Here is a 121,896-nt window from a genome sequence, read left to right as displayed (position 1 = left end):
ATTCTATCAAATATATTCCCTGCACCTTTCCTCCATCTCTGTAACTTAAAATTTGCATTTCCAGATCTGAAGTCATGGACCTGAGATATTAACTCTGTATCCCCTTCCACAGATACTGCCTGATCATATCATCCCCAACATTTGCTGTTTTTACTGTTTTTATCCTCTTGAAGTTTACTTCTGGCAGATAACCAATATACATAATGATGAAAAACATTTATACACTCTACATCATTTGGTGACAAACTGTGAAAATGTGTTATATGCTGTGTCTTTGTTTTCCATGTCCTGTTTGTTGTTTATTTCCATATTAAGTTTTATTGCTCTATATACTATACATTTAATTTGCCATGATGTATAAAAATTCCACAATATGTCAGCCGCATCACACCGAGATTTATCATTCTTTTATTCCTCCATTTCACATGGGACAACTGTTGGGCAGTCTTGCACCTGTGGAAGGGGTTATAGAAATGCATATTTTTTTCTATTTTTCAATTGTTATCATCTTTTGTGATTCTAGATACATATCTGAGTCATTGGAATAACTACGCAGTACTGTTTGTAACCATGAAGGCCATAGGGGATCAGGTGGTGGACGAGGAAGTCAGCATCCAGGATGACGAGGTACAGTAACTTTAGAAATAGAATCTGAAGTGTCCCAGAGTGAGAGGTCTATTCTTATATTAAATGAAATTATCAAGTGATGCTGCATCTGGGAAGTGAAGTTGTCAGAATTGTCATAAAATCAAATTCTCATAGGCATTAAGTGTGTATGGACAATCCCATTTACAGAGTTGGTGTCCATAACCTTCCATTTCTCAATCTTTCAAACGCTTATCTATGTGCACCGTAACTATTTCTAATGATCTGGTCTCCGCTACCCTCCAGATTGGAGAATTGCAGAGATTCACAACCATGAATGACATGATGGGCCAAAGGTCTTGTTTCTGTACTGCATGACTACCTGTTGACTCCACTTTATCTACCATGATCATTACAATAACAGTTCATGAATCCAGCTCCTGTGCCACCTTCCTGCGCCATTCCAAAGACAAACAACCATCGCATGATCATTACTTGTGGGTCCATGATCAGGGGCTCCACCAGATCACCATACCCACGTGTCCATGGATGCAGGGTGGATAATTCGATTTGTAGTTGATGGATATGGAGAAAGATTTTCTGGGTTTTTATGTGCTTTGTGTACTGTGGGGAGGTTATTGCATCTGAGGAACGATATTGATTGGGACAGGGGAAATACCAAAAGTGGCAAGGTAGACCAAATGAACTGTTGCATTCAGCATCAGCTTTTGTTCTCGTTGTCTTCCTCATTTAGTTGTGCTACCATTGAGGTCTCTTTTTGTATTAAATTGCTCTTCGTCTGGTACCTCATGCTTGATCATGCCTCCGTGGGTGATCCCAGTAAGAATGTATGATTCCTAATGGTCAAGAGTACACAAGGTATCCTACAATATCAAGGTGGTGAAGATGGGATCAGCAGGGAAGCCTTGAAATTCTTGACTGGGATTGACAGGGATGGAGATCTTTAATCTGATACATTTGTTTGGGAATTGCTTGGTTCTATTTAGTGCATGATTCTTTACTTTAGAAAATTACACAAGATTAACATTTTAAACAATTCCCACCACATCTTATGGCTCTTTAACCTGTGCCAATAATTTGTGCTAAACTTTCATTATATCTGGGCAACTGTTTCAATGCAATGAATCAATATTTTGTTAATTGTATATTGTGATCAACACAGGAAAGGGACATATGAAAACAAGAAAGTTTCATGGACACAGAAATTATTTATTAAATGGTATTCCTCGTGAGTCTCTGTCGAGCAAACCTTGTTTATGATGTACATTTAGACTGGGGCTTTGGGACTGAAGAAGCAAATGAAATAATCTGGTGATGAAATTGAGCAAAATTTGTGGAGAAACTATTGGAGGACTTGAATATGTCACTATAGTGTCACTTTACTGCAATGTATAGAAATACAAATACATTCCTGAACATGAGAAAAAAAATGCATTGGAAGAGCAGAGAATGCCAAAATAAACACAGTTACATGCTATATTTTGGGAATGAAAATCTGCGTTGGAAAATTAAATGAAATAGTGCTGTATTTCTGTGCACTGGGTGAACTGTGAAAGTTTAAATGTTAATTAAATTTTGGAAATCATGCAAATACAGGTGGTTCTGCTATAATGTGTATTTCTATACCACAAACTGGTTATAATGGAAGGATGAACTATTTGCATTACACAAGCCATGGGTTCTCACATGATTTTGATAAGGAACTAGAGAACCACTTTTTTTTTAAATTGAGAAAGTAAAATGCTGTCTTGGATTTAAACCATATAGGGGAGAAAGCCGGTTCCATGTAACCATCCCACAATAATAAGATACCAATGTCTTTTAAGAGCACATCTGCTACTTCGACCACGATGATCTTTGAAATTGAGAAGCAACTGCTTATTTTGACACTTGTGCAACGATGTTCCATAAAACAATGTAACACACATCCTTTTGTATACAGGATACAGACCTAATGCAGCCAAATGTAATTAGCATGGATAGACTTCATAGTCAGCATGGATGAGGTGTGCTGATTGGACCTGTTTTTCCAATTCAATGATCCCTGCCCTCAAGTCTTGACTGCTGCTCAGATCCCCAGACCAGTCAACCTAAACCACTGCTGATGATTGCACTTCTGCGATTTGCTAATTTATTCTCCAAACATCCTCATCCATTGATTTTCTTGATGTCCTATCCCACTTTATTTTCCTGTATTTCCCTCAGTTTTCAATGGCTACAGCTGCACAATATGGCATCTCCCAACCAACTCCGTAGGCCACTGACTTGTTTATCTTCTCCCTGATTGGTAGAGTCCTGGTCATATAGCACATAAACTGCCCTGTGGTCCAGTGTGTTTGACAAGCCATCAAAGATTCCTTTATAACTGCTACTGTTTGGTAAAAAGTATGAACTTTTTTGTGATTTACCTTTTGTCCCTTTAGGAGTCATTCTTCCAGGACATTGATCTCTTACAAAAGCATGGCATTGTGAGTATAGTAAATGGTGACCATCTGAGCTTTAATCACAGTTCGTTATTTTTGGTTGTGTAAATTCTATTGTTAGTGACTTTAGCCGTACATTGAGCTATAACCTATGATTTTTTTTTTTTAAACTACAGAAGATGGAAATCTCAAAAACACAGGGCAGGCAATATCAGTGAAAAAAATAGATAAGTTTCTGGTTAAAAATATCACCATGACTTGCAAACTTGTCCTTAGTTTAGTTTAGAGATACAGCGCGGAAACAGGCCCTTCAGCCCACCGAATCCGCACCGACCAGCAATCCCCACGCACTAACACTATCCTACACACACGAGGGACAATTTTACATTTATACCAAGCCAATTAACCTACAAACCTGTACATCTTTGGAGTGTGGGAGGAAACCGAAGATCTCGGAGAAAACCCACGCAGGGCACGGGGAGATCATACAAACTCCGTACAGACAGCACCGGTCGTCAGGATCGAACCGGGGTCTCTTGCTCTATCTCTACCGTTACGCCACCGTGCCGCCCTATGTTCTAGAGAGAGTTTGGATAGGCTGGGACTTTTTCTTTGGAACATAGAATGTAAAAAATACTCCGCAAGTCAGGCAGCTTCTGTGGAAGGAGAAAGTTAATGCTTTGAGTACAGAACTCTTCATCAGAACTGGGAAAGAAAGAAAAATAAGTTAGTTGGAGCTAAGTTAGGGACAGATGGGTAAAACAAAGAGAAGAGTCTAAATGAGTTAATGTGAGTAGTTAGAGCTGCAGTTAGAAATACATTATGCTTCTTTGTCTCTGTAATGTGTTGCTAAGAGCAAGGATGTGGTCCGTTCTCACAGGCTGGATTATACGAATAGAACCAGATAAAAGTCAAAATGATGACAGATAGATTCAGACCGAAAGAATTGATGATGAGTCCTGTTCAGCTGTTTTGATGAAAGCTCATCAAACTGGACTCCATCCTATGGCTTCAGTTTGTGTCCGTGTTCTGAACAAAATGATTCCTTGTTTTTTTAGATAATGAATTGGGTCCCTTTTGGTGTTTTTCTCACAGAATGTGGCTGACATTAAGAAAATGAAAACTGCTGGGATCTGTACAGTGAAAGGGATTCAGATGACAACGCGAAAGGCACTGTGCAACATTAAGGGTCTTTCTGAGGCTAAGGTTGATAAAATCAAGGAAGCAGCCAACAAACTCATTGTAAGAATCCATTTAACCGGTATAAATAAATCCAAATATATTGTCCCTGCTACTCTCCCAAAATCAAATGCCTTCAGATCAACAATGAGCCTAACTGAACTACATTATATCAATTTCTATGCCCCATCTGAACTTCTATTCTTCATCTAATTCTATTGGCATGTCTTCATCTATTTCTATTGGCATTCTATTTCTTCCTCATGTACACCTTCTTAAGTGTTTCTGAATGTTTCACCTCGATATACTAACTTATTAGTTGGACTTGTTAGTGGTATGTTCTGTGTTTTCTCTCTAAGAACCACTCCAGGCCACTTTTTTTTAGAAGAATTATCACTGTCTTTATCAATGATTTATTTTTATAACATCGAGACCAGAACAGTTCAAGGCACATCACAGATTCACAACTCCTCATCTCAGTCCTAAATGGCTTACCCCTTATTCTTAAACTGATCCCTGGTTCTGGACTTCCCCAACATCGGGAAAGAATTTCCTGCATCTACCCTGTCCAATCCTCTAAGAATTTTATATGTTTCTATAAGATCCCCTCTCATCCTTCTAAACTCCAGCGAATACAAGCCCAGTCGACCCATTTTTTCATCATATGTCAGTCCTGCCATCCCGGGAATTAACCTACGCTGCACTCCCTTTACATTCCCTCAATAGCAATAATGTCCTTCTTCAAATTAGGAGACCAAAATTGCGCACAATACTCCAGGTATGGTCTCACCAGGGCCCTGTACAACTGCAGTAGGACCTCCTTTCTCCTAAACTCAAAGCCAACATGCCATTAACTTTCTTCACTGCCTGCTGTACCTGCATGCTTACTTTCAGTAACTGATGTACAAGGACACCCAGGTCTCATTCCACCTCCCCTTTTCCTAATCTGACACCATTCAGATAATAATCTGCCTTCCTGTTTTTGCCACCAAAGTGGATAACCTCACATTTATTCACATGCTGCATCTGCCATGCATCTGCTCACTCACCCAACCTATCCGAGTCACCCTGCAGCCTCATAGCATCCTCCTCGCAGCTCACACTGCCACCCAGCTTTGTGTCATCCGCAAACTTAGAGATGTTACATTTAATTTCCTCGTCTAAATCGTTAATATATATTGTAAACAACTGGGGTCCCAACACCGAGCCTTGCGGCACCCCCACTAGTCACTGCCTGCCATTCTGAAAAGGACCCATTAATTCCTACTCTTTGCTATTCATATTGAATATCAGAGCAATTTTGAGGAACCTGGTGGCTTATTCCTGCCCCCATTTTCTTGGATTCTCTGCACATATACTGCCCACCTTGCTCATTCTAGTTAGAATCAATGAACATATATGATAGAATAGGAGGCATTTGTCTGAAAATGCATGTTTTTCATGCATGTTCGATAAAGAACTATCCAGCCTAATCCCATCTACCAAAACTAGATTGTAGTTCTGTAGTTTATGGCTCTTCATGTGTACATCAAGTACTTATTAAACGTAACTTATTAAATGTAATGTACTCCATTTCAGGCAGTGATTTTAATATTTCCACCATCTTCTGGGTGGTAAAAAACTCATCAAAAAGTAATGATAGAATACGGATAATTTTTAGTAAGTCCTGACGGTTTCATTTAGAATTCCCATCATGTTAAAATTCCTCTGGCATTGTCCGCATATCTGTAACCTCGTATGGTTCTTAGATTTGCGTATCTATCTCGTTGATGACTAAGAGGCCCATTATCAAATAACATGATTGCAATCACACCAAAGCACACTTATTAAAGGCAATTTCCACGGATGAAAGAATGGTTTGGTGTTTGTTCGAGATTTGACTCATCGCTCTTCACTTTTTTTAGTTGCTGGTGATGTGATGGTTAGATTCAGGCAGAGATTTAGACCCAGAGTGAAAGCAGTTTCTGCCAATCTTGATTCAAGTGTTTTTGTACTAAACTTGATGCTGCCAATAGCTGAGACACTGTGACTCAAACTGAGCCTATCATCAGACAAAGGAGCCGAGAAACGGTATCTGACCCACTCTCTGGTGCATGGTCAGGCCTTAAATTTATCTCTCCATATTTCTGTAGTTCTCTCACATTCTCACCCTTTTTCCTCCTCCCTTGTTCTATCCCCTCTTCTTTTTGTTATATTCCCTTCTCTCCCCCACATTATTCTGCCTCATTATTCCACTTCCCATTTTTTCTTCGTGCAACCTCTGGAACGCCTTTTTTTACTCTTCATCTCTCCTCTCTTTTCTCTGCATTACTCACCTCTTTTTTCCTCTCCTCTCCCGACATTTCTTCCTCCTTTCATTCCACCTCTCATCCCTCTTTATCTTTTTCTCGCTCTCCTCTGTATCTCTGTTCCCATTCTCCTTTCTAATTGTCTCACTCTCATTGCCCCCTCCCCATCTCTTTCTCTCTCCCATTCTCACCCTCTTGGAATTTTTTTAGTTGTTGATCTCTCTTCTCTGTCTCCTCAATCCTCTTTCCTTTTACCCTCTCTCCCGATTATGCTCCGCCCCTCTTCCTCACCCTCTCTTTTGCTGTCCCGCATTTCCATTAACGCCTCCTTCTCTTTCCTGCTTATTATACTTTTTACCCCTGTCATCTCCTCTATTCTCTCTCTTTCTCTCTCGTCCCCTCCCCAATCCTCTCTTTTCCACTGCACTTTCTCCCCTCTCTTTTATAATTCAGGAACTCCTGCACACTGGCAACAAAGGTCAAAACAAAAGGCCCATTACCTTCAACTTTGCAAGGGTGAGTGGGAAGAGTGTTGATTGCAAATAGACTCAAAAAGCAGGAGTAACTCAGTGGGTCAGACAGCATCTCTGGAGAAAAGGAATGGGTGATGTTTCAGATCGAAACTTCGTCAGACTGAGAGTCAGCGGAAAGGGAAACAAAAGATATAGACTGTGATGTAGAGAGATATAGAACAAATAAATGAAAGATATGCAAAAAAGTAACGATGATACAGGAAACAGGTTATGGTTAGTTGTTTGTTAGGTGAGAACTAACACAGATAATGAGACTCAGTAAGATGAATTTTAAGCTGGTATGAGTTAGGTGGGGGGGGGGAGGACGGAGGACAGAGAGAGAGGGGTTACTTGAAGTTAGAGAAATTAATAAAATTAATATTCATACCACTGGGTTGTAAGATGTCCAAGTGAAATATGAGTTGCTGTTCCTCCAATTTGCATTTGGTCTCGATATGACAATGGAGGAGGCCTAGCAAAGAAATGTCAGTGTGGGAATGGGAAGGAGAATTAAAGTGTTTGGCAACCGGGAGATTAAATAGGTCCATCATAAGATCAAGTGAATCATGGCTGATCTGTCCCTCCCTCCTAACCCCATCCTCCTGCCTTCTCCCCATAACCTCTGACACGCGTACTAATCAAGAATCTATCTGTCTCTGCCTTAAATATATCCACTGACTTGGCCTCCACAGCCTGTGGCAAAGAATTCCACAGATTCACCACCCTCTCACTAAAGAAATTCCTCCTGATCTCCTTCCTAAAAGAATGTCCTTTAATTCTGAGGCTATGACCACTAGTCCTGGACTCCTACTAGTGGAAACAGCTTCTATACATCCACTCTATTCAAGCCTTTCACTATTCTGAACTCCAGCGAGTACAGGCCCAGTGCCGTCCAGGCAGACTGAGAGAAGGTGTTCAGCAAAATGATCACTGATCCTGCACTTGGTGCACCCATTCCTTTTCTCCAGAGATGCTGTCTGCCCCAGTGAGATCCTCCAGCTTTTCGTGTCTTATCTTTGGTTTAAACCAGTATCTGCAGTTCCTTCCTACACAGTGTTGATTGCACATTGATACATTAATTCCCATTAATATATCCTATGAAAAGAAACAAAAAAAAACAGATTGAAATGTTCAGCAGCATCAGTTGAGAGACGAAATAAGATTAGTTACCTGAATTTGTCGAATTTATTAGTAAATTCTCTTCCTAGAGCTTATAGGCATTATTGGAGCAATATCAGAGGCTCATCTCAGAGCGGTCAGAATGTGACTGAGATGGACAATTTCAGTGACAGTGACTAGAAGCTTAGGGTCACCCTTGTGGATAGCCTTAAGTCCAACTTGCTTAACTGAACTCCTGCCTGTGCCCAGCCCATATCTCTTTAATCCTTTCCTATCCATATATCTGTCTACCTGTCTTTTTAATGGCGTATTTGTACCAGCATTTGCCACATCCTCTGGCAGCTCATTCATATAGGCACCACCCTCCGTGTGAAAAAATTACCCCTTTAAACCTTTTCCCACTCACCTTAAATCTCTGCCCTCTTCTTAGACTCCCCTGCTCTGGGGAAATGACTGGCTATTTATCTTAACAATGTACCTGATGATTTTATAACCCTCTGTCTCCTACAATGCGCTTGGCACATAGCCTTCTATTTCTAGTCAATAAGTGTTCGTTGAGACACTTAAATGTTGTTCCATCTCTCTCTCCAGCAGTGCATTCCAGGTACTCATTGCTGCCTTGGTGAAAAAGGTCTCCCTCAGATCCTGTCTTATATCTTAGCACTTACCCTAAATCTATGTTCCTGATGGCATACATTGGAATTAGTTCAATATTAGTTTAAACTAGACCAAGTGGACCCGTTGGGCCCAAACCTCTCCTGCATTGGTGCAGCACCCTCTCCTCCCCCCTCTCCTCTCCCACTCCCCCCTCCCTCTCCTCTCCCACTCCCCCCTCCCTCCACCCCCTCCCCTCTTCCCCTCCCCCCACTCCATCCCCCTCAACGCCCCTTATTCCCTCCCCCTCCCTACCCCCTCCCTCAACCCCCCCTCCACTCCTCCTCTCTTCCCCCTCCCCCCATTTCCACTCCACTCCATCCCCCTCAACCCCCCTTATCCCCCGCTCCCTCCCTTCCCCCTCCCTCCACCACCCCCTCCTTCCCTCCCTAGGAGATAGATTTAAACCTTAAAATGTGGATAACTTAAAAAATATAACACCAATTTCAATGAAACTTCTTCCATTAGCACCAAAGGGACAACGGTGAGTAAGGTGGGCCTAAAATTGTCGCGCTATCGTGTATCGTTTTGGCTGTAGTTCAGGAACAAACAAATAAACAAGAGTTGTAGTATATAGATGGTGGCTTGATGGTCATGCACAGAGTTGGTGGTCTGAAGGTACTGTTTCTGTGCTATGTAACTCTATGACAATGACAAAACCGAATCTATGAAGTCCTGTTGAAGCCACAGCACTTACAAGGCAGCAGGGGAGAATTTGATGATTGTGCAGGTTCACCATCGATTTTCCAGCATCCTTGGATCCTGAGTCTTTCTGGATTGCCGGTCCAACAGTGGTCATGGATTTGGGGGGCTGAGATACCGGCCCGCAAAGTCAGCCACAGAAGGCGATTATAGGAACGAATCTGATGTTTCTGGCTAGGCCGCAGTTCCAGAGCCCTGGCCGCAGGGGGCAAATTTGACCCGTTGGAAGGTCATGTTGCAGTTGTGTAAGACATTGGTGAGACCGCATTTAGAATATTGTGGTCTGAATATTCTGGGCACCATGTTATGAGAAAGATATTGTCAAGCTCGAAAGGGTTCAGAAAAGATTTACAAGGATGTTGCCAGGACTAGAGGGTGTGAGCTATAGGGAGAGGTTGAGTTGGCTGGGTTTCTATTCCATGGAGTGCAGGAGGATGAGGGGTGATCTTATAGAGGTGTACAAAATCATGAGAGGAATAGATCGGGTAGATGCAAAGAGTCTCTTGCCCAGAATAGGGGAATCGAGGACCAGAGGACATAGGTTCAAGGTGAAGGGGAAAAGATTTAATAGGACTCTGAGGGGTAACTTTTTCACACAAAGGGTGGTGGGCGTATGGAAGGTAGTTGCCAGAGGAGGTAGTTGAGGCTGGGACTATCCCATCGTTTAAGAAACAGTTAGATAGGTGCATGAATAGGACAGGTTTGGAGGGATATGGACCAAGCACAGGCTAGTGGGACTAGTGTAGCTGGGACATTGTCTGCCGGTGTGGGCAAGTTGGGCCGAAGGGCCTGTTTCCACACTGTATGACTATGATTGGCACAGATGAGGTTGAGATCAGCTGCCTCACCCGCTTCGGCACCACATTTTCGGTGGGACTTCTGGGGGAGGGAATTTTGTCCGGATTAAAGGAGGGGCTGGACCACCAGTTGCCGGAATATCGGTGGTGGACCTGTAACACCCTCAAGGGGAAGTGGTTAGACTGTCCATGCTTGAGTGTGTAGCTCATAGTTCACATGCTACTTTGCAGCTCACGCCCTAATTAATTAATTGACTGAATTGCTATCTATAGATTTATAGTTGGAAATGAATACTGCACAGTTATCAGTGGACATCTGACAAAATGGAGGGAAGGTCATTGAGGAAGGAACTTCTGATTCAGTGTCCTGAAGATGAGATTGTTGCACTCAGAGGACCAATTAATAATATGCTCCAATCGTCTACAGTGTAACTACAACCTGTAGACTGTTTTACAGTTCTGTTTCTGCTCTTGACATGATCTTCTTATTTTATTTGTGCAGACTGATATTTTCAAGCGATTTACTTGAAAAAAATCTTGATGTTTATGTTGCAGGAGCCAGGATTTCTTACTGCATTCGAGTATAGCGAGAAAAGAAAGATAGTGTTTCACATCACCACTGGCAGCCAAGAATTTGAGTGAGTATAATGTTTATTTATGGAACCAGTGTATATATAGTTAAAGGAGAATTGTAGTATACATAGGAGGGGAAAGGAGCAGCGTGACCAGGATGGTGGGAGAAATGTGTGTATTGGGGTCAGGTTGAAGAAAGTAGGGGCTTATTATTTGAAATGGAAAATCCAGTGTTCATATTGTTGGATTGGATTTACTTTAGAGACACAGCATGGAAACAGGCCCTTCGGCCCACCATGCCCACACCAACCATTGTTCAGCCGTTCACACTAGTTCTGTTATCCCACTTTCACATCCACTCTCTGCACTAGGGGCAATTTACAGAGGCCAATTAACCTACAAACCTGCACATCTTTGGGATGTGGGAGGAAATTAATACTTTATACTGGAGCACCTGGTGAAAACAAACGCGGTCACAAGAAGAAAGTGTAAATTCTACACAGATAGCACCTGATGTCAGGATCAAACCTGGTCTCTGGTGCTGTGAATCAGCAGCTGTGCCACTGTGCCATCCGAAAGTTGTAGGCTATATGGAATATTTTCTCTTCTTCCCCCACCCTCCCCACTCCATGAGTCTGAAGAAGGGTCCTGATATAAAATGTATGTCCATTCCCTCCACATATGCTGCCTGACCCACTGAGCTCTTTACTTTTTGCTTAATTTTGTATTCACATGCGCGAACAAGGGGAACCGCGCATGCGCGAAATGTCACAAAGGAAGTTACAGAAACTACAATCCCAGGATGCCTCTGCCTCTGCCACAGATAGTGACATCGACCAGGACCAAGAACATACAGATGATCAAGAAGATTCATCAGAAGACGAATCTTGCCTATTTGACAGACCTAAAGGTAAAATTGAAAGTAAAAAATATCGGGGAAGTATGGAAGAGATCTTACAACAAGTATGTGAACAATTAAAATCACTCGAATTGATAGTCAGTAATAATACCATTGCCATCAACAGAAGTTTAAAAAATTGGATAAAAAAGTTTAAAAATTGGAAGTTATAACTGAAGATACTACTGAAAGAGTGAATAAGATCGAAGACAACGTAACTGCTTGGATAACAGAAAGGAAACAGATATTTGAAAAACTGGACTTGTTGGAGAATACTAGTAGACGAAACAATATAAAGATTGTTGGTCTTGAAGAAAGCGCAGAGGGAGAAGATTCAATATAATTCTTTCAAAAATGGATTCCGAATATTTTGGGAATGGAAAAAAGTGAAATCGAAATTGAAAGGGCACATAGGGCATTAAGACCAAGTCCAAAACAGGGTCAGTATCCGAGATCAATTCTCATAAAATGTTTGAGATATCAAGATAAAGAAAGAATTTTGAAGGCGGCTGCACAAAGCAAAAAGAATTCTACTCCACTGAAAAGTGGAGAGAATAAACTTTTTTTCTATCCTGATATAAGTTATGAGCTTTTGAAGAGAAGGAAGGAATTCAACCCTGCGAAAAAAGCCCTGTGGGAAAAAGGCTATCGATTTTACCTGCGATACCCTGCAACACTGAAAGTTTTTTTAGAAAGAGAAGGAAACAATTTTTTTACTGATTATCAGGAAGCTGAGGAATTTGCTTTAAAACTTCCAAAGGCTCACCAGATACAAGATGAATGAGAATGAGACATGGATTGAAACGGATATGAATGGAGAGAAGATAAAAGATATGAAATGTAAAGATTTAATGAATAATGATTGGGAGAAAAAGTTACGTTAGTTCGGGGGGGCTGGAGAATCACCAATTGATGACTGCGGGATTCATAATAATAATAATAATAATAATGCATTACATTTATATAGCGCTTTTCAAACACTCAAAGACGCTTTACAGGGATTTCTAGAACATAGAGAAGTGAATAAATAGATAAATAAGTAAACGAACAGAGAAAGGAGACAGAAGATGAGGTGACCTTCAGTGGTTGAAGGCAGTGCTGAAGAGGTGAGACTTCAGTGATGTTTTGAATGTGGTGAGTGAGGAACGGTTTGGGGTAGTGAGTTCCATAGGGTGGGAGCAACGATGGAGAAAGCCCTGTCCTCCCAGGATCTGAGTTTGGTCCGGATGGGGGGGGACAGGAGATTGGCAGCAGCAGAGCGGAGGGTGCAGGTGGGAGTGTGCCTGTGGAGGAGGTCAGTCAGGTAGGATGGGGCCAGGTTATGGAGGGCTTTGTAGGTCATGAGGAGGATTTTGTATTGGATTCTCTGGGGGATGGGGAGCCAGTGGAGTTTGTAAAGGACGGGGGTGATATGGTCACGGATCGGGGAGTGGGTGAGTAGACGGGCAGCGGAATTTTTAATGTATTGAAGTTTACTGATGATTTTTGAGGGTGAGCCATAGAGGAGGCTGTTGCAGTAGTCCAGACGGGAGGTGATGAAGGCGTGGATGAGGGTTTCTGCAGCTGTGAAGGAGAGGGATGGACGGAGACGGGCAATGTTTTTGAGGTGGAAGAAGGCTGTCTTTGTGTGTATTCATGGCGTGTGCCATGACCCGTAAAATGGAGGGAGGTAATGCTGTTTTCTTTTTTACAAACAGCATTAGTAGGGGGTTATTTTGGGTTTCTTTAACTATTTCTTTTTCTTTTTCTTCTTTTAGCCTGGATGTTGGGGGGGGGGTGTACAGCAACATGGTGAATTTTAAGGAAACTCCCCAACGAACCATGAGAAACGAGGTGTTAAGTAATGTTATAGATAGGAGTAATTTTGTTAAGAATAATGGTTACATTACTGAACTTTTTGAGTTTTAATGTTAATGGGTTAAATGGGCCGGTAAAAAGAAAAATAATTTTAACATATATTAAAAAAATGAAGATAGATATAGCTTTCTTGCAGGAAACTCATTTAACAGAGATAGAACATCAGAAATTAAAAAGAGACTGGGTGGGAACGGTTACTGCAGCTTCATTTAATTCAAAAGCGAGGGGACTTGCAATATTGATCAATAAAACATTACCAATTAAAATACAAAATACAATTATTGATCCTGCGGGAAGATATGTGATTATACATTGCCAACTCTTTTCGGAATTATGGACCTTGATGAATATTTATGCACCAAATGAAAATGATATAAAATTTAAACAAGAAACTTTTTTGAATCTGGCCGATGCCCACGATAAAATACTAATAGGTGGAGACTTTAATTTTTGTTTAGACCCAGTTTTAGATAGATCAGTTAGGACAGTTACAAAAACGAAAATAGCAAAATTAACTTTGTCATTGATGAAAGATTTAAATCTAACCGATATATGGAGAAGACTTATTAACCCAAGAGAAAGAGATTATTCTTTTTACTCATATAGACATAAAACTTATTCGAGGATTGATCTTTTTATTATCAACAAACATACAGGACAGAGTGAAAAATGTTGAATATAAAGCAAGAATATTATCAGATCACTCCCCTTTAACAATGTCAATGGTAACGATGGATAAAGAGGAAATGACTTATAGATGGAGATTTAATTCAACATTATTAAATCGAGAAGATTTTTGTGAGTTTATGAGAAGACATATTCAATTTTTTTTAGATACAAATTCCAACTCAGTTGAAGATAAATTTGTTATATGGGATGCAATGAAAGCATATTTGAGAGGACAGATAATAAGTTATACTTCCAAAATTAAGAAAGAATATATGGCCGAAATAGAGCAATTGGAGAAAGAAATTACAAAATTAGAAAAAGAATCTCAAAGGTATGTAACGGAAGAGAAACGAAGACAACTTATCAATAAGAAGTTACAATATAATACAGACATACCGAACAGAAAAAGCAATTATGAGAACTAAACAGAGGTACTATGAGTTAGGAGAGAGATCACATAAGGTCCTTGCCTGGCAGTTGAAAGCCGAACAGTCTTCGAGAACGATTAACGCCATTAGAATAAATACAAATAAAATTACTTATAAACCTTTAGAAATTAATGAAACCTTTAAAAAAAATTATTCTGAACTATATCAGTCAGAATCACAAAAAGATACTAATGAGATAGATTTTTTTTAGCACAAATAAACCTTCCTAAATTAAATTTAGAAGAACAGATGGGATTAGATATACCTTTTTCATTAAAAGTGGTCAAAGAAGTTTTAATATCACTACAGAGTAATAAATCCCCAGGAGAAGATGGGTTCCTACCAGAATTTTATAAAAAAATTTAAGAATTATTAATTCCTCATTTTATGGAGGTAATACAGCAGGCGGAAAGAACACATAACCTCCCAGAGTCTTTTACGACAGCGATTTTAACAGTAATACCAAAAAAAGATAGGGACCCTTTAAAACCAACATCATATAGACCTATATCTTTGCTGAATACAGATTATAAAATAGTAGCAAAAATTTTATCTAATAGATTGTCTAAGTATTTACCAAAATTAGTACATATGGATCAAACTGGATTTATTAAAAATAGACATTCTGCAGATAACGTAACTAGGTTACTTAGTATAATGCATTTGGCACAAAAGAGGAATGAAATAAGTGTAGCAGTAACTCTGGATGCAGAAAAAGCATTTGATAGGTTAGAGTGGGATTTTTTATATAAAGTATTGGAAAAATATGGGTTAGGAACAACTTTTATAAACTGGATTAAAACTCTAAATGTGAATCCCAAAGCTAAAGTAGTGACAAATGGCCAAATTTCAACACCGTTTCAATTAAAAAGGTCAACTAGACAAGGATGCCCATTATCACCTGCTTTATTTGTCCTGGCGATAGAACCGTTAGCTGAACTAATTAGAACTGACCCAGATATTAAGGGTTTTAAAGTCAATCAGGAAGAATTTAAGATTAACTTATTTGCAGATGATGTTTTGATATACTTAACAAAACCATTAGATTCGTTACGCAAACTATCTTTTAGATTAGAAGAATATGGAAAAATATCAGGTTATAAAATAAATTGGGATAAAAGTGAAATTCTACCCCTTACTAAAGGAGATTACACTCAATGTCGATTACTAACCCAATCTAGATGGCCATTAATTGGTATAAAGTATTTAGGTATAAGAATTGATAATGATATGAAGAACTTATATAAATTAAATTATTTATTATTACTAAGAAAAATAAAAGAAGACCTTGATAAATGGATGACATTACCAATAACATTAATAGGAAGAGTTAATGCCGTTAAAATGAATATATTTCCGAAGTTACAATATTTATTCCAAACATTACCAATACAAGTACCACAGAAGTTTTTCCAAGAGTTAAATAAATATGTGCGGAAATTTCTCTGGAAAGGTAAGATGTCAAGAATATCGTTGGAAAAATTGACATGGAAGTTTGATTCAGGAGGATTACAACTTCCGAACTTTAAGAATTATTATAAAGCAAACCAACTGAGATTTATTGCATCTTTTTTTGAAGAAAAAAAACCGGCATGGACAAGAATAGAACTAGACAAAATAGGAGAAAATATACCAGAAGACTTTATATATAAATGGGAACCTAAATTGATACGGGGACTGAAAGAATCTCCATTATTAAAATACTTGATCGGATTATGGAATAAGGTAAATTTTGAGGATGAAACAAAAAAATCTTTATTAGGAAAGACAACTTTGATTCAGAATAGATTGATACCTTTTACAATGGATAACCAGCTTCTATATAGGTGGCATCAAAAAGGGATTAGATATATAGGTGATTGCTTTGAAAAAGGTATATTGATGTCATTTGAACAATTGAAAAATAAATATATATCAAATAATTCTCTTTTCTGTTACTTTCAATTAAGAGCTTATTTAAAAGATAAATTGGGTCAAACAATGTTATTGCCGAAATCTAAGGAAATTGAAAACCTAATTCAAAAAGGACAAATTAAAAAATTTACTTCTATTATATATAATCTAATTTTTAAAAAAGGCCCCTAAACAAGGAATTCATATATCAAGGCGAAAATGGGAAACGGATTTGAATATTAATATTGATGGAACAAATTGGTCAAAACTATGCCTTGACAGTATGAAAAATACAATAAATGTTCGGTTCAGATTAGTACAATATAACTTTGTGCATCAATTATATATCACACCACAAAAATTAAAGAGAATAAATTCAAGTTTATCTAACCAATGTTTTCGGTGCAATCAAGAAATTGGTACTTTTTTTCATTCTACTTGGTCCTGTTCAAAAATACAACCTTTTTGGACAAACTTAAGAAGTTTTCTAGAACAGATTATCGGAATACAACTTCCATACAACCCAAGATTTTTGTTATTGGGTGATGTTGAAGGAATAAGACCACAACTTAAAATGAATAAATATCAGAAAGAATTTATAAAAATTGCATTAGCAGTAGCCAAAAAAACTATCGCAGTTACTTGGAAATCTGATTCCTATTTAAGTATGGACCTTTGGAATAATGAAATTTCTAACTGTATCCCACTTGAAAAAATTACTTATAATTTAAGGAACAAATATGATACTTTTTAAAATATCTGGCGTCCTTATCTACAAAAGAGGGGTCTATATATATAGAAGAATTGTTCATATTCTCAATGGTTCTTTTGGGAGAGATGTACATATATATACAGTTTATTCTGTTTGGAATTCCACGGGGCGTGTGCAGGACCCCCAACACCCAGGCAGTCTTTAATCTTTTTTTCTTTTTTCTTATTTGGGGTTAGTATAAGGGGGGTGGGGGGAAGGGTGGAAGGGTTTGTTTTCTAAAAAGTTCTGTAAAATAAAATAAAAATTGTATTCACTGGGTTATCTCACCCTGGATCCCACGTGATCTAACCTTCCAGAGTAGCCTACCATTTGGAACCTTGCTGAAGTTCATGTAAACAAGGCCAACTGCCCTGCCATTCAGCCTACAGAGCCTATGCCAGCCCTTAGAGGAATCCCGTTCCCCCATTTATTTGTTCTCAACCTGTTCTTAGTTACACATCCATTAACCCAGTGCCTAGCACCAACCACCACAAAGGGCAATTTGGCAGTGACCAATTCAGATCATGAGCAGGAGCAGCATGAACGGAGGTGGTGAAAATGAAGAAGATCGTATCACCACAACACATCTCAATACTGCCGCACTGAGGGAGGAACAAATTAGAAGGTTACAAACCAAGGGAGAGCTGCAATCAAGCAGAAGACTTAGGAAGTTCATTGGAGCGTTGCATTGTCAGACCTGTTTGGCTAAATGTAAAAATTAACAAGGAACATGAGGAGGTCCATCTCATACCTTTAGTGGAGCCATGAGATTATGATGCCATTCTGGAGGTGAAGTGCACTTTTGTGCAAGGATATCATGATGATCTCCTCATGCTGCAGCTACTGATTTGGTCTTAGCTTCCGTGGATGCACAGATGGAGGCAGCAGAACACTGTTTCAAATAGAGCTCTCATCTCTTCCACTAGGGAGTAGTTGGTAGTCTTAAAGAACAATAAAGTGCCACAATCAGCAGCCTGCAGTCCTCCTTAAACAGAGAGATATCACTTGCGAGCAGTTTGCTGATCTCCAAGAACCGTTTGTTATCCTGCTGGAGCAGATATAATTCACTTATGACTTCATCCATCCTCGGTGCTTAGTTCATACAGTTTTCTGTCAGGAGCAGAGTCCGCCTTAAAATGAGCTGAAGCAGGAGAGGATTGAACAAAGCAGGGAATGGACTGATATAAGGCAGGACATGTCAGCTAACTCTGCAATTGTTTTGGAAGTTGACGTCACGGTGGTCTAGGTCACAGGAGACGGAAACACGAGGGTATAGCTGGCTGCCTTGAGAGAACTTGCATGGAGGAGGCAGACATTGCTGTCCTCAGTCACAAGGTCTGCATTGCATCCTATTGCTGCCCCTGTCCCCTCCCGCATATAATTTTCAAGCAGCATGCTTATCAATGCACCACAACCAGCCATTGCTGACGAGCTTACATGCTTATAGTTGACACAGTGGTGCAGCTTATAGAGCTCTGCCTCACAGCTCCAGCCATCTCGGTTTGATCCCACTCTGGTAGTATCTGTGTGGAGTTTGTACCTTCTCCTTGCAACTGTATGGGTTTTCACCAGTATTCCTGTTTCCTTCCATATCCCAAAGAAATGCAGATTGATAGGTTAATTAGCTGCTATAATTTGTGCCAGGCAGTGGTAGAATCTGGGGGAGTTAATATTTTTTACCTCCCCTCAAGCCATTTTCATGTTGTGGTTTTCTAAACTTAAGTAATCGTCTTTAATGCTGCAAAATTATTGTTAACTGACAAAGCCTTTCCTAACTTTGTGTTAACTCTCAATGGTACAATATTCAATTTGTCCTTAATGATGATAAAGCAATGAAAGAGATACTGTACATTCACTAGAGGCATAACTGGTTACTGTTTTAATCACTTGTAGTCCTTACGGTGGCTACTGTAACCACTGGCTATATAATTGCAGCTTTTAATATTAATTTACAGCACAAATGGCAACAAGTGCAGCGAAATAATTCAAAAATCTTATTGAACTTTCAATATATTTAAGATTAGATTTTATCATATCATATCATCATATCATATATATACAGCCGGAAACAGGCCTTTTCGGCCCTCCAAGTCCGTGCCGCCCAGTGATCCCCGTACATTAACACTATCCTACACCCACTAGGGACAATTTTTACATTTACCCAGCCAATTAACCTACATACCTGTACGTCTTTGGAGTGTGGGAGGAAACCGAAGATCTCGGAGAAAACCCACGCAGGTCACAGGGAGAACGTACAAACTCCTTACAGTGCAGCACCCGTAGTCAGGATCGAACCTGAGTCTCCGGCGCTGCATTCGCTGTAAAGCAGCAACTCTACCGCTGCGCTACCGTGCCGCTGCTCAACTAAATTCATGATTTATTTATGTATAAGTGAGTTTTAGATCTGTACATTGTGCATGACTTTTCAACTAACTATCTTTACCTGTTACACTCATGTTAACATACCAGATGAGTGTTACACGTTTTGCAAGAAAAGTAACGATATTCTGTGAACCATTAATGTTTATGTTTCTTTGCAGTAAATTGTTAGGTGGAGGAATTGAAAGCATGGCAATCACAGAAGCATTTGGTGGTGAGTGCAGTGATATGAATAAAGAACCATTAATCAATTATTCAATAATAGACACAAAGTGCTGGAATAGCTCAGTGGGTCAGGCAGCATCTCTGGAGAACATGGATAGGTGACGTTTCTGGTCGGGTCCTGAGCCACTGAGTTACTCCAGAACTTTTGGTAAACCAGTATCTGCAGTTGTAGATACAGAATCAACAAACATTTTAAGTTTAGGAAGTTTTGGTAGGGGAAGGGAGGAATGGCATGGAATGGGTAGGAGTCTAACCAAGGAGGATGTCTGATAGGAGTGAGTCCAAATGAGTTGATGGAGGAAATTGCAAGCTCATTATCCTTCCTTATCTGTGCAGTGTGTTGTTAACAGTGAGGCTGAGAGGTAAGCATATACACCGATTAGCCAAAACATTATGACCACCTGCCTAATATGCTGTTGGTCCTCCGTGTGCCGCCAAAACAGTGCCGACCCACCGAGGCATGGACTCTACAAGACCCCTGAAGGTGTCCTGTGGTATCTGGCACCAAAACATTAGCAACAGATCCTTCAAGTCCTGCAGTAAGTTGCGAGGTGGAGCCGCCATGGATCGGACTTGTCGATCCAACGCATCCCACAGATGCTCAATCGGATTGAGATCTGGAGAATTTGGGGGGCAGGGCAACACCGTGAACACTTCATCGTGTTCGTCATACCATTCCCGAACAACGTGTGGCAGGGCGCATTATCCTGCTGAAAGAGGCCACTGCCATCAGGGAATACCATTGCCATGAAGGGGTGTACCTGGTCTGCAACAATGTTTAGGTAGGTGGCACGTGTCAAATTGATGTCCACATGAATGTCCAGGGTTTCCCAGCAGAACATTGCCCAGAGCATCACACTCCCTCCATCTTGTCGTCTTCCCACAGTCGGTTCGGACCAGACGGGATAGCCTTCGTTGCCCTCGCGCATCGATGAGCCAACATCCTGTCGCCGGTTGTGGTTTGTCTCACCTCGGACCACTTTTTGTAGGTTCTCACCACTGCTGACCGGGAGCACCCACACGAACCTTGCCGTTTCAGAGATGCTCTGACCCAGTGGTCTGGACGTAACAATTTGGCCCTTGTCAAAGTCGCTCAGGTCTTTACTCCTGCTCATTTCTCCTGCATCCAACACATCAACTTCAAGAACTGACTGTTCACTTGCTGCCTAATATATCCCACCCTTTGACAGTTGCTATGGTGACAATATAACTAATGTTATTCACTTCGTCTGTCAGTGGTCATAATGTTTTGGCTGAGCGGTGTATAGTCTACCCAGCAAGCCAGACCATATATATATATATATATATATATATACAAAAAGAAAAAGAATGCTGAATGTTTCCAGCATTTTCAGTTTTTGTTAGTGATCTTTGAGGGTTTCTCAAGTCATTTAATTGTCATATGTACTGACAACAGAACAATGAAAGTTTTGCTTGCAGCAGCACAACAGGGCTGTGACACAATACAAATATGTGGTATATAATAAACAAAAAAATCAGTAAATTAATAACTCCAATACTTGTGTTTAAACAAAAAAACTGAAGTCCTGAGTGTAATGAAAGATAGTGCATAGTTCATAGGTCACGGTTTCGTTACAAATGCTTTATCTTCCAATAGAGTTTGTTCTGTCTAAAGCAATTTAATCAGTATTCAAGCATTTTTGCTTTTGGTCTTTATAAAGAACAATATCAAATTGTTTGGGGTGCTGTCATTTTGTCTGTTCTGAAGAAAGACACAAAATGTTGGAGTAACTCAGCAGGTCAGGTAGCATCTCTAGAAAACATGGAAAGGAGGATGTCTTCAGATTGATTGCGGTAGGGGGGGGGGGGGGGGGGGAGAAACCTGGGAGAGAGGAAGGGCAGGACAGAGCATGGCCAGTGGCCATTAAGCCATCTATAACATATCACTTGCCTCAACTTAAAAAAAAGAATGGTACTTCTGATGTTCTGATCAACCTTTATCTTGGATCTGTGGTGGCTCCCAAGGGTCGGGCCATTCCACTATCGAACCCCTCGGCACGGGAATGGACTAGTCCGGGGGTGGCCCCTAGCTACAGGGATAAATGGCAGGGGTTTAGGCGCGATCGCTCTCTTGCTGACCCGACTGGACAAGAGAACGACAGCAAATAAAATTCCTCCTGAAACACCTGGCTCCTCGCCTTCATTTCAGGCCTATCGCCGTGCCACAGATCCAACATTACCAAAAATATTAAAACAATTATTTAGCTTGTATCTGGTTGTGGGATATTACTGTGTTTCTTTATTTGTCTATGAAATTACACTACAAAATTATATTTTAGAATTAATTTATAATGCTTTTAGGTGTTCAGAATCTTTTTAGTTCCTGTTTTTATTTGCAGAATTTAGAACTGGAAAGACACAGATGTCGCACACTTTCTGTGGTAAGTTCCTGTATATACAAAGCTCTAATGGCATAGAGCCAGCACATTTGAACAATATCACAACAGTTGCAGGATGTGGAATTAGAGCAATTGTGTCTTTGCTGTTTTTCAGACCTAAATTATATAAGCAAACGTTTAATAAAGTAATAATTGAGGGAACAAAGATTGACAAAAATTTAACTATAGTGGACGGCAGATTCTCTAGTGGTAATTGAAGTAATTAGCAAACAAATTGTTGAGAGAATTGATCATTGTAGGCTATTTTGGGGAAAGATTGGTGTGCCTTAAAGAACCATTTATGGAGTACAGATTTACTATAGTGGTTTCCAAATATCCAAAATACATATATAATAGTTTGCCTTTGTTCAATTAGATTGGATCTTTTAACTCTGGTACATCTAGGATGAGGAGTGGTCAAATAATATAGGCAGATGAAAATACACCATTATATCAATTGATTGATCCCCAAGAAGTAATTTGAGTTTTCTTTCGGTGTAGTGACTGCTCAGCTTCCTGGACCCAGTGGATACTCTGGAGGAAAGGTGATTTTCATTGATACAGAGAATACCTTGTATCCTTTACTAGCTTTGACTATTCCATGGTTGCTTCCTTTGTTGTTCCAGATTCTGTTTACATATGATAAGAAATGTTCTATTTCTTTCTTTGAGGTCTGACTATGAAGTGTAATAAAACAGCTGCCTGATTCTGGACATTGACTTGGTGAGCTAAAGGGCCTGTATCCATGCTATGTGACTCTCTCTCTCTACTACAGTCTAATAAAGAAGAGTCCTGACCCAAAATGTCACCGATCCATGTTCTCCAGAGATGCTGCCTCAACCGCTGAATTACTTCAGCACTTTGGGTCCTCATGAAGTGCCAAGGATGTTTTCTGGGAAAACAAGGACAAATACAATGTAATGGCTGCAATTTCAGTTAGCCTCTGCAAATTGCCATCATTGCTTATTTCACTGAGAAACTCAACTAGAAATATCTCCTTCAATTTGACTTGGACTGTGTACATTCACTTAATTTTAAAGTTATACATTTTGGTCATTTGGTATGCGACAATCTTGGTCGGTTGTGTTGGGACATCTGTGTGTGTTTCAACCTTTGAAAGATTGTAAAGGATTGGATGAAAGATAAAAAATGCTGATTAGTTGTAAGATATTGATGGGTTTCACAAATCTGTTTATCCTTGGTTTTGTCACCATTACTTGTTCTTCCTTATTGATGATCTCTGCTTTAGTCCCATTGTACTTGGGAGGTCTGGAGTCCTTAACCAAAGTGATTCATTAACTACACCTTGAAATGGGTAGGCTAACCATCAAGTTGCATCCAGCTCAGTAATACGAATAAAACCGACAAGCAAACCAACCTTGATCTAGGAAAAAGCAGCCCAGCAAACTCTGCAAATTCCTCTTCACTGAGAAATTATTCCAAAATTGGAGGGCAATCGGTTAAGGAACATTCTGATAGAGCTACGGTCAGATTTACAGAATTACATTAGTTTAATTTAGAGATACAGAGTGAAAATAGGCCCTTCGCCCCACCAAGTCCACGCCGACCAGCGATCCCTGCACACTTACACGATCCTCCACATTCTAGGGACAATTTACAATTATACGTCTTTGGAGTATATCTTTGAGTCAATGTCCCAAACTCGTCGGCTTTCCACTTACAGGATTGACTTGCAGTGTTTTTCACTGTAGAGGAAACTTGGGTAAGCTCAGTAATGAATTAAAGTTTCATGATAAACAAAGGAAGGCAACCTCCTGATAGCCTTGTATCATTGCCTTATACTAACTACATTGACTACTGTGAATTGGGCAATTAGAAATACACTCTTCGTCAGAATTTTATCTGTGGAAAACCTAGGCTAATATGTGTAATATATCTGTATAATTCTACCTTAAATAATCAGTCTAAAATATCCAGCATGAAGCTGGTAAGCTGAAATCCACCCATGTACTTCGGAGATGCAGCCTGACCTGCTGGGTTACGACAGCACTTTGTGTTCTATGATTGATTCCAGCAACTGCAGTTCCTTGTCTCCAAGATGAAATGTAACATTCTTGGGGTTTTTTTTCTGCATAGTGTCAGTATTTAAGTCAATATATTACAATTATTTAAGTGAACGATGTGTAGGAAGGAATTGCAGATGCTGGTTTAAACCGAAGACAGTCACAAAATGCTGGTAGCATCTCTGGAGAGAAGGAATGAGTAACGTTTGGGTTGAGACCCTTCAGACTAGTGTCAGGGGAATGGGAAACGAGAGATATAGATGGTGATGTAGAGAGATAGAACAAATGAATGAAAGATATGCAAAAAAGTAACGATGATAAAGGAAACGGCCACTGTTAGCTGTTAGGTGAGAACGAGAAGCTGGTGTGACTTGGGTGGGGGGAGGGTTGGAAGGAGAGTGAATGCAGGGGTTACTTGAAGTTAGAGAAATCTTCAAATCTCACCACTGGGATGTAAGTTGCCCAAGCGAAATATGAGATGCTGTTCCTCCAATTTGCGTATAGCCTCACTCTGACAAAGGACAGAAAGGTCTGTATGGGAAGGGGAAATAAAGTGTTTGGCAACTCTGAGATCAGGTCAGTCCAAGGGGACTGAGGGAAAAGGATTGCCCAGTCTACGTTTGGTCATGCCGATGTATAAAAATCCACATCTTGGACAACGGATACAGTAAATCCTGATACAATCTAGATTGTATCGAGTGCTATTCTGTTAAGATCCAGTTACATAGACCCAAAATCCTTATCTTGATGTAGCCGCCCAGATAGACTACGAGGAATTGCTGAACGGTTTAACGTGGATCCAGATGCAGTGCTGGATAATGTGCTGTATGCACGTGCCTATACTAGTAAGAAAATATTTATGTTTTACTGCAGCAACGTTTGATTGATTGATTGAAAGATTTAAAGTTACAGCGTGGAAACAAGCCTTTCGGCCTACCGAATCCATATCGACTGTCAGTCATCCTTTAACACAAGTTCTATGGTATCCCATTTTCTCATCTATTCCACAAACATCAGGGGCAATTTATAGAAAGAAGTCAATTAACCTACAAACCCGCATGTCTTTGGGATGTGGGAGAAAAACGGAGCACCTGGAGGAAACCCACGCGGTCATGGGGAACATGCAAGCTCCACACAGACAACACCCGAAGTCAGGATCGAACCTGGGTCTCTGGCGCTGTGAAGTAGCAGCTCTATCAATTGTGCCATAGTGCCACTCTGTGTGGGATATCTTTGTGCTGAATGGAATTGATTGATAGTATATGACAACGCTTTTTTGTTGAAATCTTGTTTATCTCCCAAATTTATGTATACATACAATTCCATAATAAATCAACTTTTATAGAATCGTACAACTTCCCAGCTAAAGATTGGCTGTGACATTCATTGTGTCAATGCCAGTCAATAGACTAATCTCACTGCCCAACTCTTGGTCCAATGAGGCAATGTTACGCCATTCAAAATGTTCATCAAAACACTTCGAGAATATGAGGTCCTTTGCCACTACCTGGTTAGTGAGTTACAGCCCTTTAATATTCTTTGGGTGGATGAAAAATCACCATCATTTCACCTCTATTCATAATATTTCATACAGAAACAAAATTTCAGTGAGGGTGATCCATCAATGTTAAGGGTATTTTGGATTAAAAGAAACTACGTTTCCTTTTGACGAAGTGTAGGCTAGAGGATTGGGAAAGATATAGGGAGCAGTAATGACCAAACAAAAAAAGTTGTGAAGGATATAAATAGGTTAGGAGATTAAATTGGAATGAAATATTTTAAAAATGTAAGTGCTTCTACAGCTTTATAAAATGGACAGAGTAATTAAAAAAACACTCTTCCTTGGGAACAGAGGGGGATGAAATTGTTATATGAGATAAAGAAATTATAAAACATTCAATGTTATTTATTTTCACTCTTGATGATTTCATAAATAAGTAGAAATTGAGGAGTATTAGAGGTCTAAGAACAGTGAGTAAAAGTAACCAATTTTACTGCACAGAAAGTATTAGAAAAAAATAAGGAAACTAAAATCTGGCTAATTCCTTGGAATTTGGAAGAGATGGTAGCAGAGATGAATCACTCAGAATTCTTTAGATTTTGGAATAATCCCAGCAGACTAGAAGATAGCAAATGTAATTCAGAGATTGATGAAAGAAAACATATAGTTGAGAGCAATAAAACAGGTGAGTGGTAGAATCTGGGGGGAGTTGAGGGGAATGTAGGAAGACTAATGTGATGGGTGGAGGATTAGTACAAATGTCAGTGGGCCTGCCGAATGACAGCCAAAGGGCCTGTTTTCGTGCCATATGACTGTTTAACTGTCCATTATTATTCATAATTAAATCTTCTGCAGAGCTATAATTTGATCCAATGGTTGTGAAATGGCTTAAAGGGCCTGTCCCACTTAGGCGATTTTTTAGGCCACTGCCGGCGACTGTCAAAGTCGTAGCAGATCGCCAAAATTTTCTTTTACCCTACGACAATGACCATGACAATGCCGAGTCAGGTCGATACAAGTTACTTTTTTTGTGAAACTAGCAACTGGCTAAGAGATTACACCATCCGGAAACATCGCGAAATTCCCATGCTTATCAATGCTTCTCCGGCGTCCTAATGTTCGCTGAAATCACTGACAAATCTGTAATTACTTGAGAGTTTTGAAATATAACATCTTGCCAGGGTTCCTTGAAAACCAAGCTTCACGGTAACAAGGCATAAACTGGATTGACTTCCAGTTTACTAATAGCAGTATTAAGAAATTTAATTTTAAACGTGGTTAAATAGCTTTTTGTGCGGAGTGCGGGCATTCTTTGAAAATGTACGGGAGATGCATATCTGGTTTCTGGGTTGCATATTTGGGATGGGAGCCTACTTTAAAAGTAATCGCTGATGGCCATAAACATTACCTGGTCACGCTTACCTGACCGTCAAACTGTCGCCTCCAAACTACCTGTCAAATGTCCTGACGGTAAATAAATTGGTTAAACACAAGTATTTTATGGTATGTTCAAATGACTTTACTTAATTTAATATTACGTGCTTCTAAATGCATCTGCGACAACCTAGCTAACCTGGGGGCAGCATGCGACAGTGCCCCCAATAAGCAACGATACCTGGTGATAAGCCAGCTGTCGCCAAGAAATTTCAATCCTGACTATTTCTCAGCAACGCACCGAGATGCACTACGATTCTTTGAAGACTCCTCACGATCATGCCCGTGTCACCCCGGCGAACTGTCGGCGACAGCCTAGTCGCCAGCAGTCGCCTTAAAATCGCCTGAGTGGGACAGGCCCTTAAATTTAGCTGTGCATGAGCTACTCTTAGAATATGAAGAAGGGTCCAGAACTTTAATGCTGCCTGTCCATTCCCTTCGCAAATATTGCCTGATCTGTGAGTTCCTCCAGCATTTTCTGCTTTGCTGAAGATTCCAACACCTAATTTGAGGAAGGACATCCTTGTAATTAAGGCAGTGCAGCGTAGGTTCACGAGATTGATCCCTGGGATGGCGGGACTGTCATATGAGGAAAGATTGAAAAGACTAGGCTTGTATTCACTGGAGTTTAGAAGGATGAGAGGGGATCTTATAGAAACATATAAAATTATAAAAGGACTGGCTAGATGCAGGAAAAATGTTCCCAATTTATTCACAAAATGCTGGAGTAACTCAGCAGGTCAGGCAGCATCTCGGGAGAGAAGGAATGGGTGACGTTTCGGGTCGAGACCCTTCTTCAGAAGAAGGGTCTGAAGAAGGGTCTCGACCCGAAACGTCACCCATTCCTTCTCTCCCGAGATGCTGCCTGACCTGCTGAGTTACTCCAGCATTTTGTGAATAAATCGATTTGTACCAGCATCTGCAGTTATTTTCTTATAAAAATGTTCCCAATGTTGGGGGAGTCCAGAACCAGGGGCCACAGTCTTAGAATAAAGGGGAAGCCATTTAAAACTGGTGAGAAGGAACTTTTTCACCCAGAGAGTTGTGAATTTGTGGAATTCTCTGCCACAGAGGGCAGTGGAGGCCAAATCACTGGATTAATTTAAGAGAGAGTTAGATAGAGCTCTGGGGGCTAGTAGAATCAAGGGATATGGGGAGAAGTTGGGCACAGGTTACTGATTGTGGATGATCATCCATGATCACAATGAATGGCGGTGCTGGCTCGAAGGGCCGAATGGTCTCCTCCTGCACCTATTTTCTATCTGCAGTTCATTGTATCTCTATAGGCTGCTGTTTATGCTCTTTGGCATGCTAGTCCTAAGAATAAAACATATTTATTACATTTAGAATTCCTATCTCCATTCAAGAAGTCTTTCAGTGAAGTATCTAAGGACGGAAACAGCCTCAATCCTGTTGAATTCACAGGGACCCCTGCTGCAATCACATAGGCTGCATCATTGCATCTCTCTTCACACAGATCACCCAGATTAAGCAAGGCATGAACAACAGGGATCTTGAGATAGTCAAATTGTTATGGAACAGATTGATTGTCACAAAATTGCAGATGCTGGAAATCTGGAATAAAAGCAGCCTAATCAGTAGATTAGGCAGCATCTGTGCAAAAAGATACAAAATTCTGATGAAGGGTCTGTGACCAGATACAGCCTGTGGTGCTGATTGCTTCCAGCACTTGTTTTCATTCTGGAGTTCTTGGAGGGCGCATCAGTACATCCGTTGTGGTCAAAAAGGCATAAAGGAACATGATAAGAGAAAACACACAGGAGAAAGTTAATAAAGATGCATGACATTATGTTTAAATTAATTGACCAACAATTTACCATAGGTTTTGGGAACCATTCTGTTTGCATCTTGTTAATCAGAACCAAGAGAGAATAAACTCAACTGTTGAGGCACATGAAATTCCCAGCCTTTGGAGAAAAGTGATCATAATCTTTTGGAATTTTATATTGAATTTGAAAGTGCTGACTGGGAATGGGAGGGGGAGCTGAAGTGCTGAGCCACCGGGAGATCAGGTTGGTTAAGGCGGACTGAGCGAAGGTGTTGAGCGAAACGATCGCCGAGCCTGCGTTTGGTCTCGCCGAAGTAGAGAAGTTGACATCTGGAACAGCGGATACAATAGATGAGGTTGGAGGTGAACCTCTGCCTCACCTGGAAAGACTGGGACCTTGGATGGAGTCGAGGGGGGAGGTAAAGGAACGGGTGTTGCATCTCCTGCGGTTGCAGAGGAAAGTACCTGGGGAGGGAGTGGTTTGGGTGGGAAGGGACGAGTGGACCAGGGAGTTACGGAGGGAACGGTCTCTGCGGAAAGCAGAAAGGGGTGGAGATGGGAAGATGTGGGAACCCGTTGGAGGTGACGGAAATGTTGGAGGATGACTTGTTGTATACGACGGCTGATGGGGTGGAAGGTGAGGACAAGGGGGACTCTATCCTTGTTACGATTAGGAAGAGGAGGAGGAAGAGCGGAGCTGCGGGATATAGAGGAGACCCTAGTGAGAGCCTCATCTATAATGGAAGAGGGGAACCCCCGTTTCGTAAAGAATGAGGACATCTCTGATGCCCTGGTATAGAAACATTGAAACATAGATAATAGGTGCAGGAGGATGCCATTCTGCCCTTCAAGCCAGCACCGCCATTCATTGTGATCATGGCTGATCATCCACAATCAATAACCCGTGCCTGCCCCCTAATATCCCTTAATTCCACTAGTCCCTAGAGCTCTATCTAACTCTCTCTTAAATCCATCACTGCCCTCTGTGGCAGAGAATTCCACAAATTCACAACTCTGGGTGAAAAGGTTCCTTCTCACCTCAGTTTTAAATGGCCTCCCCTTTATTCTAAGACTGTGGCCCCTGGTTCTGGACTCCCCCAACATTGGAAACATTTTTCCTGCATCTAGCTTGTCCAGTCCTTTTATAATTTTATATGTTTCTATAAGATCCCCTCTCATCCTTCTAAACTCCAGTGAATACAAGCCTAGTCTTTTCAATCTTTCCTCATATGACAGTCCCGCCATCCCAGGGATCAATCTCGTGAACCTACACTGCACTGCCTCAATTACAAGGATGTCCTTCCTCAAATTAGGAGACCAAAACTGTACACAACACCTCACCTGTATGAAACACCTCATCCTGGGCGCATCCTTTCATTAGACATTATTCCTCAGGAAACGTTTTGAATGCAAAGAAGTTTGTGATTTGATTGTCTCAATAAAACTCCGATCTGCTATTTGTTCATGAAGATGAAAATTGTTCTGCATTAACATTCTGTGTCATTGACAGGTGAACACCAGATGGAATTACTGGATTATGTCGCTGCCAAATTCCATGAAGAGGGCGGAATTTTCAAACTCTTGGTATCCATTAATTGATAGTTTTCATGTTGTCCAAAACTTCATTGTATCATGACAGATGGTAGATATTTCTGATCTAGACTTAGAAAGTATAATAATAGATGGGAGAAGGCGGCAGGGGAAGAGAAAAGACATTCTGGCCTTCCTTCACAGTGAGGAGGTGACTGGAGGAGACTCACTGTGATGGATATGTCTTTTTTTCTGTTTTGTGTTGGTTGTGATTGTGTGTGAAATTGTTTATTTTTATTGCTCTATTGCTGGACCGTGGGTGATCTTTCATTTCGCAGCACATCTTGTATGTGTACGTGACAAATAAACTTGACTTGATTTACTTGTTGGCCCAATGTTTATTGAGGGTGGTTTATTTAGTTATACGTTGAAGAGTGGGCACATCATTTAGTTCTTTGGAAAAGGTGCAATATCTGAGTGTTTATTGGAGAATAAGACACATCCACTTGTACATTGGAGAGTGGACCCATTACCAAATTGTTTATCCTGGCCCATTATCTAATTTCAATATCATTAGACAGGACCTGGGATCGTGTAGACTCTGAGCAGCTACTTACAGGTAAATCTATATTCAGGAAGTGAGACTCTTTTAAAAGTGAAATGGTTAGAGTTTAGGGCCACCACGTTGGCATAAAGATGGTGGGTAAAGGCGGAAAGTCCAGGAACAGTGAATGTCCAGGGATTCAGAGGGTTTAATAAAGAAAAATGGAAAGCACATCGATCGGATGTTTGGGGGAGGAACTGAGAATGGGGGAAGGCCCTTCGACAATATAGAGAATGCAGAGTGCTTCAAAAAGACATAAGTATGGCAAAGAGGGGCCATAAAATATTACTGGCAAATAGATGGAAGGAAAAGTCCCAAAGCATTTTAGAAGTATTAAGAGCAAGTGGGTAAACAGGGAACATTCCCATGGGAAGCAAAGGAGCAGAATGTGCATAAAGCCCGAGGTTATGGACAAAGTCTAAAACTGAATGCTTAGCATCGATATTTACTAAGCAGAAAATGATTGTAGTTGCTGATTTCAGTTGAGACGAACAAATTCTAGAGAATGTTAAGATTAAAAAGAGAGGGTGTTAGGGTTGCTGTGACAGTTGAGTGAGGAAATTGGTAGAACATTGGCTGGAGATAGATATATCTTCAATGGCCGCAGATGTCAGATGACTGGAAGACAGTAAATGTTGTACCCTTATTCAAGAAGGATAGCAGGGATAAGACAATTAGTCTAAAATCAGTGATATGGAAATGATTGGAAAACAATACTGAGGAACAGGATTAATCTGAACTTGGAAGGACAGGATTTGATCACAGGTGGTCAGCATGGATTTATTGGTGGGAGATCATGTCTGACTAAATTGAGTTTTTGAAGCGGTAACTAAATATATTGACAAGGGCAATGTGATTGGTAGGACTTCAATGATGTCTTTAACAAGGTCCTATCTGGAAGGCTGGTCCAAAGGATTAAAGCCCTTGGGAACCAAGGCATGTTGGCAGATTGGATCCAACATTGGCTTGGTGATGGGAGTCAAAGGATGATAATGGAGGAATGCTGTTATGATTGCAAGCCAGTGACCAATCATGTACTGCAGGTATCAGGTGCGCAGACCCATCCTATTAGTTCTATACATTAATTACATAGATATGAATCATATGATTAGTAGGTTTATAGATTCCATAGATATTGGTGATGTTGTCGATGGTGATGAGGGTCCTAAGCTACAGAATGATACTGATTAACTTATAAGTTAGGCAGGACAGTGACAGATGGAATTTAATATTGATAGATGTGAGATAATGCATTTGGGGGTCTAGTAAGAATAGAAAATTTACCATGAATGGCAGGACCCCTGGGAATATTGAGGAACAAAAGGTTGGTGTACAAGACCAAACATCCCTGAGCACAAAGTGCTGGTGTAACTCAGTGGGTCAGTGGGAATTCCCTCCGCAGATACTGCCTGACTCGAGTTATCCAGCACTTTGTGTTGTGCTCAAGATACCAGCATCTACAATTCCTGTGTTTCCAAAGATTCCTGAAGGTGGCAGCACAGGTATATAGGGTGATAAGGAGTCATGCACGTTGCTTACCATCATTAGCTGGGGCTGAGGGGTATGACTTTGTTCTGTCTTCACTAAGGAAGACCCAAACAATCTCCCAGAAATACTAGGGGACCGAGGATCTAGTGGGAGGGAGGACCTGAAGGAAATCCACATTAGTCAGGAAATGGTGTTAGGAAAACTGTTGGGTCTGAAGGCAGGTAAATCCCCAGAGCCTGGTGGTCTGCATCCCAGAGTACTCACGGAGGTGGCCCTAGAAATCGTGGGTGCATTGGTGATCATTTTCCAATGTTCTATAGACTCTGGATGAGTTCCTGCGGACTGGAGGGTAGCTAATGTAACCCCACTTTTTAAGAAAGGCGGGAGAGAGAAAACTTATCATTGTTTCATAAAGTTGCCCGTAAGCTTCAATGCTGGGACCCCAGTTACTTACAACACATATTAACGATTTAGACGCAGGAATTAAACGTAACACCTCCAAGTTTGCAGATGACACAAAGCTGGTGGCAGTGTGAGCTGCGAGGAGGATGCTGTGAGGCTGCAGGTTGGATAGGTTGGGTAAGTGGATAGATGCATGGCAGATGAAGTATAATGTGGATAAGTGTGAGGTTATCCACTTTGGTGGAAAGAAGAAGGAGGAAGATTATTATCTGAATGGTGATAGATTAGGAAAAGGGGTGGTGCAACGAGACCTGGGTGTCCTTGTACATCAGTCACTGAAAGTAAGCATGCAGGAACAGCAAGCAGTGAAGAAAGCAAATGGCATGTTGGCCTTCATAGCACGAGGATTTGAGTATAGGAGCAAGGAGGTCCTACTGTAGTTGTACAGGGCCCTGGTGAGACCACACCTGTAGTATAGTGTGCAGTTTTGGTCTCCTAATTTGAGGAAGGGCATTCTTGCTATTGAGGAAGTGCAGCGTAGGTTCACCAGGTTAATTCCTGGGATGGCGGGACTGACATATAATGAAAGAATGGATCGACTGGCCTTATTCATTGGAATTTAGAAGGATGAGAGGGAATCTTATAGAAACATAAAATTCTTGAGGGATTGTTCAGGCTAGATGCAAGAAAAATGTTCCCCATGTTGGGGGAGTCCAGAACCAGGGATCACAGTTTAAGAATAAGGGGTAGGCCATTTAGGACTGAGACGAGGAAAAACTTTTTCACCCAGAGAGTTGAGAATCTGGAATTCTCTGCCACAGAAGGCAGTGGAGGCCAATTCACTGGATGTATTCAAGAGGGAGTTAGATATAGCTCTTAGGGCCAACGGAATCAAGGGATATGGGGAGAAAGCAAGAACGGGGTACTGATTATGGATGATCAGCCATGATCATATTGAATGGCGGTGCTGGCTCAAAGAGCTGAATGGCCTACTCCTGCACCTATTTTATATGTTTTCTAAGACCAGGGAGGTCTTGGTACAACTTTATGAAACAATGGTTAGACCACAACTGGAATAATGTGTGCAATTCTGGTCGTCCCTGTGAATGTGGTTTCCCCTGCCTGCAAAAAGCTTCTGCTACCAGATGCATTTTCTCTCCTTCCCTTTCAGCATTTTGCAAAGACCCCGCCCTTCGTGACTCGCTGGCATAGTCTACCATTCCCACTAACTGCTCCCCTTACAGCGCTTTCCATTACAGCTACAGGCAATTCAACACTTGCCCTTTCACCTCCCCTTCCATTCCAACTGCACAGGTGAAACAGTGATTTACTTGTACTTCAAGTCCGGTGCTCGCAATGACGATCTCTGTCTTGTTAGAGAGATCAAATGAAGATTGGGCTTTGTGAAGTACCTGTGGATCCAGAGCTTCCCATTACTAGCCACTTTAATTCCCCATCCACCTCTACTCTGACCTATCGATGAGAGTATTTATGCACTGTCACAATTAGACCCAATGCAAGCTTGAGCAACAGCACCTCATATTCTGTTTGGATCTTGGTAATGGCCCATCTTTGATAATGGCTCACCTTGTTTGTTTTTATTTCATCCCTTCCCTTATAGGATATTCCTACCAATCCTACCCACTAGACAATGCTGACCACCCATCCATGTACTATCCCCAAGAACGTCCAGATTCCTGCCACTGACCTTGCCAAGTCAGGCAGTGCCATTAGCTAAGTGACAGTAGGAAACAAAGCTGAAAATCCTAATTAAGCCCTGATGTTAAGTTGATTTGTATCAGTATGTTCCCAGCCTTATAAATTCTTCATCTGCACTCTTCTGTATATACTGGGGCAAATGTGTTGTTTATTAAGTTCAGTTAGCAACAGTAAAAATAACAACAAATATCCTGTGCATTCCAATCATTTTACCGACTTTAATCTACAACTAGTTCAAAGTAAGCCATAGAATTAATATTTTCCTTATTTATCTGTGGATGAGCATATTTTTGATGCAGATTTCTTTCTAAACGAAATGTAACTAATTGCACATCTGTTCTCAGATCATAGATTCAATCATGGCGCTTTTCCGAGTTGATTTCAGTGGCCGTGGTGAGCTTGCAGAACGGCAGCAGAAACTGGCTCAGATGCTTTCCCGCTTGCAGAAAATCTCTGAAGGTATGTATTAACAGGTAATGTCCACTTCAGAGTACGTTGTTTCAAAGGTGACAACTCTCTCCAGGATATTCCATTGACTCCATTTACACTTCACGCTGCCTCAGCAAGGCCACCAGTAAAATCAAGGACGAGTCTCACCCTTCTCTCAGGCAAGAAATACAGAAGTGTGAAAACGCATGCCTCCAGATTCAAGGACAGTTTCTTCCCAGCCATTATCAGGCAACAACTAGACAGTGGTCCTGAGCTATTATCTACCTAATTGGAGACCCTCAGATCTTGCATAAAAACGTTATTCTCCTTATGTATCTATACACTGTGGACGGCTTGATTGTAATCATGTATAGTCTTTCCACTGAAGATAGACGCAAAATGTTGGATTAACTCAGCGGGACAGGCAGCATCTCTGGAGAGAAGGACTGGGTAATGTTTCGGGTCGAGGCCCTTCTTTAGACTGGGAGTCAGGGGAGAGGGAAACTAGAGATATGGAAGGTTAAGGTCTAAAAACAACAGATCAAAGCAGACGTTCAGGGAAATGTGGAATGGTTCATTGTGGTCCATTGTAGTCTTTCCGCTGACTGGTTAGAACGCAACAAAAGCTTTTCACTGGACCTCGGTACACGTGACATGGAACTAAACTAAACCATCGTATTCACAGAGATAATCTTTTAAAAGGAATGCCTTGGATTTTAAGTAAAGATTTTTTCCCCCTTTTCATTTCAAAGTGTGGACCAAAGCTCCTGTATTTCATGCATATACTTTGTAGTGTGTATTGCATCAAGTGATTGACAGCAAGCACCATGTTGCGACCTTGCCCTGGATCTGAAGAAGGGTCCAGACCCTTCCGTGTTCTCCAGATATGCTACCTGACACGCTGAGTTACTCCAGCTTTTCGTGTCTTTATTTGGAATTGGAAAACCTACATTGAGGTTCAATGCTACATCGGGAAACGCTGGTAACCCCTGGGCTTAAACATACAAAATTCCTTGTGATATTGGGAAATAATCTTTCTGCCTCATTCCACTGAATGAAGTGGAAACTTATTTATCTGAAACACTCCTATATTGTCTATTGAAATAGAGATTTTTGTTGACTCTTAATGATATTTCTCACCAGTGGTTTACCTTGTGATGTAAACCATCGCCTTTAAAAAGTTAAACATTATTTCATTTATGTTTATTAACCATGTGTACCAGAACCCTTTTGTGTACAAAAAAAGCACTGCTTCTAACCCACCGGAAAGCACACTTGATTCCTATTACTTCCAGTATGTTTTGAAAACAAGTGTGACGTTAAATAAGGCTCCCTGACCTTGATGGACTTCACTAACTGCATTGCAGCAAGATTCTACCTGCAGCCAGGCTTGTTCCAATTTATAACCCCATTCCAATCAGAAAAGTTGCTCCATGGATGCAAAGACCCATTGGATGTCGGATTAATACATTTAATGCTTTGAAAATGGGTTTTGACGGAAGTTGTTTTATCCTAAATAATGTTGTGAAATTAAGTTCAGAAGATCAAGTAAAAACATTGATAATGTCTCACGTTAAAGCAGACCAGCTTTGGCACCTGTTTGACCCTGAGTTCAATCTTTATTCCATCCATCAGAAATATAGTCTCTTTCTACTGTTTCGAACCTTGACTTGGACATGGCTGCTGCAACATTTTTCCGAGCTTTTGTCACCTTCAAGCAATGCCACTCCCCTACACTCCTGACTTACCTGTCATAGATACAAAGAGTCGTACAGCGTGGAAATTTGTCCTTCAGCTCACTACACCCATACCAACTTATAACCAATCTATGTTATCCTATGTGCCCGCAGTATGTCCTTATCTTTTTGTGCTTTGCTTATTTAAGTGCCTGTCTAAATACCTTAAGCAAAGTGATTGTATCTAATTCCACCAGCTCCTTTGGCAGCGAGTTCCAAATATCAACCTTTTAAATCTGTCTTTTAAGAAAATTCCATTTAAAGTTTCTGCCTTTCATCTTCAGTCTATGGCCTCTTATTGTTTATAATCTACCATGGGGAAATGATTCTTACTATCTATCTATACATCTTCTAATTTGATGTACTTCTGTTAGATCATCGCTCAGCCTCCTTCATTCGAACGAAAGCAAGCACAGCCTATCCAGTCTCTGTATTATGGACTTGGGCTTTGTACTATTATTGGCTGGTTACTTGGTAAAAACGTATTACTAGTTTATTGTATCATTAATCATTGTATATTTATTATGTGTGTAATTACGTTAATGGGCCTGTAAAGCCGCAGCAAATATTTCATTGTTCCGTCGTTGGTACATATGGCAATTACACACACTTGATTCTTGCACTCTCACCAGCACAGCCACAGCTTTCCTATAATGTAGTGACCAGTATTGCATATAGCACTCAAATGCGGTTTAACCAGTGTTTTGTAAAGTTATGTCTTCCATTATCCAGAAATGTCACCTCATCCAAAGCTTTGTCTATATTGCTACCCATGCTAAGATCTATTCACTTATCATCCTTCTGCTTTCTAACTTGGCTTCCTATTCTGCTATGCTCATCTAAGTGTTCAGATTTCTCCATTGATTTGGGCTTCTCTGTCTCTTGATGGGCAATTCTACAACCATCTATCTTCCTAGTGCATTCTACTTCTTCACTTCACCAGTGACCATTATGCCTTAAATCACATCAACAAAAATGGCATAAAGACTCTATCTTATTCTCCTCCAATCTTTTTAGTTTGGCTGTTGGTAATCTCTCTGAATAACTCCTATTTTGGCTTAGATAACTTTAACCTATGTTCTTGTAATATGCCTGCAAAGATTCTACTATGTTAGAGATAGAATATATTAAATTATACTGAATTCCAATCTGTAATTTATTAGAATTCTTAAAATAAATTTGACATTCCCCTGAGTAAAATAATTACCTGTTTCCGTTACAATCACTGCCTATGACTAAGTATTCCATGCCACACTTGTACACTTTTCTTTTAAAAGAAGTACTTCCAATTTTTCTCCTAATTTATTTTGTAACATAGCCGTTTTGATGCTGTCTCTATTAAGAGAAAGTAGCTTATGATAGTGAACCTCTGGAAAACTGGAGGGTGGTTAGCGTTGTACCATTATTTAAGAAGAGCTTAAATCCTCTCATGTAGACCCTCTCACCCACTGCCAAGTCCCTGAAAATTCTGCAAAAATACGAGTTTGATTGAGATACAAGGACCGCAGATGCTGAAATCTTGCATAGAACAAGAGTACTAGAATAACTCAGTGGGTCAGGCAGCATCACTAGACAACGTAGATAGGCGATGTTTTGGGTCTGAAGAAGAATCCCGACCTGAAACGTCGCCTATATATGTCCTTCAGAGTTGATGCCTGATCCGCAGAGTTACTCCAGCACTTTGTGTTCTACGCAAACCTAGTTTGATGTTGCCTAGAGACATGTCATGGTCACCTGAAGCACCTGCGGATGACCCAATAGATTGCATGTTTTGCTGGTCGAGTGGGAAAGGTTTGTAGTGTGGCAATGGGATGGTGTACCTTGTCAGCCACCTTGTTGACCGTCATGAACACATAAGCCTGAGACACATCCTGCCACCTTTAAGAAGAGCACTGAACTAATATGTCAGTTAGAAAGAAAACTTGTCCGTTCAATGTGAAGACAAACTGATTAAGTTTGTCTTCACTGCAGTTTCAGGTTGTTACAAGAGAGACTGTTAAGTTCTGAGTATTTAGTTGGGACAGATTTCTCTTTCTAGAAACCGAGTTTTCCCACAATTGGCTGTATTGAACAAGGCTGCTTTATTCATCCTTTGCCTTCAGAATACAACGTGGCCATATTTGTTTCCAACCAGATGACTGCGGATCCAGGAGCAACCATGAGGTAAGCGTGTGGTTCATCTTCAATCAGATTTATATATATAAAATCATAAGTGGGATAGGTGGAATTGAAGAATATCTTTACATTCACTTAATCTTCCTAATGCAGATTCCAACAAGGGGACATAACTTCAGAATTAAGGGACAAAAGTTTAGGGGTAACATGAGGGGTAACTTCTTTACTCAGAGGGTGGTGGCTGTATGGAATGAGCTTCCGGTGGAAGTGGTGGAGGCAGGCTCGATTTTATTATTTAAGAGTAAATTGGATAGGTATATGGATGGGAGGGGATTGGAGGGTTATGGTCTGAGAGCAGGTAGATGAGACTAGGTCAGAGAAAGTGGTCGGCATGGACTGGTAGGGCCGAACGGGCCTGTTTCCGTGCTGTAATTGTTATATGGTTAATGCTGAATAAAGAAGTATGAGTTATAATTTCATTATATTAACTTTAAATGAAACTATGCTGTGTTCACAAGGACACTTTCACTTTGGACATACCCTCTCATCCTTCTAAACTCCAGTGAATACAAGCCTAGTCTTTTCAATCTTTCCTCATATGACAGTGCCGCCATCCCAGGGATCAATCTCGTGAACCTACGCTGCACTGCCTCAATTATAAGGATGCCCTTCCTCAAATTAGGAGACCAAAACTGTACACGATACTCCAGATGTGGTCTTACCAGGGCCCTATACAACTGCAGGAGGACCTCTTTACTCCTATACTGAAATCCTCTCGTTATGAAGGCTTTCTTCACTGCCTGATGTACCTGCACGCCAACTTTCAGTGACGGGTGTACAAGGACACCCAGGTCTCCTTGCACCTTCCCCTTACCTAACCAAACACCATTGAGATAATAACCTGCCTCCTTGTTTTTGCCGCCAAAGTGGATAACCTCACATTTATCTATATTATACAGCATCTGCCATGCATCTGCCCACTCACTCAACCTGTCCAGGTCACCCTGCAACCTCTTAACATCCTCTTCACAGTTCACACTGCCACCCAGCTTTGTGTCATCCGCAAACTTGCTAGTGTTGATTCTAATTCCCTCTTCCAAACTATTAATATATATGGTAAACAGTTGAGGCCCCAACACCGAGCCTTGCGGCACTCCACTCACCACTGCCTGCCATTCTGAAAAGGACCCATTTACTCCTACTCTTTGTTTCCTGTCTGCCAACCAATTTTCCATCCATGTCAACACCCTACCCCCAATACCATGTGTTCTATTTTTACTCACCAATCTCTCGTGTGGGACCTTATCAAAGGCTTTCTGAAAGTCTAGATACACTACATCCACTGGCTCCCCTTCATCCATTTTACTTGTCACATCCTCAAAAAATTCCAGAAGATTAGTCAAGCATGATTTCCCTTTCATAAATCCATGCTGACTTGGACTTATCCTTTTACTGCTATCCAAATGCTTCTTTAATAATTGACTCCAGCATCTTTCCCACCACCGAAGTCAGGCTAACTGGTCTGTAATTCCCTGTTTTCTCTCTCGCTCCTTTCTTGAAAAGTGGGATAACATTAGCTATCCTCCAATCCACAGGAACTGATCCTGAATCTATTGAACATTGGAAAATAATCACCAATGCGTCCACTATTTCTAGAGCCACCTCCCTGAGGACCCTGGGATGCAGACCATCAGCCCCAGGGGATTTATCATCCTTCAGTCCCATTAGTCTACCCAATACTATTTCTCGCCTAATGCAAATTTCTTTCAGTTCCTCTACCCCCCCTAGATCCTCTGTCCTCTAGTACATCTGGGAGATTATTTGTGTCTTCCTTTGTGAAGACAGATCCGATGTACCTGTTCAACTCTTCTGCCATTTCCTTGTTACCCATAATAATTTCACCCGTGTCTGCCTTCAAGGGACCCACATTTGACTTTGCTACTCTTTTTCTCTTAACATATCTAAAGAAGCTTTTACTGTCCTTCTTTATATTCTTGGCCACCTTCCCCTCGTACTTCATCTTTTCAGCCCGATTTGCCCGTTTTGTTACCTTCTGTTGTCCTATGAAAGTTTCCCAATCCTCTGGCTTCCCGGTACTCTTTGCTGTGTTATACATCTTTTCTTTTAGTTTTATTCCATCCCTAACTTCGCATGTCAGCCACGGGTGCCTCCTACTCCCCTTAGAATCTTTCTTCCTCTTTGGAATGAAATGATCCTGTGTCTTCCGGATTATGCCCAGAAATTCCTGCCATTGCTGTTCCACCGTCATTCCTGCTAGGATCCCTTTCCAGTCTACCTTGGCCAGCTCCTCCCTCATGCCTTCATAGTCCCCTTTGTTCAACTGCAACACTAACATTTCTGATTTAACCTTCTCCTTCTCAAATTGCAGATTAAAACTAATCATATTATGATCACTACGTCCAAGCGGTTCCTTTACCTCGAGTTCTCTTATCAAATCTGGTTTATTGGACAACACTAAATCCAGAATTGCCTTTTCTCTGGTAGGCTCCATTACAAGCTGCTCTAAGAATCCATCTCGGAGGCACTCTACAAACTCTCTTTCTTGGGGTCCAAAACCAACCTGATTTTCCCAGTCTACCTGCATATTGAAATCCCCCATCACCACAGTGGCATTACCTTTGTTACATGCCAGTTTTAACTCCTGCTGCAACTTGCACCCTACATCCGGGCTACTATTTGGGGGTCTGTAGATAACACCAATTAGTGTCTTCCTGCCTTTACAATTCCTCAACTCAATCCACAGTGACTCTACCTCGTCAGTCCCTATGTCGCCCTTCGCAAGGGACTGAATTTCATCCCTCACCAGCAGAGCTACCCCACCGCCTCTGCCCACCTGCTTGTCCTTTCTATAGGATGTATAACCCTGAATATTAAGTTCCCAGGCCCGATCCTCCTGCAGCCACGTCTCTGTAATCCCCACAATATCATATCTACCAACCTCTAACTGAGCCTCAAGCTCATCTACTTTACTTCTTATACTTCGCGCATTCATATACAATACTTTTAATTCCTTACTCATCTCACCCTTCTCATCGCGAGAAGTCCATTGCTTCTCGGACTGGAGGCCTGGGACTAGTGGTATTCCTCAGGGTTCGGTGTTGGGCCATTTACTGTTTGTCATCTATATCAATGATTTTGATGAGAACATACACGGCAAAATTAGCAAGTTTGCAGATAATACAAAAGTGGGTGGTTTTGCAGATAGTGAAGATGGTTGTGAAAAATTGCAGCAGGATCTTGATCGATTGGCCAGGTGGGCTGAGGAATGTTGATGGAATTTAATGCAGAGAAATGTGAGGTGTTGAATTTTGGGAAGTCTAACATGGGCAGGACCTACACAGTGACTGGTAGGGCTCTGGGAGTGTTGCAGAGCAGAGGGATCTGGAAGTGCAGGTGCATGGTTCCTTGAAGGTGGAGTCACAGGTAGATAGGGTGGTCAAAAAGGTGTTTGGCACATTGGCCTTCATCAGTCAGAGTATTGAGTATAGAAGTTGGGAGGTCATGTTGCAGTTATGTAAGGCATTGGTAAGGCCACATTTAGAGTATTGTGTTCGGTTCTGGGCACCATGTTATTGGAAAGATGTCAAGCTGGAAAGGGTACAGAGAAGATTTACAAGGATGTTGTCAGGACTAGAGAGTCTGAACTATAGGGAGAGGTTGAGTAGGCTGGAACTCTATTTCTTGGAGCATAGGAGGATCAGGGGTGATCTTATTGAGGTGTATAAAATCATGAGAGGAATAGATCGGGTAGATGGAAAGAGTCTCTTGCCCAGAGTATGTGAATCGAGGACAAGAGGGGATAGGTTTAAGGTGAAGGGGAAAAGATTTAATAGGAATCTGAGGGGTAACTTTTTCACACAAAGGGTAGTGGGTGTATGGAACAAGCTGTCGGACGAGGTGGTTGAGGCAGGGACTATCCCAACATTTAAGAAACAGTTAGATAGGTACATGGATAGAACAGGTTTGGAGGGATATGGACCAAATGCAGGCAGGTGGGACTAGTGCAGCTGGGACATGTTGGCTGGTGTGGGCAAGTTGGGCCGTGGGTCCTGTTTCCACACTGTAACACTTTATGACTCTATGAGAGCAAAAGGAAGATAAACAATAGCTAGACGTACACTCATTCTTTGTGATCATGGAGCAGCTTACATTAGCTTTCTGTATGTCACAATCAGCTGACATAACATTTTATACTTCACTTGCGAATCCACCCCATGACGCAACTAAAAATTATTAATAGCTACAGCAAAACTGACAAAGCCCCATAAAACTTTGTTATGATACTTTAGTTTGAATCTTCAAGTTGGACATGTGTCAATGGTATGAGGGAGGTTTATGGAACTGTTTGGAATTCTCAAGAAATATGTCTATTATTTGTTATGTACTTATATGTGGAGGGATTAAATGTGGGTATTGAATTTCCCTCCGTGAATGGCAAAGTATTCACTTGCAATCAGCTGTGTCCACTATTTTTCCCTTGACCATTATTTTAGAAAGTAAGATTTAAATTTGTTGTGACAGATACAGAATAAATACATATAGAAGTATGATATTGAGGATTATTTTCTGGCACAGGTATATCATAAGAGCGCAGAAAAACAAGCCCTTTAGCCCCCCCCCAAGTTTGTTATCAAGCATCAACTTATAGTAATCCTGCACTAATTCCTGCACATATCTATTCTTATTCTCTTCTTATTCCTATTAACATTTACCATCCCCTGGATTCTGTAACTCACCCACACAGTGGGGCAATTAAATTGCCACAGCGACCAGCTAACCTGCCAACCATTGGGAGATGAGGACATCAGCTCTCAACATTCCCATCAATCCCATTTATTTCTCTTTATTCATTAGCCTTTCACATGCCCAGTCCCACCCGCCCACTATTTATAGTCACCAATTAATTTACAGCATATCTTTGGAATATGGAGGGAAACTAGAGCACCCACATTGTCACAAAGAATGTTTAAATTTCATACAGATGTATCTGAGATCAGGATCGAACATGGGTCGCTAAAGCTGACAGGCTGCAATACTAATTGCTGTACCACAAGTAGCAGCAGAAAACATGCCAATGTTTGTTTCAATCCCCGCACATTAACACTACCCTACACTAGGGACAATTTTTTTTTACATTGATACCAACCTAATTAATCTACAAACCTGTACGTCTTTGGAGTGTGGGAGGAAACCGAAGATCTCAGAGAAAAGCCACACAGGTCACGAATAGAATGTACAACTGCGTACAGACAGCACCTTAGTCAGGATCGAACCCGGATCTCTGGTGCTATAAGGCAGTCGCGCTACTGCAATGCCACCATGGCGCCCTTATTGCCATGCCAAACATTAAATGTACATTAATGTTTTTCCAAGTTTCCAAGCAGATCCAAAGAAACCAATTGGTGGTCACATTCTGGCTCATGCATCTACAACAAGGATCAGTCTACGGAAAGGACGGGGTGAACTACGTATTGCAAAAATCTATGATAGGTAATGTGAGCAAAACACGATGCATGTACAGCACAACTGCTTTATCGGAACAATATGTGCCGGGCTTCACTAGTGGAGTGTCGTAACCTACAACAAACTTGATATCAGTAATTATGACCATGAAACTACCAGTTGCCAGAAAAAATCTGTCTGGTTCACAAATGCAAAGGGAATGTAATCTGCCATCCTTACCCTGTCTGATCCATATGACTGGACTCAACAATATAATTGACTCATAACTGATTCCCCCGTCCAAGGTCAATTAATATCCTTTCCTGTCACAGGAGGTAACAAAGGAGTTTGGAAAGCCAGGGGAGTAGATGTTGTCTATATGGATTTTCGTAAGGCATTTGACAAGGTCTCACACAGTAAGTTGGTCTAGAAGGTTAAGGCATATGGAATCCAAGACAAGTTGGTTAATTGGATGCAAAATTGTCTTGGTGACAGGAGGGACTGGTGGATGATTGTTTGTCTGATTGGAAATCTCAGAGCAGTGTGTACCACAGCAGTCGATGTTGGGACTTTTGCTATTTGTGACATAATGACCTGGATGCAAATGTAGGAGATATGATTAGTGTCTTTATCACATAAATATCTCAAAAACTGGTAATTGTCTAAAGTTATATTAGGTGCAAGATCAGATGGAAAACTGGATGGAGCATTGGCAGATGGAATATAAACCTGACAAGTGTGAGGTCATGGGTTTTGACAAGTCAAATTTGTAGAACATATATGGGAAGTCATATATCTAGAACATATTAAAAATGAGCTCATTTAATAAACATGATAGGATCTCCTCCTTTATTATTGCATTAATGAATTCCTTTTCAATATTGCAATGCTATCTCCATTTTTACATCCTCATGTTTGTCTGAAGATTCTCTCCCCCTGAAAGTTGAGTTGTTGGTGCGATCCCTCTTTCAACTATTTATTTGTGATTGCAACATATTTCTACATGCTGATAAATGCTGTAGGTTCATTTGCTGTACCAATCAGACTACTTGTCAATCCATGACTCCCATAAGCTTTATCACCTTTGTGTATGCTCTGTCCACTGGACCAAAGTCCACACTTGATAGTACCTCCCACCAACTCCAGTCAATATAACATTCCCTGTTAAATTAATTTAAATCCTTCCCAAAAGCACGAGTAAACTTTCCCTCAAGGATGTCGAAACAAAGAACTACAGATGCTCGTTTATATCAAAGATGGACACAAAGTGCCGGAGTAACTCAGGGGGCCAGACAGCATCTCTGGAGAAAAAGGAAGAGTAACGTTTCAGACAGAAGAAAACAGACTTCACCCATCCATTTTCTCCAGAGATGTTGCCTGACCTGCTGAGTTACTCGAGCACTTTGTGTCTACCTTCCCTCAAGGATGTTGAACACATTCCAGTCCAGCTTATACAGTTTCCACCTTTTCCAAAACTGTTTCAGTGATCCAGAAATCTAAAGCTGTCTCTCCTACACCATCTCACACGTTCACCTGTCCATTCCTTCAATTCCCATTATCCAGAAGTAGTTTAGAGATTACAAGCCATTTGACAGAGGCCTATTTATTCATGCGGTGTAAAATTAATTTATGAGGATTGGATTACATTAGTTTTGAGGATAGAATGGATAGGCTTGGATTGTTTTCTTTGATGTGGGAGACGTGAGATTTAATTAAGGTGTATAAAGTCATGGTGTGTTTCAAGTAAATAGGTTTTAATTCTTTTAGCTAAGGGATCAAAAACAATGGACACAACTTTAAAATTAATTGGTAGGATTAAATGATAGATGAAGGGGTGTTTTCTCATCTGGGGAGTGGCAGGTTTCTGGTGTACATTTCCTGCACCTCTCACCACTTTAAAAGGAGTGCTTTGATATTTACTGTGTCGTTACCTTTTGAACTAAGTTACCTGGAGGCTTAAATTACTTAATATAAAAATCTTTATTCATCTAGAGAAACAGACATTCTCCCTGGAGACCCACTTGATGGAATCTCCAAACTCAAAGTACAACAAGTTTATAAATGTTTTAAACCCAAAAATAAACAATTAACTACAGTTTCGATGGCAGTAATCATCTACTGAGCGTTAATATTTTTTAGTGTGGACCACTATCTTTGTAGAATTACATAGTGTATTTACAATGGGAGCACACTGTGGCTGCCAAGGAACCTCTGAATGTTCCAATGTTGTTTGTTGGTTCAACATAATTTTTTAGATGGTCTACAAGCTTCTAAGAGCAGGTGTCCAAAATTAGTGTTGTCAGGGCTAACTCTATTGAGTACACTAATATTAAAAGACAGACAAATATTCTGGCGACCATTTTGATGTGCCAAGTGATATATTAGTCTGGTCTGGAATCTTCCTTCATCTTTATCATAATGATGTGAAATAACTTACAAGATGAAGATTCCATGGTTTGATGTAAACTAATTAACATATTCTGTTCTTTCATATATCATCTGTTTAGTTTACAAAGCAGTCCTTTTGATTTCAAACAGATTACTGTTTGCAATGTGTTTCAGGTCAAATATTCTGAAGACTAGTTCTTGTTTCGGATTAATGCCTGCTGCTTCCACGCAAGTTTATAACCCTTGAATAATCCCTAACATGCTGGATCGCAACCCTGCAGAATATAGCACGTTAGGTGTAGAAAGGAACTGCAGATGCTGGTTTACACGAAGATAGACACAAAATGCTGGAGTAACTCAGCGGGACAGGCAGCAACTCTGGATAGGAATGAGTGACATTTTGGGTCGAGACCCTTCTTCAGGCTGAGAGTCAGGGGAGAGGGAGACACAGAGATAAGGAAGGGTAAGGTGTGAAAACGAGACATCAAAGAGGATGTGGTTCATGGAAAATGTAGAATAGATCATTGTTAGCTAGGGGAAGATGACACCAAAGCATACAGAGATAACATTTAATCGGGGACAGTCAGACTGCTCGGAATTCTGGGATGGGGAGGGATGGAGAGAGAAGGAAAGCAAGCGTTACTTGAAGTTAGAGAAGTCAACATTCATACCACTGGGTTGTAAGCTGCCCAATCGAAATATGAGGTGCTGTTCCTCCAATTTCCGCTGGGCCTCACTGACAGTGGAGGAGGCCCAGGATAGAAAGGTCAGTGTGGGAATGGGAGGGGGAGTTAAAGTGTTTAGCAACCGGGAAAAGAGGTAGGTTTAGGCAGACTGAGCAGAGGAATATTTTATGTACTGGAAGGTGGGATTAGGTTACGTTGCTCTTTAACAACTGGTGCAAACATAGGTAGAATGGCCACCTTCTGAATAAAACATTTTCTGTGATTCCACAATGCAAAGAAATGGTTGAAGTGACATGTATGCAATTTTTCAGAGAAACTAAAACGTGCAGGATGAGAAGAATATACTAATAGGTCGATGAGATAAAATTAGCAGGGAGGGGCTTGTATGGGGCAAACTGGCATAATAGAGTTGGATTAACTTCCCCTTTTTTGTGTTCTAAATGTTTTTTTTCCCTTTGTTCACAGCCCAGACTTACCAGAGAATGAAGCCACCTTTGCCATTACTGCTGGAGGGATTAACGATGCAAAGGAGTGAAACATCCAGAACAGAGATGAGCACGGCATTTTAAGTTTCCTGAGTACTGGTGAAGAGACAGCTATTTTGAAGTTATTGTTTAATTATTAGAATGTAGAAAATTAAAAAACAAGAAATTACTTCAAGTTTAGAAAAAGATTGCTGTGAAAGATCCAGATTTTTGTGGAACAATGTATGTTTTGATATATCAACCCTATATTTTATCTCTAAACTCAAAAAAGATTAGGTACTCTCAAAATTCTTGGGAATAAATCCCATTGGGATAGAGGCTATGACAATATTGAAAAATAGGTAGAACTAGTAAGTCTCTGTTGATATTGCATGCAGAGTGGCAAAATCTGAGTTCAATGGGATTGCAGAATGAGGTTTAATTGTACGAAACTATGGCATGAAATAAATCCACATATCTTTTGTGGTTTTAGTTTAGGCATAGGTGTACAATACAACAAAGGAAGAGATAGTTTGTAACCTGATGGGATTACAGAAGCAATTTCCATTCTCTGCACAGACAGAGGGCATATTTAATATTTATTTGTCGATATAAATATGTATAACTTAATGTTACAGAAAGCACTTAATTCAGGTATTCCCTTCATAATTTCTGATTTGCCACATTCTCAGCATGTGGCAAATGCATGCAACACAGAGGGAAAGCCTTTGTAGTTTCTGTAGTAGATATTTAAAAGCAGCCCGAACGCAATTGAATTTTGTGGAGATTTTCTTGTCAAATATCTGTTAATGCACTCTCTTAATGTAATAAATCTATTCACTATGCCAAGCTAATGATAAACATGCAGTGTGAATTCTAGAAAAATAATGCTTAGCTGAAAGAATTACATTTTAGGTTCAAATGATCATCAGGAAGTCATAGAATTGTACAGCGTGGAATGAGGTCCTTCAGCCCAATTCCTCCATGTCGACCAAAGTTCTAAGATAGTAGGTGAACATGATTTTAAAATCAGTGAGTGAAATCTTTCTGAACAAGGACTGCCAACCAGAATCACCACTCACACTTTCCCCTTGTCTTTCTTATTATTTATTTATTTATCACTTTATTTAGATGCATAGGAGGTGATCTTGCTGGTCTTCTGAATCCCGCAGGCTTCCCATGAGGCATGATGAGGCATCAGGAAATGCCTCTGACGGGTTTTAACAGAAGGCATACCTGAGGCACGGCTTCATTTCTCAAAACTGCTAAGGAACCTCACAGATTTTAAACGTTTCTGTCCATTTATCAGAGGTACATAAACTCAGTGTCAAACCATCAGTGTCAAAGACAAATGATTGTATTTTAAGCCACTTATGTTTCCCATTCCGCATTCAAATGAGTCTTGGCACTCATTCATTGAGGCAGCATCTGCCCACAGTCGGCCCCGGATTACTTCAGTGCAAATGGTTGAATGCTGGCAGTTTTCCTTCAGAATCTTTCACAATGAATTTGGCCCATTTGGACTTATAGCTTGGATTATAATGTAATTCTCTCACACTCCGTTCGTTATTCAGTAAACCAATTTGCTATCCCCTCACCTCGCTTCTACATTCTTTTTCAGTTGACACTGGTCACACTAATAATCAACAAACAGCAAAATTGGTGTACTTATATGTGACAGCTTGTCCCTGATCCTAGTTTCCTGCTGATGCTGTGATTGTTGTGTGTTTTGTTTGTGCAATTGCTTTCTCTCATCACTAAGAGCATAGCGCATGAGTAATAGCTGGAATGTTTTAGATTTTGTTTGAGTCTCTGAAGGATAATAGCAAAGCCAAACTGAGAACATTTTGTTTCCTGATAGATGATTTCAAAAGCAGAGTTAGAAATTAAATTGCTAAATTGCTATATCCAGAATGTTGAATTGATGAATTTATCGTTTTTATTGGACAGTGTTCTTCATCTGTAACTCTTTGAACAGAGGAACAGAACGATGAGTAATCTATTAATGTGTAAAGATCATTAAAATAATATATAACAGAGATATCGCATCTTTCTTCAACTCTGATGCATTTTAATTGCAACAAATTTAAGCCACTGTATCCCTTTTCTATGGATGTTGCAAACCTCTAAATTTACTCTGCCTGTGCAATCCCTAACTTAATTACTGTTGGCCTTTTTCCAAACCTTCAAGTTAATAAAAAATAAGAACAGGAAAAGACCATTTAACCAAGAAAACATTTTTTGTCTATATTATTAAAATAACTACAGTGATCTCTTTTTTTCTCTCTCTTTTATGAGAAACAATTGGAGGCTGTGTGCATCTCAAACCAGCTCAAAACCATTGCCTCATAATTAGTTTCATGTCACATGATGTTCAACTAAAACCTATTTCGGCAAAACGGTGAACCGTAGCGCCACGATTTTTGTGCCGCCTTACTCACCACGCGGTTCGCTGCTGGAAAATGATATTTTTATTTAATTCGGTCGCATATTTTTTAAGTTACAGAGGTTTTAAAGCGCTGCCCCCCCCCCCCCCCCCCTTATTGAGGTTTCTATAGAGGGCGCTGCGGTGATGCAGTGCTCAGTACGCATGCGCGGAATCTCCTCACTCTGTGCTCAGCACGCATGCGCGGCATCTCCTCACTCGCACCAAAAAAATGGACGACGTTAGCGGCGCCAGCCCGCGATCACCGGCTCACCTCTCCTCTCTCCCCTTGCTTCTCTCCTCTCTCCCACACCCGGGAGAACATCTCCCCGCTATTCCCCCCCCCCCCCCCCGGGCCTTTGAATGATGCGATCTCCCGCACCCCCTCCCTCCCCCCTCCCCTCCCCCTTCCTCCCCTCTCCCTCCCCCCTCTCCCTCCCCTACCCCTCCCTCCCCCTACCCCCGTCTCTCCCCCCCTTCCCCCTCCCCTTCCCCCCATCCCTCCCCCTCCCCTCCTCCCTCCCTCCCCCTTCCCTACCCCCCACTCCCCTCCCGGTTACAATGGAAACCCTACGAGGACGGGCCCAACGGGCACACTTGTGCTAGTTTCTTTTAAATGTTGTTATTGTACCTGCCTCAACTACTTTCTCCATCAGCTCACTTCATATATGCACTACCCTCTGTGAAAAAGTTGGCCCTCACTTTTCTCTTAAATCTTTCCCCTTAAATCTATGCCCTCAAGTCCTTGATTTTCCAACCTTAATGATTTTATAGACCTCAAAAGATCATTAGCTTGGTCTCCAACACTCCCAACGAACAAGGTCCTAGTCCATTCTCTCCCTATAATTTAGCCCTGGCAACATAAATCCTTTCTGCATTCTTTCCTGCTTAATGGTATCTTCATTATGGCAGGTTGACCAAAACTGAACACTGTATCCCAAGGTCAGTCTCCTGTGCAGCTGCAACATTACATCCCAATATTCATTGCCTTTATTAATGTAAAGCTCCAGCGTGCCAAGAGCCTTCTTCACCATCCTGTCTGCCTGTGACACCACTTTCAGGGAACTATGTACTTGTTCTCCCTCTGTTCTAGAACATTCCCAGGGCACGTTCCCTGTGAAAGTCCTACCTCTCCAAAGGCAATGTCTTGTACTTGTCTCAATTAAATTCCATTTGCCATTTATCAGCCCATTGCCCAGATGATCAGATCCTTCAGATGTCTGAAGAAGGGTCTCGATCCGAAATGTCACCTATTCCTTCTCATCAGAGATACTGCCTGTGCCGCTAAGTTACTCCAGCTTTTTGTGTCTTACTTCAGATGTTACTTTTGTTATATTATAGTTCCTTTGAAATGTGAAAAGAACATAAGATAAATGTAAAAAATAGACTAAATAATAGGAATGAGAGTAAGCCATTAAAGACTTTAGTCTGCTTCACCATTTAGAGTGGAATGGTATGCTTGCCTTCATGGGTCGGGCATTGAGTAAAAGAGCCAGGAAGTCATGATGCAGCTTTACAGGACTTTGGTTAGGCGCATTTGGAGTATTTCACACAGTTTTGGTCGCCCCATTACAGAAAGGGTGTGGAGGCTATAGAGAGGGTGCAGGTTTACTAGAATGCTGTGTGGATTTTAGAGTTTTAACTATTAGGGAAGGTGCAACCAACTTGGATTGTTTTCTCTGGAGCTTCAGAGGCTGAGGAGAGACCTGATAGAATTATATATAATTATGAGAGGCCAAGATAGGGTGGACAGTCAAACCTTTATCCCAGGTTGAAATGTAAAAGATTAGAGGGCTTGGCTTGAAGGTGAGAGGGACAAAACTTAAAGGAGATCTTCCAGGCTTTTTACACAGAGAGTGGCGGGTGCCTGGAACACACTACACGGGGTGGTGGTGGAGGCAGTTACAATAGTGGCATTTAAGAAGCTTTTAGATATTTTGGGAATGGAACAGATCATATGCAGGCAGATGTGATTAGTTTGTCTTAGTATCATGTTTAGTGCGGACAGTGTGGGCCGAAGGGCGTGTTCCTGTGCTGTACTTTACTATTATGTTCTATCTGGTTGCAACCTCAATTCCAGCTTTCACCCAATTACTTATGAAAAATCCATCACCTACATTCAAAGACTTTGCTTTGGGCCCTTTGAGGGAGAGAGTTCAAAAGACTTCCAAACCTCAGCGGAAAAAAAACCCTAATTTCTGTCTTATTTCTGAATCCTTTGTTTTTAAACAGAAACCCCCTCATTCTAGTTTCTTCCACAATGAGGAAACTGCCTCAAGACCATCAAAATCTTTTCACGTTTCCATTATGTTTTCGCGCTGTATTTCTAAACTAAACTAAAAATTAAGTCCCTATGCACTTTTCTGAACTCCAGCAGATGCAAATTAGCCTAACATTTCCTCATAAAACAAGCCGCCCAATCAATGTATTTGTTTAGTCAACCTTCCCTGAACTGCATCCAATGTTTTAATTCCCTTCATTAAATAAGACCAATAGTTTTCCAGATTTGACCTCAAAAATACCCTATAGACTGAACACATTCTCCCTGTTTTTGTATTCAAATTCCATAGCAATAAACAATAATATTAACTAATCTTTGTCATTTCCTTATTGGCGTACTTTCAATGTTTTGTATCTTTTGCCTGATGGTGGAGAGGGGCAGAGAGAATCAGCGGTCCTTGATAATATTGGTTGCTTTCCCAAGACAACATGAAGTGCAGATGGAAATAGAGGCTGGTTTGCATAATGGATTGGGCTGCATCCACGACTCACAGTTTCTTGCTATCTTGGGCAGAGCAGTTGACAAGCTAAACTGTGATGCATCCCAATAGGATGATTTTTATGGTATATCTGCAGGAATTGGGGATTTGCCAAGTTTCCTTAGCCTTCTGAGGAAGTAGAGGCATTTGTATACTTGGCCATATCGTCGATGAGTTTGGACTAATCGTTGGCCATATTTACACCAAGGAACTTGATCTTGACCATCTACATTTCAGCACCATTGACGTTGATTCTCCACCCTACTTCCTGAAGTCGATTACTGGCTCCTTTGAGTTGCTGATATCAAGGGAGATGTTATTGCCTTGTCATCATGCTACTAAGCTCTCAATCTCCTTCCTGTATTACGTCTCGGCATTGTTAAGATCCGGCCCACTATGGTGGTGTCATCTGCAAACTTGTAAATATAGTTGGAGCACCATCGTGAGTACATAGGGAGTATAGTTAAGCTGGAGATACAGATTTATGTGGCGACGGTGTTGAGAATTATCATGGAGGATGTTTTGATGCCTATCCTTGAGATGAGTAGAGCATTGGCAGATAGAATTTAATTCTGATAGATGCACTGTGATGCATTTTGGAAGGATGAATAAGGGTAAGGCATACACAATGGGATCCTTTTCTTTTTCAGAAACATAGGGACCATGGACTTCAAGTCCAAAGATCCTTGGAAATGGCAACACAGGTTGGTAAAATGGCGAAGAAACCTTACAGAATACTTGCTTTCATTAGCTGGGGCACAGAATATAAGAGCAAGGAGATTATAGTACAAAGTCAGGAGGTCACCACCTGAAACATCACCTATCCATGTCGTTTTTAGTCAGAGGGTGGTGAATCTGTGGAATTCAATGCCACAGATAGCTGTGGAGGGCAATTCATTGGGTGTTTTTAAAGTTGAAATTGATTCGCAAGGGCATCAAAGGTTACGGGGAGAAGGCAACAACATGGGGTTGAGAGGAAAAGCTGGATCAGCCATGATTGAAATGCAGAATAGACTCAACGAATGGCCTAATTCTATGACATAAACTCAGGGATGCTGCATGACCAGCTGAATTACTCCAGCACTTTGTGTCTTTTTCAGCATCTGCAGTTCCTGTTTCATTGTTCAGGCCACATCTAAAGTGTCTACCTGGCAGTTCAAGTCGCTACACTATAAGAAGGATGTGATTGCACTGCAGAGAGTGCAGAGGAGGTACACCAGGATGTGGCTTGGATGTAATGTTTCAGTTAAAATGAAGGACTGGAAAGGCTGGGATTGTTTTCCTTGAAGCGGAGAAGACTGAGGGGGTCCTGAAAACGGTATACAAAATTATGTGGGATATAGTTAGTATGAAACATATCCTCACAACAGACTTACCTTAAACAGGGTGGCACTGTGGCACAGTGGTAGATTTGTTGCCTTACAGCTCTTGCTGCGCCAGAGACCCAGGTTGGATCCCGACTACGGGTGCTGTCTACGGATTTGTAAATTCTCCCTGTGACCGCGTGAGTTTTCTCCGAGATCTTCGGTTTTGTCCCACACTCCAAAGACGTACAGGTTTGTAGGTTAATTGGCTTGGTATAAAAATGTAAATTGTCTCTAGTGTGGGTGCAGGATAGTATTAATATGCGGGAATTGCTAGTCGGCGCGGACTCAGTGGGCTGAAGGGCCTGCTTCCACGCTGTATCTCTAAACTAAAAACTGGAGGCCATGTAAGTAAGATGAGAAGTGAGGTTTAGAAGAGACTAGACAAAGTGGACCCGTTGGGCCCAAACCTCTCCTGCATTGGTGCAGCACCCTGTCCTCCCCCTTCCCCTCTCTCCTCAACCCCCCTCTCCCCTTTCCCTTCTCCCCCATTCCCCCCTCCCTCCTCCCCTCCTTTTAAACTTTAAAATGTGAATAACTTAAAAAATATAACACCGATTTCAATAAAACTACTTGCATTATCACTAAAGTGACAATGGTGAGTAAGGTGGGCCTAAAATTGTCGCGCTATCGTGTACCGTTTTGGCTGAAGTTCAGTCACAAACAAGGTAACAAACGAGAGTTTTAATATATAGATGTGGTGAGGATTTATTTTCTACCCAGAGAGTGTTTGGAATCTGGAGCACATTGTGTGGGAAGGTGGAGGGTACTCTCATAATATTTACAAAGTATCTGGACAAGCACGTGAATTGCTAAAGCATAGAAAGGTACGAACCCAGTGTTGGTGCATGTGATGAATGTAAATGAGACAAGTCAAGTCAATTTTATTTGTATAGCACATTTAAAAACAACCCACGTTGACCAAAGTGCTGTACATCTGTTCAAGTACCAAGCACGAACATACAATGCCACACAAACATAACAGCACATACATAAACAGTTCACAGCGCCCCCTCAGAGGGCCTCAAACGCTAGGGAGTAGAAATAGGTTTTGAGCCTGGACTTAAAGGAGTTGATGGAGGGGGCAGTTCTGATGGGGAGAGGGATGCTGTTCCACAGTTTAGGAGCTGCAACCGCAAAAGCGCGGCATTTGAATGAGTAGTTGATGATTGCCATGGATATAATGTCTGTTTTGGGAAACTGAGGTTGAGTTTGTAAATGACAAGGCCTGCCCACTGATGAAGTATTTTTGCACCCAATACCCAGGCTTTGGGTCTCCAGAGTCTTCCCTGCATTTTCTGTTTTAATTTAAGGCTGGAGGCCATTCCCAGCATCACTCAAGTTATTGGGCTGGCAATCATTTTATTTGCATTGACTTCCATGCAATCGGGTTTTATAACACTCTAATGAAACAAAATCTAACAAATATATAATTATTCCATGAATAATATAAAATTAGGCTGATACATTATGTATTTTAACTAAAGTTACCAATCAAACCATGCAGTAATATTAATTATGTATGAAAAAATTGCATATAATACTGTCCTCTTTCAATAATAAATATGTAGATTTATTTAATTTCAATGTTGAGGTACTTCAGAATACACTGTATTTCTTTTTTTTTTAAATGGTGTAAAAATGAGTAGATTATTATGATCAACAATTCTGGAGCAACCATCATCATCATCGGCAGTCACTCAGTGGAGTATGCTTGTCAAGTTAGGAAAAGGGGACGTACAACGAGATCTGGGTGTCCTAGTGCATCAGTCACTGAAAGGAAGCATGCAGGTACAGCAGGCAGTGAAGAAAGCCAATGGAATGTTGGCCATCATAACAAGAGGAGTTGAGTATAGGAGCAAAGAGGTCCTTCTGCAGTTGTACAGGGCCCTAGTGAGACCGCACCTGGAGTACTGTGTGCAGTTTTGGTCTCCAAATTTGAGGAAGGATAATCTTGCTATTGAGGGCGTGCAGCGTAGGTTTACTAGGTTAATTCCCGGAATGGCGGGACTGTCTTATGTTGAAAGACTGGAACGACTAGGCTTGTATCCACTGGAATTTAGAAAGATGAGAGGGGATCTTATCGAAACATATAAGATTATTAAGGGGTTGGACACGTTAGAGGCAGGAAACATGTTCCCAATGTTGGGGGAGTCCAGAACCAGGGGCCACAGTTTAAAAATAAGGGGTGGGCCATTTAGAACGGAGATGAGGAAAAACTTTCTCAGTCAGAGAGCTGTAAATCTGTGGAATTCTCTGCCTCAGAAGGCAGCGGAGGCCGATTCTCTGAGTGCTTTTAAGATAAAGCTAGATAGAGCTCTTAAGGATAGCGGAGTCAGGGGGTATGGGGAGAAGGCAGGAACGGGGTACTGTTTGAGAATGATCAGCCATGATCACATTGAATGGTGGTGCTGGCTTGAAGGGCCGGATGGCCTACTCCTGCACCTATTGTCTATTGTCCCATTGGTGGGTCCTTTCTGTGGCTGAAGAGGCCAACCCTGGAGCTACAACTTTATTGCAGGCATGTGCAGATGGTATGTCTCTCCAGGTAGATGCCTGCACGTGACCAACTTTCGACATGGGAGGATTGTACACAAACAGCCCCCACCTGGTCCTTGACAGGGACAGACCCGGCATGGGCTCCATGGAGGTTGCAAATCTCTCCCAGCTACAGCGGTCTTCCGCCTTCTCTTCTGTTATAGTGAAGATACACTCTAAATGATGGAGTAACTCAGTAGGACAGGCAACATCTCTGGAATAGGTAACGTTTCAGGTCGAGACCCTTCTTCAGACTCTTCAGTTATGGTGTTCTCCCCCAGCTGGCCAATCTGTTTCACCATTGAGGTCTTCTTTTTGGGCTGCACTTTGACAGGAACCTTCCCTTGACTTCCCGCCATGCGTAATCCTGCCAGGAGCATAGTTCCACACAATTCAGCTCTCAGGATCTTAGACACACGCAAGCTTCACCACCACGACAAGGTGGCGATCAGCAGAGAAGACTGGAGTAACCCTGCTGCGGATAGGGGACCCATCCAGAAGGCCCAACTCACCTGCCGGAGACCGGGGACTCGCCCACCATGGACTGGAAACCACCTGGAAAGCCAGGCCCGCCTGCCCTGAGTGGAAGGAGTCGGACAGAGAACCAGAAAGCAGACCGGCTACGGGAGGCAGTGCAGTGCCTCAACGGTGGTGTGGGCCGCTGGAGACCCTGCAACAGCCTGAGGCTCGGCTGGATCGGGCGCCACTCCAAGTCCGAGCACGTGGTTGGGTTGCTCTTAGGCCTGGCCATTCCCGAGTCACGGAGCCAGGCGGAAGAGGGCTCTGCCCGAGCCTGCTGCCTGCCCCTTTTCTGGGGTTACGTCCGCGCCAGGGTGGTAATAGAAAGGGACTACATGCTATCCACAGGCGCCCTGGGGGATTTCCGGGACCGCTGGGCACTGCGGGGGGTGCAATGTATCCTCAATAAGGATGGGGAAATATTTAATATTTATGAATATTTGTTTATTTTGTTTGTATTTTTGTAAATAGTTGATTTAAATTATTTTTGGTTAAAAAAAAAGACCGAGCACGTGGATCAGAAGCGGTCTACAGCGGTGGAAGGCACCACAGGTACGCTTGGCCAGGCCGACCCTGCAATGCTGCCAGGACAACGGGCCTTCATGGTCAGGTCAAGAACCCTGCACTTAAACAGTCTGGACTTGGAAATGGCCCCCGAACTGGCGACTCTGTACACTGTCTCAGTGAACTACTGCTTACACTTGTACTGTAGCTGAGATACTTATCGAATATGTATCGGAGCGCTTATGTATAGTGATACGTACTGAACTGTATACAAAAATGAATTTTACTGTACCTTGGTACATGTGACAATAACCATACCATACTATATAATTGACGAAGGGAGAATAGTATTGCGTGTCGTGATTAAGGCCAGCAACTTTTAGTAATAATCCTTGTGCCGTGTAAATACTCATAGAAAAACTAAGTTGAACAGGGAACTGGAGTGGCTTGAATTGAATAAAAGGTATAATTTGTATCCAAGGGATAAGCCTTTGTCCACAACAGCATTACCACTCATTATTGTAGACGTGTGGCTCTAAATTTTTAAACTGATAATCTTGTGCCGTTGCATAGCAATGGTGGATAAAAATATAAAGCCTCATCAATGCCTGTCAAATTAATAATAATAATACATTTAATTTATATAGCGCTTTTCAGGATACTCAAAGACGCTTTACAGAGCAAACAAGACATAAAAACAAACAAACAAAAGATTTGTCCAGACGGAGAAGCGGCGGAAATTGCCAGAAGATTTATGTTGCACATGTCATCTAAGAAGCTTTGAAAAAGTTCTTTATTTATGGCCTCCACAGCATTTTTTTGTGCTAAAATTGCTCCTTCTCATTAACATTGGTAATTAAAGTAGTTCTGAGTAACAGTTATGAGCACAGCTTGCATCAGATAATAAATAATGTCAACAATTTGCCCCTTTTTTCCCTCATCAAAATCATTCTTGATGAGTCATCGTGTGCTTGTAATTTTTGAACTGATAATCTTGCGTCGTTGCCACATTTCTTAATGTGAGCAAATTTGAAGTAAGCTCTGTGGCAGATGGATTGCCTGTCAAATGCATTTGCTTATTGATTTTTAAGTGTCATTGTTTTAAGTTTCTAAAATATATGGTGCTTTAATACAGGCATTTACAGTGCCCTCCATAATGTTTGAGACAAAGACCCATCATTTATTTATTTGCCTCTGTTGAATTTATTTTCCACAATTTGATATTTGTAATAGAAAAAAAATCACATGATGTTAAAGTGTACATTGTCAGATTTTATTAAAGGGTATTTTTTATACATTTTGGTTTCACCATGTAGAAATTACAGCTGTGTTTATACATAGTCCCCCCATTTCAGGGCACCATAATGTTTGGGACACATGGCTTCACAGGTGTTTGTAATTGCTCAGGTTAAATGCCTCCTTAATGCAGGTATAAGAGAGCTCTCAGCACCTAGTCTTTCCTCCAGTCTTTCCATCGCCATTAGAAACTTTTATTGCTGTTTATCAACATGAGGACCAAAGTTGTGCCAATGAAAGTCAAAGAAGCCATTATGAGACTGAGAAACAAGAATAAAACAGTTAGAGACATCAGCCAAACCTGAGGCTTACCATAATCAACTGTTTGGAACATCATTAAGAAGAAAGAGAGCACTGGTGAGCTTACAAATCGCAAAGGGACAGGCAGGCCAAGGAAGACCTCCACAGCTGATGTCAGAAGAATTCTCTCTATAATAAGGAAAATCCCCAAACACCTGACTGACAGATCGGAAACACTTCAAGAGTCAGGTGTGGATTTGTCAATGACCACTGTCCTCAGAAGACTTCATGAACAGAAATACAGAGGCTACACTGCAAGATGCAAACCACTGGTTAGCCACAAAAATAGGATGGCCAGGTTACAGTTTGCCTTGTACTTAAAAGAGCAACCACAGATCTGGAAAAAGGTCTTGTGGACAGATGAGACGAAGATTAACTTGTATCAGAGTGATGGCAAGAGCAAAGTATGGAGGAGAGAAGGAACTGCCCAAGATCCAAAGCATACTACATCATATGTGAAACACGGCGGTGGGGGTGTTATGGCCTGGACATGTATGGCTGCTGAAGGTACTGGCTCACTGATCTTCATTGATGATACAACTGCTGATGGTAGTAGCATGATGAATTCTGAAGTGTATAGACACATCCTATCTGCTCGTTCAAACAAATGCCTCAAAACTCATAAGCCGGTGGTTCATTCTACGGCAAGACAATGATCCCAAAGATACTGCTAAAGCAACAAAGGAGTATTCAGAGCTAAAAAATGGTAAATTCTTGAGTGGCCAAGTCAATCACCCGATTTGAACCCAATTGAGCATACCTTTTATATGCTGAAGAGAAAACGGAAGGGGACTAGCCTTCCAAACAAGCATAACACAGGCCTGGCAGAGCATCACCAGAGAAGACGCCCAGCAACTGGTGATGTCCATGAATCGCAGACTTCAAGCAGTCATTGCATGCAAAGGATATGCAACAAAATACTAAACGTGACTACTTTTATTTACATGACATTGCTGTGTCCCAAACATTATGGTGCCCTGAAATGGGGGGACTATGTATAAACACTGCTGTAATCGCTACATGGTGAAACCAAAATGTGTAAAAATGGCCTTTATTGAAATCTGACAATGTGCACTTTAACTACATGTGATTTTTTTTCTATTACAAATCTCAAATTGTGGAATATAGAGGCAAATAAATAAATGATGGGTCTTTGTCCCAAACATTAATGAGGGCACTGTATTTCATCTGCTTCAGCACCTTGTGGAATTACTGGCAGCAGTGACGAAAATCTCCAGCTAGCGCTAAAATACAAGGTGAGGCATGGTGGCGCAGTGGTAGAGTTGCTGCCTTACAGCGCCAGAGACCAGGGTTCGATCCTGACTACAGGTGCTTGTCTGTACAGAGTTTGTACGTTCTCCCCGTGACTTTCATGGGGTTTCTTCAGTTTCCTCCTGCACTCCAAAGACGTATAGGTTTATAAGTTAATTGGCTTGATATAAATGTAAATTGCCCCTAGTGTGTGTACGATAATGTTAGTGCCTGTGCTAGGGATCGCTGGCCTGTGCGGACTCAGTGGGCCGAAGGGCCTGTTTCCGCTCTGTATCTCTAAACTAAATTAAACTAAACAAATGCCCATTGTAGTCATACAACACAGAAACAGCCCCATTGGCCCAACTTGTCCAAGTCACAAAGATGCCTGAGTTACACCCACTTGACTGTGCCTGCCCCATATCCCTCCAAACCCTTCCTTTCCTATACCATGTACCGGCTAAATGTCTTTTAAATGTTGTAAATGTCTTTTAAACTGTAACCATCTCCACTACTTCCTCTAGCAGCACATTTCATATACCCACCACCATTTTCCCTTTGTGTAAAAAGGTTGCCCCTCAGGTTCCTTATAAATCTTTCCAATCCCAATTTAAAACAGTACCCTCTACTTTTAGAATCCCCTACCCTGTGGCAAAGGCTGTGGCTACTCACTTATCTAATTTATTATTGTGTCTAAGATCTTGCAAAGTTCAATGTAATGCTTAAGTGGTTGCTTTGTGAGCCATTGTACATTCATCCCAAACAAAATGATTACAGTCTTTCAGAATGTTTTCCTTTGTAATAGCCCGACCAATGTTATATGTTAGTGTCTGCATACTTGTCAACTTTAAAGGGAATGAGCAGTTTTCAGTCTGGCAAAAGTAATGATGGCATGGTGAGAGCTATCATGTTTTGCCTTTGAACTTTGAACGTGAATGTTTTTCCTGTTCCATCAGAAGTATCCAAAAATATATATGATTTCTTGTTCATTGTAAACAACCGCTGTAATAGTGCCTAAGGCATTTCTTTAGTATCTCGCAAGTCTAACTGGTCTAAACGGGCACAGCGGTAGAGTTGCTGCCTTACAGCGAATGCAGCGCCGGAGACTCGGGTTCGATCCTGACTACGGGTGCTGTCTGTACGGAGTTTGTACGTTCTCCCCGTGACCTGCGTGGGTTTTCTCCGAGATCTTCGGTTTCCTCCCACACTCCAAAGACATACAGGTTTGTAGGTTAATTGGCTGGGCAAATGTAAAAATTGTCCCTTGTGTGTGTAGGATAGTGTTAATGTGCGGGGATCGCTGGGCGGCGTGGGCCAAAGGGCCTGTTTCCGCGCTGTATCTCTAAATCTAAAAAAATTCGAAATCATGGCTGGTCTCCCACATGATATTTTAGCCTCTCTGAGTGGCAGCAGAGGCCAGCACAGTGGTGGAGCGGTCGAGTTGCTGCCTCACAACACTGGAGACCCCGGTTCGATCCTGACTACGGGTGCTACCTGTAAGGAGTTTATATGTTCTCCCTGTGACCGTGTGGATTTTCTCTGGTGCTCCAGTTTCCTCTCACAATCCTAGGATGTGCAGGTTTGTGGGTTAATTGACTTTGGTAAAATTGTAAATTGTCCCTCACTTGTAGGATAGTGCGAGTGCAAGCAGATCACTGGTTGGCCCGGACTCGGCAGGCCAAAGGCCCTGTTTTTCGTGCTGTTTCTCTAAAGTCTAAAGTGTGGTTCAGGTGGATCAGAAGTACTCTAATCAGGTCCATGCAAGTATTTAGTATCCCAAAAATAAATCTGAATAGATCTCAATCATTTTCAATGGGGACAATTAAAACTAGGTCCACATTGGGCTATGAATAGCTTCTAATTGGGGAGGGGGTTATGAAGTACACATCTTTGATCTAAACCTGTTGCATTTCAGATTTCCAGGGTTTATATTTTTCATTTTTTTAATTTTCATTTCCTTCCCTCTGTACCTGGTCCTGGTGTTCTAACTTTCCCCTTATATTTAAAGATTTTAATTTTCTCCAGGTACCATGGCTCCAGGGGGTTTGGGTTGGTTTATTATTGTCACGTGTACCAAGATGCAATAAAAAGCTTTGCATGCTATCCAATTATTTCGCAACATAATCATAAGTCCATAAGTGATAGGAGTAGAATTAGGCCATTTGCCCCATCAAGTTTACTATGCCATTCAATCATGGCTGATCTATCTCTCCCTCCTTCCTATAATGAGTACAGTCAAGCCATACATAAGTGGAAGAGGTAGTGCCAAGAGAAAAATACTAGACTACAGAATATAGATGTTACAGCATTATAGTGTTCCAGTTACAGAGATATATAAAAGAGTTCAAATATATTAAAATATCCAAGAGCTGCAATGAGGTCGTTTCGAAGATCAGGATTACACGCTAGTTTAGGGGAGAACCATTCAGAAGTCTGGTACAGAGGTAAAAAATTGTTCCTGAGTATGGTGGTACGTGCTTTCAAACTTTTGTATCATCTGCCCAACAGGAGAGGGGAGAAGAGGAAATTACTGGCTTGAAAAGGGTCCTTGATTATGCTGGCTGCTTTCCTGAGGCAGCCTGGTGTAGGTGGAGTCGATGGGGTCGACACTGGTTTATGTGATGGACTGGAATACGTCCACAGCTCTCAGGGGTTTGGCTTTTGCCCCCATCACTGGACTCTACGCAGGTTCTATGGGTGTCAGCTTTCTCCTATACTGGGCCTCTGCAGGTTTGACCTTTCTCCTATCCTGAGTTCGGTCACTCCCCCACTACCTGGGCCCTTGGGGTTCGGTCACTACTATTGTTTGTTTGTTTTTGTGTGTGTGTGTGTATATATATATATATATATATGTGTGTGTGTGACTTTGGGTCCAGGGCTCTGGCTGCAGCGCTGGTGCCACGGGGCCCAGGTCAGTGACACCCTCTCCCCATCCCTGTCCCCCCTCTACGAGGAATGGGCCCAACGGGTCCACTTGGTCTAGTGTGTATATATATATATATTTATATATAGACGAAACATGTTGGAGTAACTTAGCGGGACAGGCAGCAACTCTGGAGAGGAGGAATGGTAAGAATTTCTTTGTTCTATCTGGGACATCTGATAAACACCATTAACTCTTCCCACTGTACTCAGGGGGGGGTCGGTCACTATTATTGTTTGCTTCTTTTTATGTATGCATGTGTGTGTGTGTGTATATATATATATATATATGAAGGGCATTCAAGAGAGAGCTGGATAGAGCTCTTAAGGATAGAGGAGTCAGGGGGTATGAGGAGAAGGCAGGAACGGGGTACTGATTGAGAATGGTCAGCCATGATCACATTGAATGGTGGTGCTGGCTCGAAGGGCCGAATGGCCTACTCCTGCACCTATTGTCTATTGTTAACCATAAGCGCTAACTCACCTATTCACCTATTCCACACAAAGGGTGGTGGGTGTATGGAACAAGCTGCCAGAGGAGGTAGTTGAGGCTGGGACTATCCCAATGTTTAAGAAGCAGTTGGACAGGTACATGGATAGGACAGGTTTGGAGGGATATGGGCCAAGCGCAGGCAAGTGGGACTAAGGTAGCTGGGACATGTTGACCGGTGTGGGCAAGTTGGGCCGAAGGGCCTGTTTCCATGCTGTATGGCCCATATCCTCTAAACCTTTTCTATCTATTTACCTGTCCGAATGTTTTTAAAATACTTTTATAGTGCCCGTCTCAACTACTTTCTCTGGCAGCTCGTTCCATGTACGCACCCCCTTTGTGTGCAAAAGTCAGCCTCGGGTTTCTATTAAATTCTTCCCCTCTCACTTTAACCCTACGACCTACCCTGGAGAAAAAACTCTGCATTCACCCTATCTATTCCCTTCATGATTTGATACAACTTTATAACACCACCTCCTGTGTCTCCAAGGAATATAATCGTAGCCTGCCCAACCTCCTCCTGTAGATCAGGCTCTATGTATATATTCCCTTTATTTAGTCTGCTCACTTTCTACCTCTTTCCTGTTTTTAACTCAGGCTTTATTTCTTTTCTGCTGCCTTTCCCCCATAGTTCCTTGAAAGTGGCGTCACAGGTAAATAGGGTGGTCAAAAAGGGTTTCGGCATATTGGCCTTCATCAGTCGGAGTATTTAGTATAGAAGTTGAGAAGTCAAGTTGCAGTTTTATAAGAAGTTGGTAAGACCACATTTGGAGTATTATGTTATTATCCCTCTATCTTCCTGTCTCCACCTATATCCTTCCTTTGTCTGAAGAAGGGTCTCGACCCGAAACGTCACCCATTCCTTCTCTCCTGAGATGCTGCCTGACCTGCTGAGGTCCAGCATTTTGTGAATAAATACGTTCGATTTGTACCAGCATCTGCAGTTATTTTCTTATATATATATATAAGTTTAGTGCATGTGTATATAACATATATATATATATATATATATATATATGTTATATACACACACACACTAAACTTTTCTTTCTTGTTTATTAAATTGATTACAGAGTACCGCCTCTCCTGCTGCCTTTCTTCGGTGTAAACCAGCATCTGCAGCAGCTTCTTGCACAATGTTTACATATTCTGTTGCTGCCGCAAGTAAGAACTTCAAGAGCGTCAAGCCTGTCCCAGATAGAGCAATGAAATTCTTATTTGCAGCAGCACAACAGAATATGTAAGGTATCACAAAATGCTGGAGTAACTCAGCAGGTCAGGCAGCATCTAGGAGAGAGGGAATGGGTGACGTTTCGGGTCGAGACAATATGTAAACAAAGTACTCTGTAAATATATAATAAAGGAGAAAATGTTCAGTGTGTGTATATACATATATATATTTATATAATTGTTATATATACATCATTGTTCTGTCTGGGACATATGACAGTAAAAAAAACACTTAACTCTTCCTCCTGTATCAGGGCTCTAAGGTTCGGTCACCATTTATTATTTATTAGCAGTCTGAAGAAGGGCGTCGACCCGAAACGTCACCCATTTCTTTGCTCCAGAGATGCTGCCTGACCCGCTGAGTCACTCCAGCATTTTGACTACCTTCGATTTAAACCAGCTTCTGCAGTTCTTTTGTACATATTTATTATTGCTTGCTTGTTTTATGTGTGTGTGTGTGTGTGTGTATATATATATATACATATATATATGTGTGTATATATACATATATATACATAAATTATATATACATATATATATACACATAACATATAACATATAACATATAACTACAGCATGGAAACAGGCCTGTCCGGCCCTACCAGTCCACGCCGACCATTCTCCCTGACCTAGTCTCATCTACCTGCACTCAGACCATAACCGTCCAATCCCCTCCTATCCATATACCTATCCAATTTTCTCTTAAATAATAAAATCGAGCCTGCCTCCACCACTTCCACCGGAAGCCCATTCCATACAGCCACAACCCTCTGAGTAAAGAAGTTCCCCCTCATGTTACCCCTAAACCTTTGTCCCTCAATTCTGAAGCTATGTCCCCTTGTTGGAATCTTCCCCACTCTCAAAGGGAAAAGCCTACCCACGTCAACTCTGTCCGTCCCTCTCATAATTTTAAAAACCTCTATCAAGTCCCCCCTCAACCTTCTACGCTCCAAAGAATAAAGACCCAACCTGTTCAACCTCTCTCTGTAGCCTAAGTGCTGAAACCCAGGCAACATTCTAGTAAATCTCCTCTGTACCCTCTCCATTTTGTCGACATCCTTCCTATAATTTGGCGACCAGAACTGCACACCATACTCCAGATTCGGCCTCACCAATGCCCTGTACAATTTCAACATTACATCCCAACTTCTATACTCGATGCTCTGATTTATAAAGGCAAGCATACCAAACGCCTTCACCACCCTATCCACATGAGATTCCACCTTCAGGGAACAATGCACAGTTATTCCCAGATCCCTCTGTTCCACTGCATTCCTCAATTCCCTACCATTTACCCTGTACGTCCTATTTTGATTTGTCCTACCAAAATGCAGCACCTCACACTTATCAGCATTAAACTCCATCTGCCATCTTTCAGCCCACCCTTCCAAAAGGCCCAAGTCTCTCTGTAGACTTTGAAAATCTACCTCACTATCAACTACTCCACCTATCTTAGTATCATCTGCATATTTACTAATCCAATTTGCCACACCATCATCCAGATCATTAATGTAAATGACAAACAACAGTGGACCCAACACAGATCCTTGGGGCACTCCACTAGACACTGGCCTCCAACCTGACATACAATTGTCAACCGTTACCCTCTGGTATCTCCCATTCAGCCATTGTTGAATCCATCTTGCAACCTCACTATTAATACCCAATGATTTAACCTTCTTAATCAACCTTCCATGTGGAACCTTGTCAAATGCCTTACTGAAGTCCATATAGACAACATCCACAGCCTTGCCGTTATCAATTTCCCTGGTAACCTCTTCAAAAAATTCAAGAAGATTAGTCAAACAAGACCTTCCAGGCACAAATCCATGTTGACTGTTTCTAATCAGGCCTTGATTATCCAAATAATTATATATATTGTCCCTAAGTATCTTTTCCATTAATTTTCCCACCACAGACGTCAAACTAATAGGTCTATAATTGCTAGGTTTACTTTTAGAACCTTTTTTAAACAAAGGCACAACATGCGCAATGCGCCAATCTTCCGGCACCATCCCTGTTTCTAATGACGTTTGAAATATTTCCGTCATAGCCCCTGCTATTTCTGCACTAACTTCCCTCAATGTCCTAGGGAATATCCTATCAGGACCTGGAGACTTATCCACTTTTATATTCTTCAAAAGTGTCCGTACCTCCTCTTCTTTAATCATCCTAATTTCCATCACTACTCTACTTGTTTCGCTTACCTCACATAATTCAATATCCTTCTCCTCGGTAAATACCGAAGAAAAGAAATTGTTTAATATCTCCCCCATTTCTTCCGGCTCAGCACATAGCTGTCCACTCTGACTCTCTAATGGACCAATTTTATCCCTCACTATCCTTTTGCTATTGACATATCTGTAGAACCCCTTGGGGTTTACTTTTACATTACTTGCCAAAGCAGCCTCATATCCTTTTTTCGCTTTTCTAATTTCCTTTTTAAGATTCCTTTTACATTCTTTATATTCCTCAAGAACCTCATTTACTCCCTGCCGCTTATATTTATTGTATATCTCCCTCTTTTTCCGAACCAAGTGTCCAATTTCCCTGGAAAACCACGGCTCTTTCAAATTATTATTCTTTCCTTTCCACCGAACAGGGACATAAAGACTCTGTACTCTCAAAATTTCACCTTTAAATATCCTCCATTTCTCTATTATATCCTTTTCATAAAACAACAATTTCCATTTCACTCCTTTTAAATCCTTTCTCATCTCCTCAAAATTAGCCTTTCTCCAATCCAAAATCTCAACCCTTGGTCCAGATTTGACCTTCTCCATAATGATATTGAAACTAATGGCATTATGATCACTAGACCCAAAGTGCTCCTCAACACATACCTCCGTCACCTGACCCATCTCATTTCCTAACAGGAGGTCCAACACTGCCCCTTCTCTGGTAGGCACCTCTACGTATTGCTGCAAAAAACTATCCTGCACACATTTTACAAACTCCAAACCATCCAGCCCTTTAACAGAATGTGATTCCCAGTCTATATACGGAAAATTGAAATCACCCACAATCACCACTCTGTGCTTACTACTAATATCTGCTATCTCCTTACATATTTGCACTTCCAATTCTCGTTCCCTATTTGGCGGCCTATAATACACCCCTATAAGTGTTGCTAAACCTTTCTCATTTCTGAGTTCCACCCAAACAGCCTCCTTAATCGAGCCTTCTAGTCTGTCCTGCCAAAGCACTGCTGTGATATCCTCCCTGACAAGCAATGCAACACCCCCACCTCTTGCCCCTCCGATTCTATCACATCTAAAACAATGAAATCCTGGAATATTTAATTGCCAATCGCAACCCTCCTGCAACCATGTTTCACTGATCGCCACAACATCATACTTCCAGATGTCAATCCAGGCTCTAAGCTCATCCACCTTTCTTACAATGCTCCTAGCATTAAAATATACACATTTAAGGGACCCATCATTTCTTATTCTCAGTTTATTTCTTTTCCCTTCTTTCTCTCCTACATATTTCATATTTCATATTTCAGATACAGCGCGGAAACAGGCCTTTTCGGCCCACCAAGTCCGCGCCGCCCAGCGATCCCCGCACACTAACACTATCCTACACACACTAGGGACAATTTTTACATTTACCCAGTCAATTAACCTACATACCTGTACGTCTTTGGAGTGTGGGAGGAAACCGAAGGTCTCGGAGAAAACCCACGCAGGTCACGGGGAGAACGTACAAACTCCTTACAGTACAGCACCCGTAGTCAGGATCGAACCTGAGTCTCCGGCGCTGCATTCGCTGTAAAGCAGCAACTCTACCGCTGTGCTACCGTGCGGTAGAGTTTGAGTGTTTCCCTTTTCTGCCTCCTGCCTCACACACTGCCTATTAGCTATCTGTGTTTGAGTCCCTCCCCCCAACCGTACTAGTTTAAAGTCTCCGCAGTTATTTTAGCAAATCTCCCCGCCAGGATATTGGTTCCCCTCGGGTTCAGATGCAACCCGTCCTTTTTGTACAGGTCATACTTCCCCCAGAAGAGGTCCCAATGATCCAGAAACTTGAAACCCTGCTCCCTGCACCAGTTCCTCAGCCACGTATTTATCCTCCACCTCACTCCATTCCTATTCTCACTATCGCGTGGCACAGGCAGTAAGCCTGAGATTATTACATATAACATATAACATATAACAACTACAGCATGGAAACAGGCCTGTCCGGCCCTACCAGTCCACGCCGACCATTCTCCCTGACCTAGTCTCATCTACCTGCACTCAGACCATAACCCTCCAATCCCCTCCTATCCATATACCTATCCAATTTACTCTTAAATAATAAAATCGAGCCAGCCTCCACCACTTCCACCGGAAGCCCATTCCATACAGCCACAACCCTCTGAGTAAAGAAGTTCCCCCTCATGTTACCCCTAAACCTTTGTCCCTCAATTCTGAAGCTATGTCCCCTTGTTGGAATCTTCCCCACTCTCAAAGGGAAAAGCCTACCCACGTCAACTCTGTCCGTCCCTCTCAAAATTTTAAAAACCTCTATCAAGTCCCCCCTCAACCTTCTACGCTCCAAAGAATAAAGACCCAACCTGTTCAACCTCTCTCTGTAGCCTAAGTGCTGAAACCCAGGCAACATTCTAGTAAATCTCCTCTGTACCCTCTCCATTTTGTCGACATCCTTCCTATAATTTGGCGACCAGAACTGCACACCATACTCCAGATTTGGCCTCACCAATGCCCTGTACAATTTCAACATTACATCCCAACTTCTATACTCGATGCTCTGATTTATAAAGGCAAGCATACCAAACGCCTTCTTCACCACCCTATCCACATGAGATTCCACCTTCAGGGAACAATGCACAGTTATTACTTTGGAAGTCCTTTTTTTTAACTCTCTTCCTAGCCCCCTGAATTCTCTTTTCAGGACCTCTTCCCTTATCCTACCTATATTGTTGGTACCTATATGTACCACGACCTCTGGCTCCTCTCCCTCCCCTTTCAGGATATCCTGGACACGCTCAGACACATCCCGGACACCGGCACCAGGGAGGCAAACCACCATCCGGGTCTCCCGACTGCGTCCACAGAAACGCCTATCTGACCCCCTCACTATAGAGTCCCCTATTACTACTGCTCTCCTCTTCCTTTCCCTACCCTTCTGAGCAACAGGGCCGGACTCCTTGCCAGAGGCCCGGGCACCGTCGTTGCCCCCAGGTAGGCTGTCCCCCCCAACAGTACTTAAACAGGAGTACTTATTTCCAAGGGGTACAGCCACCGGGGTACTCCCTAGTCCCTGCCTCTGTTCCTTGCCCCCCCTAACAGTGACCCACTTGTCTACCTCCCGTGGTCTAGGAGTGACCACCTCCCTGTAACTCCTATCTATAACCTCCTCACTCTCCCTGATCAGACGGAGGTCATCAATCTGCCGCTCCAGGTTCCTAGCGCAGATGTGGATGTCTGGAAGACTATCAGACTCCCAGATTCCCCACATCTGACACCCAGAACAAAAAACTGCCCTGGCAGTCATACTCTCCAAACAAAGCCCCGCGCTCGGTTACTAAACCTACCGCCCGGCCGCTACTCCAACCGCTCCAACCGCCCACCCAAAAGAACTGAGTGATCTCCTGGGAGAGGCGAAAAACCGGATAAAAAACCCAGGCCAATTTGGGAAAAAATCCGGGAAATTCCTCTCCGACCCCAAGCTAGGCGATCGAAACTAGTCCGGGAGATCACACAGGTCTTACTCCTTACTATCCCCTTACTATCCCCACACAATCCCCACACACTACTTCCCAAGCAACACAGCTTGCTGCTGCTTGCTGCTACTGCTGCTGCTGCTTGCTGCTGCTGCTGCTTGCTACTGCTGCTTGCACTGAACCCGTTTTTCTTGCTTATTAAATGGTTTACAGAGTACTGTGTTTAAATATTGTGTTGTGTTGCTGCAAGTAGGAATTTCATTGTTCAGTCTGGGACATTTGACAATAAAACTGACTCTCCCCCCTCCCCCTCCCCCCACGTCCTGTGACCCACCCCCACGTCGTTTGCCCCTCCCCCAACCCCCCCCCCCCAGCGGCGCGCGCTGATTGGCGGGGCCGCGGCCGGCGGGCGGGCGGGCGGGGACTGACGTCACTGTTGCCGGGTGGAGCGGAGCGGAGCGAGCAGCGGCCGACAGGAGGAGACGAGACGAGCGCTGCGCCTTTATTGTCCCCCCTCAGCCCGAAAAAACCAACCAACCAAACAAACCATGAGAGGCTTCGGTGGAGACCGCGATCGTGGCCGTGACCGGGGAGGGTAAGGATCTGATCTCGACTCGGGCTGAGGGGGGGGCGGCCAGAAAAACAGGGGGGTGAAAAATAAACCGATTGACACCCCGGGGTTAGGCTCGGGCCTAGTCCGATCACCCGCCTGAAGGATATGGCGGCCGAAGCGAAGGCGCGAGTCGGGCAGCATCTGCTCCGGGCCGGGTGTGGGTGGGGGTATGGGGCCGCAGGTCGGGATGGCCGGGCGAGTGTGGCCTACGGGCTGGGCTGGGCTGGGTGTGTGAGGCCTGGTCGGGCCGCGCCGCGCCGGTTGAGTCCGGTGGCCGCGGGCCGACATTGCCGGTCCCGCCTTCCGTCCGCTCCCTCCGGGGATTGGCCGCTCGCCTCCCTGTTGGCCGGAGTGGCCCGCTTTCCGATTGGCCGAGGGTGCCGTCAATCATCGGGTGTCGACGTTCCACTCGCATCCGGGTACTCGATCCCCTCCCCCACGCCTGATGACGTAGGTGGCGGCAACACCGGAAATTGCGCGGGCGTCCCGTCCCGCCTGTCCTGCGCAGTGGGTCTCATGTTCTTGGGTCCTCCAAAATATTCCAAATGGAATTTAAACTGCAGGTGGACGGCAGGAGTATGGACTTAAGCAAGAAGGGTTTCTTGGAGAAGAAGAGCTACCTTGAATTTAGTTGCATCTGGTTGAGTAACTATCGTAGGGTGAAGACTATTCCATGCTTTAATGGTGCATAAGTCATAATAATCATTTTTTTAAATATTTTTATTTTTATTGAAGGAAAGATACAATACGAATGACGTAATGCATTACATTCCCCTCCATTTTGTTTTTTATATATAACAACAAAAATAACCTTCACCCACCCTCCCTGAACACCCCTTTGCAGCTGATGTGTTGACAATACATCATATCACAAATACAAATGCACAATTTGATAGCAAAACCTCTACATTCTTCCAAGGCGCAGGCCCATACATATCTACATGTCAGATGGTTCAGGGTACACTCATTCATTATGCATCAGCCATCCTGTGTGGTAATCGGCAATTGTGTAAACAAAAATAAGTAAATAAATAAAAGTAAAACATAATTAAAGGTAGATCCCCAGCTACAATCAAGTGCCCTCAGTCAGTGGGTAGTTCTTTTAGACTCTCAAAGTATGACAGAAAAGGTTCCCATTTTGAATAAAACTTGTTCACAGTGTAAATTTAATCTTTTCTAGTTTTAGAAAATACATTACGTCCTCTAGCCAAGTGGCAGCAGATGGAGGAGTTGTAGATTTCCAGACCAGCAAAATTCTCCAAAGGGCCAAAAGTGATGTGAATGCAATGATGTCAGATTGGTTTGCATTTAAACCCAAAGTTCCATCTGTTACGCCGAATACAGCTACAAGCGGGCAAAGCCTCACTGTCACCCCAAGGACTTCACTGATGGTTTTAAAAACCACTGTCCAGTAGTCACCAAGTTTGGGGCAGGACCAGAATGCGTGAGCTAGATTGGCTGGAGAGAAGGAGCACCTGTCACAGCCAGCATCTGTCCCCGGATATATGTCGGCAAGCCTGGCTTTGCTTAAATGAACCCTGTGTAAAACTTTGAATTGTATGAGCCCCAATCTTGCACATGATGACGACGAATTAACTCTTTTCAGTGCTTCTGTCCAGCATTCCTCAGACAGATTCATACCAAGGTCATCCTCCCACATAGTTTTAATTTTGTTCAGGTTTTGATCCCCTAAAGACATCAATTGAGAATATAATACAGAGATCAGTCCTTTATTTGCAACGGTAAGAGTGAGTTTATCCAACACTGTGACAAACGGGAGATCAGGAAAAGAAGGAATTTTTTTCATGGCAAAGTGGCGGATCTGAAGATATTTAAAGAAATGATTATGTGGGAGGCCATATTTTCTGCACAGGTTATCAAAACTATCAAATATGTTGTCAGTGTATAAATCCTTAATGCACTTAAGACCATTCAAACCCCATTGTCTAAAAGTTGAATCAAGTGTAGAGGGGGGGGGGAATAAATGGTTACTGTGAATGGGACCCAGAACTGAAGCTGATGTTAACTTATAGTGACAGCCAAATTGATTAAAAATTTTGAGGGTGGACAGTACGACAGGATTGGATGTGAATCGAGAGGATTTCAATGGTAGGGAGGAATATACTAAAGCTGGAAGAGACGAGGAGTAACAAGACTGACTCAAGCAGACACCAGTCTGTATCTGGTCGATGGAGCAAGAATAATAGCTTTTGGATATTAGATGCCCAATAATAATGAATAAAACTAGGAAGGCCCAGTCCACCTACTTCACGACCTCTTTGGAGAGTACATTTATTAACCCGTGGAACCTTATTGCCCCATACAAAGGAGGTTATAGATTGGTTAACTAAGTTAAAAAATGACTTGGATAGGAAGCACTGGATCAAATAAAGAAATCATAATAATCATAATCATACTTCATTACCCAAGTATGTTTTGCAACAGACATAGTAATTTGATTTGCCATACAGTCATCATACAAATAAAAAGCAACAAAACACACGAAATACATTTTAATATAAACATCCACCACAGTGACTCCTCCATATGAGCAGAATTAGGCCAATCGGCCCATCGAGTCTACTCCGCCAACCAATCATGCCGATCTATCTCTCCCTCTCAACCCCATTCTCCAGCCTTCTCCCCATAACCCCTGACACCCATCCTAATGAAGAATCTGTCATTCTCCGGCTTAAAAATACCCAACGAATTCCATAGACTCACACCCTCTGTCTAAAGAAATTCCTCATTTTCCTTCTTTAGGATTTCCTTCCTAAAGGGACATCCCTTTTAATCTGAGACTTATGACCTCTGGTCCTAGGCTTGCATGCCCACTAGTGGAAACATCCTGGCCTCTCTGTCTCTCTCCGTCCTCCCCCCCCCACTCTAGTTCTCCGAATAGTTTCAATGTCTTGATTAATTTTACTGATTTTCCTCTTTGTCACCTTCCCCATAGCCAACAATGAACAATTATACATTTCCTTGATCATCGTCTGCTTCGATCTGTCGTCTTCAGACCTTACCCTTCCATATCTCTAGTCTTCCTCTTCCCTGACTCAGTCTGAAGAAGGATCTCGACCCGAAATGTCTCCCATTCTTTCTTTCCAGAGATGCTGCCTGAGTTTTGTGTCTTTAGGTGGGTCCCGGGATGGACATGGGCACACATCCCTGCACGGAATCTAAACTCTCAGAATCAGATGCATTAAACTTTTATGCAGAAAACAAACCACAGATACCTGAAATCTGTAATAAAAACTGAAACCAATGGAGATGATGGGTCCTTTTTCCCAAGAGATGCTACCTGACCCACTGCGTTACTCCAGCACTTTGAGTCTATCTATGGAAATATTCAAGTCAGTCGACATCTAGAGAGAAATGTTTCGGCACGCAGATAAGCCTCTCGTTGCCTATGATGCTTTCTGGTAATGTTTAGTGACAACCGCCCAAATGCATACAGAAATCGTAGCTATGGGAGATTCCTGGCTGCAGATGCTGGAGGAACTCAGCTGGTCAGGCAGCATCTGTGGAGGGAAATTGGATGGATGTCATTTCAGGTCTAACGAATGTTTGTGTTGTTGGACTTATAATGGACTTATCTTCTGCAGCAATGGCCCACGGTTTGGTGGAAGCTCATCAATGGGAAAGAAGTTTGGTCAACCCGGAGAACGTCTTAGAAAGAAGAAGTGGGATTTGGATGAGCTGCCGAAATTTGAGAAGAATTTCTATGTGGAGCACCCTGAAGTGGTTAGATTAACCCCGGTATGTGTCAATTTTTTCACACATTCCATTGTATGATATTGCCTGACAATGTTATAAAATCTTGTATTTAACAGTGCTTATTCTTCATGCTTAGTTGAATGCTGGGGTTATGTAAGAAGCATTGATTAGGTTATGAGATTGGCATCAATCCTTAGTTTAACCACAATCTTTTATAATTTTATCTCTGTAGAAATTAACCATGGTGCTTTAATTTATGACCTAATACAGCAGCAATCAATGTTTGTCCATAATGATTCACAGTCAGTGTGGATGATTTGCCTAACATTCCCAAGTTTGTCAATGACATGAAACGAAGCCGACTAGCAGTCAAATAAAAAGGCTAATTTTATATCTGTTATTGCTGGAGAATGAAAATGCAAGATTACTTAAGTTATAAAGAATTTTGAGACCACAACTATGTCCACTTTTTGTTTGCTTGAGGTAATGTGTTAAATGAATGAATGAATACTTTATTGTCACATGTGACAAGTCACTGAGATTCTTTGCTGGCATACCCAAGGTATGCAAATAGCAAATAAGGGCGCTGACAAAGTTACAAAGTATGCACAGTATCTAGCGCCAGGTCCCCTTTGTTCTCCCCCTCCCCCAGGCCGGGTCCTACATTGTTCTTCCCCCTCCCTCATGGCGGTCCCCCCATGCCGGGTCTTACATTGTTCTTCCCCTCCCTCGGGGCAGTAACCCCATGCTGGGTCGTACATTTTTCTTCCCCCTCCCTCACGGCGGTCCCACCACGCCGAGCCCTCCTATGTTCCTTCCCTCGGCAGCGGCGTCCTCACTCCACATGGTTCATCCTCATCCGTCGGCCAGCACCCCTATCGACCGCCGCACCAACACTCCACTCCATGGCGCCGACCCAGGCCTCAGCCGCATGGCACCGGCTCTGACATTGGCCACGGGCTCTGTTGACTGCCGGCCTCGGCTACTCCGCGGCTCGCCGTGAGGCTACTAGGCGGGAATCGTGTTCTAGATCAATATTCAATATGATTGAAACATTTCTTGCAGTTCAACTAGTGGTCTTGTTTTGCTGCTTAACTTGCAGATTACATCTATATCACTTCTGGATTCTAACAAGTGGAATTAGATTTTTATAACTTAATTTTCTAAAATGTCCATGACCGTGAGCCTATAGCATTTTCTGATCATGGGAGGATACTGTGACTGTTAGCAACAAATTGAGAATCCTGGCAATTTACAATGGGCATTATTAGAAAATTGACAAAATTTGTGTTTGTGTGAATAAGATTTGAAAATTTGTGTAGTGTTAGTTGTTGTATATCATAATATTTTAAGTCAGAAGTAATAGCATTATTTTCAATCTGCAGCTGAAATATATTTTCTCACACAAATTTTCAAGACAGAGTTAGATTTAGCTCCTAGGGCTAAAGGAATCAAGGGATATGGGGAAAAAGCAGGAACGGGGTACTGATTTTAGGTGATCAGCCATGATCATATTGAAGGGCCGAATGGCCTTCTGCACCTATTTTTCTATGTTTCTAACTTTACTAGTGACATAAAGTTTGATGATTCTGTTTAGAAGCACTATGGAAAATGATTTTCTTTTTAGGATGTAGAATATTGGCGAGAACATCCCAGAGGATAAGGCAAACTTATAATATCTCAAAATGTGCGGTGGGAATATGAGATGGGTTTGGGGCCAATGATGTGAATTTATTGCTAGCAATGTAATTTGGTACAGAAAGATGGTCACAGCCCGACTCCATCAAATTGATAACAGGCAGTCTTGGAAGTCTATCCTGCCTAGTCAAACTGCATGTCAAAAACCTCGGCATGATATTTGACTCTGCATTAAAATTTGATAAGCAAGTCAACGCTGTGGTAAAAGCCAGCTTCTTCCAACTTCGAACCATAGCTAAAATCAAACCTTTCCTCCAATTCGACGACACAGAAAAAATCATTCACGCTTTCATTTCCTCCCGCCTAGACTACTGCAACTCCCTATACACTGGGATCGGCCAATCTTCCCTGTCCCGCCTGCAACTGGTCCAAAACGCCGCAGCGAGACTCCTGACGGGTACCCGTAAAAGGGACCACATCACCCCGATTCTGGCCTCTCTCCACTGGCTCCCTGTACGGTACAGAATCAACTTCAAGCTCCTCCTATTCACGTATAAAGCTCTAAATGGACACTCCCCCCCCACATCAAAAATCTTCTAACCCCCCCTCTCTAACTCCAGGTCCCTCAGGTCGGCCGACTTGGGGCTACTCACTATCCCGCGGTCTAGGCTTAAGCTCAGGGGTGACCGCGCTTTTGCGGTTGCAGCTCCTAGACTGTGGAACAGCATCCCTCTCCCCATCAGAACTGCCCCCTCCATCGACTCCTTTAAGTCCAGGCTCAAAACCTATTTCTACTCCCTAGCGTTTGAGGCTCATTGAGGAGGCGCTGTGAACTGTTTGCGTGGTACTGCATGTTTCATTTTTTTTCCATTGGAACCTAATCAGATGTACAGCACTTTGGTCAACGTGGGTTGTTTTTAAATGTGCTATACAAATAAAATTGACTTGACTTGACTTTTAGGACCGAGATGAGAAAACATTTCTTCACACAGAGAGTGGTGAGTCTGTGGAATTCTCTGCCACAGAAGGTAGTTGAGGCCAGTTCATTGGCTATATTTAAGAGGGAGTTAGATGTGGCCCTTTTTGCTAAAGGGATCAGGAGGTATGGAGAGAAGGCAGGTACAGGCTACTGAGCTGGATGATCAGCCATGATCATATTGAATGGCGGTGCAGGCTCGAAGGGCCGAATGGCCTACTCCTGCACCTATTTTCTATGTTTCTAAGTAGGCAGAACTTTAATAAAAATAAAGAGTGGGGATAAATGGGTCCCTTTCAGAATGGCAGGCAGTGAATAGTGGGGTACCGCAAGGCTCGGTGCTGGGACCGCAGCTATTTACAATATACATTAATGACTTGGATGAAGGGATTAAAAGTAACATTAGCAAATTTGCAGATGACACAAAGCTGGGTGGCAGTGTGAACTGTGAGGAAGATGCTATGAGGTTGCAGGGTGATTTGGACAGGTTGTGTGAGTGGGCGGATGCATGGCAGATGCAGTTTAATGTGGATAAGTGAGGTTATCCACTTTGGTGGTAAGAATAGGAAGGCAGATTATTATCTGAATGGTGTCAAGTTAGGAAAAGGGGACGTACAACGAGATCTGGGTGTCCTAGTGCATCAGTCACTGAAAGGAAGCATGCACCTACAGCAGGCAGTGAAGAAAGCCAATGGAATGTTGGCCTTCATAACAAGAGGAGTTGAATATAGGAGCAAAGAGGTCCTTCTGCAGTTGTACAGGGCCCTGGTGAGACCGCACCTGGAGTACTATGTGCAGTTTTGGTCTCCAAATTTGAGAAAGGATATTTTTGCTATTGAGGGCGTGCAGCGTAGGTTTACTAGGTTAATTCCCGGAATGGCGGGACTGTCGTATGTTGAAAGACTGGAGCGACTAGGCTTGTATTCACTGGAATTTAGAAGGATGAGAGGGGATCTTATTGAAACATATAAGATTATTAAGGGGTTGGACACGTTAGAGGCAGGAAACATGTTCCCAATGTTGGGGGAGTCCAGAACCAGGGGCCACAGTTTAATAATAAGGGGTAAGCCATTTAGAACGGAGATGAGGAAAAACATTTTCAGCCAGAGAGTTGTGAATCTGTGGAATTCTCTGCCTCAGAAGGCAGTGGAGGCCAATTCTCAGAATGCTTTCAAGATCGAGCTCTTAAGGATAGCGGAGTCAGGGGGTATGGGGAAAAGGCAGGAACGGGGTGATTGTGAATGATCAGCCATGATCACATTGAATGGTGGTGCTGGCTCGAAGGGCCAAATGACTTACGCCTGTACCTATTGTCTATTACACATACACGTACATATTTTGGTAAGAAAATAGAAATATGAGCTAAAGATCCAGAGGATCCAGTTTTAAAAGTAATGTAGATCAACATACTAAAAAATATGAATAAATCATAGGGATATTCCAACGATATAATTTACATTTACATTAGACTCATAGTGCCTTCCAATGTTAAAGGATCTTTAAATATTTAAGGATCCTGTCAAACTGAGTTTGGAGAAAGTAGTAGGGAACTGATTCTTTTAAGATGAGTGGCAGGGAGTTTTGTAGATTTGGTAACTTTTAGAAACACATTTGCACTGATCATTGAGAGAATGGTAGACATATCATTGCTCGCGGTTAATTGTTGAAGTTGACAAGCCGTTTTAATTTGGATTGCAATTTATTCTCTTGGCAGTATGACATTGAGGATTTCCGTCGGAAGAAAGAAATTACTATGAAGGGAACTGGCTGCCCAAACCCAGTGTTCCAGTTTCATCATGCCAATTTTCCTTGTAAGTTCTTCAATTGTAATCACTTTCCTCTTACCAGCATATTTATGGAATTGCTAGATATCAAATTTGTAGCCTGTGGTACTGTCTGTTCAATGTAGGTCATCTCGATTGGGGTTTCCAGTTTTATGCTGAATGTGTAATAACATTAGGGAAGAAAGCTCCAAAGCTGGGTCGTAAAGCTTTTGCGCCTGAGAGGTTGGGAAAGAACAGTGGTTTCTTTGCCGACCATGATGCCTGATTAAACTAGCTCAATCTCCCTGCACGTGATCCATATTCCTCCATACCCTGCGTGTTCATGTGCCTGTCTAAATACCCCTTAAACATCACTTGTGGCAGTTTACCATTTCCAGGGCACCAAACACTTTCTGTGTAGAAATATACTTGCCTTACTCATCTTTAAACTTTCCCTCTCCCACATTGCCTCGTGGGATGTTAGAAGGATGCAGGGTGACTTGGGCAGGTTGAGTGAGATGGCAGATGCAGTATAATGTAGATAAATGTGAGGTTATCCACTTTGGTGGCAAAAACAAGGAGGCAGATTGTTATCTCAATGGTGTCAGAATAGGTAAATGGGAAGTGCAACGAGACCTGGGTGTCCTTGTACAACAGTTACTGAAAGTAAGCGTGCAGGTACAGCAGGCAGTGAAGAAAGCTAATGGCATATTGCCCTTCATAACGAGAGGATTTGAGTATAGGAGTAGAGAGGTCCTCCTGCAGTTGTACAGGGCCCTGGTGAGACCGCACCTGGAGTACTATGTGCAGTTTTGGTCTCCAAATTTGAGAAAGGACATCCTTGCTATTGAGGCAGTGCAGCGTAGATTCACGAGGTAAATCCCCAGGATAGTGGAACTGTCATACGAGGAAAGATTGGAAAGACTGGGCTTGTATTCACTGGAGTTTAGATGGATGAGAGAGGATCTTATAGAGACGTATAAAATTATAAAAGGAATGGACAAGCTAGATGCAGGAAAAATGTTCCCAATGTTGGGGGTGTCCAGAATCAGGGGCCACGGTCTAAGAATAAAAGGGAGGCCATTTAAAACTGAGGTGAGAAGAAACTTTTTCACCCAGAGAGTTGTGAATTTGTGGAATTCTTTGCCACAGAGGGCAGTGGAGACCGATTAATTGGATGAATTTAAGAGAGAGTTAGATAGAGCTCTAGGGGCTGGTGAAATCAAGGGATATGGAGAGAAGGCAGGCACGGGTTGTAATTGGATGATCAGCCATGATCACAATGAGTGGCGGTGCTGGCTCGAAGGGCCAAATGGCCTCCTCCTGCACCTGTTTTCTATGTTTTCTATTTCAATAGTTCAATAGTCTTTTATTGTCACACACCCTGAGGTACAGTGAAATTTGATTTTACCATACAGTCATACCAAAAAAATGCAACAAAATTGCATAGAAATTAAACATAAACATCCACCATAGCAGCGAGTGAGAAGCCCTAGGCACACAGCAAAAGCGGAGACCCACAACCATCAGTCCAATCTCCGGGCCACCCACACGCTCCACTGTAATGTGACCGCTTGTCGCTCTTTGCAATCCCCGACTGCCCGAACAGTCAGAAAGCCGTCCGCACTCGCACCAGACTCCAGGACACTCCCGTAGCGCGATGTTCCCGCAACACCGAGACCACCACACTCATGGCAATCCCACCGAGTCCCTACATGCGCAGGCAGTATCCAACTTGCTTTCGGTGACCTCGCACTCTTCACTGTGATGGAAGGCAAATAACTTTTACCTTCTTCCGCCTTTTCTCCCGCAATCGGGGCGATCGAGGCTTCCGCGATTGGGGCGGTCGAAGCTCCAACAGCTGGAGTTCCCAAAGCCGATCCCTAACAGGGACTGCCAGCTCCACAATGTTAGGCCGCAGTGCGGACGGAGATACGACATGGAAAAAGTCGCTTCTCCGTCGAGGAATGAGATTTTAAAAAGTTTCACTACCACTCCCCACATAATACAAAAACTAAAGATGAACTAAAACATACAAAGAAGAAAGGGACAAGACAGGCTGTTGGCGAGACTGCCTTTCACGGTGCCACCCGGTGGTGTTGACGGTTATACCCTGGAAAAAAAGTATTTGGTTATCTGTTCTATCTATAGCTCATATATTTTGTACTCTCCTCAGCCTCCAACACTCCAGAGAAAACAATTCAAGTCTGTCCAACTTATCTTTCTGGCTAATATTCCCTAGGCAACATTCTGGTGTTCCATGTTATCCCACTTCCACATCCTACACATGAGGTGCAATTTACAGGAGCTTTTCACTTGAGCTAGATACATTTTGTTTTGCGTACTACAGAGAATAGTTGGATTCCTGGTAAGCGCCGGGTCGGCCACAGATCTGAGACTTCTGATGTGAAGTCATCGACCGGAATATTAGCTTATTTTCCCTCTCTACAGAAGCTGAGCTGAATATTCCCAGTAATTTCTGTTTCATTTCAGATTTTTTAAATTGATCTGGGACTTGCTAAAGTTACATTGGCTTTTTGGAATTGTGTTAAACTGATGTATTGGAGGATTTTATTGTGTAATGGATTTCTTCAGTCCATGAGGGGCTCGAATGTAGCTTGACATCAGTAACTACGCTTGCACATTTCTTAGTTTATTTCTCTGGTAATCGGTTGAATGAACAGGTAACAACATATTTAGATGTTAAATACAAACTTGGCACTTTGTTACAAGGTTTATCAGCATGCTTTGCTTTACAGTAGTTAATGTATCTTCTTTGCAATTGAAAGTACAGGTGAGTGTCTCTTGGAGGAATGGAACAGGATATACTTGTGGAATTATTGTTATCTGTAATGTATGCAGCTATATCCTGTTTTGCCCATTAATGATTAATTGGTGAAAGGATTAATTGGATCATTTGAAGGCCACACTGACAATGCCATATGTTCTCACTTTGGCTTGTTCCCCTGTAATGAGCCTTCAAAAGGCATTATTGTGACATTTGCATCATTGCATTATTGTGACATTTTTAGATAATGTTTTTATGGCCACATGTTGTGCCAAATTACTTTATGGCGATAAGTTACCATGAAAGGTGACTGTCTCTCCTGTGGTGCCAGGTAATTGATTTCCTGTGCTGGTGTTTCTGGATTTCTTTATGCCAGGTGCCTGGCATTAATGTTTTGCTGCTTCTTTTCCTAGCTTATGTGATGGATGTTCTGTGTTCACTGAATTTTGTGGAGCCGACACCAATACAGTGCCAGGGCTTTCCTGCAGCGCTCAGTGGGCGTGATATGGTTGGAATTGCACAGACTGGATCTGGCAAAACGCTCGCTGTATGTACTTACAATATTATTCCTTTTGGGTCAAAGAATAACATTTAATTCTTGGTGTGCTGTTTTCTTTGTGGTAGCATGCACAGAGGTCTTTGGGTTTGAAATTCTGAAATGCCAATAACTGCATCAAAAATTTTCACATTTCTCATTGACAATAACAGAAATACAGAAAGCACGTTCAGCAACATCATTGTCTATCATATTCCTTGTACTACTGCTGATGTCAAGATGGGGATTCACTCATGATTAGGTGGGAGTACCATAGGACATACTGGGAGAAGCCCTGGGGGTGCCTAAAATTGAAGTGCTAGCATGTCCTCTGAATAGCAAATGCAACATGCAATACTCAGAGAACAGTGATTCAACAATCAACAGATGAGGTTCACACTCTGCAGTCCAGTAATGTTTAGTTTCAAATGGTTGGACTATCAAACTTATAATAGGTGGGGGGAGCTTATGAGTGTTGAAGTCGAAGCACTCAATTGTGTTCATTCAATAGTGTCAAGCAGATGATTTACCTCTGCTACCTCTCGAAACCAGCCTTCATCCAATCATTGAAACCAGCCTTCATCCAATCATTGAAACCAGCCTTTATTCAGGTCCATTCACTTCTTGATATCAAGAAACATCTTAGAACCAGAGATTCTATGTAATGGATGTTTTGGAAAGGCTGTGGGCCAAGATAATATGTATGCCCAATGTTAATTGGACGCTCTCCAGAACTGCATGTGTGCTTAGCTAAGCTGTTCCGGTGAAGTTATAGCAGTGGCATCTATCCAACAATATGGAAAATTGCCAGGGTATTTCTCGTTTGCAATTCAAATGATTTATTACCATCAATGAGTTTTACTCTCAATTGTTAGCAAAATGACGGAGCTTGAATTCCCAAACTGTCCATGACGTTAAGTCAGAAGTTGGCTGCTTGTGACATCAAAGATCCCTGTTAAAAATGGTCAATGGGCATCAAGCCACTGTGAATGCCATCAACAATTCACTGCAGTAACTTTGATTAAATTTAAAGATTATTTTTAATTAACTGTAGTAACTAGACTGACAACATCTTCCAAGTGGGCACATGGTATTTCAGATATAATATTGTCTGATTTCAATAGATTTAATTTAAAAGTGGTATCAGAGAATTGATAATATTGTTGTTTTAACGGAAGAGCTTAATACGTGTACTAAATGATTAAATTTTAACTGATTTGTTTAATTTCCAGTACTTATTGCCTGCCATTGTGCATATCAACCACCAGCCATTCCTCGAGCGAGGCGATGGCCCCATTGTGAGTTTTTAAATTTAACTTTCTAAACTTCATTACAAATATTTTCTGCACATGTTTTGCTTCCTGTGGCAGGTTAATGGATTGGAGGGGGTTCATAGAATGATGTCTTGACTATATGTTGCCTTTCTTCAAGAACAATCTATCTCATCCCACTTACCTGCCCTTTCACAGCTCTGCAAATTCTCTGCTGATTCTGTCCAGCTCCCTTTTGAAAGCTACGATTGACCCAGCTTCTGCTATTAGGCAGTGCATTCCGGACTAACCCCCTTGCCAGCTGCAGGTTTTCCTGCTTATGCCATTTGCATTTTTTTAAATATCACCTGATTTTTGACCCTTCAACTAATGGTAAAATAATTTCTATTGCATTTGTTTGGATCCTTCATGGTATTAAATAACCCAAACTGCTCCCCTCTTAGTCTTTTGTTCCAATTAGACCAACTCTAGCATCTCCATTCCATTCCACGTATCCAAAATTCTGAATTTGTTTTAGTAAATCTCCCTGACGCCCTTTTAGACCGTCACAATTTTCCTGAAATGTGTTCACCATAATCCAATGAACTTGAAGGGTGAAAAACAATTTAAAGAGGGCCTGGGAAATGGCCTCAATGAACTGAACGTAAGCTTGAGAACTAGCACAGCATTAGGACTGATAGAGCTGCTACCTCACAGTGTCACGGGTCTGGTTTCGATCCTGACCTCGGGTGCTTTCTGTTGAAGTTATGCATTCTCCATATGACTGCATGGTTTCCTCCAAATCCCAAATATATATTGTTTGGTAGGTTAATTGGCCACTGTAAATCACTCCTTATTTGTAGGTGAGTAGTGGAAAGTTTATGAGGTTATGGGGAGTATAAATAATGGGATTAATGTATGAGTGTAAATGTGTGGTTCTTGGTCAATGGACTAGGTGGGCTGATTGTCCTGTTCTGCTGCTGTTTATCTGTATGATTCTAATATCCAGATGAGTGCAGGGAAGCAGTGGAACCTGGACATGAAGAATGTAAAGGGAAATTAACACGGTTTAATGTGAACCAAGCTTCAAAGAAACATGGACATTTTCTAAACCCAGCATTCAATAGATAGCCAAATGTTCTGAGCTCACCAGCTCCCTGTATTGGAACGGAAATTTGCTGTGAAGAAATTGGAGAAATAGGATGCTACAGATGCTGGAATCTGGAGCCAAAAAAGGGCTGCTGGAAACAGCAGTTTCACCTATCACTGACGAGCATCTGCACATGCCTCACCTACACTTCTAAATACTGGCCATCTTTCCTCTTCCCACTCCTAAGTCCTGATGTAGGGGCTCGACAAGAAACACACCTCTTGCCTTCGCAGATACTGCTTGATCCTCTGAAGAAATTGTTCTCTGAAGAAAGAGATGGTTCTAAAGTCTCTACCATAATTCGATAAAATGTTGTAAACCTGAAATATTAACACTTTTTGGCTGTCCCTGTGGATTCTATTCCATGAATATATTCCATGTGTAGCTTGTTTAACTCGAATAATTAATTGACTGTTATGAAAATGTGTTGAACGGCAAGTTCCTGTATGTGAATATTGAGAAGGTTTATCACAGTTCTTCCGATGTTAAATATGTTGTTTTAGCCCTGGATGTTTTTCATAGCCGGGTTTCTCCTTTCACAGTGCTTGGTATTGGCACCGACACGTGAGCTGGCACAGCAGGTGCAGCTGGTTGCTGAAGACTATGGGAAATGTTCACGAATAAAGAGTACATGTATTTATGGCGGTGCTCCCAAAGGCCCTCAAATCCGAGACCTGGAGAGAGGTATGTGGGGCAATGACACACATTTTGTTTCACAAGTGATACTTTGTGCCAATACTGAAGCCTTCTGTATATGTTCATCCGGCAAAGAAGGCTCTGGATTTTCAGGCTTTCCTATTCCATCGATGAACAAGTATTATTTTGAAGAGATAACAAAATGTATTGAACAGAGCAGTGCAGATTATATGGTCTACATGGGCTTAAGTAAGGCCTTTGTCAAGTTACCATGTAAGAGATTGGTGTCGACCCGAAACATCACCCATTCCTTATTTCCAGAGATGCTGCCTGTCCCGCTGAGTTACTCCAGCATTTTGTGCCTATTTTTGGTCCAAAAACTTAGTGCCCAAAGGATCCAGGGCATGTTGGAATATTGTATCCAAAACTAGTTTGGTATTCGGAGGCAGAGGAAGATGGTGAAAAGTTCTATTCGTGATTAGAAGACTAACCCATGGTATACCACAAGGGCTGGTTCTAGAATACTTACTGTTAATATACATTAACTTTCTGGATATGAATGTAGACGGTACACTTATTAAGTTTGCAGATGATACAAAATCATCTCGTAGTGTTGCTGGTAAGAGAGGGTCTTTGAGAAACCATAATATTGATCATTTGGTGAGATGTGCAGAGCAGTGACAGAAACAATTTAATCCCCATAATTGTGAGGTGTTGCACTTTGGGTGGACTATATAAGGGTGAGATGTGCAATACATGATAGGGCCTTGGGGAATACAGTAAACTCGTTATAACAGACCATGGGGGGGGGTGTTCTTTATTGCTGTCTCCGCTATAACCGAGTAAGGATCTCCTGCCATTGACATCACTGCCTGGTCACAATCCTGGAGCCCCATCACTGAGAGCCCAGTGGGACCTCCGTCACACACGGAGTGCAGTGGCCCAAGAAGCGCTGCTGGGGAACAGTAATAATTGCTACCCATGTTGCTGATTACCACCTTCAGAGATTGAGAGCAAAATAGGAGGTGTACAGTGGTGGTGTGGTGGGGTGAGGAGTTCAGGGTGAAAGGACATCGACCATAAACGTTAATTCTGTTTCTCCTTCCAGAGACACTAACCTGCTGGGTGTAGAAAGTTTACTAAGATGTTTGAGATGGTGATTTATATTTTGCCTTGTTCTAGGAGTGGAAGTCTGCATTGCAACCCCAGGCCGTTTGATTGACTTTTTGGAAGCTGGAAAGACCAATCTTCGTCGTTGCACTTACCTAGTACTTGATGAAGCTGATCGCATGCTGGATATGGGCTTTGAGCCTCAAATTCGGAAAATCGTGGAGCAGATCAGGGTAGGGTTTTTTTCCCCTCAGTCAAGTGCTGCTCATTTATCTTGAACCGAAATATTCCTCATTCTGGCACGGTGCAATGTAATGCTAAATATATTCATGGCTCGGATATTAAGATTTTAGGAAATTGCAATTGGTGCTGTAGTTTCATGGTGGAAAACATCAAACTTCTGTTTCTTTTAGCCGGATAGACAGACTTTGATGTGGAGTGCCACTTGGCCGAAAGAGGTCCGGCAGCTGGCAGAGGACTTCTTACGGGATTATGTCCAGATCAATGTCGGAGCCCTGGAACTGAGTGCCAATCACAACATCCTCCAAATTGTTGATGTGTGTCAGGAAACCGAGAAGGACTTGAAGTGAGTTGTTCAGTAACCCTAATTCATTGAATTGGATTATTACATCTTGGTTGAGTCGTGCTCAGTGGAATGCAGAAAATTGTCATTAATGTTTGAATTTATACATTTAATTATAGGCTGCTCCACCTAATGGAGGAAATTATGGCAGAGAAAGAAAACAAAACTATCATCTTTGTAGAAACTAAACGTCGTTGTGATGACCTGACCCGCAGGATGAGGAGAGACGGGTAAGTTCTAGCCTTCACAAACCAGGAGCCAGAACAATTAGCCTAAAGATGTCAAATAGATCTTCAATTTCTTGTTGGTTCAGATCATATTTTCTACAGTTACCAATTTCAATGGAGCACCATAATAGACAATAGGTGCAGGTGTAGGCCATTCGGCCCTTCCAGCCAGCCCTTTGAGGTGTGCTTCGTTGAGGCAGGGTGAAAAGCATTGTGGCTGTACACTGAATGAAAAACAAAGTAATTATTGCTGGAAACCTGATGTAAAAATTGATAGTGGCTGAGATTCGCAGCAGGTCAAGTAGCAATTGTGAAGGAAGAAACAGGGTTAAGGTTTCAGGTCAATTGTAAAAATCACAGACCCAGGAACAATGCTTTATAGGATTGGGAACATTGTCTGTGGTAAGGGGTGAATAAGAGGATGGTGGTGCTTATGGCAGTGGTGGCATTGTCTGATGTAGTTAATAAACCTGCGTTCACGTTTTAAAAATTAGATGCAGTATTGTTATAGTAGCCTGCTTCACACAAAGATATCAATAATAAATTATTTCATTCTTGTAGCTGGCCGGCAATGTGCATTCATGGAGATAAAAGTCAGCCGGAGAGAGATTGGGTCCTTAATGGTAAGATTAGAGAACGGATAAGATATATAAGTAAAAAAAGATAGGCCAGTTGGCCCTCAAGTCTGCTTTGGCACTCTGTGTCTGCTCAAATCTTGGCTTCAGTACTGCTTCTGCCCTTACTTTCTGACTTAGCTTTGTAATTTAGATGTCAATCTCTACTTTGACTATATCCAGTGATGCTGCCTCCACACCTATCCAAAAGATATACAACTCGGAAGATATTCCTTCTCATCTCCGTCTGAAACTATTCCCCCCTAATCCTAGATACTCGCCATGAGAGAAACCATTCTATGAACATCCACCGTAAATCCCCCTCAAATGTTCTGTTTCAATAAGATCGCCATATTCTTCTAAACCCCTGTGACTATAGGCCTAACTTGCTAAATCATTCTTCATATGTCAACTTTTTCATTCGTGGAATCACCAAGCTTGAGTGAGTTTTACGCTTGGTAGCTTGTTGCAAGCAAAGGTTAAATACAGTAAATAAATTGCAGGCAGTGATTATATGGTATCATAGTAATGAGTTGCTAAAATATTACATGAATTATGGCTGATTTAGACAATAGGTGCAGGAGTAGGCCATTCGGCCCTTTGAGCCAACACCGCCAATCAATGTGATCATGGCTGATCATTCACATTCAGTGCCCCGTTCCTGCCCTCCCCCCATACCCGCTGACTCCGCTATCATTAAGAGCTCTATCTAGCTCTCACTTGAAAGCATCCAGAGAATTGGCCTCCACTGCCTTCTGAGGCAGAGATTTACAATTCTCTGAGTGAAAAAGTTTTTCCTCATCTCCGTTCTAAATGGCCTAGCCCTTATTCTTAAACTGTGGCCTCTGGTTCTGGACTCCCCAAACATTGGGAACATGTTTCCTGCCTCTAGTGTGTCCAATCCCTTAATAATCTTATATGTTTCAATAAGATCCCCTCTCATCCTTCTAAATTCCAGTGTATACAAGCCTAGTCGTTCCAGTCTTTCAACATATGACAGTCCCGCCATTCCAGGAATTAACCTAGTGAACCTACGCTGCATTCCCTCAATAGCAAGAATGTCCTTCCTCAAATTTGGACACCAAAACTGCACACAGTACTCCAGGTGCGGTCTCACTAGGGCCCTGTACAACTGCAGAAGAACCTCTTTGCTCCTATACTCAACTCCTTGTCATAAAGGCCAACATGCCATTAGCTTTCTTCACTACTTGCTGTACCTGTATGCTAACTTTTAAATGACTGATAAACAAGGACACCCAGATCTCTTTATACTTCCCCATCTCCTAACTTGACACCATTCAGATAATAATCTGCTCTTACCACTGTTCTTACCACCAAAGTGTATAACCTCACATTTATCCACATTAAACTGCATCTGCCCACTCACACAACCTGTCCAAGTCGCCCTGCATCCTCATAGCATCCTCCTCACAGTTCACACTGCCACCTAGCTTTGTGTCATCTACAAATTTGCTATTGTTACTTTTAATCCCTTCATCTAAGTCATTAATGTATATTGTAAATTGCTGTGGTCCTAGCAGTGAGCCTTGCGGTACCCCACTAGTCATTGCCTGCCATTCCGAAAGGGACCCGTTAATCCCTTCTCTTGGTTTCCTGTCTGCCAACCAATTTTCTATCCGTGTCAGTACCCTACCCCCAATGCCATGTGCTCTAATTTTGCCCACTAATCTCCTATGTGGGACCCTATCAAAGGCTTTCTGAAAGTCCAGGTACACTACATCCACTGGCTCTCCCTTGTCCATTTTCGTAGTTACATCCTCAAAGAATTCCAGAAGATTAGTCAAGCATGATTTCCCCTTCGCAAATCCATGCTGACTCGGAACGATCCTGTTACTGCTATCCAAATGTTCCGCAATTTCTTCTATTATAATTGACTCCAGCATCTTCCCCACCACTGATGTCCGACTAACTGGTCTATAATTTTTAAATTTTATCTACTGTAATTCATTGCACAGTACCTACAGATCAAATCAGATTTCATAACATCAGATATCATAATATACACAAGAACTTAGAAGAAGCATTAGTCCATTGAACATTCATTGACTAACTGTTTAATCTCTTGAAAGAACTCCCTGGTTCTTCATATGATACCAAGCACAAAATTTGCACTCTACAAACTTCACATCCTGAATTAACCCCTGGTTTGATTTTATACATTAACTTGACTTTTTTTTCTCCAATCTTGTGGCATAGCAGTTTCCATGAGACTAAAAATGGTACCATTATCTCAATCCGATACTCAGAATAATTTTCAAGTTAAATCAACTTGTGCTTGTGATTCTGCTGTTTGACCAACTGGACCTAATCAATCTGATTACTTTCTGTGCTCAAATAACAAGAGGGAATCTGCATCATCTTTACACCAGAGACCTTGTTTATGTTTTTCAACAGTCCAAACTAGTGCAGATACTGGCAATAAATGAAAACCAAATTTACTGGATATTCTCAGCAGGTCAGGCAGCATCTCTGGAAAGTGAGAGAAATTGCTAATGTTTCATTCTTTCAGCTTTTTGAAGCTAAAAGTTAGAGAAACTATAGGCAATATTCAAAATAATTTCTCAACGGTAATATTAAATAATTGTGCCCAGATGCCCTTTGTTCAGCAGCTGATTCACGAGGATTACAATGTTATTATCGTCCCTAAATTCACCCCATTATATCTTCTTATTGGTTGTCCTTGTGTTGTTTACTATGTTATGCATTCATTATTTTCGGATTCCACTAATTTAATTAAACCCTGAACTTCTGTAAATCACAATAAATTATTTCCTTAATCTTAATGACTTTAAGAATCATGCATGAGCCAAGAAGTGATAATGCCTGGAGTTCCCAAATCCTCATTTGTGCGACTTAATATCTTTGAGGATCTTCCTGGTTATTTAAATGTCATTCATTCTCAACTGTCTTTATTCTTTTCTTGCCTATCATGTTCGTATGTTCTTTCATGTCTGTTTTACAAATTGTTTGGTATTTGATTAATTTAAACTAGACATAATTTGATATGTTGCATGTTATTAATGATGTGGTATTATTTTTAGCCCAATAGTTCCATGCTCCAGAAGTAATATGTTAATAGTTGTTTGTTAATGTTTAATACCAGATCTACTGGTATTGCAATGCTTAATGCATTATTGCATCAAATATTGTTCATTGTATATGACTCATTCCTGCACATTTTAGTGTAACAGTGTTCGTTGAATTGCTGTGATATGCCCAGCGCTGTTTTCTAATGTTAAGGACATGATATAAATTACTTTGATCTGCACAAGTTTATTCATCTTGGCAGGAGTATTTTGACAAATAATTTACCATATTCTGCATCCTTTTAGACATACCCCTATGTATTAAAATGAAAAGACAAAGTTTAAAAAAAAAAAAAAATACTTTTCTATTCTTTCTACAGAATTCCGATCAGGAAAGGCACCCATCCTAATTGCAACTGACGTTGCATCTCGAGGTTTAGGTTTGTACTTGACTTGTTTACAGAAAAATGCTTTTCAGGCCAAGCTCTGAATTGTTCTAACTTGGGAGAACTGGTAGTTAAAGTGATGAACCATGATTTCCTCGCCATCTCGAGTGTGCTAACTAAGTGGCTTAATTTTGTTTTTAAATATCTCTTTGTTTTTATATTAAGGTACAGGCCTGCGGCAAGGCCTAGGCATGACAAAACGAGCACCAAGAGGGAGAGGAGATATCCATCTACCGCCACCTACATAAACCAAGCTTAGCCTTACCGCGTGGGGCCTTTAACCCCTATGCACTGGGCTGGCTGTCCAAAATTTGGGGTCTTCGGATAATGTTTACCCCATCTGCCGTTGTCCAGCTCGCCCTGGCACTGTCTGGTTCAACCTCTGCAGTAGATTGGTTTGTTAAATAAATAGGGTCTTCAGATAATGTGTTTGCCAACTGACTGAATTTCCAGCTTGACCTGGTCATATTGGGATTAAGCCCTGTTCCAGGTTATTTTAAAGAGTACTGTATAGGGTACTTCAGAAATTCCGAATGGAGCTGAATTTATAGCTGGCTGAACTCTCAATTTAGTTTGAGATTTTTGATACATGACAGATTTTGCCTGTTTCTGACAAAGGATATATTAATTGTGGGAATATACATTTGATAATGTATTTATTTCTGAGTGGTCACTAAGTTTATTACTTAACCACAGGGCAGTTTAATGGAGAATGTAAAATCTGATGTTACCCAAGTAGAAATGAAGCCTTTCCTTTTGATCGCTTTATTCACTTTTTGAAATCTGGATTTCAATTAAATGATGGAATCCACACCGTGAGGAGGCTTCGGTGAACACCGTGACATCAGCTGCTTTCTACACAATACCAATTATTCCGTGTAATGTATGCGAAAGCTGCTATTATGTATATTGGATGTTTGGAGCCTCCAGTAATGTAGGTGCAGGGAACCTTGTCTTTTGATGGGCTCAGACACTAGGTCAGCAACATTGGGTGATAAAAGGTATTCATTCTTATGACTTCTATTGATGGTCTTCGTTTACTATTGTCATGTACTGAGAGACAATGAAAGCTAAAGCATTTCCAGTTAGAGCTTGCATTTGTAAGTGATTATCATGGACTGGGTTGGAGTGTAGAAGTCAGCAGTCTGTCCAATGTTTGGGTACTGGTAGTTCTGCTGCAATGTGTGTTTTTGTAACACAAATTGGATATAACATCATTGATGAATTTGGAAACACTATTATGTAGGGTGAATTGGTTATAATGGAATTTCAGTTGGGAACTGGAGAACCATAAGAGTTACTTTGGAAATTTGCAAGTCAAGGAAAACCCTGTCGTGGAAAATAACTCGGGTGGGGAAGGGCATTTTATAGATGAAACTTCCCCTCAATAATCAGACATGGTTGTCTCTTAAGAACATTGGTTTTGCCATAGGAGGCAGCAGAAATTGGCGTGCAATCGCTTCTATTGATACTTGTGCAATGATACACTATCAAACAATGCACATACAATCTTTAGTATTTCTCGCTTACAGTAACAAAATATACTTACAGCTATTTAAAAAAAAGCTATGTTTGAAAATGCTGTGGGGGAAAATAACTTAATTATGGTGAGTCTGACACTCTAATCCCTTTTCCCAATTGCTGTTACAATGTGATTTTCCAAAACATGAGGTTTCCTGGGAACGCAACTGTCGCATTATCGCAGAACTACCTGTATTCTGGCACCTGATGGCCTTGCAATGTTCTAGGATTAGATTTGTTTTTAAATATGTGGATACTACTTAACACCGTGTATCCCCAAATTTGTTCGAAAGAGGTCTTTAACCACTTGGCTGCTTCAGTTTTCTAACAGCTGGAATTCAGTATAATCTCAGTATTTTTATAGACAAGCGTCATTATCTGAAACCCTGTACGTTGAAAACTAGCACAAGCCAATTCCTATATCAGAACATTGAAAACAACCAAAATTCCCATGTTACAATTTGACCTTTTCCTCATTCAAATCTGACACCGTTAATAATTGGTTTACTTGCTGAAACTAAGGGGCGTGTGGAAATGTCTGCTGATTAGGGGTTTCACACCGAGCACTGCATTCAAATGACAGGCCAGTTCTGCAATCAAACTGTTAAGTGACTCGGAGCTAGAAATAAACCTTTCTAGCCACTGATATGAATGGGAAGACTATGCATGGACTGACTGTTACTGGCCCACTATTTTCAGACTGAGATGGACAGACTGTTCCGAAATAACCTCCCCTTTAACGGGCACTGGCAGTAAAATAGGGATTAATGGTATTGTGTCCTTGGTTTCTGCAGTGTGGGTTTAGATGTGTCAATTTTGAAAAATAGATGTCCCTTAATGGGGGAATTCCAGTTGGAACAGTTTGCTCATTCTTAGTACAGATACAAAGGAAACTACTTGATCCCCGCTGGTTAACAGCAGGTAGCCAACTGATCCATCTGGAATATTATGGATTTGTGGCTCTTTTGCAATCTTCGGGGAATGGTTTCTGATGAAGTGGAGTAATGTGGTGCAAACAGTTTCAACTATTGTGAAACCCCTACTGCCAAGCATGCCAAGTATCTCCCTCACCTTCACAGGACGTCATGTCGGGGCTTGTCCGGTTACATCTTGGGCCTGTCTGAGGTTTCACAGCCCGAAAAGCGGGTTGCAAAAAGGTTTGAAGGTAGGAATGAGTAGATTGCTGCTTTCTGCATCTTGCCTAGACACTGTTGAATTTGATACAAAACTGAGAACTATTTCATTTAGGTCAGTCTGTTTCTTGTTACCTATTGATTCCATCAGGCTGGGAAAAATTTTGTTTTTAGGCATAGGAGATCTGTGGAAAGCCGACGGATAATTTTGTCAAAGGGCCACCTTGAAGGTGCATGTTTGGTACCTGGGTTTCATGGTGTAAGGAAAACACTCTTTAACAATGCTGGACTACAGTAGAAGAAAATCAAGAATAGCTACTGCACATTGTGATTAAAGCTCCACAAACAGCTACGTCACTTAGTATTTTTCCCAGTCTGCCATTAACAATGGGCTCAGATTTTTAAATATAAGTTTGTGTTGTATTCAGGTTAATGCAGGGTAATGTTAAAACATATTCAAAATAGTATTTAAAAATACTCCTGGGCTCTAATGTTCCACACTTTTTCCTGTCCCTATTGCTTTACATAACTTTCCTGTCCTTTGTATCATCAGCTAGGATTGGAATTGCAGGGGTTACTCCACTGACGGTTTCCACAGCTGCAATATCAGAGGCATCTCTTGCCAGCCACTGGACAGGGATAAAAAATATAGATGGTGGACAAGACTCTTGCATTGTTTCAGAGATCACCAAACACTATAATTGTTTGGTCTGATTGATCTAAAGAGCTACTAAAAAGAATATGAAATCTAAAGAACACAAGTCAACAAGTAAAGCTCTATATATGATAGGAGTTTAGGTAAAGGGGTTACTACCCAGGCTGGCTGTTCAGCAATGAATCCAGGTGCTATCGTGTAGCTTTATCGTGTCATCAGTTCCATTTTTTAGGGTATCTCACTGTTCAGTCAATGAAAAGTGATACAATGCACCTTCGAGTGTAACTTGCGAGACTAGAACCTGAAGAGGATGCTGACAACTTTACACAGTCGGTCATCAGTGATGGTGTAAGCTTTTGCCTTCACTGGAATATTAAATGGAATTGTCTTTATAGAGTTGGGTGTGGGTCAAAGCTGACTATTTGAGATCTATATCTTGTGTACATTACCTGTTTGTGTCCATTTCTATTTAATATCAATATGTGCTTTAATATGAGTATTTGTTTTTTTCATTTTTCGTGTACACTTTTCTTCTCTATCTCTTGTTTATCCCAGTCTTGGGATTCAGTATAGAAACATTCAGCTTTGAAATAAGGAATAGCAAGTGAAACTTGAGCCCATTTTTGTAATGAGAAACAGACTTCAAAAATAGTTTGTCAGTAAATTGTAAAGGAAAAAAAATAATTTGAGTCTGGGCAATAGATGCAGTGTGGGCTGGGAGTTTTCTGGAGATTGGGTTCGAGGACCTTAATTAATGACTGCGGTCCTCTGGTGAAAGCCACATGAAAGTCGGGCTGCAGAAAAGCCATCCATCCCAGCGTGTGGAACTTCTCGCCACAAGGGAATGCTCGATGCATGCTCTCCCAGCTCCACTGGTCCCGTGTCGCATGGCGGAGGTCGCAAGGAGACCGCCAGGACTAGAGAAACGGGATTGGCTGCGGCAGTACGATGGAGGGAGTGTGCATCGGACCGGTAAATACTATTCAATACAGAAGGGAGGAAATCGGAGTTTATTCTGGACATCTTTTAAAGTATGGATTTAAATAACTATGACAAATGTGGAATTGTCTATGCGGTTAAAAATTATCATATAGTCACTGGTGAACTCAGGGTTGGGTACCTTTTCTGACAACATTGACTCAGTGCTGTGAATCATAATTACACCTAGGTAACCCCTGAACAAATTTTCAGGAATCTCATATTCATCAGTGACCAGACTAAACTAAGCTGCCTGACCTGCTGAGTTACTCCAGCATTTTGTGAATAAAAACTTTAGATGAGGTCAGTTAACTAGTCCTGTATTCTCTATGAATACCAGAATGGATTTCAATGATGGCCATTATAAAGGTCCAACCAGCAATTGTTCTGGAGTGTGTGGCGATGTAATAACCAGAGACATGCAGCTTTTGTAGTTACACTTGGTGCCTTTCCTCTTGATTTTACCAAGCTTTATATTGAGAGGCCAAGAAATCTGCTACCTATGGTATTATCAATCTCAAAAATGATGTTTGCTGATCTTCCCAAGTTTCAAAACCTAAGCAAAGAGTAACATTTTTATAGTATTTGATAATGAATTTCCCTGAAATGACAATGGCTGCTGCATTCAGATTAAACGTAGAGGTTTCCCTAACGATCTAGCTGCTTAGTTTTGCGCTTGTATTCTCGGGTGCCAGGACAGTGTCTAATGATCATGGACCAGTAATTCTATGGTAATTTCTAGCCCTGACAACCATAATGATGTTTGAAGAGTTATAATCATGGTACATTAGGAAGGGCAAACATAAAGGAGTATTCCTTTACAGATCTGTCTGTTTAGACCAGAATGAGATAATATCTGTGAACTGGCACAGTTTGGGGGCTGTGGTGAACCTGGGTCTGGTTTACATTGTTTGAAAAGTAGTTGTATTTCTTTGAGTCTACTTTGGATTTTTGCTTAATGTTCTTGTAACTGGAAATAGTAAAATATTAGTTTAAATATGGTGAAATGATGGGACCCCGTGTACTATAAATGATATGTGGATTGGTGCATTCAGTTTTTTAATTTTGTTTTTACTACTAATTTTTTAATACAATGTAATTTGTAAATTGACTAATATTTTTCTGCCTACTTGGTTTGTTTATCCCAGAGTAAGCATGCATTCTTCTATCAGGTGTTACATTATGGGTCGTTTCTAAAATTCAGTGTTTGGTGATTTTATTCTGAACCTTTATGGATTTTCAAGCTCTAAGTGGGATTGCAGACAGGAAGTCTAGTGTTCAGTTCTGTCAAAGATCAACTGTGAGATATATCCTGCTTCAGTGTGGTGAAGTTTTGATATTTCGTTAGTTGTCCATTGTCATTTTTTTTTCATAAAGGAAAGCATGATGTGAGACAGTACAATGTAATCGACTACATCTGACTTTGGAAACAAGTTAAGCCAGATGGTGTGGAGGTTGTGTTCTATGTTTTCCTGTAGACCTAAACTTCTCGGCAGTTTTAAAGGATCAATCATAGCTTTAGCAAGGTATATATGAAAGTTGAACAGATTTATTTGCGTTTATTAATTGTTAAAGGACACTGGTGCAGTAGTTTAATCTGGAATAATCTTTCCTAGTTCAGATTTGTAGAGAGTTTCCTTACAAGTTTGTGTAAGTGCTGAAAGCAGAACTTGGAATTGGCTAGAAAGCTTTAGGCAGTAGTCTTAAGTTGTCCAAATCATAGCTGTAACCTAATCAAAGAATCAGTGCTTATTCAGTGTCTTGAGTGGTGGATCTATTGGAGTTCTGAACACTAGTTCAGTAAATCTGTCTTCTACGTTTGTGCTCAGGTGATCTGCCGTTTGGTTTGCGTACTTGTTGTTCAAAGCATGGTGTGGGTTTAAGCAATCTGCATGTGAAGGGGAGTACTGTAAACATGGACTGTGAGGTTGCTTGTACGGAATCTAGTTCTAACTGTTCTTTCTACCTGGCTGTTGTGGTGTGCTGCTCGTGCTGGTTCCAACTGGCACATCTCCCCATCTCTCGACACCACACTGCAATTATGCTTTTACAGATGTGGAAGACATCAAATTTGTCATCAATTACGACTACCCTAATTCCTCAGAAGACTATGTACATCGCATTGGGCGTACAGCGCGCAGCACAAATAAAGGCACGGCTTACACCTTCTTCACACCGGGCAATGTGAAACAGGCTAGGGAGCTGATCAAAGTGTTGGAAGAGGCCAACCAAGCCATTAATCCCAAACTTCTACAGCTTGTTGATAATGGAAGAGGAGGTGGAAGAGGTGAGTGCTTTATTTGGGTCTTTTTTTTAACCATTTGGGTCTGCACTGTGGTAAGAGCCATTTGTAAAACTATCTTTGTGTTAGATAAAAAAATTAAATTGTATCAATCTTCCCACTTATTTATGTTCAGTTCATCCGTGTTCTCTTCACATAATTTATATATATATAAAGAACAAAACTGCCAGCACAGATTCCCATTGTACACCATATTTTACAGACTTCGTATAAGAAAAGTGCCCATCAAGCATTATCCTCTGCCTCCTACGACAAAGCCAGTTTATGAACGTTCCAGTCTATCATTCGGGGTAACTGAGAGGGTCGGGCAGCACTTGTGAAGAGAAAGGATGGGTGACGTTTTGGGTCGGGGCCCAACTTTGTCCATCCATTCCCTCCACAATCATGCCTGCCTCAACCACTTCCTCTGCCTGATCTACTGAGTTACTCCAGCACCTTTGATTTTTGCTTGAGATTCCAGAGTCTGCAATTCCTTGTGTCTCTATCATTTGGAACTTCGTCAACAGGATTACTGGGTTTTCTCAGTTATCTCTTCAAAAAGCTCAATCAGAATTGTAGACATAAAGGGACAGGCATGTAAAGTACTATAGCAAGGAGGGTCAGGAGAAGTCTTTGATGTCATGCAAAACTCAAATCTGAGGTTTCTCATTGAGTAGAGGGACATTGTCAGTCTGCTTATGCTGGACTGGATAAGGTTTTGCAAATTACATTGTGTTAAACTGAGGAAGTGACTCACTTCTACTTTCATAGATTCATACAGTGCAGAAACAGGCCCTTTGCCCCAAACCGCCCATACGGACCAATGACCTCCTAACCTATACTCAGTACTCTGTCTGATGAAGGCCAATGTGCCAAAAGCCTTTTTGACCACCCTATCTACCTGCGACTCCACCTTCAAGGAACCATGCACCTGCATTCCTCGATCTCTCTTTACAACACTCCCCAGAGCCCTGCCATTTACTGTGTAGGTCCTGCCCATGTTAGACATCCCAAAATGCAACACCTCACATTTCTCTATTAAATTCCATTAATTTCCCTATAACAGGTCCTCGAGATCTGGCGACGTATTTGTAATTCTTTTCTGTGCTTTTTCCAGCTTAATGGCAATTTTCCTGCAGCAGGGTGACTGCGCTAAAACACAATAGCCCACGTGCGGCCCCCGCACTTTACAACTATTACACAACATCCCAACTTCTAGACTCATTTACCTCGTGTTAAGCGCCCTGTCCACCTCTGACACAACTTTAATGCAACTGTGTACGTACACCTGCAACACTTTGTTCTATCCCACACCTCAGTGCCCTACTGTTCACTGTGAAAGTCTTGCCCTGAATTGACTTCCCAAAATGCGACACCTCACACTTATCTGACACATTCCTTTTGTCAGAGGTAAATATTGATCACTTTTATCAGGAGATAGTTTTTTGTGTGTGAGAATGAGCTGGCTGGAGGAGAGATGAGTTTTATAGTAAGGGTAGAAGGTTTATGCATGGTCGGTTCTATTTAAAGCAGAAAAAGACAGCAGTTAAGATTCAGGGTGATTTTGTGCTGTGTCATTCATTGTACAGCTTCACTTGTAAGTATTAAACTGAACCTTTCCCTCTTTAGGAGGCCGTTCCCGTTATCGGCCCGCTGGATCCAATCCTAACACCATGTACAGAGATGATCGAGACAGAAGCCGCAGCCGATCTTTTCGAGACCTCGATGGGGACCGCAGAGATAGGGCAGATGGTGGGAGCAGGTTTGGGGGGCAGAGAGAATCCCGTGATGCTACAGGTACATTGAGTAAGCCAGGTTTCCGGGCTCCACAAACTGGCAGTTTTGGAAGTGCCATTTTTGGGCAACAGTCAATCCAGTACCCAAACTTTACCCAGAGTGGGCTGTATGGGACCACTAACCAGAGTGTGTACGGGGTTGCGTCTCAGACTGCATTTGGAAAAACAGCTGCATTCCCAACTGCAAGCCCAGGAGGTGCTTTTGGAGCATCCGGGTTTGGCACAGCTGCTGCCCAAGCTGTGGCTTACGCCTCGAATAACTTCACTGCTACAACCTCTGCCAGTGGAGGGCGGGCCCCGCAGACAGCAGCACAGTTCCGGCAGAATGGATTGGCACAACAGCCACAGCCCCTGCTATCTCAGACGTATCAACCGGGCACCTCGTTGTTGAGTTTTATGTCCCAGGGGACCTACCAGTACACACCACCACCCCCACCACCTCCCCCAACACAGGCGGCAACTCGAAAATAAACTTGCTTTTCTAAAATTTACCTTTGTTCCCCCGTTTATAAAGATCTAGGCATCAATTCCATTTTCTACTGAAACAGTAAAACTTTAAAAATAGGATAATTATACAGTTGCATCCACTTTGACTTTGTTGTCACAAATAGTGTGCTGGACTAGCAAACCTTGTGACACTGATCCACCCGTCAGAAGTTTACCGAAGTCCACCATAATCTTACTAATAATGTGGTCCGCAAATCATGGCACAGCACCAGCCTGCTGCCCACGCCGTGAATCAGTGACGGATCAGTGGATGACTGCTTGACCCCTCTGAACCTAGTGAGTGAACAAGCTCTTTGGTGCTCTGGGTTCAACCATTCTCCAGAACTATTTAAAAATCATCTTATCTTTAAAAAACAAGGTAGGTTTTGTCTCTCCGTTCATAAGGCATAATTCTATCGGCATGTTAATGATTCCTGTAATTCAGACAATCTGAAGCGTGAGGTTCAGACTTAGCCCTTATTCTCATTGTGACAACAGAAATTTCAAATGAAAATACGATTATTGTTCTCGTGTGACAAGAGGAAAACATATTTTTCAGTTTTTGCATAATCCATTAAAAATTTCATGGTGTCACTTTCATTTTGGGTCTCTTACCGTGGCAATAGTTAAGTGTATTTAAATTCTATAATAGCTGCTCTTGTCACCTGTGGAAAAAAACTAAAATTCACAAAAACGTATTTGGGTTCAATATTTGTACATTTTGCAAAGCATTAGCATCAGGAATAATGTCACCGAGGCTGTAAAATTGTCCAATCTGTCGGGGTAGGGAAGGCTGGAAGTGGGGGAGAGATGAACTGAGTGTTGACCTGAAGGTTATTGCTCCCAGTTTGATTTGGTTGAAATAAGAAATGATGCTGTCAGTTAATGCCAGGGTAGATGCCGAATCTGGCCCCAGGGTATTTTCATGAGAAGTCCCAATGTCTGCCATTTGTGTTGTACAATAGCAGGCAATGGACAAATGGAAATAGCAACTCAATAAAAATAATCAAAAAAGATTCCAACAGGCGACAATTAACTGACTCTCCCACCCTATCACAGTCCCCAAACAATGTCTGAATAAACTCAAAGATGCTTGAGTTATTTCAGGTATAAAGTCAGAAGATGAGCTAGCACCTGTCGGGTGAGGAGATAACATTTTATGCCGGTGATCTAGGTTATTTTTAGGTTTCTTTATTAAGTGAATAACTATGTTGTATTAATATTCCATCGTGGAAGCAGAGAGGTCTCAGGTTCTATTAGATTCTAAATTGATTTCCAATTGCTTTAAATTATTGATGACCGAAAATACTGGAACTGTTACTCAAAAGCCTGTCATGGTCCCCTGCCTGTTTGTTACTCTCGCTCCATTACCCAAGAACAGATTTGCTTGAGAGCAATCCTTCGTCAGGTACTAAGGCTAACTAATATTTTGCAGAATTGGGATCAATCTGATATCTCAGACCACCATTTTTTGAGTAATTTTTCCATATTTAGTAGCAGTGGCTTGTTCCTGTTGCATTAATGTTCAAGTTAATTTGACCATTTTTTTCTCTTGTATAATTGGCCCATTTTTAGTTATGTTCTAGCCATTCATGCTACTGAGATTTTTTCCCCCCAAATGTTTGAATGCTGGATGTTTCGTTAAAGGTAGGTGTTCATAAATGAGCTCATTTAAAATCCATTCACTTTTTTGAGGCATTATAATGAAGATATTGTGGCTGATTTTAATTTTTAAATAATCTTTTGAAAGTTCTAATAGAAGTAGGGTTAAGATTGTACGGCAAAGCTTCAGAATTACTTTCCTAGAGTCCTTCATAGGTCCAAATTCACTATCACCATTAGTAAATCGTAATAAAACGATGCAATGAAATTTGACCTGGAAAACGGAAATTTAATACTCTGGGCTATAATGTTACGTTCTGTAGCCACGTTGCAAAATGATAACTTACTGGCTCGTGTGCACATTACTCTGCTTTCAGTTAGCATAATTCCTGCAAAAGACTTGAATGCTGCATTTTGATTGCTGTGAAGCTGGTTTTCATGTATGTAAATGTGTTGATACACTTGTTAGCATATCTACCAATGTGGCTGTCTGATGGGCAAGGGGTTCAGTTCTTGAAATGTGCCTTTTGCCTATTGGTGACATCAGCCAATTACCACACAGAGATAGTATAGCTTTGCAAACTTTAGTTTTGGTACTGGCTGCTGCAGCATCAATCCTTTTACCTGCGCTTACCCTGTGGGGATTTTGAAGGCATGTCTTCAGGCAGCTAGGCTCCAGTCTATTCTCCCCCAAGTAGATTGTCGGCACAACTACCCGTTTTTCAAAGCAAATGGTGGGTCACACGGTGAGTTGTTTCCATCTCCCACATTCCTTATTGCTGCTGCACCTTCTAAGCAAGCTGCAAAGCACACCTTTTCATAACACCAGCATCTTTGAATTCTGGTTGTTCCAGATTATTTTGCTCACTCTGGATGTTACTGTGTGCAATTTTGTTGCAGCTTGTGGAATTTGACATGAGTAAGATTGTGCTACAGCCAAGTCCCATTCATAATCATTTTGTCAGTTGTTGAATTACTTTATCAATTGGTAACATTATACTCAGTAGAATATAGAGCCATGGGACTGAGGCAGTAGGTTCTGGGGGTAATAAGGACTATTCACCTTCTCTATGCTTAAAAACTACTCTGATGAGGTCTCCTCCACCCCACCCCCTAAATTGCAGAATTCAACGGTGCCACAGATGACGTTGATGTTATTGACAATTTACTCCGAGTCATTGAAACTAACAGTTTAAAATTTCTCTCTGGGATTTGATGAGACCCAACCTATGACTGTTCTTAAACTCTAGGAATCCTGCAGCTGGTGAAGCATCTCAGCAATTTAGGCAAGCAGTGTTTCACCTTGTGAAGTTGTACCCTGTGTCAGTCTTATTAATGTGCTATTTTGATACTGTACTGGTTTTCCTGTATTTTGCAATTCCAGTAATAAAGAGATTTACCAAAGGAATGGCTGCTTTTTCCTGTAATTTCTCTCCCATAGTTTCCTACTAGGCAAACACATCAGAATATATATCAACGCACTTTGGGGTTCAAAGTAAATAGTCCATTGAGCAACAAATATTAATTCACACAGAAATGGTGTGCCTAAAATATATCTACCCCCTCCCTCATGATAATCCCACATTACCCTTCCCCTTAACTCGTTTATTAACTTCCATGCCACCACTCCTTCCCTTTGCTTCAGTCTTTGCTACCACTGTCGGTGTGGATTTTGCTGAGGGATGGAAACTGATGGCCTAACATAACACGACTGATACTACTGATGTGTTTAGGAGCATCAAGAGATGTAGTTATCAATCACTGACACTATCAGTATAAAAACTTGATGGAAACATTTCAGGCAGTTACAGTGATGGTTATATTAATGCTTTTACAAAGTAATAATACACATACAAAGTATTAAGCACTTGACAGACAAGGCAGAGATGCCTGGGTGCTGCTCTGATCCCAGTTAGCTTCACTTGAACCATGTAAACATCATGTCGTAAACCTGACTCCAGCCAAACCAGGCAACACCCATGTGGAGGGTGGTCCTGTCCTGCACCCCAGGAATAGTGTCTTCTGCCTTGGTGGTGAGTGTCGCTGATGAATATTTTAAACTAAAACATAATTGTTAAATGTGATCTAGGCAAATTGCTTCTTGGGTTGAGATTTGAGTGAGCATGTTGATCATAAGGTAGACACAAAATGCTAGAGCAACTCAGCGGGACAGGCAGCATCTCTGGAGAGAAGGAATAGGTGACGTTTCGGGTCGAGACCCTTCAGAGTTGTTCGATTTAAACCAGCATCTACAGTTCTTTCCTACATATGCTGATCATAAGAATGTACTGTACAATGTGGAATAAATTAGGCCATTCAAAACACAAGACAATGGTCAATTTCATGTTAAAGACTAGTTTAGAGATACAGCACAGAAACAAGCCCTTCGGCCCACTGAGTCTGCACCGACCAGCAATCCCTGCATATTAACACTATTTTACACACACTAGGGACGATTTTACATTTATACAAAGCCGATTAATCTACAAATCTGTACGTCTTTGGAGTGTGGGAGGAAACAGAAGATCTCTGAGAAAACCCACACGGTCAAGGGAAGAGCGTACAAACTCCGTACAGACAACACCCGTAGTCAGGATCAAACCTGGGTCTGGCGCTGTAAGGCAGTAACTCTACTGCTGCGCCACCGTGCCACCCTGGTTGATTGGAATAAAATATTCCTCTGCAGAGATCTTTGTTCTGTGTAAATAATCCAATTACTCCTATAATTTTCACCAGGTGTAATTCAGATGTTTAAAATGCTCACTTCCCCTTTGGCTATTTTTGCCAAGATGACCTGAGGGAGTGTGCTGTGCTCTAAGTAACTAGTAAAAAATATGCTCTCTTTAATATAAATGGCCTGTGCTTAGGCTCAAAACCCACTGCAAGGGACATCATGGGTCTCACAGATAGAAGGTAAATTTGACCATTGTATGTAAAGATTTGCAATTGTCGGGTAGGAAGAGCTCAGATTCAAATGGCAATGGATTGGAAAGTAAGGGGCTTCAGTGAGAGAGATGGAGTGTTATTTTTGTAGATTAAGCTGAAGATAGACACAAAATGCTGGAGTAACTCAGCGGGACAGGCAGCATCTCTGGAGAGATGGAATGGGTGACGTTTCAGCTCGAGACCCTTCAGATTAGATTAAGCTCACAGGTTGACAGTTGTACTATTTACATGGTTGAAGATTAATGCCATCATGAGCACCCATACATTCTTCTTGCAATCTCTGCTCATGATATTTAAACTCCATTTCGTTAATAGCCATTTCCCATCTTCCACTTGTACATGTGCACTGTGGTGTGTCACTGGCCTTGGTAAGTGATGCTGGTCTCATACAGGTAAGGGAAGACTCAAGCTCTTTCCTTTCAGCACTGAAAAATATTGGGGAAAAAATCATCAGTAAGAAACTCGATCAGCACACCAAAGCACAGACTACAACCAGATGAAACCCAAACCACCCCATCCCCGGGCACTTTCCCCTGCAACCGCAGGAGATGCAACACCTGTCCCTTTACCTCCCCCCTCAACTCCATCCAAGGACCCAAACAGTCTTTCCAGGTGAGACAGAGGTTCACCTGCACCCCCTCCAACCTCATCTATTGCATCTGCTGTTCTAGATGTCAACTTTACTTTGGCGAAACCAAACGCAGGCTCGGCGATCGCTTTGTTCAACACCTTCGCTCAGTCCGCCTTAACCAACTTGATCTCCCGGTGGCTGAGCACTTCAACTTCCCACTCCCAGTCTGACCTTTCTGTCATGGGCCCCCTCCAGTGGCATAGTGAGGCCCACCGGAAATTGGAGGAACAGCACCTCATATTTCGCCTGGGCAGCTTGCAGCCCAGCGGTATAAACATTGACTTCTCCAACTTTAGATAGTTCCTCTGTCCCTCTCTTCCTTTCCCAGTTCTCCCTCTATCTTCCTGTCTCCAACTATATCCTTCCTTTGTCCCGCCCCCCTGACATCAGTCTGAAGAAGGGTGTCGACCCGAAACGTCACCCATTCCTTCTCTCCTGAGATGCTGCCTGACCTGCTGAGTTACTCCAGCACTTTGTGAATAAATATCTTCGATTTGTACCAGCATCTGCAGTTATTTTCTTACACTACCTGAAGAAATACAGAGATATTTGCACCCACCCAGAGTTCACACATCATTTGGCAGTTACTCAAACTGCTTCATCCAAGCCACTGGAACAAATTACTGCAAAGGATTTAACAATTCAACTTTGCAGATCAGTTGGTCATCTTTATTGCAAAGGATGGAAGTTAAAATATCCCATTAAAGCCTCAGTTGCTATAATGCAGCTTTGCCCAACTTACAGGAGTCTTCAATCTTTTGCTGCTTCTACCACTGTGCGCTGATGTGCGCTTATCTTTGGAACGATTTAATCTTTAATCATCATGACCACTGCATCTCCATCCCTCCACTAATTTCCTCACTGCCAACAAAGTCGTGGGAATGTGCATTGAATTGGAAAAGCTGTCAACAACGTTAGAGTCATAGAGTCCTACAGCACAGAAAGAGGCCCTTCGGCCCATCGTGTCCGTGCCGCCCGTTACCAAACACAGTCTAATTTTAATCCCATTTTCCCGCATTTGGACCGTAGCCCTGAATGTTGTAGCATTTCAAGTGCCCATCCAAATGCCTCTTAAACGTTGTGAGTGTTCCCGCCTCCACCACCACCCCAGGCAGTGAGTTCCAGACTCCAACCACCCTCTGGGTGAAAAAGTTCTTTCTCACATCCCCCCGAAACCTCCCTCCCCTTACCCTGTATCTATGTCCCCTCGTTGTTGAACCTTCCACCAGTGGAAGAAGTTCCCCGCCATCTACCTTATCTATGCCCCTCATGATCTTGTACACCTCGATCATGTCCCCTCTCAGCCTTCTCTGCTCCAGGGAAAACAACCCCAGTCTGCTCAGTCTCTCCTCATAGCCGAGGCCCTTCATCCCTGGCAGCATCCTGGTGAATCTCCTCTGCACCCTCTCCAAAGCTATCACATCCTTTCTATAATGTGGTGACCAGAACTGTACACATAAAACAGATCCTGCTATGTCATTGATTAGTGTGGGTGTCAGGGGTTATGCGGAGAAGGGGGGAGAGATAGATCAGCCATGATTGAATGGTGGAGTAGACTTGATGGGCCGAATGGCCTAATTCTTCTCCTATCACTTATGACATACCCTGCTCTGCATTTTTTGCTCCCTTTTAATTTTTATTTTACAAACCCACTTCTCACAATTTAAAACCGCACCTCAAGGTTATATGAACCGTTGTGAATATTGGAAAAGGCAGCACCAGCCACCCCTGCACTAAATTTTACATTTGTACACTTTAACTGGGGTCACTCAGAGAAAGAGGGGATCTTACAGAAATATATAACATTTATATATTTTCTATGTATAAAATATATTAAAATTATAAAAGGACTGGACAAGCTAGATGCAGGAATAATGTTCCCAGTGTTGGGGGAGTCCAGAACCAGGGGCCACAGTCTAAGAATAAAGGGGAGGCCATTTAAAACTGAGATGAGAAAAAACCTTCACCCAGAGAGTTGAGAATTTGTGGAATTCTCTGCCACAGAGGGCAGTGGAGGCCAATTCACTGGATGAATTTAAAAGAGAGTTAGACAGAGCTCTAGGGGCTGGCGGAATCAAGGGGTATGGGGAGAAGGCAGGCACGGGTTACTGATTGTGGATGATCAGCCATGATCACAATGAATGGCAGTGCTGGCTTGAAGGGCCGAATGGCCTCCTGCTTTCTCCTACTTTCTATGTTAATATCTGGAGGGGTAGAGGTGCCTACCTTTGGTGATGTAGAGGTAGAAGAAGTCGCAGTAGAAGATGGTTTGTACAGCACCAGACACCACTGCAATCTGATCAAAGAACCCTTCGGTCTGGTAACGCCAGATCCAGTTGGCGAGATACAGTGCCCGGTACACTCCCAGAAAGAACAGGTAGTGAGAGGTTATCGTCTCTGCTGCACCAGTCTTGGTGATCATGAAGAGCTGGGGCAGTATAGCAACCGATTCCAGGTAAATGGAGAATGTCCAAAATACCTGAAAAATAAAAGACAAGATGGGACATTAGACAATAGGTGCAGGAGGAGGCCATTCGGCCCTTCGAGCCTGTACGCACCGCCATTCAATGTGATCATGGCTGATCATTCTCAATCAGTACCCCGTTCCTGCCTTCTCCCCATACCCCCTGACTCCGCTATCCTTAAGAGCTCTATCCAGCTCTCTCTTGAATGCATTCAGAGAATTGGCCTCCACAGCCTTCTGAGGCAGAGAATTCCACAGATTTACAACTCTCTGACTGAAAAAGTTTTTCCTCATCTCCGTTCTAAATGGCCTACCCCTTATTCTTAAACAGTGGCCCCTTGTTCTGGACTCCCCCAACATTGGGAACATGTTTCCTGCCTCTAACCTGTCCAACCTCTTAATAATCTTATACGTTTCGATAAGATCTCCTCTCATCCTTCTAAATTCCAGTGTATACAAGTTTAGTCGATCCAGTCTTGGGAAATATACACTTGTGCCTTTTACCCTGAAACATAGAAAATAGGTGCAGGAGGAGGCCATTCAGCCCTTCGAGCCAGCACCGCCATTCATTGTGATCAATGGCTGATCGTCCCCAATCAGTAACCCGTGCCTGCCTTCTCCCCATATCCCTTGATTCCACTAGCCCCTAATCATAAAGAACCTCTCATCGGAGAGAATGTCAAGGAGAGTGAGAGTGAAACAGCTGAAAGCAAATTCATCCACAATAGTCTGACGGAAAAGATGCAGCAAAGGATTAACAAGCCAAATGAATGCAGGGAGTATAGAAGCCAGATGTAATGCTGGTCAGGCCGCATTTGTACAGTGAGCAAATTTGGGGCCCATATCTGAGGAAGGATTTGCTGGCTCTGGAGAGGGTCCAGAGGAGGTTTACAAGAATGATTCCAGGAATGAGTGGGTTGGCACATGATCAGCGTTTGTCGGCACTGGGCCTGTACTCGCTGGAGTTTGGAAGGTTGAGGGGGGACCTCATTGAAACATACAGAATAACATAAGGCATAGATAGAGTGGATGTGGAGAGGATGTTTCAGAATTAAAGGGCACTCTTTTAGAAAGGAGGTGAGGAGGAACTTCTTTAATCAGAGGGTAATTAATCTGTGGAACTCATTGCCACAGAGGGCTGTGGAGGCCAAGTCAGCAAATATTTATAAGGCAGAGATAGACAAATTCTTGATTAGAACTAGTGTTAATGGTTATGGGGAGAAGGCAGGAAAATGGGATTAGGAGGCAGAGATCAGCCATGATTGAATGGCGGAGTGGACTCGATGGGCCGAATGGCCTAATTCTACTCCTATAACTTGTGAAGTCATGTTCATAGAACTTTGGTAGGCTGCACTTGGAGCATTGCATGCAGTACTGATTCTCCCATTGCAGGACGTATGGAGGCCTTGAGAAGATGCAGAAGGGGGTTCACCATAATGATGCCTGCATTAGAGGTGGTTAACTATTAGATGAGGTTGGACAAAGCTGGGTTAGTTTCAGTGGAATTTCAGAGGATGAGGGGAAATCTGATAGAGGGATATAAAATTATGAGAGACAAAAGTTAGTGGTTTTGCAGATAGTGAAGATGGATGTGAACGATTGCAGCAGGATCTGGATCGATTGGCCAGGTGGGCGGAGGAATGGTTGATGGAATTTAATACAGAGAAGTGTGAGGTGTTACATTTTGGGACGTCGAACAAGGGCAGGACCTACACAGTAAATGGTAGGCCTCTGGGTAGTGTTGTAGAGCAGAGGGATCTAGGAGTGCAGGTGCATGGTTCCTTGAAGGTCGAGTCACAGGTAGATAAGGTGGTCAAAAAGGCTTTTGGCACTTTGGCCTTCATCAGTCAGAGTATTGAGGATAGAAGTTGGGAGGTCATGTTGCAGTTGTATAAGACATTGCGAGATCGCATTTAGAGTATTGTGTTCAGTTCTGGGCACCATGTTATAGGAAAGATATTGTCAAGCTTGAAAGGGTTCAGAAAAGATTTATGAGGATGTTGCCAGGACTAGAGGGTGTGAGCTATTGAGAGAGTTTGAATAGGCTGGGTCTCTATTCCATGGAGCGCAGGAGGATGAGGGGTGATCTTATAGAGGTGTACAAAATCAAGAGGGGAATAGATCGGGTAGATGCACAGAATCTCTTGCCCAGAGTAGGGGAATCAAGGACCAGAGGACATAGGTTCAAGGTGAAGGGGAAAAGATTCAATAGGAATCCAAAGGGTAACATTTTCACACAAAGGGTGTATGGAACAAGCTGCCAGAGGAGGTAGTTGAGGCTGGGACTATCCTATCGTTTAAGAAACAGTTAGGTACATGGATAGGACAGGTTTGGAGGGATATGGACCAAGCGCAGGCAAGTGGGACGAGTGTACCTGGGACATTGTTGGCCAGTGTGGGCAAGTTGGGCCGAAGGGCCTGTTTCCACACTGTATCACTCTATGACATAGATAGGGTAGGCAGAACCTTTCTCCCAGAGTGGAAATGTCAAAGAGCAGAGGAGGAAAGAGGGGTAGAGGTTTAAGGAGATTCTTTGCACAGAGAGTGGTCGGTGCCTGGAACAAGTTTCCAGGGGTGGTTGTTGAGGCTGATATGATAGTGGTGTTGAAGAGGTTTTTAGATCGGAACATGGATATGTAGGGGGGCAGTTTGCGGCCCGGTGGTATGAACGTTGACTTCTCCAACTTCAGATAGCTCCTCTGTCCCTCCCTTCCCCTCCTCCTTCCCAGATCTCCCTCTATCTTCCTGTCTCCACCTATATCCTTCCTTTGTCCCACCCCCGACATCAGTCTGAAGAAGGGTCTCGACCCGAAACGTCACCCATTCCTTCTCTCCCAAGATGCTGCCTGACCTGCTGAGTTACTCCAGCATTTTGTGAATAAATGGATATGTAGGGGTTGGAGCATGTTCAGGCAGAAGAGGTATAAGAAAATAACTGCAGATGCTGGTACAAATCGATGGTATTTATTCACAAAATGCTGGAGTAACTCAGCAGGTCAGGCAGCATCTCGGAAGAGAAGGAATGGGTGACGTTTCGGGTCGAGACCCTTCTTCAGACTGATGTCAGGGGGGCGGGACAAAGGAAGGATATAGGTGGAGACAGGAAGATAGAGGGAGAACTGGAAAGAGGAGGGGAAGAGAGGGACAGAGGAACTATCTAAAGTTGGAGAAGTCGATGTTCATATCACTGGGCTGCAAGCTGCCCAAGCGAAATATGAGGTGCTGTTCCTCCAATTTCCGGTGGGCCTCACTATGGCACTGGAGGAGGCCCATGACAGAAAGGTCAGACTGGGAGTGGGAGGGGGAGTTGAAGTGCTCAGCCACCGGGAGATCAGTTTTGTTAATGCGGACCGAGCGCAGGTGTTCAGCGAAGCGATCGCCGAGCCTGCGCTTGGTTTCGCTGATGTAAATAAGTTGACATCTAGAGCAGCGGATGCAATAGATGAGGTTGGAGGAGGTGCAGGTGAACCTTTGTCTCACCTGGAAAGACTGTTTGGGTCCTTGGATGGAGTTGAGGGGGGAGGCAGAAGAGGGTTTAGTTTAGGCAGGTGTGTTTGGCACAGGCACTGTGGACTTAAGGACCTGTCCCTGTGCTGTACTGTTCAAAGAATGGAGAATTCAGAGAAACTGGAGGAATTTGGGAGGTGGTGGGGGGCAATGGCTGGCAGAGAGACAGTCAAGATGCTAACCCTCCTCTGTCCTCACAGCTCCAAAGTATTAAAGATTTGGATGCCGCTTTGACTAACCAAATGTGAGATGATGGATTAACAATGAGTGTACGGTATGTGGGTGGTGGAAATGGAGTGAAAGAAAAATAACCTGCAGATGCGGAAAATCTAAAACAAAATCTGAAAATGGTGCAAATACTGAGCAGGAAGATCTCAGCGGATGATTCTGTTTCCCATCCCACAGGTGTAGAAAGATAGAAACATAGAAAATAGGTGCAGGAGGAGGCCATTTGGCCCTTCGAGCCAGCACCGCCATTCATTGTGATCATGGCTGATCATCCACAATCAGTAACCCGTGCCTGCCTTCTCCCCATACCCCTTGATTCCACTAGCCCCTAGAGCTCTATCTAACTCTCTTTTAAATTCATCCAGTGAATTGGCCTCCACTGCCCTCTGTGGCAGAGAATTCCACAAATTCACAACTCTCTGGGTGAAAAAGTTTTTTCTCACCTCAGTTTTAAATGGCCTCCCCTTTATTCTTAGACTGTGTGGCCCCTGGTTCTGGACTCCCCCAACATTGGGAACATTTTTCCTACAACCTGGCCTGCCTCTTGACCTGACCTACTGAGTATTTCCAGCATTTTTTATGGTTTTACTTGGGGCATTGGAGTTAGTGCGGTGAAATCAGAAGGAATGCAGAATTCAGAACCTTCTGAGCTGGTTGGTTGCCATTTAGATCATGAAGGCACGGTGGCGCAGCGGTAGAGTTGCTGCCTTACAGCGAATGCAGCGCCAGAGTCCCGGGTTCGATCCTGACTACGGGCGCTGTCTGTACGGAGTTTGTACGTTCTCCCCGTGACCTGCGTGGGTTTTCTCTGAGATCTTCGGTTTCCTCCCGCACTCCAAAGACGTACAGGTTTGTAGATTAATTGGCTTGGTCTAAGTGTAAAATGTTCCTAGTGTGTGTAGGATAGTGTTAATGTGCGGGGATCGCTGGGCGGCACGGACCCGGTGGGCCGAAGGGCCTGTTTCCACTCTGTATCTCTAAACAAAACTAAAGCAAAGTGGTGGGTAGAAGTGGCTCGGTATGGAGTAGATTGCAGGCAGAATTTGTGGAAGGCAAGCGCATGATGGGCTGGACAGGAGACATCAACATAATTAGGTCTGGGGAATGTAAGATAAAAAGTATCAAAAGATCCTTCAGTTGAGATAAGGTAGGGTTGATTAGATGACAAGTGCTCTTGGCAATGAAAGAACAAAATTAAGAAATCCAACACAGAATAGAAAGGATGAACGATTGAAAAATGGGATTGATGGTGTGAGCCTTGATGTTACATTGGGCCCAAAGGTGACAACTTTGAGTCTCCTCATGATTAGCTGGATGAAAAGTCACTTTAAAAATGAAGGATATAGCCACTTTTGGTCTCCTAATTTGAGGAAGGACATTCTTGCTATTGAGGGAGTGCAGCGTAGGTTCACCAGGTTAATTCCCGGGATGGCGGGACTGACATATGATATAACAAAGAATGGATCGACTGGGCTTGTATTCACTGGAATTTAGAAGGAATCTTATAGAAACATATAAAAAATTTAAGGGATTGGACAGGCTAGATGCAGGAAAAATGTTCCCCATGTTGGGGGAGTCCAGAAGCAGGGGTCACACAGTTTAAGAATAAGGGGTAGGCCATTTAGGACTGAGATGAGGAAAAACATTTTCAGTCAGAGAGTTGTGAATTTGTGGAATTCTCTGCTACAGAAGGCAGTGGAGGCCAATTCACTGGATGTATTTAAGATTTAATAGTTAGATTTAGCTCTTAGGGCTAATGGAATCAAGGGATATGGGGAGAAAGCAGGAACGGGGTACTGATTTTGGATGATCAGCCAAGATCATATTGAATGCTGGCTCGAAGGGCCGAGTGGCCTCCTCCTGCACCTATTGTCTATGTTTCCAAAAGGCTAGAGGACAGGGACATCATTGCTTAACTTCATAAAGGTTCCCTACAATCCCACAGTCATCCTTCCACTGAAGCATCACTGTGTGTACATCAGGAACCTCGCTCACAGTCAGAATTCCTTCATTACTTCCATTTGACTGTGCAAACTTAAAAGTTTGATGTTTGTGGAATAGTACCTGGCACCAGGGATGACAACTGGATTAGGTCAGATTTTGTAAAGAATTGTGTCGTTGTAGATCGGACCAGTTGTAAAGTAGACAAGGTGCAGACAGAGAAAATATATGATCTAGACTATTATTAACTCGAGCATACCTGGCAGCTCCAAATGAACCATTCTACATTTCCTTGGATCAACGTCTGCTTTGATCTGTCGTTTTCACACCTTACCCCTCCTTATCTCTAGTTTCCCTCCCTCTTGACTCTCAATCTGAAGAAGGGTCTCCAGCCGAAACAACACCCATTCCTTCTCTCCAGAGATGCTGCCTGTCCCGCTGAGTTACTCCATCATTTTTCGTCTTATCTTCAGTGTAAACCAGCACCTGCAGTTCCTTCTTACACTGCAATAAACACTACTGGCCTTAAGCACAAAGTCATTGGGAAGGTGCTCTGGGGAACAATGGCCACCATTGTTACCGAACCAGCAGTTCAACATTCACTACTGTAGCTGTGGAATTAAACCACAGATTCATTATTTAAGTAATTAGAGTCATAGACTGATACAGTGTGGAAACAGGCTCTTCGGCCCAACTTGCCAACATGTCCCAGCTACACTAGTCCCACCTGCCTGCATTTGGTCCATATCCCTCTGAACCTGTCCCATCCATTTATATGTCTAACTGTTTCATAAATCTTGGGATAGTCCCAGCCTCAACTACCTCCTCTGGCAGCTTGTTCCATACACCCTCTGTGTAAATAGGTTACCCCTCAGATTCCTATTAAATCTTTTCCCCTTCACCTTAAACCGATGTCCTCTGGTCCTTGATTCACCTACTCTGGGCAAGAGACTCTGTGCATCTACCCGATCTGTTCCTCTCATGATTTTGTACACCTCTATAAGATCTCCCCTCATCCTCCTGCGTCCCAAGGAATAGAGACCCAGCCTACTCAACCTCTCCCTATAGCTAACACCCTCTAGTCCTGGCAACATCCTCGTAAATCTTCTCTGAACCCTTTTCAGCTTGATAACGTCTTTCCTAAAACATGGTGCCCAGAACTGAACACAATACACAATAAATGCGGCCTCACCAACTTCTTATACAACTGCAACATGACCTCCTAATGTCTATAATATTCTGACCGATGAAGGCCAATGTGCCAAACGCCCTTTTGACCACCAAATTGATTTCAAAGCTAGTCTCAGTATATGTGTTCATGAAACTACCAGATTGTTATAAAAGTCCATCTGGGTGACTGGAGGTTGAAAGTCCACTGAAGCAACATTTCATTCGCCATTACAAGTATCGTACGACTATTGTACCAGTTCAGGAGAACGACCAAAGGCATCAAATTCAGACCAAGACCGATCGCTCACTCCCTGGTTGACACCCCCACACCCTCTCCCTGACCACCACCCACACCCTCTCCCTGACCAACACCCACCACCCACTCCCTGACCAACACCCACCACCCTCTCCCTGACAACTACCCACCACCCTCTCCCAGACCAACATCCACCACCCACTCCCTGACCAACATCCATACTGACCATCACCCACCACCTCTCCCCGACCAACACCCACCACCCACTCTCTGACCAACACCTTCCACCCACTCTCTGACCAACACCCTCCACCCTCTCCCTGACCACCACCCACCACCCTCTCCCTGGCCATCACCATTCAATCATGGCTGATCTATCTTTCCCTCTTAATCCCATTCTCCTGCCTTCTCCCCATAACCCGTGACTCCCGTACTAATCAATAATCTGTCAATATCTGCCTTAAAGACATCTATTGACTTGGCCTCCAAAGACTTCTGTGGCAATTAATTCCACAGATTCACCACCCTCTGACTAAAGAATTTTCTCCTCATCTCCTTCCTAAAGGAACGTCCTTTAATTCTGAGGCTGTGCCCTCTGGTCCTAGACTCTCCCACTACTGGAAACATCCTCTCCACATCCACTCTATCCAGGCATCTATAGGAAAGATGTTGTCAAGCTGTAAAGGGTGCAGAGAAGATTTACGAGGATTGTTGCCAGGGTTCGAGGGCCTGAGCTACAGGGAGAGGTTGAGCAGGCTGGGACTCTATTCCTTGGAGCGCAGGAGGATGAGGGGTGATCCTACAGAGGTGTCCAAAATCATGAGCGGAATAGATCAGGTAGATGCACAGAGACTCTTGCCCAGAGTAGGGGAATCGAGAACCTTCAGTTTAAGGTGAAGGGGAAAAGATTTAATGGGAACCTGAGAAGTAACTTTTTCACACAGAGGGTGGTGATGTATGGAACAAGCTGCCAGAGGAGGTAGCTGAGGCATGTACTCTCACAACGTTTAAGAAATATTCAAACAGGTACATGGATAGGACAGGTTTGGAGGGATATGGACCAAGCGCAGGCAAGTGGGACTAGTGTAGCTGGGACATTGTTGGCCAGTGTAGGAGAGTTGGGCCGAAGGGCCTGTTTCCACACTGCATCACTCTATGAAGGGCCTGTTTCCACACTGTGTCACTCTATGAAGGGCTTGTTTCCACACTGTGTCACTCTATGAAGGGCTTGTTTCCACACTGTGTCACTCTATGAAGGGCTTGTTTCCACACTGTGTCACTCTATGAAGGCCCTGTTTCCACACTGTGTCACTCTATGAAGGGCTGAAGGCCCTGTTTCCACACTGTGTCACTCTATGAAGGCCCTGTTTCCACACTGTGTCACTCTATGAAGGCCCTGTTTCCACACTGTGTCACTCTATGAAGGGCCTGTTTCCACACTGTATCACTCTGTGATTCTATGAAGGCCCTGTTTCCACACTGTATCACTCTATGAAGGGCCTGTTTCCACACTGTATCATTCTATGAAGGCCCTGTTTCCACACTGTATCACTCTATGAAGGGCCTGTTTCCACACTGTATCATTCTATGAAGGGCTTGTTTCCACACTGTATCACTCTGTGATTCTATGAAGGCCCTGTTTCCACACTGTATCACTCTATGAAGGGCCTGTTTCCACACTGTGTCATTCTATGAAGGCCCTGTTTCCACACTGTATCACTCTATGAAGGGCCTGTTTCCACACTGTATCATTCTATGAAGGGCCTGTTTCCACACTGTATCACTCTGTGATTCTATGAAGGCCCTGTTTCCACACTGTGTCACTCTATGAAGGGCCTGTTTCCACACTGTACCACCCTGTGACTCTACGAGGGGCAAGGGCGGTGGGCCGGCGTAGACGGGGGGAGCTGCCCTCACCTCCAGGGGAGCCATGTCGTGGTTCACCAGGAAGGACAACCCTGCCACGGGGACCAGGATAAACTCCACCCGGAAGGTGTCGTTGTCCCGGTCGAAGGTTGAACTGTACTTCATGTAGATCATGTAGATGGTGATGTAGGCGCTGAGCAGGAAGATAACCTGGAAAACAAGTGGTCACACAAGTGGTTTAGAGATGCCGTGCGTAACCAGGCCCTACGGCCCATCGAGTCCGTGCTGTCCAGCGATCGCTAGTACACTAGCACCAGCCCACACAAACCAGGGACGATTTACAAATTTTACTGAAGGCAATTAACCTACAAACCTTTACTTCTTTGTAATGTGGGAGGAACCCGGGGCACCTGGAGAAAACCCACGTGGTCACGGGGAGAAACTCCGTACAGACAGCACCCGTAGTCGGGATCGAACCCGGGTCTCTGGCGCTATAAGGCAGCAACTCTACCGCTGCGCCACCGCGCCTCCCCTCAATGATGCCCTGGCTGGTGGAGTTACTGTCAGGTGAGATCAATAGCTTAGGGTTCCCAAATAGTTTGGCTCATCCAGGTCTGGGTGCTAGAGTAGCAAGTCAGGGTGTCAGGGGTTTATGGGGAGAAGGCAGGAGGGTGGGGTTAGGAGGGAGAGATAGATCAGCCATGATTGAATGAAGGAGTAGACGTGATGGGCCGAATGGCCTCATTCTCCTCCTATGTAAGAAAATAACTGCAGATGCTGGTACAAATCGAAGGTATTTATTCACAAAATGCTGGAGTAACTCAGCAGGTCAGGCAGCATCTCAGGAGAGAAGGAATGGGTGAGGTTTCGGGTCGAGACCCTTCTTCAGTCTGAAGAAACATCGCCCATTCCTTCCCTCCTGAGATGCTGCCTGACCTGCTGAGATACTCCAGCATTCTGTGAATAAACACCTTCGAATTCTACTCCTATCGCCTATCTCTCAACCAAGTTGGGTAGTTGAGAGCAGACCAGGTGAAGAGTGAAGAGAGTTTAGTTGTCGTATGTACCAACCACAGAACAATTACATTCATACTTACATTGCTCCAGCATAGCATTACTGTGCAAGCAACACACGCAGGTGAAATATAATAAATAATACCCATAAATTAATAACCATAAAACTACTGCAAAAACCAAAGTCCTTCGTGCAACCAAAGAGAGCTCATAGTTCATCGTTGTGTTCAGGAGCCTGTTGGTCGTTGGGATGAAACTATTCTTGAACTTGGATGTCCCGGCTTTCAGGCTCCTGAACCTTCTTCCAAACGGTGGGAGTGAGATGAGACCGTGGTCACGGGCCTTTGATGAAGGTGACTGCCATTTTGGGGCAGCGCCTCCTGTAGATTGGCAGACAGAGAGGCTCGTCGGTCAGTCGGTCAGTCGGTCGGTGTAACTGGAGACGTGGGGTACGAGGGGCAAGGGCCGGGAGGAGGGTGAACCTAGAGGGGTAACGCCCCCAGCACCTTCACGGTCAGCTACAGGAGACACCCCAGGACACATAGATGGCCGGGCGAGGAGAGGAGAGGAGAGGAGAGGAGAGGAGAGGAGAGGAGAGGAGAGGAGAGGAGAGGAGAGGAGAGGAGAGGAGAGGAGAGGAGAGGAGAGGAGAGGAGAGGAGAGGAGGGGGAGTGAAGGAGAGGAGGGGAGAGGAGAGGGAACGTTTGGGATAGTTTGTGGGAACTGCTCCAGTACATCGAGCGAGCGGGCTGACCGGATTTTGGACTTTGAACAACGGCAGCAAACATGGTGGTGCCCACGTGTGTAATATATTAGGAGTGCAGGTGCATGGTTCCTTGAAGGTTGAGTCACAGGTAGATAAGGCTTTTGGCACATTGGCCTTCATCAGTCAGACGCTGAGTATAGAAGCTGGGAGGTCATGTTGCAGTTGTATAAGATGTTGGTGAGACTGCATTTAGAGCATTGTGTTCAGCTCTGGGCACCATGTTATAGGAAAGATGTTGTGAAACTGGAAATGATACAGAGATTCACGCGGATGTTGCCAGGACTAGAGGGTGTGAGCTACAGGGAGAGGTTGAGCAGGCTGGGACTCTTTTCCTTGGATTGCAGGAGGATGAGGGGAGATCTTATAGAGGTGTACAAAATCATGAGAGGAATAGATCATGTAGATGCACAGAATTGGGAAATCGAGGACCAGAGGACAGAGGTTCAAGGTGAAGGGGAAAAGATTTAATAGGAATCTGAGGGGCAACTATTTCACACAAAGGGTGGTGGGTGTATGAAACAAGCTGCCAGAGGAGGTAGTTGAGGCTGGGACTATCCCAACGTTTAAGAAACAGTTAGACAGGTACATGGAACAGGATAGATTTAGAAGGATATGGACCAAGCGCAGACAAGTGGGACTAGTGTAGCTGGGACATGTTGGCCGGTGTGGGTAAGTTGGGCCGAAGGGCCTGTTTCCATACTATCAGTCTGTGAAGGGCCTGTTTCCACACTGTATCACTATGTGACTCTGTGCATAAAGGATTTCACTGTGCATAGACACAAAATGCTGGAGTAACTCTGTGGGTCGGGCAGCATCTCTGGAGAAAAGGAATAGGTGACATTTCGGGTCGAGACCCTTCAGCAGGTTCTGTGCAGCTGCATTAGTGACAAATAAAGTAGCATTGACCCATGACAATAGACAATAGACAATAGGTGCAGGAGGAGGCCATTCGGCCCTTCGAGCCAGCACCGCCATTCAATGTGATCATGGCTGATCATTCTCAATCAGTACCCCGTTCCTGCCTTCTCCCCATACCCCCTGACTCCGCTATCCTTAAGAGCTCTATCTAGCTCTCTCTTGAATGCATTCAGAGAATTGGCCTCCACTCCCTTCTGAGGCAGAGAATTCCACAGATTCACAACTCTCTGACTGAAAAAGTTTTTCCTCATCTCAGTTCTAAATGGCCTACCCCTTATTCTTAAACTGTGGCCCCTGGTTCTGGACTCCCCCAACATTGGGAACATGTTTCCTGCCTCTAACGTGTCCAACCCCTTAATAATCTTATACGTTTCGATAAGATCCCCTCTCATCCTTCTAAATTCCAGTGTATACAAGCCCAGTCGCTCCAGTCTTTCAACATACGACAGTCTCGCCATTGACTGGGAGATGGCAGCGGGATCCAAGTCCACACTGAGTTCCTGAGACAACTATGGGGATGTTTAGTTTAGAGATACAGCGTGGAAACAGGCCCTTCGGCCCACCGAGTCCGCACTGACCAGCACACCATATAACATATAACCATATAACAATTACAGCACGGAAACAGGCCCGCTCGGCCCTACCAGTCCACGCCGAACACTTTCTCCGACCTAGTCCCATCTACCTGCTCTCAGACCTTAACCCTCCAATCCCCTCCCATCCATATACCTATCCAATTTACTCTTAAATAATAAAATCGAGCCAGCCTCCACCACTTCCACCGGAAGCCCATTCCATACAGCCACCACCCTCTGAGTAAAGAAGTTACCCCTCATGTTACCCCTAAACTTTTGTCCCTTAATTCTGAAGTTATGCCCCCTTGTTTGAATCTTCCCCACTCTCAAAGGGAAAAGCCTACCCACGTCAACTCTGTCCGTCCCTCTTAAAATTTAAAAAAACCTCTATCAAGTCCCCCCTCAACCTTCTACGCTCCAAAGAATAAAGACCCAACCTGTTCAACCTCTCTCTGTAGCTTAAGTGCTGAAACCCAGGCAACATTCTAGTAAATCTCCTCTGTACTCTCTCTATTTTGTTGACATCCTTCCTATAATTTGGCGACCAGAACTGCACACCATACTCCAGATTCGGCCTCACCAATGCCCTGTACAATTTTAACATTACATCCCAACTTCTATACTCGATGCTCTGATTTATAAAGGCAAGCATACCAAACGCCTTCTTCACCAC

The 121,896-nt window shown here is 42.5% G+C and overlaps 3 protein-coding genes across 5 annotated transcripts in view; 2 read left to right on the top strand and 1 right to left on the bottom strand.

The window, feature by feature from the left end:
* The first annotated feature begins 570 nt into the window (after nt 1-570).
* Nucleotides 571-48,195, top strand: dmc1 (DNA meiotic recombinase 1). Of its 2 annotated transcripts, XM_078430376.1 has the most exons (13): nt 571-627; nt 3,030-3,074; nt 4,125-4,271; nt 10,836-10,918; nt 19,890-19,942; nt 22,314-22,355; nt 22,854-22,926; nt 25,130-25,221; nt 30,611-30,684; nt 35,188-35,302; nt 39,111-39,171; nt 44,518-44,634; nt 48,126-48,195. In XM_078430376.1, the coding sequence occupies exons 1-13, from the start codon at nt 571-573 to the stop codon at nt 48,193-48,195; spliced, it is 1,029 nt and encodes a 342-aa protein (XP_078286502.1). The 2 variants fall into 2 exon arrangements, with proteins under 2 accessions (XP_078286502.1, XP_078286503.1); XM_078430377.1 differs by lacking the exons at nt 22,854-22,926; nt 25,130-25,221.
* A 23,635-nt stretch (nt 48,196-71,830) lies between these two features.
* On the top strand, nt 71,831-104,349 carry LOC144611303 (putative ATP-dependent RNA helicase DDX17). Of its 2 annotated transcripts, XM_078430343.1 has the most exons (13): nt 71,831-71,991; nt 75,615-75,768; nt 80,055-80,151; nt 83,305-83,438; nt 84,659-84,724; nt 86,369-86,510; nt 87,645-87,805; nt 87,986-88,158; nt 88,275-88,385; nt 88,944-89,005; nt 92,424-92,483; nt 98,830-99,063; nt 100,687-104,349. In XM_078430343.1, the coding sequence occupies exons 1-13, from the start codon at nt 71,945-71,947 to the stop codon at nt 101,322-101,324; spliced, it is 2,079 nt and encodes a 692-aa protein (XP_078286469.1). In that variant the 5' UTR covers nt 71,831-71,944; the 3' UTR covers nt 101,325-104,349. The 2 variants fall into 2 exon arrangements, with proteins under 2 accessions (XP_078286469.1, XP_078286470.1); XM_078430344.1 differs by lacking the exons at nt 98,830-99,063; nt 100,687-104,349 and adding an exon at nt 92,655-96,584.
* A 398-nt stretch (nt 104,350-104,747) lies between these two features.
* The window catches only part of LOC144611372 (ER lumen protein-retaining receptor 3-like), a 24,625-nt gene continuing 7,476 nt past the window's right edge, over nt 104,748-121,896 (bottom strand). The window contains 3 exon segments of the mRNA XM_078430444.1: nt 104,748-106,312; nt 108,745-108,997; nt 118,002-118,160. Of these exon segments, the coding sequence (XP_078286570.1) occupies nt 106,272-106,312; nt 108,745-108,997; nt 118,002-118,160 (453 nt within the window). The 3' untranslated portion in view covers nt 104,748-106,271.

Source organism: Rhinoraja longicauda, chromosome 40 (assembly GCF_053455715.1).
Source record: "Rhinoraja longicauda isolate Sanriku21f chromosome 40, sRhiLon1.1, whole genome shotgun sequence".
Lineage (NCBI taxonomy): Eukaryota > Metazoa > Chordata > Chondrichthyes > Rajiformes > Arhynchobatidae > Rhinoraja > Rhinoraja longicauda.
The sequence above is the reverse complement of the archived record's forward strand: the minus strand, read 5'-3'. Positions and strand labels throughout refer to the sequence as shown.

What these genes read in the sequence shown, in the direction of transcription:
- dmc1 (XM_078430376.1), top strand. Translation starts at nt 571, where the DNA reads ATGAAGGCCATAGGGGATCAGGTGGTGGACGAGGAAGTCAGCATCCAG. An exon ending in ACTGGCAGCCAAGAATTTGA is followed by an intron (nt 10,919 to 19,889) that starts GTGAGTATAATG and finishes GTTTCTTTGCAG; the next exon opens with TAAATTGTTAGGTGGAGGAA. An exon ending in GATGTCGCACACTTTCTGTG is followed by an intron (nt 22,356 to 22,853) that starts GTAAGTTCCTGT and finishes CTTTCGGTGTAG; the next exon opens with TGACTGCTCAGCTTCCTGGA.
- LOC144611303 (XM_078430343.1), top strand. Translation starts at nt 71,945, where the DNA reads ATGAGAGGCTTCGGTGGAGACCGCGATCGTGGCCGTGACCGGGGAGG. An exon ending in TCATCATGCCAATTTTCCTT is followed by an intron (nt 80,152 to 83,304) that starts GTAAGTTCTTCA and finishes TTCTTTTCCTAG; the next exon opens with CTTATGTGATGGATGTTCTG. An exon ending in TGGAAGAGGAGGTGGAAGAG is followed by an intron (nt 99,064 to 100,686) that starts GTGAGTGCTTTA and finishes TTCCCTCTTTAG; the next exon opens with GAGGCCGTTCCCGTTATCGG.